The following is a 143,260-nucleotide window of genomic DNA, read 5'->3' as shown; positions in this document are numbered from 1 at the left end:
TGTGATGTTTTGTGGAATGTCAAGACAGCCAAGACCACATTATGAGCCATGGCAGGAGACTTGCCATACCCCTTAGGCAAGAATCTGACAGTATACCGTTGGCCCTGCCAGGTCAAAGAAAAGTGCTTCGGGTGGTCCTTACAAAATTGGTATCAAGAAAAAGGCATCAGCCAGGTCAATGGTTGTATTCCAGTTGCCAAGGGCCATGTTGATTTGCTCCAAAGAAAATAACACATCTGGGAAAACAGCTGAAATTGGAGTAATGACCTGACTGCATTTATGATAATCCACAGTCATTCTCCAAGATCCACCTGGCTTCTGAATAAGTTAATCAGATTAGTTAACATGCTTATTTAGAAGCACCCATGCTTCTTTCAAGTTTTGGTGGTGACATTAACCTTTCCAATCCCCCCCCTCCTTACTGGGAAGCATTATCACCTCGGGTTCACCACCTTTCTAGGGAGGGAAGTTCCAGGGACTTCTACTTAGCCCTTCCTGGGCCAGAGGGCCAAAGTGGGAATTCTGCCAGTTGCCATGTATGTCTATTCCAATTACACTTTCAGAAACTAGGGAAATAACTGACCTGGCCCGTTGTGAGATGGACTTGAAATAAGACTCCGTCCATCACCTGGCCATTGTAAATCCCCACTTTGACTGGTGGACCACAGCAGCGTGTTGGGTCCCCAGGAATTGGCATCAATTCATAGCCAGTATCTGGTAATCCCCAAAACGTCTGGGTCTTTCCTTGCCTCCAGTGGACAGTCACTCTAGTACAGGAATCAGACAGTTATGGCCTGTGTGCCAAGTCTGGCCCATGGCTTATCTACAAATGGTTTTTACATTTTTAGAGTTGTTAAAAAAAAATACCATCTTTGCTGGTCTATATCCTGGGACCAGTTCCAGTACCAATTCTGTATCAGTCAGGATCTAGACAGAAAATTGGATCACATAGTAATTTTCTCATGAAAAGTTAATATGAAGAATGATGGGCTAGTAATGGATTAACTACTAAGAAGTAAAGAGAACTCTAAATTACACAGAAGTAGCTAATATATGGAGTTGAGGCAGCAATCCTCAAGGAATAAACATATTTGAAAGAACCACACACACACACACACACCCGCCCCGTGCTGTGATTCAGACCTCATGGGAGAGGGTGTGGCTGGACCACTGAATGGTCAAGAAGTTTGCCGAGGTCCCACAGGCTGAGGCTGGTGTGGGAGATCAAGATTTGGCCACCCTGAAATATATCTCTTTACCTTGATTGTTTTCTCTGACGGACATTTGACCTCCCCCATTAACTGCCTAAAGAATTTGACATGGTGGCTCCTTCCTGGAACAGCTCTTCTATCTGATGGCTGTAATATAATGTAAAATAGATGTTACAATAGAAAAGGCACCAAGAAGCCCATCTTATCGGAAGTTCTGTCTCTCTGGCCACATTGTCTGGATGGCCCTTCAAGGAGTTGCCAGACAAACATTTACATTTATAAGGGAAATCTCCATTTGTAAAGGTATCTCCCTCTCTGTATTGGGAAGAGGGGGGATGACCTCATTTCTAGAAACTTATCAATGTGGAAGGTGAGGCCTTAAATCTGCATAATAACCTTACTCTCGTTTACAGTGCTTTAGTGGTAATCTCCTGTAACTGACACCCCCCACCCCTAACATCCTCCTTTGTCTTTAGCTGAAGATGGTATTTAAGACGAGAATTTCTGCTATTGTGTTGAGAAACGCAGTGTCCCTGTTTTCTCCCATGTATACATGTTATTAAACTTGGTATTATTTTCTCCTGCTAACCTGTCTTGTTAATTATTTGGCCAGCCATAAGAACCTTAAGGGAAAGGGCAGAGGGAGATTGCCCCTCTTCCCCTACACTGGCAAGCAGGAAACAGCCCACTGCGGGGCCAAACAAACTTGCCAGGCATCTGCTCTCTGAGGTGCCACCGAATCTTACTGGGAAATCTACCTCCTCTGAAAGATGGAGATACAATAGTTCCCATAGTGTTGTTATGAGGAATCAACGAGTCGATACATATGAAAGGCTTGGAAAAAAATGGTGTTTTTCTAAGTGTAGGTAAGCCCTCAATGAATGTGAGCTATCACCATTATTATGATTATAATCATGATTATTGTTTTCATTATCTTTATTATTACTATCCCCATGGGAAGAAAACTGAGCCTGGGAGAAGTGACGTGCTGAAGGCCGCCCTGGACACAGCAACACTGGACTCCAAGCCCCAGCCCATGGTGTCAAAGGCCGTGCTCCTTTCACTTGTACCAAGCAAGAAGCCCTAGTCCAGTCTCTGCATTAGATAAATGAGGAAACTGAGGTCCAGAGAGTGGAAGGGACGTGCCTGGAGTCACACAGACAGAAGGGCCAGAATGGGGCCCAGGCCCCCCTCTCAGCCTTCTCTGGGCGGAAGCCTGGCAGCCATGGTAATCCTGGGCACCTATGCGAATGTGCACCTGCTCAGCCAACATTCCCGAAGCTTCCGTCCTCTCTCCTCTCCTCCTCCTTGTCTAGTGTTGATTTAACCTGTGGTTTTATGGTTAATCATCTCATAGTAAATCTCTGCTTTAATCCCCCACTGGGCCACCCAGGCTGTCTTCTTATCAGGACATAAATAGCGCGGGCACTTTGTGCCACACTGCGGCCAGCACAGGGAACTTGGCAGTCGGAGGAGGGGCCATTGGAGCCTGGAGGAGCCTTGAGGCCCTGGAGACAAAGAGATGTATGAGAATAATTACAAAACGATGGGTGTGTGGCCTCAGTTTGTGCAAGTCCCAAAAGCTGTAATAAAATCGGCTTTTGCTCCAAAGCTGTAGGTGAGATTTTATTTTTTTATTTTTATTTTTATTTTTTTGTGAGGAAGATCAGCCCTGAGCTAACATCCGTGCTAATCCTCCTCTTTTTGCTGAGGAAGACAAGCTCTGAGCTAATATCTGTTGCCGATCCTCCTCCTTTTTTTCCCCACAGCCCCAGTAGATAGTTGTATGTCATAGTTGCACATCCTTCTAGTTGCTGTATGTGGGACGCGGCCTCAGCATGGCCGGACAAGCAGTGCGTGGGTGCGCGCCCGGGATCCGAACCAGGGCCGCTAGTAGCAGAGCGCGCACACTTAACTGCTAAGCCACAGGGCCGGGCCTAGGTGAGATTTTAAATGAAAAGATCAGCTCAGGAATGCTGGCTGGGCTTGGAGACAAGAGCTCTTTAGTCACCACGCTGCGGCTTACATGGTGTGCCACCTGAGGCCAGCCAGGCCCTTTCTGGGCCTCAGCCTCCTCACCGCCACCAGGAGTGATCCACCCACCCAGCTGTGGTGAGAGTGGACAAAGTCCAGCTCAGAAGGAAGCTCCACCCACAGACCCCTGAGCTGACGGCCTCTGAGGAGCCCTGGGGGTCAGCCCTGCCCAACCCAGCTTCCTCTCTCCCTGACTCTCTGAGGGCCAAGAGTAGTGGGCAGGGAGTCAGGAAACCTGGGGCCTCAGCCCAGCCTGGACAACGATTAGCTGTGTGACCTTGGACAAGGGTCTTCCTCTCTTGGGGCCTGAGATGTTGTGATTGATAAGAAATATATATTTGGTCTTTGTCCACTGTTTCTGGCACAGAGCTCCTAAAACCCCTGGAATTTCCTAAATGTTGAGAGCCAGACAGGTGTCTTTTGTAATGTTTTATGTTAGGTTGGAAAACCCCTAGGTCACCTAAGGATAGAAGCTGGTTGCCAGGAGAACCAATCATGTGATTAGAGGGTTAGAACTTTCCATTCCTCCCCTCCCCTCCAACCTCTGGGTTGGGGGAGGGGAGAAGGGCTGGAGACTCAGTTCAATCACCAATGGCCGATGATTTCATCAATCATGCCTGTGTAATAAAGCCTCTTCCCACGTACCTTGCCCTCTGCATCTCTTCCATCTGGCTGTTCCTCGGTTATATCCTTTTATAATAAACCAGTAATCTAGGGAATAAAATGTTTCTCTGAGTTCTGTGAGAGGCTCTAGCAAATTAACTGTACCTGAGGAGGGGGCCTTGGGAACCTCCGATCTATAGCCAACCAGTCAGAAGCATGGGTCACAACCCAGACTTGGAATTGGCATCTGATGTAGGGGACAGAGGGAGGGGGCGTCTTGTAGGACTGAGCCCCTAAGCTGCGGGAGCTGACACTATCTCCAGGTAGACAGTGTCAGAATTGAGTTAATTGATGGTGGTATGGAAAAAATCCACACATCAGGGGGCCTCATCTGTAAAATGAAGGCCATGCTGAACACCAATGTTCTTTCCAGTGTTCCAGATTCTGGGATCTGCTCCAGGCTGCTCCACCTGATGGAAGGAAGGTGTGGGCCCCTACATGGGGCCTCTCTGCCCAGCTGCCTGCCACCTCACCCTTGCTGCTATTCCTCCGTGCCCCTCTACCCCCTTCCCTTATCCCTGGGGGCCCCATATGGCACTGTGCTCGTTCCCGCTCCCCAGATGCTGATGGAAATATTTCAGTGCATCTCAATCAGACGCAGAGAACTGAGTCTCTCCCTCCAGATGGCAATGTCCTCTCCTGCTCCAAGCCCTAAACTTAGACGTGTTAAAGATGAAAACCAGAAGCTCTGCTCCTTCCCATAGCTGTCATCCTGCAACCTGTGCTTCAAGAAGCAGTGCCATAAAAGCTTTGAAAGCAGAGTCTGGAAGAGAGAGCTGCAAACCATGCTCACAGCAGCATTGTTCACAGAAGCTGAAACGTGGAAGCAACCCAAGTGTCCATCAACGGGTGGATGGATGAGCAAAACGTGGTATAGACATACAGTGGAGTATTATTCAGCCTTAAAAAGGAAGGAGATTCTGACACATGCTACAACACGGATGGCCTTGAAGATACGCTAAGTGAAATAAGCCTGTCATAAAAAAACAAATACTGTATGATTCCACTTAGATGAGCTACTTAGAGTAGTCACAACCATAGAGACAGAAAGCAGAATGCGGGTTGCCAGGAGCTGGGGGAAGAGGGGAATGGGGAGGTGTTGTTTAATGTGCATGGAGGTTCAGTTTTACAAGATGAAAAGAGTTATGGAGATGGATGGTGGTGATGGATGCACCACATTAAGAGTGTATTTAATACCACTAAACTGTACACTTAAAAATGGTTAAGATGGTAAATTTTATGTTACAATAAAAAAAGTTGAAAAACAGCAGTGCCAAATAATAAGAACAACTACTCTGTTGTTACTGAACACTCACCACCTAAGCCCCGGGCACTGCTCTGAGTCACGCGCAGGAATTCATTCACTGCTCACAACAAGCCTAAGAGAAAGAAACATTATCCCCATTTTACAGATGAGGAAACTGAGGCACAAAGAAGCTAAGTAACTTGTCTGAGGTCACACAGCTGGTAACGACTGAGCCAGAGCTGGACTAGACACTCTGGCTCTTGAATCCTCGTAATGACCCATGAGACAGGCCTTAATAGCCCTGATTTCCTGGACTTTTCGTGGATTTGCCCCATGAGACCCTAGAGGGAGGCTCAGGGAAAGCTGGGGTGAACAGACGTTGGTTCCAGAGGAGGACGAGGACTGTCTCGCATCGGCCCCTTCCCTGCAGCCCCCAGAGCCTCCCCGGGCTGTCCCTAGGGAGAGTGAACCACCCTCAGCCCGGCCTCAAGGAGCTGCCAGTCCCGCTCCATGAGGAGCAGCCAGCACCTGACCCTGGGGAGTCTCCTGGGCGCTGGCTCATCCGCGACTGTAGAAGCGGGTTCTGCATCAAGTGGGGCTGGACCAGGAGCAGCTTGAAGACTCCATGACCCCTGAGAAGGAAAGTCATTAAGAGGTTCAGAGATTTCCTGCACTTAGTAAAGAAGCAGCCAGCACTTTCTGGGCAAGAGAAAGTTCCAGAGTTTGCAGGCAGCTCTGGCTGAGCCCAGGGAAGTCAGATGTCAACTCTTTATCTTGCCTCTCATCCTCAGGAAGGTCATGGACCCCAGTGCTGGTCACCACCACATTCAAGAAGTGACCACGGCAGGGACTGGCTCCCTTCCCTGTGTGGCCAGTACCCCTGGGGACCTCCCCAACTTGCTTCACAGATTATCACTGTCTGAAAAAATTAAAAACACAGAGCTGATTTCAGAGCTGTCATGGGAGAGAGGGGAGGAGGAGGGGGCGGGGGGTCAGGCAAGTCTGGGTCATTTTCTAGTGAAATGAACTTTCGGCCTCAAACAGTTCACAACCCACCTCTGAGCCTCGGTTCTCTTGGCTGTAAATGGAACAATGACCGACCTTACAGGCCGTAGGAGGATTAAATGTGATCACGTTGGTGGGGGTTGACACAAAACTGTTCTATCACCTCTGCTCTTGATGGAATGTCTTTTCTTGACCTGAGAAACGAAGGAGCTACCAGCCTGTGAAAAGGAACAAGAAAACATTGAAAAGTAAAACATTCAGCACGCCTCAGCTTTGAAAACCAAACCTCCCTCCAGGTTCAGGTGGGGCCCATCCGGCTGGGGCTGGCTCTCGGCCCCCTCCTCCCCCGCTCAGGGGCGCCTGCCTCGCTGCTGTGCCTGAGCCAGGGCGAAACCGACACCTGGAGCCCCGCCAGCCAGCCGCTGAGCTGCTGCCCGGGGAAGGGCCAGGCGCCCAGGCAGCAGGAAGGAGCCGGGAGGGAGGCCAGAAGCCAGTGGGGACGACCGAGTGCGTGTGTGTATGACAGAGACAGAGACAGAGTCAGAAAAGAGAGAATGACAGAGAAGACAAAGAAACACACACAGAAACAGACAGAATGAGAGAGGGAGGCTAAGAAGGAGAATCAACCATGTGAATCCCTCACCTTTGCCCGGGGCCCTTCCTCCTCCCTGATCCCCTTTTTACCCCTTCCTCACTCCACCCCTGACACCCCCGCCCCGCACCCCAGCCCTCTGTAACTCGCCCTCTTCTGTAAGTGGGGACAATCACAGCACACCCCTAGGGGTTCAGTGAGCCGCGGCACAGTAGGTGTTCAGTAAACATGGCTCTGTTGATTCCCCACGCTCAGAGAAAGGTTTGTCGCGTGGAACCTGGGCCGTGCCCAAGGGGGCCCCAGGGAAGCATCCAGAGGAATCAGGGTCCATCTGGTGCCTCCATCACCTCATCCAGAAACCAGGACTGCTTTCCGTTGTTTATTTCATGTAAAGATTTTGGTGTTTCATTCATGGAATATGGTTTTCCTGAGGCCTCTTGAAGTAGAGACTGGGGTGGAAGATTTAAAGAAAACTCAGGCCTGTGGTCCCTGATCAGCACTAAGGACCCTGCTCCCAAGAGGCTGTGTCTGCTCTCAGAGCAGGAGTGCCGGTCTGACCCTACGGGTCACAGAGGGGAAGGGACAGCCCTCAGCTGTGGGGAGGGAACGGGAGTCATGGACCCATTGCCCAGCAAGGCAACGTGGAATTGCCACCACATATACAAACACACACTCGAGCTGGAACGGGGATAACAGTTCAGACTTTTCAAAGCACAAAGTAGATGCACAACAAAGATTTATGGACTGCATGAAGAACACCCCATTTGCAGATTTGACTTGGTTACCAGAATGCCCCTGTGGACTGGGGAGGACAACTTCACCATCTCATCTTTCTAGACAAAGAGCAAAGGCTCAGAGGTTAAGCGACACAGCAGCTGGTCCTCCCGCCTCCTGGGGAGCACCGAGTCCAGCTCTCCTTTGACAGACAGGGGAGCCCAGACTCAGGGAGTGGCAGTGATGAGCCCAAGGGCACCAGCCTGGGTGGTGCCAGGGCTGGTCGGGACTGGCACTCAGGACTTCTCTGACCCAGCACAGGCGGGGTCCCGGGATCCAGGCCTTCTCCTTTTCTTAGGCCCCTCTGCACCCCCTCCCTGCTCCCCTTCCACCCCAGAGGCTGTGACAGCCCTTGTCCCAGCCTCACCCTGACCTCAGCCGTGGGAGGCCAAATATCTGAAGCTCACCAGGCCAATGGAGCTGTGTGGTCCCCTCATCTCTCTCTACAGCCTCCAACGAGACATTCTCCTGTGTCTTGTCCCCATCTGAAGGTCAGGGGAATATGAAACTTCCCTCTATAGATGTTCCGCATCATCCCAGGAAATGGGCCATGGCCCCTCCTGACACCAGGACTCTAGGTTGCCAAGTTCAGTGCTGCAATACCTCTCAGGGCACTGCCGCTGGGCCTCGCTACCAGGCCGCTGCTTACACACCGCCTGTGATGGGATGCTCACTCCCCTGAGTCACCCACCACATGGAGACAGTCCTGACTGTTAGAAAGCCTTTCCTTAGACTAAACTGAAAGCTATCCCTGTGGCCTTACTATTATCTCCTAGACATGACTCCTGAAGCAGGCTGGATCCCCTTTCCCCAAGGCAGCTCTTTAAACATTTGAAGGAATGATCACAGTCACTTATTCATTCACGAAGCATTTACTTGAAGGTCGCCATTGTAGCTGGTTGTGGGGGGTCAGTGACCCACAGGGCGGGCATGGCAGTGTGGGGGAGGAAGAATATCCTCTACCTGCTCTGGGTCCTTTCTGGCTGGGATACAAATTAAATTGACATGAGACCAAATAGTGGGAGAAAATCAAACAAAGCTTTATAACATGTATTCATGGGAGAGACCCAGGAAAACTAGGTAACTCAACAAAATGGCAGAGGTCCTCATCTTAAATAGCATCTTCAGGTAAAGATGAAGGAGGATGTTGGGGGTGGGGGGAGTGAGTTATGGGAGATTACCAGAAAAGCACAGTAAACAAGAGTAAGCTTAATATGCAGATTTAAGTCCTTGCCTTCCGCACTGATAAGAGTTTCTAGAGATAAGGTCATCCCCCCTTCTTTCTGGTACAGAGGGAGACACCTTTACAAATGGAGGTTTCCCTTATAAATGTAAATGTCTCTTACAAAGGATAACTTCTACTTTTATTTGGTTTTCAGGGCTTTGATAAGAATGGGCTTAGCAAGGACCCTCCCAGTCTATCCCACACCCAGAGTTATCTGTGGTGATGGCCTGTCCTGGGGACAAGCCTTCTATCTTAAATTCTTTCAGGCAGTTAGTTAGCGTTCGGGGGGGGGGGGTGTCAAAGTTTCTTTCAGAGTCTTCTGAGCCTTTATTGTCTTCAGCACAAAATAATCCACACACCAGAGTGGCACATCTTGGGGCGGCCTGCCCTGGACCCCATCAGCAGAGCATTCGACACAGAGTCAGAGCCCCGTCAACATCAGCTGGGATTCCCAGGCAGCCCTGAGAAGGTCGTCAGTGGAGGGAGCCCTGGGGTGATGAATCTGGGGTGATGGGGTGATGGACCCAGGCTTAGCATTCACTTGCCTCCACGCTACGTGCTCCTCCCTGAGCCTTTGGCTCTTTATCTGTGAACTGGGGATGGTGACACCCACTCCACAGGGCTGTGGTGTGGGTGAAATGACAGTGACAGCCCCTCTCCTCCCTGTGCTTGGCACCACTCAGGGCCCAGTGAACGCATTCCGCCCCTTTCCTACTACACCTGCCCCAGGCTCTGCTGCAAAGGGGTTTCCTGGTCCCGCCATCTCTGTGGGGGGTAGACTGTAGGGGGCCCGGAGCCAGGCCAGTGGGAAGGGGTTGGGTAGGTCGGCTGGTCAATCATCCTATGAGCTGACACTTGTTATGTGCACTTTGTTATCGGAAAGCCCTTTACAGAACTGTTATCCAACTGAATCCTCCCAACCGCCCCCATTTCACAGATGAGCAGGTCAGAGGTGAGCAGTGACTTGCCCAAGGCCCCACAGGTGGCAAATTGGGGAGCCCAATTAGAACCCAGCCAGCCTCCCTTAAGAGCCCATCTCTCAGCCACCCACCCTCCCTGCCAGAAGAACCGCCGTGAATAACCAGGAAGTGACAGTCCGGGCTATGAGGCTAGGCCCTGAGAGGACAGACTCCTCTGCTTTCCCTCCGGGAGACCCAGCGACTCGGCAAGAGGGGGCTCGCATCTCGCCCCGCCCCCAACTCACCTTCTGGGGCAGATCTGCCAGGGACATGTCTCCCACTGTTTTATTTTATCTGTTGAGCTGATCAAGCCTGCAGGACAGGTGAGCGTGGTGTTGCTAACGTCCCTAGAGGACAAGGGTGGGGGAGGGATGGAGGGGGAGGCCACTCCACAGTCAACAGGGGGTGCTGAGGACCCCTATCCAGCCCCCTCCTTTGGTGACTTCCCCCACCCCTTGGCAACTCAGCGCCCTTGTTCCCTCTCCCCCTCCTGCTCTGCACCCTGGACTGGATCGGCTCTCAGTGTGCATGTGGACAGAAAGGAGATGACCATTGTTAGGGGCCACAGAGGGTTCCCTCACCTCCTGGGAAGGGGCTGTAGTGACAAAGGGTCAAGCTTTGGGATGTATTTTGGTGTCAAGTCACTTAACCTTTCCAGGATCAGTTTTCTCGTCTATAAAATGGATGATAAATCATGCCTTGGGTAGAGGAAGTACAATAATGCATGTAGAGAGCTCGGTGCTGGGCAAGCTACAGCATGTGCCCAGTAAGGACTGGCTGGTACTGTTATTATTAAAATAAAGGCAATCTGGTCCAAGCCCCCTAATTGTACAGAGGGACAGTGAGGCCCAAAGAGAGCAAGAGATGGGTTCCAGGCCCCAAAGTTGTGAACAGGGAAGGCCCGAAAGGAAAGCCTAGGTCCTCTGAGCCTCATCCCTGACCCTGATGGGTCTCAGCCCCACTGGGGATCTTCCAGGCATCCTAGAGGAGCCAGTTAATCGCCAGCCTCAAAGGGTAATTTTCTAAGAAAGGAAACACTCCCTCTCTCTGATATCAGACCTAGAGTCGTGTCAGCGCCTTAAAGGGGCCCCTAGAATGGGGAGGGGTCCAGGGAGGGAGCCCATAGCCCCAGAGCCCAGTAGGGGCTTGGCAGACATCCCCTTAAGGGCCCAGACACCCATTTAGCACCTACGGCATACCAGGCGTGATGCCAGGCACTTTAAGGCTGTGCTCAGATCCCAGCTCTGCCGGTGACTTGCCATCGCCCCAGGCAAGTCCATTACCTTTCTGAGCCTCAGTTTTCTCATCTCTGAAATGGGGTATAATATCCACCTTATGGGAGGGCTTTGAGAATAAATGTCATCATTTACATGAGGCACCTGGCACACAGTGGGAGCTCACACACTCTCCTTCTCTTCCCTCAGCCCGGACTCGCCTGGTGACCTGGATGACACTCCTTCCTGACTCCATCCCCTCCTCAGGGGAACTGGCTTCAGGGCTTCCGCACTCCTTCCCTGCCCAGCAGCTCAGAGTCCAGAACCCACCCGCATTTTCCCTGTCTGCTCCTTACAGATCAACAAAGGCTCAGGCTGCGGGCCAGGCTGGGGGCACATAGGTGGAGTTGGGTGCAACAGTCGGGAAGAGGGAGGGGCTGCTCTTTGAGAAACAGTCAGAGGAGAGGCGGGTAAGGCGGACTGGGGGCAAAGAGAATCTACCCTTCACTGATTCCAGACAGGATGATGGTGGTGAGCATGATGAGGAGGAGGATGGTGGTGATGGTGATGGTGGTGAGGATGATGATGATGGTGAGGATGATGATGATGGTGGCGATGGTTATGGTAGTGAGGAGGATGATGGTGGTGACAGTGATGGTGACGAGGATGATGGTGGTGGTGGTGATGGTGGTGAGGGTGACCATGGTGATTATTATGGTGAGAATGACTGTATCAGGCAGTTCTATGCACCTGCTATGTGCCAGGCAGTGTTTTAAGCACTTTACGTATTGAATGCACTTACTCTTCCCAACGATCCTAAAAAATTTGTATCAATATTATCCCCATGTTATAGGTGAGAAAACTGAGGCATAGAGAGGTTCAGTAACTTGCTGAAGGTCATGCAACTGGTAAGTGACAGTGCTGGTATTTAAACCAATCTGGTTCCAGAGTCTACGTGTCTAACCACAATGCTATGACAATAGTGATGGTGAAATACTGGATGCAAATAACACGGGCAGCCAACCGTTATTAATGCTGACGGTGTGCCGGGAGCTGTTCTAAGCACTTTATTTAATTTCAATTAATTTTCACTATATTCCTATGAAGAAGGTAATAGTCCCCCCCATTTTACAGGCTTGGAGAGGCAGAGTAATTGGTCCAAAGGCTCAGTGATGGAGCAGGGATTTGAGTACAGCTCTGCCAGACTCCAGAGCCTAAGCTGTTAACAACTTTAGACGGCGCAGGATGCAGTCAGGGGTCCTTCTCTGGAGTCTGGAGACTCAGGATCAGGCTTGGCTCTCTGTGACCTTGGGCAAGCTGCTCACCCTCTCTGATCCCTGCTAGCCCTCAGAGTCCATCCCCCCTTCCACTTCCCACTCCTCCAATTCATAGCTGCCTTCAAGAGCCCCCCCATACCACTCCTCGTATTCCACATGTCCCTTGAACCCAGCCATCCAAAGCCAACTCCCCAGACACTCACCCAAGGCCCACTCCAGGTAACTGCCCACCTGCAGTCACTGCTCCTGGGTCCTCAGGCTTTGTGAAGTGTCCGGCCTCCCTTCCTGTAATCAGAGTAGAAACCAGGGAACCCTCTCCTGGTCTGCCTTTTTCTCTTTTGTCCTCCCCACCCCCGCCCCGTATACATACAATTATTGAGGCAATTCTTCCCCTAATAGACAGAGACCAGAAGCACAGGCTTCTGGGTAGGAAACCCAGTCTTGGGAATCTCAGCTCTGTGTGATCCTGGACAATTTCTTTACTTCTCTGAGCCTCAGTAACATGCCTGCAAATGGTAGCAATAGTATCTACCTTGTGGAGTGCTTGTAAGGATTAAATATGATAACGTAATATAAAGTGCTGGGTGGCAGAAATTCTCAATTAATGGTAGTTGTTAATATTATTATTGTCTGCCCTCCTCCACATTCAGCCACCCCCACCCTAGTTCAGGCTCTCAGCTCCCATCTGTCCTAATGAAATGGCCTCCTCCCCAGGTCCCCTACCTGAGGTGTCCCTCCACCCTGCCCTATCCTCGTCCATCTTGGGCACTGCCGACTTTCCTCTGCTTCAAGACCCTCAGGGGCTCCCACTGGGTCTTCACCCGGCATTCAAGGCTTTGTCTCTGCCCCATCAGCCACCACCTGCCCTTGCAGCCACAGCTCCCACCACTTCCCTTCTGGTGACCAGGGCTCCAGGTGACCGTGGCCCCAGGACCCCTCACTGAGGTTCCCCACTGCCAGCCCTTTGCTCAGACTCTTCCCTAGGCTGAGAAGGCCCTTGTGCTTATCTCTACATCTTCCTATCCCATCTAAACTTCAAGATCCAGCCTGAGTGCCTCTGCTTCCAGGAAGTCGGCTCTGATTTCTTACTTTATTCCCGGGCCCTGACACATTCTCACTGGGTAAGAGTTCTCCCTCTACTTCCTCATTCCAGCTTCCGGAACAGTTCCCTGGTCTTCCTCGTTTGTAGCACTTATTACGGTCTTTTAAAATATTCAGTTTACACACACTATATTCTCTGCTTTGAATGTCCTTCCCTCAAGAAGTGGGCACCATGTCCCCTCCCCTTGAAGGTGAGCTGGCCTGTCCCTGCTTTGACCAATTGAGTATGGCGGAGGTGACACTATGCTAGTTCTGAGCCTGGCCCTTCAGGGTTCTGGCAGCTTCTGCCGTGGTCTCTTGGAGCACTGAGCCTCCACGTAAGAACTCCGTCTGTCAGGATGCTCCACGTGAGGAAGCCAAGGCACGTGGAGAGGTTCTGGAGGAGGGGACACCGTGTGGAGAGAGAGCCTGGAACACCAGAAGGCCAGACGAGTGAGGGAAGAGGCCATCTTGGAGGGGCGCCTCCCGCCCCAGCGTTGCCCCTCGCTGACACCAAGTGGCCCAGCTGAGCCCATCCCAGATTCCAGACCCACAAAATGGCGAGCAAAATTAAATGGTTGTTTTCAGCCACCAAGGTTTGTGGTGGTTTGTTATGCACCATAAACCACTAGAACGGAGTTCTCCTCCCTACCCGAACAGAGCTCAGCTCCTTCTCATCCTTCACGTTCTCAGCTCCAACATCACCTCCTCAGGGACCCGCCTTGATCTCCAGGTGAGGTCAGACCCAGGTTCTGTGTGCCGAACCATCACGGCGTGCGGTCACCCACATGTCCTGGGGGTGTTTGCATCACCCCCATATCCCCTCTAGACAGAGTGCCCCTGCTGCGTCACCAGCCTGGCACATATCAGGTCAATAACTGTGAAGTGAGTGAGCGTGTCTGTCTGAGAGGCGGTGCCGTCTCTCCCAGCCCCATGTGCTGGGCGGGGGTAGGATGGCGACCCCAGCCTTGACGACAGGTTGGAGTCAAGGAGCTTGGTCACTCAGCCAACCTGGAGGCCTGGTCCCAGGCTCCCTACCTCCGTGGAGCCCTGGGGTGGCCTTTGTGGGGAGGGCACTGGGAGGACCTGAGTGGGGGGAGGGAGAGGCCCCGAGCCAGGCTGAGGAGGGGAGCGCTGCACTGACCTCCTGCTGCCCTCCCTCCATGGCACCCCTGTCTGCGGCCCCCAGCCTGTCTCTGCACCGCCTCCAGGAAGGCCCCGCGGCTCCTTCATGACCTCCAGCAGCTCCTCCGTCCAGCGTCCCCTGTGGGCCCAGGGCCACGCTGGGCAGCCTTGGAGTCCTGGCTCATCCTCTGTGTATGGCGCCCCCCACACTGTGCACTGGGCTTCCAGTTCTACAGCAATGAACTCGTCTCGTCTTTCCAACAGTTACTAATGAGGAATCTGAGGATCAGAGAGATTGAGTGACTTCCCCAAGGTCACACAGGAAGTGGAAGAGGCAAGACTTGGGCTTTGATTCTCCGGCTCCGTGTCCAGTGTTTTTCCCACTACATCTGGACAAGGTGACTCAGGGTCCCCCTCGGGTTTGCGAGGTGTTCCTTCCCCGAGCATCAGCTGAGAGCTGCCTGCCCGAAAACTGATTTATCCTTCCTGGGAGCTGGAGGCCCTCAGGTCTGAGTTTCACAGATCCCCATGTGGTATCAGCAGCAAACATGGGGCGGGAGGAGTGAGCAAGTAAGAGAGAGGGGAAAAATTAATTAATGCCTTGAGAAAGAGAGACAGCCTTTATGAACACAGAGACACCAGGCATGCACGCACTCACACACAAGGAAAGAGAAACGCACAAAAAGGTGAGAGAGAGGTTGAGGGGTGGAGACGAGATAACAAATATAAAGAGTAAAGAGAGAGAGGAGAGAAAAAGGGAAAATCAAATTTACACAGGGAAAGAAAAACAAAGAATAAGAAATACCCACAGGGAGACAAAGACAGAAAAATACAGAGACAAGTTGAAAGATACAAAAACACACATAAATACCAAAACAGTTACAGACACACATGCATAAAGAGAAAATGTCATTGAGAGAAGATGTAAAATTCAGAAAGAGACAGAGGCTCAGAGAGAGAGACTAAGAGACTCACACCCAGGAGACAGAAAAGGCCACGGTGAGACAGAAGAGAGATGGAGGAGAGAATAACAAACAGAGAAAGAGCGATGGGGAGAGGCCGTGAGAGGGAGCTGGAGATGGGGGCCTGAGAGAGGCAGGAGCTGGCAGCCCCGCAGCTCAGAGCTCACACCCCCTCCCCCGCCGCACCCTCTTTCCTCCTCCACCCCCTGACGTGGCTCTCAAGAGGCTGAGCGGAGAAGTTAACGCTCCCAGGTCCAGCCGCCCAGACGCACTCTGCCGTCCCCCGCGCGCCCCCGACAACAGAGGCTCATGGGAACTCCATCTGCATTGAGCAGGCGTTTCTTCTCCGTCTTCACCTTGAGCCAGACGCACTGGTGGAACGAGAGAGACCTGCCCACCATTTGCTCACCAGCCCAGGCCTCAGAGCCGCTCAGTTCTCCCTGCTGATTCTGAGCCACAGGGGCTGGAGGTGGGCACAACCCACACCCCTCGGCAAGCCTCTGCCGGGCGCCCACCATGGGCAAGACGTGGCCCCCGCCCCAGGGAGCCCCCACGTAGGAGGCAGGCAGCCCGGCTCAGATGCTCCTGACTGGCTGTGTGACTATGGGGAGTCCCCTGGCCTCTCTAAACCTCAGTGTCTACCTCTGTGAAATGGGAACAATCATGTCTGCCTCACAGGTTGATGAGAAAACGCAAGAGTAGACACTGGTGAAGCACCTGACACGAAATAGGTGCTCAATAAACACTGGCTTCCTCTCACTGGGAGAGTCTGGAAAATACAGAGATAAAGGCAGGAAGTGAGGCAAAGCCAAGAGGAATTAGGGGGTCCTGGGAAGGGAGAAGTCATTCTAGTTGGGTCAGGGGACAGTTGGGTGGCATTTGAACCAGGCCGTGGAGTATAGGGAGTATTTAAAAGTGAGAGGCAGGGGCCAGCCCTGTGACGTAGTGGTTAAGTTAGCGCACTCCACTTCAGTGGCCTGGGGTTCATGGGTTCAGATCCCGAGTGTGGACCTACACAGCACTCATCAAGCCATGCTCTGGCGGCATCCCATATACAAAATAGAGGACGATGGACATAGATGTTAGCCCAGGACCAATCTTCCTCAGCAAAAGAGGAGGATTGGCAACAGATGTTAGCTCAGGGCTAATCCTCCTCATCAATAAATAAATAAATAAATAAACAAATAACGTGAGAGGCAGAGACGGGTAATGAGGGGGAGGGCACACAGCGGAGGGAATGGCGTGAGCAAAGGAAGGGAGGCAGCAATTGTCTCCAGAGTAGAGACTCACCAGTCTGGCTGGAGTGCAGGACATGTTTGCCGCCTGGGAGGGACCATCTGGTACAACACTCACATTTCACAGATGGGGAAACTGAGGCCTGCAGACGTCAAGTGACTTGTCCAAGCTCACACAGCTGGCAATTGGCAGACCCAGCATTTGAACCCAGGCCTGGGGGACGTGGGGATTCTCCCTTTGCCAAGCTGCAGGTCAGCTCCTCACAGGTGAAAACAGAGACTCAGGCTGAAGGAATCACGGGTCTTCAGAAGTTTGATGTTTTTCTAACAGCTGAAGTCCTAGAAACCAAGCCTCAGTTTGGAGAGTGAGTGGCAGTTCCTGACTGTGCGTGTCAATGACTGTTGGAGAAGCACATAGAGGGGCTTCCTGAACAGCCTGAGCTTTGGCTGTAGATGCCACCGGGTGGGGTAAGGGGGTCCCCTCAGGCCTTGGGGTTCAAAGGTGGGGCTCAGCCTCTGACTGTAAAATCCTCTCGGTGGCATGTGTGAGGTCCTAGAGAATTTCCCATGAGCCCTTGGGAGTTGTCTGGTGTTAGGTGAGAGCTGGGTCATTAATCTGTGGTTTATGAATGAGAGGAGGAGACTAAGAAAGACCAAAACCCCTGAAGTTTGGTCAAACAATAACACAGATACATAAGCATACAATTCCTAATTATATAACTCTCATTATAGCCGCATAGACCTTCTAGGGAGGGTGGGTGCTGGTAAACGAGACCCTTCATTTTCCTCACTACCTGGATGGGTTCAGACCTACACAGGTGGGGTAGGAACAGAGGGCTGGACTGCTCTGCATGAGTAAGACAGGCCATCGATGAAGGGGAGCAGGGAAGGGAGCAGTGATAGGAGGGGAATGCCACCATTGTCACAAATCAGGTCACAGAGTATGAAATTGGCGGTGACTTGAGCCAATAATTCCTACAATTGAGGGAGAAAAAGAGACCCCAGGAAGGTAGCCCAAATTTTATGATTATATACAAGTGTACATTTTCCCTAGGGAAAAGATCCATAGTTTTTACCAGATTCTCAAAGGAATCTGTATTAGTTGGGACAGGCTAGAATTATGCTCAGTAACAAATAGCCCCAAATCTCACTGGCTGGGAGTTTATCTCTTTCTCTCTCACAAACTCCACTGCAGCCAGGTGACTCTCCACGGCTGCTGTCCTCCCTGTGTTGACCCAGCGATCCAGACTGCTTCGAGCTTATGTCTCAACCATCTCAACATGCTGCCTCCATGATCTCCGGCAAAGAAGAAGAAAGAGCTGGAACATCTGGCAGGGGCTTTTCACTGCTGCAGCCCAGAAGCAACACACGTCGCTTCTACTCGTTATTCATCAGCCATAACCAGTCACATGGTGCACCTCACTGCAAGGGAAGCTGGGAAGACTTCCATGTGCCCAGGAAAGGGAGGAGAACTGGATACTGATGAGCACTGGGTATGTCTGGGCTCCCCCAAAAAGTTACAAACATTTGGATTAGAGCAGTGAGTCCTGAACTCTGATTATAGACGACATTTATCAGATAGTATCCGGAAAGCTTTGGGGGAATGCAGATCCCAGGCTACAGTCTTAGAGATTATATTCTAGGGTCCAGGAATCTGTATTTTTAACAAGTTCATAGGTGAATGTGTAGAACAGGTTTGGTAAGCCCTGGAGTGGAGGGTCCTCGGATCACAGGGCCAGGAGTTGCCGCAGAGGTCATCCTGGCTTAGAATCTAAAAAAACCTCCAACTGGCTTGCTCTCCTCTCCCTACATCCTTGATGTTGCTGGGGTGGAATTACAAAGCCCTCTGTCAAGGTTGATACCAACCATCACTCAGATTCCAGAACCCGGGACTGTGCTTCTCATACCAACACTAAGACTGGGTCCATTTTACTGATGGGATAACTGAGGTACAGAATGCTGTACTGGACCTGGCATTGGTGACCCCCATCCATGTCTGGTATAAGGAAAAGCCAAATGCCTGACCCCGAATGCCCCAAACTCCATCCCCAGTAGATCTGGTTGCCTGGTATTTTCCAGGGCAGTGGGCCTTTAAGACTCAGGACGCTCAGAAGTGCTCAAACACTCCCATTATGTCCTGTTCTCTCTATGCCGCTATTGTTTAATTCCTCCCCGAGAACAAGATTGGAAAGACAGTGCTAATTTAATTTGCCAGAATGAATAAAGATAAGACAGTAACCGAGGGTGATGAAGCACTGGGAGACATAATTCACGTCCTGGAACCCGGGCTCCTTCCATCACGACTGCCTTCCCCACCCTGGAGCTGATTAAGCCGGAAAGATCGCAGTTAATTATCTTCCTCTGTCGCTGAGGAAGGCTGGCTTCCCCGGGTGGGCATGAGGGGGTTTGTAAATGGGCAAATGAGATTAAGGGGAGAAAAGAAGGAGCAGGGGTTTGTGGGTTTCACAGGTTGCCATTATGGGGGCTGGGGGGCACTTGGAAAACATGTTCACCCGTTAGCAATTCACCAATCAACCCCCGGGGCTTGGAGTCCAGTATCCCGGAAGCTGTTTATGGGTCTATCTGAAAGCGTCTTCATCACTGAGCCCAACAACAGGCAGTCAGGCCAGGCTGGAAGCAGAATACAGGCACCAGCACCAGCTGGGCTCCCAGGGGCAGCATCATGAGTGCACACGAGGGCATTCACATCCCTGAGCACAAGGAGGCTTCTCATCGATGCACGCAGGAATGCTGCCCATCAGCGAAGCCAGAAGTATCTTCATGGTACATGTTGGGGTGCACACTGGTATGAGGGCACGGGGGATACTTGGGGCTGGTTCAACACTGTACACATGCATGTGATGTAATTAGAAGCACCCATATTCAGACAGCCCTGGGGGTAATGCCCTGCCCCACCGCTAACTAGTTGCATGACCTTGGCAAGGTTTTTTCTCTAAGCCTCAGTGTCGTCATTTGAGGATCGGGGACAGTGACAGCACCCACTCTACAGAGTTGTGGTGAGGATTGGGAGATAGTGCCTGGAAAGAGCCCAGCTCAGCGCCCGGCCCACGGGAAGGGCTCCGTGATCACCGGCACCTTCAATGTCATTACCGAGGCTCCCTCATGGGTGAACGTGGGCGCGTGTCCATCGGTGCACACGGGCAGTGGGCCCGCCGGGCTGGTTCATGGACTTCATCCGCAGTGGCACTTTTGACCATAGGGAGAGACCTTTCTGTCACCTCCAAGGCGCCATTCCCCCTCCCCTTGTGGCTCAGAAGACGAGGACTCGGTACCTGGCGGGGAGGGAGGGAAAGAAGGCGGAAAGCGGTTCCTCCAGGGCCAGAGAGTTTGGACTTGATGCAAAGTCAGGGAGCCCCTTTTCTGGGACTGAAAACAATTTGCAGCAACACAAAAGGAGGCATCAGAGAGCCAGGAGCCCCGGCCGTGAAAGGGGACAGACTGTGGAAGGGCAATTTAAATGCAACCGAAGCCTGAACACATCTGCCAGGGACCCGGCTTCCCTTCACGTGGAATGAAGGAGCCCCGTGCAGGCGCCCTGCCCGCTGATGGGGGGCTGGTGGGGGGGGGCAAGCTTGCCAAGACTCGAGACTCAGAGGGCTGGGTTTTAATGTCCTTTTGTTTGTGGAATCTGAAATGAAGACGGCTGGTGTTGGGGCCTGGGCTAGGGAGATGCTGGGATCTGGGTCTGATAAGGCTGGAATTTTTCCGGGGGTGAGGGAGAGGGCAGTCACAAAGATGAAAGGGATTGGAGCTGGGAAGGCTGTACCAGGCACTGGTTCCGGGAGTGAGCCTGGCTGTGAGTGGGAGGTTTCAGGGAGCAGGAGTAGGTAGCACTGAGGAGAGCGGCTGGTTCAGAGCAAAAGGCTCACGATGAGACTGTGAACGGGGAGACGGTGGAATGTGGTGCCAGGTGTGGGAGGGGCCCAAGTGCCTAAAGGAACAGGAGCCCCCGCACCCCAACCCCAGCTCACTGTTAGGCTCCATGACCCCTCGGGGGCCTGGGCAGCCCTGGATTGAGGAGATGTAATGAAACCCCACTGTTTCAGGGTCAGAGAGTCATAGAGAGTCGGGGGTAGGAAAGCTCTTGGAAATAACTCAACCCTATAATTAAACATGAGGATTCCCAGGCCTAGAGATGGGAATTGACTTGCCCAAAATCTCTGTAGTCATTTGGACTCTTTTCAGCAAATATTCACAGCCCTCCCGTGAGGCAGAGTGTATTTCCCCACCCTACCCATATAGAGCTTGGCCGTGTGACTTGTTTTGGCCAAGAGAAGGTGAGTGGACAGACAGTTGCCAATTCTGAGCCAAGTCCTTAAGAAGCATCCTGCGTCTCTGCTCACCATCTTGTGCTTGTGCCGTCTTGTGCTTTTCAAGGAGTGGAACATGCCTTCAGGAGCCACTAATCCACACAGGATGAGAGACACGTGGAGCAGACCAAACCCAGCCAAGGCCTGGAGCCAAGAGCATCCAGCTCACAACGTGGGACAGGCTGCCCAGCCAGTCCACAGACCCAAGAACGAGAACTGATGCCTCCTGCTCTAGGCTGCCAGACTTCAGGTGGTGTTTTACGCAGCATTATGATGGCAATAGCTGTGTGATATTGCAATTTCTAATAAGAAATATTTATTTGGTCTCCGTCCCTGCTCCTAGCACAGAGCTCCTATGACTCTTGGAATTTCATAAGTGATGAGAGCCATAAAGGTGTCTTTTGTTATGTTAATGAGGCGACTTTTGGAAACTGCCTAACGTTGGGGGCTGGTTGCCAGGAGAACCAACCATGTAATTAGAGGGTTGGAACTTTTAGTCCCACCCCCCTGACCTCCAGGGAGGGGAGAGGGGCTGGAGGTTGAATCAATCGTCAACAGCCAATGATTTCATCAATTATGCCCATGTAGGAAGCCTCTATAAAAACCCAAAAGGTCGGGGTTCAGAGAGCTTCTTGTTGGTGAACACGTGGAGATGTGGGGAGAGGGGTGTGCCCGGAAAGGGCATGGGAGCTCCATGCCCTTTCCCCATACCTTGCCCTACGCATCTCTTCACCTGGCTGTTCCTGAGTTGTACCCTTTTATAATAAACCAGTAATCTTGTGAGTAGACTGGTTTCCTGAGTTCTGTGAGCCGCTCCAGCAAATTAATCAAACCCGAGGGGGTCTTAGGAAACTCCAGTCAATCAGAAACACAGGTGACAACCTGGACTTGTGATTGGCATTTGAATTGGGGAGGGGAGCAGTCTTGTAGGACTGAACCTGTAACCTGTGGGCTCTGACGCTATCTCCAGGTAGATAGTGTCAGAATTGAGTTGAATTGTAGGACACCCAGGTGGTGTCAGAGAATTACTTGGCGTGGGGAAAAACCACACACACACCGTAATTGGGAGCAGAAGTATAAGCCGACAGACAACCACAGAGCAAGTCCGAGGCTGAGCTGGACCAAATCCCAGGCAGCCCACAGAGAATAAAGGACTCAGTCTCCATCACCTCTGTCCCCACCAGGGCATCACGCCTCTGACATCACAGCCGAGGTCTCACTCTTAAGAGGCTGTGTTTGGACACTCCTGCTGGGGGTGCCGGCTCCGGGAGGCCCAGGCTCACGCTGCCTGCAGAAGGGATGTGCTGGCCCTTCTCCCATCAGCCCCACAGCAAGGCCATCTCAGACCAGAAGGTGACACCGCAGCGACAGTGGAAGGGATCAGCAGGCGGCTGTGGGGCAGAGCCAGCCCCGCAGGAGGCAGAGTCCTCACCAAGTGCCATGTGCCCCTGTGGGACCAGCATGGAGCTCGTCCATCTGTGGGATCATTTTATCCCGCTGTGTGAGGGGCACATGCTCTGCCTAAGTGCACGTTCAATGCTGTTCTGGGGAAAAGCAGGACCCTGTAGGAGGCGTGGCTGCAGAAGGTGGCAGGAGCCTCGTAGCTGGGTTTATGGGGCTCCATTCCCTTCCCGCACTGTCTCATCTGTTCCTCACAACCACCCTGTGAGGGGGGTACTATCGTTCCCCCCATTTGTGGGTCAAGGTCACAAGGTCAGCATATGCGCTCCCATCCCCTCCCTGTCAGACCAGCGCCCCTTCAGGGGTCAGCAGAACTTCAAGAGCAAGTACCAAGAGCAAAATCAGAGGCTGGGAATGGAGAAGAGCTGGGGGCAGCTGAGAGAGGTCTCTGTCACTCCTGTCTCCACTCCCAGGGCCTTTAGCGCTCAGCACAAGGCGTGGCACAGAGAGAACATCCCTTGAGACACAGCTGTGGGACGAGGGTGAGAGGCTTGCTTCCCCAATGCCTCTCCGCCTGGTCCCTCCTGTTTCCCTAGCTTCCTCCAGTCACTGGCTTCCTCGCACTGTTCGCTCTGCCTCCCAGAACTTAATGCCTTCTCTTTAACGTCCCCCAGAATGCACCAGGCTCCCACCCACCACAGGGCCTTTACACGTGCCCTTGTCTCTGCTAGATCGTCCTCCTGGTCCCCGTGGCTCTTCCTCGCCTCCTCGGGGCAGGTCAAGTCTGTATTATTGTCTCTCTTCCAGAGCATCACAGCCCTCTCCTGTGTGGCACTTGTCCCAGGTGTGATGAATTAATGATGTGGGTAGTCATTCATTCAGTGCATCTCTCCTCCACTGGCTGCAAACTCCATGAGGGCAGACACCAAGCCCTGGTCACCTGTCTCTCCAGCATCATGGTCCATGCACAAGAAATACGAGATGAGGGCCGGCCCGGTGGCTTAGCGGTTAAGTGCGTGCGCTCCGCTGCTGGCGGCCCGGGTTCGGATCCCGGGCGCACACCGACGCACCACTTCTCCGGCCATGCTGAGGCCACATCCCACATACAGCAACTAGAAGGATGTGCACCTATGACATACAACTATCTCCTGGGGCTTTGGGGGAAAAAATAAATAAAGAAAGAAAGAAAGAAAGAAAGAAAGAAAGAAATACGAGATGGATGATTGAATGGATGAACAAATGAAGGGGCTGAGATCCGAGCTGAGTCCCGTGACTGCAGCCTGGCAGCCCCACCCCATCAACCTTCTCTGAGCCCCAGACTCCACCTGGCATCTTCCTCCAGGTCCCCATCCTGAGTTGGCCCCCTCACTGGAGCCCTTATCATTCTGCTTTGTAGATGTCTGTTCTCCACCTCCTCCCCATCCAGACCAGGGACTCTGAACGTGGGATTCCCTCCAGGGCCCGAGTGCCCACTCCAGTGCAGGGCCAGGGTGGGACATGGAGAGTTTGTTGAATTAATGAAGGAGGAACATTCAAGAGAAGGGAGGCACCTGGCTCTACTCAGGGGTAAAGGCTCTGGCCCTTCGCTTTGCAGGCTGGGCTGCTGAGGTGTGTCCCCTCCCACACAGGCACACGCACACACATGCACACATGCACATACACCCGTCTATGGCACAGATTTGGCTGCAGCCCTCAGAGGTCCCTCAGGGAGAAACAGGAAACAAGATGGCACCCCGGAGCTGAGGGGCTGGGAGCAGGGCCGTCAGGATAGGAGTCTCAGTGAACTGTGCCCTCCATCTCTCCTCCGAGAAGAAGCAGGGGTTGGCACATCTGAGACTGTCGTCTGGCGGTCAGGCATCTGTCACAGCTGTGCTGTTGGTAGTATCCGAGAGGCATTGGTGGGGTGACGGCTTTCAGCTCATGCCCATCCCCCTGCGGTCTGACATCTTAAAATTCATGGAATCACAGTACCTCAGGGCTGCAGAGACCTCCCCAGGCGCTCACTGATACCTGCAGTGGCGGGAATGGGACTCATGTGCGTGTGTGCTTGCAGCCATGTACACACACACACACGCGCACACACACACACACCCGAGAGTTTTATCTTTACCCAGCCAGCTTCTCTCCTTCCCCTGCCCTCTAAACAAGCATATTATCTTTGCAAGATGGTTTCTGATGTGTGTGTACACACGTGCACTGTGCCGACCCAGGAGAACCGGCAATGGAGAGGAAAACAAAGGAGAGACCAGGAAGACGAAGGTGATGGCTCCGTGTAAAGCAGTGGGGGCAGTGAGGAGACAGGAGACAGCTCTGCAACCTGAGGTCTGGGGAGATTTGCAGCATCGGCTGCGAGAGGCTCTGCTGTTCCCCGGGTGGGGAACGGGCCTTTAGAAAGTGGTGTGGGGTACAAATCGTGTCCCCTTTAGTTTCTTCAGGAAATGAAAGTAAAATAGGAATTCCTTTTTAAATGATTGGTTACTGGACTGCTTCTTTGGGTATAACACGGAGCTGAGACGGGCCTTAGAGAACCCCAGTTATAATCAGCGCCCCCCATCATGGAGGGGCAGACAGCTGGGCTTCTCAAGGGCAGAGTGGAGGTTGTAGGTGTCATCCCAGTGCCCAGCCCTGGCCTGTGCCGGGGAGACACTTGATAAATTATTGCTGAACGAATGGAGAAAGAGGAACAAAGAAGAGCCTTGACTTCTAGGAGTTCACTTTATAGTCAGAGAGTTTGTGGAACAAAAGTAAAGAATGAAAGACTGTCTTAAGGGGAGTCGTCAAGTTAACACTTACTGAGTGCCTTATTGAGAGTCAGGCTACAGTCTCGTCAGTGAGGGCCACCTCCTCCATCCCACAGACGAGGAAATAGACTCAGAGAGGGGAAGAGACTGGCCTAAGGTCACACAGCCTGGCAGTGAGGAGCTGGGTGCAAACCCCGCCTTCCTGGCTCTATCTCCACGCTCTTTCCACTCACCCCCGGGAGCGGAGGAGGGGGAGGCGATGTGCGGCTTTGGCGGATCTGGGCAGGGGTCAGGGAAGGTCACACATGAGCTGGACTTTGAAGAAAGCTAAGGATTCTGACGGACAGAGGTGATAGGACATGGGTCACAGGGAGGGAGGGGCATTCCGGGCTGAAGAAGCAGTGTGAGGAACAGCCAGGAAGCAGGGAAGCCCAGAGTGTCTTTGGGGAACAGAGAGAAGTGGTGTTTGCAGGGATCAGCAAGGCGAGACATAACTGGAAAGGCAGGGCGGGGCTTGACCGGTAAGTGAGAAACCCCTCCAGGGTCACAGCTTTGCACGGCTCCCCCAGCCAACTGTGGTCAAATGTACAGACTCAGTGTGAAGATAAATGCTCAGACCTTCTTCCTCAGCCTTCAGACTCTACTGACTTCCCTGCTCCACCAGCAGCCAGCTCCCAGCCCTCCCTTGGGGCCCCCACCCCTCCTCCAGGCCCTGATCTGCACATGCAGCCTCAACAGGCCCTGCAGACTCCACCTGGCAGGCCCTGAGTCGTCACAGCCTCCTGCACCTTGGACTGCTCTGAGCCGAGTCACGGCTGGGATCAGTGACAAGAGTGGCTATTGAGAGGTCTTTACTCCTCCTGCCCACTGTCCAGATTAAAGCCCCATCTTCCTAAAGCACCATCAAAACGAGTCACTCCCCCACTCACACTGTCCACCAACAGCTCGCCATCCCACTGTGGTCGTTAAAGCCACCCATGCTCCCCGGCCTCCCAATACCACCTCTGCCCTGCTATTCTCACCATGGGAGGAAATCCATTTTGGGGCCGTGCAGGTTGATGTACCCACCAGCCCCCACCACTGGGTCTGAGCCAAGGCTGCAAACAGCACCGCCATCTGACCTTCCCTGGGCATCTCATCATCTCCCCTAGCCCCAGTCCCAGTGTCCCCGTCATTTGTTGACAGCCAGTGCTTTCTCATGGGCCTCGTGCTTTCCTTTACAGCAGCCGCTGGGCATAGCCATCACTCACTCTCTGGCACTCCGCACAGGGCGCTCCGTCTCTGTCTGTGCCCGAGTCGGGGAGAGGGTCTCCGTCAGCTCTAGGGCCACACTCAGCAACTCTGGGAGGAGGAGGAGGGTTTCTGGCTGGTTGGAAGCCACCACCTGCCAGACGCCTGGGTTTCCAGCATGAGCGTGGTGAGCCATGGGGTAAGCAGTGCCCTTCCCAGAGCACCCCTCTGAAATGCAGAGTCCCCGTGAAAGGAAGACGTCATGCTTTCTCCATCCTCCAGTTGTCTTCCCGATCAGCCAGGGTGCTGAGCCTTGGAGTCGGGCCTGGCACTGGCTCAGGCGCTGACATCGCAGACAGCACAGGCTCTAGATTCAGACGGGCCTGAGTTCAAGTCCTGCCTCTGTCACTCACCCTCCCCAGGTGACCTGGAGCATGTTCCTTGATTGCTCTGGACCTCAGTCTCCCATCTGTTCTTGGGGCAAAAAACAGTCATCTCAGAGGGCGGAGGAGAGGATTCAGTTAGATGAGGCCTGTAAGCCCACGGCCCTGTTCCTGCGTGTCAGAGGAGCTCGGTGCGCGCTGGCTGTCGTCGCTGTCACTGTTATGGCAGCAGCAGGGCAGGGTGTGAGGGGCTCAGCCTCCAGAGTCAGCCTGTCTGGGTGTGAGTCTGGGCTCCAACACTGCCCAGTGTGTGACCCAGGCAAGCTCCTTCACAGTGCTGGGCCTCAGTTTCTGATCTGTCAAAGGGGGACGATGTTAGTGCCTTCCTTGCAGGCTTATTCTGAGAACTAAGTGAGTCAATGTGTGCAAAGCACTTGGCACAGGTCTGGGCCCACAGCACCTCCATTGGAGCCCCCTGACCCTGTTCAGAGTGGCTGTTTCGGGGCCCATCAGCCTCGCCCAACCCCAAGCTCCTCCAGGGCAGGACCTGTTCTCCCATAGGGTGACCAACTTATCCCATTTTCCCTGGGACTCTCCCAGTTTGGCACTGAATGTCCTGTGTCCCAGGAGACCCCTCAGACCGGCAAGCCAGGACAGCTGGCCACCCTTGTCTCCATTTGTGCATCTCCCCTCACATCTGTCCGTTTGATCCCAGCTCACATGTCACCTGCTCAGAGAGGATGGTCCTTACCTACCCAAGCAGGGGTCTGCCCCTCCTGGTCCCTCTGCCACTTGTCACACAGGATTATCTCCACAACCCCTATCAGGTGTCTTGCCCATTGATGTCCCCCCTTGTTCCCATCCTCCTCCCCAGCTCAGGGAGGGAAGTACTCTGGGACCAGGGGTCCTGCTCCTCCTCCTCCTCCTCCACGCCATCCCCAGCACCCAGGTAGGGCCTGGCATACAGTTGGTACTCAATACATACTTGTGGAATAAATAAATGTCCTCCATTTATTAAGTACCTGCCATGCGCCAGGCCCTGTCTTAGGCACTGGGGACACAGCACCGAGCAGGACAGACTCAATACCCGCGAAGGGGGCATGAAACGGGGGCAGAGCAGGGTGCACAGTCCAGCAGGAGGGAGTGGGGGGCTTCCCGGATGGAGTGGTGTTTCAGCTGGGGTCAGGAGGATGAGCAGAGGCAGCCAGCCCACAGGAGGGGAAGAGGCTGCAGGTGGAGCCACCAGCGGAGCAGGGGCGGAGAGGAGAGGGCAGGGCCCCCAGGTCAGAGGACGGGAAGGGTCCAGCACAGCCAGCGTCGGCGTCAGCAAAAATTCCAGGAATGGAGCCGCCCGAAGGCTGTGTGCAGCCAGAGCTGTTTTACCCAGAGGAAGTTGGTGACAGGGCTGCCGGGCTGGAAGCCCACAGCCCTGGAGCCCTGGCCGGCCTCCTTGGCCTCGGGTCTCTCTGCCTCCTGAGGCACCCCAGCCTCTGTCGAGCTGATCTTCCTCCCTCTTCTCCAGTAAATCCTCTTTCGCCTCCCACCTTGGGGGCTGAGACAATTTCTCAGTGTCCAGCCAAAGGGATAACAATTATTGGATGTGATTTAAGTAATAAAACACTTGCTGGCCCAGCCATTCGGGTCCTGAGAGCCGGGAACAGCAGGGTCCCGCTGCAAACACAAGCATCAATCTCACTGCCTTCCCGAAATGAGGCCTCAGAGGGGCTGACTGGGGGCTTTGGGGCCTGGCAGCCCCAGGCGTGGATCTGCCACTTCCAAGCTGTGCGAGCCTGGGTACGTCATGCCACCTCTGGGAGCCTCGGCTTGCTCCCGCATAAAGTGGGGCACCACCGTGCACCCCACAGGGGTTGTTGTGAGGACTGAAGACCCCGGGAAGGCAGGGCATCCTGTGTGAATCAGCATCTTCCTGGAGCCCCTGGTGTTCCAACCCCTGACAGGCCGGGGCGCTGTGGCCGCAGCTGTCCTGGTCCCACTCCTTCACAGACAGAGCGCTCATTGCCTCCCCGTGCAAATCGGCACATCTCCTGGTGGCTCGCTGCGGCCAGGCACAGATCAACACACCCGTCCAAGTTCTCCAGGCCCCTGCTCATCCTCTGAGCCCTGCCCTGTACATGGGGAGGACAGAGTGTTGGGCGGATGCTGAGGTTCAAATCCTGGACCTGCACCCTCGGGAGCTGCTTCCCCTTGGGTCTCACCCTCTTCCATGTACAATGGAGGGGCTCGTTGTCTCTACGTCTCCAATTTGTTGGGGATTCAGACATGTAAAGGATGCTCAAGATCCTCATAAGTCCCCAGTGCTGTGCCACCCCCTGTTTCTGTGATTGCTGTCATCTGTGTTGTATTTCCCCACCTCTCCTCTGCAGGCTCTCAGAGCCAGGAGCTCATCCTCGGGCAGCCAGTCCCTGCTCTCACATCCTCCCCTGTCTGGGCCCTGAGTCCCTCTCAACAACATTAATCCACCTTTCCCAGCCTGAGGTTCATTCTCTTCTATTTGTTCTTCAGTCTGCAGCAGCAGTTATCTTAGAGATCATCCAGCCCAGTCCTCCATTGTCAGGTGGGAAACAGAGACCCAGGAGTCACTCAGGGACTCAGAGCTGGGATTGGGGCCAGCGAAGCCCAGTGCCAACGTCAGGGCTCTCTCTCCTCCAGGTGGCCTCCTTTTGGCCTGCAATTCTCTGAGACCCACGCTGTTGGGGCTCCACACACAGCCGCACCCAGGTCAGCAAAGGGCAGGTCCACGGCGGAGTCTCGCAGTTTCCCATTTGTGAAGTGGGCACAGTAATCTCTGTCTCTCGAAGGTGCTGGGAGCAGAGGCTTGCTTGGAATTATCCCAGTCAGGGGACATTGCCTGGCTGGATATGGAAAATTCAGGAACGGGGTGGAGGAGGTTAGGGCATGGCATCTCCAAGGGAGCTAACGAATAAATCACAAGTCATTCAGAGGTATTTGAAGCTCCTGTGCCTTCAGTGGACTGAAGGTCCTCTCTAACTCTCCCCCTCCGTCCAGCAGGGGGCACAGGTGAGGGATGAATAAACAGCCAACCTGCACCCCCATCCCACCCCTCCCCCATACACACACACACACACACACACACACACACACACACACACACGCATGCACCAGCCTCAGTGCAGACATGACCCATCCAGGTAGCAGGGCCAGAATAGGGGACCCAATTCTGCCTCCCTTCTGGGATCAACGACAACCCTACCCCTAACAGCAACTGTTGATGGAGCATCAACCACGTGCCGGGCACCATGATAAGCGCTTTACATGCGTTATCTTATTTCCGTCTCACAGGAAGAGAGTGAGGTAAGCACTATAATCAGCCTCAATTTACGAAATTGTTGCAAGAGGTTCAGACAGTGGCACAAAGGAGAGAAGATGGGCTCTCTAGTCAACCAACAGGGAGTTGAATTCCAGCTCCAGCACTTAACCGCTGTGAGACCCCAAGCCAGTTATCCAGCCGCCCGGCTTCAGTTTCTCACCTATAAGATGGGGAGTGACAATCCTGCTGGGTTCTCTTTTTTTTTTTTTTTTTTTGTGAGGAAGATCAGCCCTGAGCTAACATCCATGCTAATCCTCCTCTTTTTGCTGAGGAAGACCAGCTCTGAGCTAACATCTATTGCCAATCCTCCTCCTTTTTTTCCCCAAAGCCCCAGTAGATAGTTGTATGTCGTAGTTGCACATCCTTCTAGTTGCTGTATGTGGGACGCGGCCTCAGCATGGCGGGAGAAGCAGTGCGTCGGTGTGCGCCCGGGATCCGAACCCGGGCCGCCAGTAGCAGAGCTCTTGCACTCTACCGCCAAGCCACGGGGCCGCCCCCTGCTGGGCTCTCTTGAGGATCCCATGAGCAAATGGGTCGGGGTCTGGCATGTGGTGATTATCCAGCCAATGGCAGCCTTGGTTATCCGTATTATCATTGTTGTTTACATTGTTCCGACATTCTTTCTTTCCCCATGCCCCCCTGGCCTGTTCCAGGGAGAACTGCAGATCTGAAACCAGCCAGAAAAGGAGCACCGGGGTCCTCACGAACTTCGAGGGGCTACAGAGAGTAAAGACTTCCCTGCTGGGAGTCAACACACATGCGTGCACACAGACACACACACACACACACACACACACACACACACACACACACACACACTTTTCTTCCAGCAAGGAGAGGCGTGGTGGGGACTCCTTCCCGAGGCCACTCCTGGGCACTCTGCAGTTCCTGCTGGTTGCAGGCCCGGGCTCCTGGTGTGTGGCCCTGTCGGGCACGGGACCCTCGTGGTGGCACTGAGAGAAGGGCAGCTGAAGCCCAGGCAGGCAGGGGGCCCTCACTTAGCCGGAGTAAGGCTCTTCCTCTTGGGTTCCTAGCCTCCACTCCTGCTTTAAGACAGTCCATTCTCGACCTGACAGCTGCAGAATCATCTCAGCACCCAGCACAGAGCCTGGCACAAAGGGACATTCTGAAAATATTTATTGAATGAATGCACAAATTCTAAGATTCTATAATTCTAGATGACTAAGACTGTGATTCTAAGAGTCTCTGGCTCTGTGATTTGAGAAGATTAAAGTGCTGTTACTTTTAACCAAGGATCCCAACCCCGAATGCTAACAGCGGCCAGGCAGGGAATGTGTAAGAGTGAAATGAGCCGGAGATCAGCAAACACACATACTGTGTGAGTGGGGCAGGCAGGGAGGGGCGGGGGAGCCCAACCCCCACCCAGCTCCTGCCCATTCTGAGCCCAGTGTGGCCAGATCTTCCAATTTTTCAGGACAAACCAGAAGCCTGGATTTTTTTTACTTTTTTCTTTTTCTTTTCTTTTCTTTTTGTTGTTGAATAGCCTCATTTTTTAAAACTGGCATGTTTTTAAAAATAATAATAATAAAGGAAACTGGGTGTGGGGTTTATGGGAATTCTCTGGACCATCTTTGCAACTTTTCTGCAAATCTACATCCATTCTAAAACAAAAATTTTTATTAAAGAAAAAAAGAAACACCACGAGGGCCAAAAGAAATAGATCTGTGAGCTGAATCAGCCCCATGGGTGACCATTTGCCAACTCTGTTCTCAACAGCAGTAAAACTAGGCGCTAAGCGCACAGCCAATGCCCGTGGTCTGAGGGGCTCCCACACTCCCACTTCCTGATCAGGCTAGGGAAAGCAGGGCCCCTCCCCTAGAGACCGGGGAGGGGGGCTGGAGAGGACAGAGGGGAAAGGCAGAGAAGAGTGGGTGTGGTGGTGTGTGGGGCTGCAGTGGGGGAGTTCTGGGTAGACGTGAAATTGAGAGGCTTGGAGGATATGGAGAAAAGGGAACCCTCGTGCACCATTGGTGGGAATGTAAATTGGTGCAGCCACTATGGAAAACAGTGTGGTAGTTCCTCAAAAAATCAAACATAGAACTACCATAAGAGCTAGCAATTTCATTTCTGGATACATATTCAAAGGAAATGAAATCACTATCTCAAAGAGATATCTGCACTCCCGTGTTCATTGCAGTTTTATTCACAGTAGCCAAGACATGAAAACAACCTAAGTGTCCAGCAACAGATGAATGGATAAAGAAGATGTGGCATAAATATACATTATATGTTATTCAACCATAAAAAAGAAGGTAATCCTGCCATTTGTGACAACATGGATGGAACTTGAGGGCATCATGCTAAGTGAAATAAGTCAGACAGAGAAAGACAAATACTGTATGATTTCACTTTTAGGTGGAATCTAAAAAAAGCCAAGTTCACAGAAACAGAGAGTAGATAGGTGGTTGCCACGGGCTTGGGGGTGAGGTAAGTAGAGAGGGGTTGGTCAAAGGGTACAAACTTCCAGTTATAAGATTAATAAGTTCTGGGGATCTAATGTACAGTATGGTGACTGTAGTTAACAATACTGTATTATATACTTTAAAGTTGCTAGGAGAGTAGATCTTAAATGTCACCACACACACACACACAAAAGTAATTATGTGAGGTGATGGATGTGTTGACTAACCTTATTGTGGTAATCATTTCACAATAGATACGTCTGTCAAATCATCGCATTGTACATCTTAAACTTACACAAAGTTATATGTCAATTACATCTCAAGGAAGCTGGAAAAAAGGAGTTGAGAGGCCTATCAGACGTCCAGGTGGAGAAGCGCAGTGGGCAGTGGATGTACGAGTCCCAGCCCAGGCAAGAGGTGTCTGTTTGGGGGCTGTCAGCGTGTAGATGGCATTTCTATGGGACTGGAGGTCTGCCCTGGGGGAGAATGTCGATGGCTAGGAGGAGAGGGTGGGGACGGAGCCCTTCATTATTGGGAGGACGGGAAGAAGGGAAGAAGGGAAGGATCCAGCTAAGGAGACCAAGAAGGACCAGCCAGAGAGGTCGGAGGGAAACCCAGAAAGTGTGAGCCCCGGACACCGAGTGATGGGGTGGAGAACATACTAGGTTTTGCCATCTTGGGACCCTCTTTTATCAGATTCAGAACCAACTCTGAGATTCAATTACTCTGAGTCTCTGACTCCAGCAGTTCAGAGGGACCTTTAAGACCTTGGGCTTTAGAGTCAGACAGACCCATGTCCGAATCCTGACTCTGTCCCTTATTGGCTGTGTGACCTCAGGAAAGTCACTTCCCCTCTTTAGGCCTCAGTTTCCTGATCAGTAAATGGAGGTAATAATTACTTTGCCTCAACTCACGGCCCCAGAAGCTAGCTGGCCCACCCCACGTCACGACAGAGGGCACAGATCCTCGGGCCAGTGGCGCAGGGCTCCCGCAGGCCTCGCAGACGGGCACGGGGGGGGGGGGGGGGGGCTCTGCCTCAGCCCCGCTGACAGCCGCCGCCCCCGCTGCGAGCACCGCCCTCCTTCCCGGCAGCTCCTTCCCGGCCTTGCTTCCCTTCCGGAGTTGGGTTCTGCCCCTTGATCGAGGCTCGTTTGGGCAGCACCTTTCATCGCAAGAGGCGGAGCACAAGGAGTTAAAGGGAAAGTTGTCGGGATTTATTGGCCCGCATGACTGGAAGATACAGGGGGTGGCACTGGCTTCGGGGACGGCTGGAGGGAGGGGCTCAAAGCGTCTCCCGGGCTCTCTCTCCCTCCGCCCTTCCCTCTGTGTCGACGCCCCTCCCAGACGCTTCCCGCCCCCCGCGGGGACGCCGCGGCCGCCCAGCTTGTGACCCAGAGGACGGGGCCGCCTCCCTCCCCGCGTCCACATGTGGAATCAGAGGATCCTGTGAATAAAGGAGAAGGGAAGGGCCTGGGCCAACACCACAGAGGTCCCCTAGATGACTTGACGCACCTGCGCTTGGGGGGACCCTGGGGGAACGAGGGTCTGACTCCTTGAAGTGACTGTAGCCCCCCTCGGCCCAGGAAAGTGAGAGTGAGGTCCACGGGGTCAGCAAAGGCAGGCAAAGTGCTCAGAAGACAGACTTAGTGGAAAATTCGGAAAGGCAGGAATCTTCTCCTGGGCTCTCTGATTGGAAACAGGAAGAGAAGGGAAGACTGGAGGCACTGGAGGCCAGGACTGGACCCCCCAACACAGTCCCCAGGGCCCCTGGAGGAGATAATGCCCCAGACATTCTCCATGGCTCGGGGCCTGGCCTGGCTGCCTCCTGCAGCTGGGAGCGGGGAGAGGGGAGAGGGGGACTTTAATAAACAACAAGAAGGTGGATGCCTTAGAATAACCCAGGATTGGGGAGGAAAGTATTTATCAAGCAAGCAAATCACAAGAGGAACCAATCAGCAGGACCCCCAGGCAGTTGGACCAATCAGACCAATTTGTTCAGCCAATTGCGTGTTGAGCACTGCCATGAGCTCCTGTTAGGAGGCAGGTGGGCTGGCCTTGGTGGCACCTCCAGATTCCCAATGACCTTGGGCCTCCAGGGGTCTTCCCCAGCAGGGGACACTCCTACCCAAGATGCGAAGGACAAAATGGCCCCCCATTGGGTGGGAGCCTTTCAAGGCATGGCGGAGAGTTGTGCCCCTGCCTGAGATTTTAGTGGCCTGTTAATACACTCGCAGCTCCAGGCCCCTTATGATGCCAAAATGTTATGATCTTCCTGGGAGAAGTGACGAGGAACCAAGTAGAATTAAACATAGGCCTGACTGGACAGGCTGGCTGCTGAGCGTGTAACCATGGTGACAGCATCCCTGCTGACCTCCCACTCACCAAAGGGGACATGGCGGTTGGGGGAGAAGGCATCTGTCAGGTCCTCCTGGGGACCTCACCTCTGAATCTGTCTCATTCAGGAGACTGAGGACCTTCAACTGTGTTCATCCATTCCCTCACTCATTCCTTATACTGACCTAGCATCGATTTTGTTTTGAACACCACGGGATGTTCCCTGTCTTCAGAGAGCCTATAGTCTAGGGGAGGAGCGAGACATACAGAGATAAGCAAATCAATATAATTTAAAACTGGGATGCTTATTTTAAAGTGAGAGAATGAAAAACATGAGGGAGAAAAAAAGAGGGCTTGATTTAGGGGGGTCCAGGAAAGCCCTCTCTGAGGGAACATTTGAACCGAGACCAGAAGGGTCAGGAGCCAGTCGGGCAGAAAGGAAAGGGAAGAGCTTTCCTGGTGGCAGGAACTGCCTATGCAAAGGCCCTGAGGCAGGAAGGATCTTGGGGCATCCCGGGAACAGAGGCCGCCAGTGCAGCTGGAACGAGGCTGAAAACCCAAGAAAGATCAGCTCAAGCAGGACCACATGCGCTGTGCCAAGGTCTAGTCATTTATCCCAGGGCAGTAGGGGCCATGGGAGAGGTTTAAGCTGGGCTGTGATGCCACCAGGCTGGTGTTTTTAAAGCTCTTTTGTCTGTACCATGGAGAGTGGACGAGGGGAGGGGCCAGAAAGGAGAAGAGAGTTCCAGGAAGAGGAACTTACAGGCAGGTCAGGCCTGAAGGAGCAGGACATGTTCCAGGACCTGCCAGGAGCAGGGGGTAGGGAACATGGAGGGAGGGGGAGATGCTTAAGATGACAGTGGCGATTTGGGCAGGGCCAGGCCACAAAGGGCATCGTAGGTGCCTGTTCAGAGTCTGGCTTTTAAATGGGGGAAGTGACATGATCCAATTTGTTTTAAGTTCCCCTTAAGCTCAGCCTTACTTTGTCCTACAGCCACCCTGACCAAGGTGTCAGGAGGCTCAGCTCTTATAGGATGGGGAGCTGGGGGTGGTCTCAGACAGATCAGGCATTAGGGCCCCAGCTCCATCCTTCCCAGCTGTGTGGGCTTGGGTGAGCTCCTGAACCTCTCTGAGCCTCAGCGCTCTCCTCAGGAAACAGGGCTGAGACTCTATACTCCACAGGCTTCCCCGAGGGCCTGAGAGCGCATGCGTGCCTCTCAGTACTCTGCAGTCGTCCACGTCATCATGAGTCCATCCTCCCCCTGGGGAGGGGCCGTCACAACATCCCTGGGAGGCAGAAGGGCCAGGGGTGTCACTTCCATTTCCCAGATGAGAAAATTGAGGTCCAGAGCGAGGAAGTGACCCACCCAAGGGTGGCACAGGGTGGGCGGTGCCCAGGAGATGGAGAGGCTGAGGACGGTGGGCAGTGGAGCTGGCGCTCTCTGGAGCCCCATGGACATGGGCTCAAATCCCATCTCCCACTCCCCGGCTGGGTACCTGGGTCAGGAGGCCCAACCTCCCTGGGCCTCAGTCGCCTCATCTGTGAAACGGGGCTGTCCTCACGCTGCCTCCCTCGTGGCGTCTTTGCAAGAACTGAAGTTGATGGTTCAGGCGAGGGGCTGCGCCGCTCCTGGAGCCCTAGTTCCACGCTCCGTAGATGGTGATTGTGGTGCTGGAATCCGGAACCTTCCCCGGCCTGGCAGAGGGTTCAGAGGGACGAAGGCCGGCCCCTGTGTGGAGCCCAGGACTGGGTAGAAGACGCTTAATAAACCAGCAAAAGGGAAGAGGATCAGGGAGAGGCGGGGAGCCACTGCCTGGGGACAACCCCTCTCCCCTCCTGGGCGCAGCCGCTCGAGCCCCCCGCACTTGAGCTTCCCTCCTCCTGGCTCTTGGCAGGATCCGCTGTCATTTCTGCACAGAGAGAACAGAAACAATCATTACGATCATCCCCACCCTCAGATCCTTCCTCTCGGCAGAGATTTGCCAGCACCAGCTGCACCCCACCCACCTCCCCAGAGAGAGGGGTGTTAAAGGCAGTCTTAGGGCAGGACATCCAACACCAACACACTCTGTGACTCTGAGCAGGTCCATTCCCATTCCGGGCCTCAGTTTCCCCATCTGCACAACATGGGTATTGAGCTAGATACTTATAGAGGTGGGAAGGGTCAGTCACATCAAGCCCCTGAGTTTGGAGGATGTTCAGGGAATGTGTGTGTGTCTGCCCCTCTGATCTTATCCCCCTCTCCTCTCCCCAACTCGTGAAGCAACAGCCATGGTGACCTCTTGCCATTCCTCGAACAAGCTACGCCTATTCCTGCCTCAGGGCCTTTGCACTTGCTGTTCCCTCTGCTTCTGCTTCCCTAAAGTGTAACTGGGCTTGTCCCTTCATTTCATTCATGTCTTAGCTCAGACATCCCCTAAAGTATCAACCACGCCAGCCTATCACTCTCTGACCCCCTGAATTTGTCCCCACAAATTCACGTGTGGAAGCCCTAACCCCCAGCACCTCAGAATGTCACTGTATTTGGAGACAGCACCTCTAATGAGGTGATGGAGTTAAAATGAGGCTGTTAGGGTGGGCCCTAGTCCAATCTGATTGATGTCCTTATAAGAAGAGGAGATTAGGACACACAGAGACCCCAGGGATGTGCATACAGTGGAAAGACCATGTGAGGACACAGTGAGAAGGTGGCCAGCCACCTGCAGGCCAAGGAGAGAGGCCTCAAAGAAACAAAATCTGCTGACACCTTAATCTTGGACTTCCAGCCTCCAGAACTGTAAGAAAACAGTTTTCTTTGTTGTTGTTGTTGTTGTTGTTGTTGTTGTTGTTGTTAGCTGTTATTTTTTATTATTATTATTTTGGGGCTGATTCTTTTTGTTTTTTTTGTTTTATGAGGCAGATTGGCCCTGTGCTAACATCTGTTGCCAATCTTCCTCTTCTTTCCCCGCCCCCCAAGCCCCAGTACATAGTTGTGTGTCATAGCTGTAGAGTTGTAGCTCTTCTATGTGGGACGCCGCCTCAGCATGGCTTGATGAGCGGTAAGTCAGTCTGCGCCCAGGATCCAAACTGGCAAACCCAGAGCCGCAGAAGCAGAACACACAAACTTAACCGCTATGCCACCAGGCTGGCCCAGAAAACAGATTTCTGTTGCTTAAACCACCCAGTGTGTGGTTGTTTGTGAAGGCAGCCTGAACTGACTAATACACCCCCGACCCTGCTTTGTGGTTCTGTACAGCCCTTATCAGTCCTGACATTATCTATATATGTATCTGTTTACTGATTTCCCCTCCCCTCTGCACACAACAGGAGCTCCACAAGGACAGGGACTCAGCCTGTTCCGTTTCCTGCTCTATCCCCAGACCACAGGAAAGTGTCTGGCACACAGTAGGTCCTCAGTAAATGAAGTTGGAGCCAGACATCCCTGAATTCAAATTCTAGCCCCTTCACTCCCTCACATGTGACCTTGGACTGGATCCTTGACCTCTCTGAGCCCAATGCGCCTCCTCTGTAAAATGGACCTAATAATCTCGCCAAACTCCGAAGGGGGTGTGGAGATACGGTGGATACATGCAGGTAAATTGCCCAGCGCCGTGCCTGGCACACAGTGTACGTTCCAGAAATAAGAGACAATAGTCACTATCCTAACAGTAGTAAGTCCATTCCCTCCACAGACACACACTGACAACTTTCTGCTGCCAGATGCTGGGGACACGGAGAATCAGACTTGACTTCTGACCTAGAGCTGCTCACGGTTTAGTGGGGGAGACAGACCAGGGGTCCGCAATGAGGGGCTGTGGATGGAGGCAGAAATAGGGTCAGTACAGAGGGCTTCACAGAGAAGGGGATGTTGGGGCTGGGTCTTGAGGAGTGAGTAAGAGCTCGCCAGGCCGACGGGGGGGGAAGGGCATCCAGGCAGAGGGAAGGGCAGGTGCAAAAGCAGAGGCAGCGCTTGCCTGGTGTGCACCTGGCTAATGTCCGTGCCTCTGCGTGCCTGGCGCAGGGCCGAGGAGTTGGGACCTTGACCCAAGGACACCGTGGAGGCTGGGAAGGGTTTCCAGCAGGGAGGGACCCAGTCAGCTTTGTGTGCGGAGGATCGCTCTGAGGCAGAGCGTGGGGTGAGCTGGAGAGGACGGGCTTGAGGGCAGAGAGGCTGTCAGTGCATAGAGCTGAGGCACAGGGGGCGCGCAGCTGGGGGACCAGCGAGAGGCCCAGTGATCAGGACAGGCCAAGGTCTGCTTGGGAGAAGCGGGCTTGAAGTAGAAATGTCTGAGCTGCGGAACGTGTCTCCCCCCCAGGCAGAGCTGGGCTGACAAGTAGGGCTCCGTGGCTGTGGGGTCAGAAGTCTGAGGAGGGTCATTCAGGACATCATCTCCACCATTCACACGGATGTCAGGAAGGAACATTCTGTCAACCGGAACCAGGACAGGAAACCTGACAGGACTAGAGAAAAGTTTCCTCCCACAAGAAAGCCAAAGGGAAACACATTTGTTTCCATGACACATTCGTATTTTCAGGAGACCACGTGATTGTTTTTGCACTGGAAAGCACAAATGGAAAATTCCACCTGCTGAGTTGCCACTTCCTCCCCCAAGCACTAAACAATAGAGGAAGCTTCTGTCCCCAGTTTACTGGTGCCTGAAATTCTGCATTGGAGCTTCATCCCTATGGCTTGAGGCTTTGTCCTTTGTTAAAATACAAACAACTTCAGAGAAGTCTCATCTTCAACACTGACTTATTTTCATTAATTCCACAAATATTTATTGACTCCTTGCTCTAAACTAGGCGGTACCTAGAGGCTGGGAATAGAGACATTAATTAAGACTTGTCCAGGTCCCTACTTTTGTTTAAAAATGATTACAGAAGACAATTTAGTTGATACAAACTTTGTTTAACACTTCATGAAGCAGGCAGTCTCTGTTTCCAAGGGTCCAGAGAACTGTAAAATGGGGTGGAAAGCAGGAAGCTTTTATAGGACAAAGAATAGGAACAAGGAAGAGAAAAATAAATAATAAATAAGGAACAAGGAAATAAGCATACAGCCCAGAGTTAGCCTGGCCTTTTGGGATTGGCTGCCTAGGTAGACTGCATTTCTGGTCAAGCGGCACATTTACAGGGACTGGAAAGTTATCCGTTTTGGTTTGCTGACGTGGCATCCCCTGCAGGAGCAGCTCCATCTTTGGCCTAGAAGTTTATTTCAACATCTTCAAGGAACTGGCAAGCTCTGTGTGTATGGGGGTGTGGGGGGGACAATAGGAACCTGACCACAATGGCGCAGCAAATGATGGTGGTGGGAGCGAGGTCCTGCGGGGGCTCCTAGCAGAGGAGACTCATTGCACAGCTGCAACAGGTGAAGATTGAGCTTAGATCCAAGGGATGAAAGAGGCGGGGGGAAGGGGAGGAGTAGAGAATCCCAGTTGGGGGCACAGCCAGGGCAAATGAACCGAGTCATGAGCCAGCGTGGTGGGGGACAGGGGGCTACATGCCCCTCAGCAGGCTGGGGCATAAGGCTGACATGGGAGGCGGGACAGAGCGGCAGGGGCGACTTCTCATTGACTGGATGTTATTAATCGTCCCAGGTGGTGGCCTCCGTCTTAGCCCTTTGCTGCCTCCCCAGCTTCCACCTCACCTCCTCCCACCAGGCCCACCAGACCCTCCTCCGGGGACCTGTCCTGTCCCCTCTCAGTCACGTGGTGTAAATGACCCACCCTCGACTCCAGGGCCTGATTGGCTCAAGCAGTCGGCCACCCCCATCCTGCTGGTAGGTGATTGGTTCAGGGGAGGGCACATGACCCAGCTCCGCCAATGAAAGGAGAGGTGTTTCCCGGGGTTTCTGGGAACGAGGCTCCTCCCCTCCCCTCCGAGGGAGCTCCCAGAAGGCCCCGCGCTTTTCCTCTGGCTCCGAGGATGGGGTGTGGGGCGGGGGGTGGAGGCAGCACAGGGGGAGGGCGGAGAGGAGAGGATGCTAGAGACGTGGGGCCTGGCTGGACCCGCCTCTGCGGCTCAGTCAGCCGAGCCCGCAGATCCCCGCGTTTGTTTAGCCCGTTTGTTGTCACCTTCTAGTGAAAAGTTCCCAACTGGTCAGGGCGTCTCTGGAGGACAGACTCGGGGAGAGCTGGAAAGGAGCAGCCAGCGGGGCCTGGACTGGGGCGGGGTGGGGTTGGCCAAGGCCCTTTCCCTTTGATTCCGTGTCCATGTACAGTTCTTATGAGTCGAGATCCTTCCCCAGAAAACGTCCCCCGACCCCTAACCCTGGCCCGGCACCTGGATGACACGTCCTGGTCCGGCAGCCCGGGTGTCAGGGGTCCGGGGTTCCATCCTAGCCCAGCCCGCTGCCTGACTGTGGGGCCCCGTGGAGTCACACCCTCTCTCTGGGCCTCCGTTTGTGATTCCTCCACCAGCCTGCAGACTGAGCTCCCCAAGGGCAGGGGGGATGTCCCAGCAGCCCCAGAGCCCAGGACAGGCTGGCACAGAGCAAGTATCAAAGGGACTGTTGACCAGTCAGTGTGGGAGCTGCACTTCCTGCTCTCACCTCCCAGGGTTGGGGCCATGCGATGCCGATGGGGACCGGCTGCTGTTCCTCAGTCCACCCTGAGAGCCTCCTGGAGACCCTAGCCCCAGGTTAGGGCAGCAGGAGGAGGTTTCACAGGAAGAGATTTAGCATGCAGGTGGCACGGCAGAGGGCTCAGCTCACACAGAACCTCTAGTGCTGTCGCAGCCTCCACAATTAGACTGTAGGGTGAGAAAAACCACCCAAAAAGCTCAAACGTTTACTTTCCAGCTGCAGCTCACCTGGGCAGTCAAGCGCTAAGACTCTCTTCTCAGTCTGCTCATTGTGGGCAATGACGAGGAGCCCGTGCCTGGCGACAAGGCTCAAAAAGCGAAATAAATCAGTGGGGGTCAGCCCAGGTTTATTCCTTAAAAACAGCAGAACCACTGCTTTGCTCTGCTGGGTGGCATGGGCTGCATCTCAGAGTGCAGGGCACATGTCTGTATTCACAGGCAGGAGCAGAGAAGGCAGAGGTGGAGGGACCCACCTTCTCCCATGTTGGAGGTATGTGTGGTGTGTAGCTCTGTGTGAGATGTGATGGTGAGGCGGGGTGGAAGTCGGGGAGGAAAAGGAGGAAGTGGTGGATGGTGATACGAATTCCAAGCTAAGGATCTTGAACTTCACCCTGTGACCAGTGTACCTCATCACACACACACATACACACACACACACACACACACAAGCAAACCCACCTGAGGAATTTTGGCAGTGTACCCAGCAGTACAAGAAGCCATAGGATAGGCATAGCGCATCCTCCCTATGTGTCAATCTTATTCTAATATCATAGAGGGCAAAATATGCATGGATTTGAACTATTAAATTGGAGAATTCAAAGAACCTGGGAGCTTGTGGCCGGGGTCTAAATGAAGCACTGTGTGGATGCAGACCTTTTTGTAACCTGGGTGTCCCCATGTCCTGACGCCATTAGGAGGAAGCTCCCAATTTCTCCCTCCTAAACTTGTCAAAATCGAACCTCAGCCTCCTCCAGAAGTGGGAAGCTCTGTCCGTGGTGCTGAAACAGGATTAAACCATTTCAACAGTTGAGTTCAGACCTGAAGTTTTTATTCTGTCTCCATCTTTTGGAAGAGGATGAAAGGGGAGGCTCAGAGAAGACCCCAAAAAGTTGAGCAACCCTGAGGGCTTGGGAGTGAATATTCCTTTCTACCTCCCCTTCAGTTCAGGGGACAGAATCCTCAATCAAGGTAGGGCTAGAGGGTAAGGAGGGGAGATGGAGGAAGAAGATGAGGACAGTTAGTATGTGTGGCATTCACAGATTCCAGGGAAAATATTTTCTTGAGTTTGGAGACATTTTTCCACTTATTAAGAACCATTCAGGGTTCTTGAAGAAGGAAAATAGCCTCAAGGGCCTTCTCTTCCTCTGTGTGTGTGTGTGTGTGTGTGTGTGTGTGAGCGTGCGTGTGTCTGACTGACTATGCATGAAATAGATTCTCCATGTAATGATACTTCTCTCATTAAAACAACTTGCATCTCATAATTCAATTATTCAAGAGGGAAAATCTAGGACAAATATTTAGCTGGCATTTTTTCCTAATTCAAAAATGTGTGCATCCTGAGTTATTTCATCTCCACCCACAGCTTTGTGGCCATAGCCACCCAGGTAGATTTGCTAAGAAGAGAAAGATCTGGCATCCACCTAGGGGTGAGGTGGTGCCTCTCTTGGTGGGTGTTGAGGGGAAAGGCTGCAAGAATTTCATAATCCCAGGGACCTGGAAAGCTCATGGCTCAGTGCATCCGTCTTTCTGGCGTTGGAGACATGGTTCCTGGTTATACTTCCTGTCCAGCCCATCAAGACTGCAGGAAAGGTCTTCTCACCCCAGCCATCTATATCCCTCAGTCTCTGGCTGCTCTGTCCCTCAATATTGCTGGACCTGGGAGGCCTGGGAAGGTCAAGCTCGAATACATGGTGTTAGCCAACTTGGATGAATGCTCAGAGCCTCAGGTTCAGATAGCTAGGTTGAAGTCCAGGCTCCACTACTCGCCCACTGTTGGATCTGAGGGATGGTGTTTCACCTGCTGCGCCCCCTTTGATATTGAATGCTGACCCCAGTGAGTGCTCCATGGGCGCTGCACACACTCAGTGCTGTGACAATGAGTGTCACATGTTTATACGTATGACAGTCATTTGATGATGGTTCTCCATTGGTTCTTCTTCCTGATTGACCTATTGACATGAAATTTGCCTCCTTATTATTTTAATCAATTTAGCCATGAATTGTTGTCCTCACTAATATAATTGCTCTTGGCCAGGTAAGAGTAATTCCTGCTGTAATCAACACAATACAATTTTGTTAACTGTATTCCTTTGCATATGTGATCTGGGTTTCTTTGCCTCTCCAGGCTTCTCTCAACTTGGACAAACTGACCTGCTCTTCAACAAGAACAAGCCCTCTTGTCTTCCTGTGTCCATAGTCAGTGGGATGGATTCTGCAGCACCATCACCCTGCCGAAGAACACACTAATTTTAGATTTACAGCAACTTGCCCTGCTCCTGCTGCCGCTCTGGCTACTGTGTGTTGAGAACTTACTCTGGGCCAGGTATGGTGCTAAGTACTTTGCCAAGATTATCCCTAAGAAAGAGGCACCATTCTTCTCCCCATTTTACAGATGTGGAAACTGGAGAGAATGGTTGAATGACTAGCTCAAAGTCCCCCACGTGCTGAGTGGTGGAGCCACCCTTTGATCTTGAGTCTTCCTGATTCCAGAGCCCACACTTTCTGCTTGTATTTTGCACCATAGAATGGAGACAGTCATTCCCCTCCAGATGTTCATTCTCCTCCTCTTTGTTCTCCTTTTCCTTCTCCTCCTCTTCCCCTCATCCTCCTTGTAAATCACTTCTTTCTCCCTTTCCCTTCCTCAGCTCTTGCCCACAGCCCAGCACTGCCAAGGCCCCTTTTGGACAGGCAGCCTGAGATCTGAGATTCCGTGTCACTTGCTGGGACAGCAAGGGGGATATGGCTTCAGCGACACCCTCACCTTATGAAGAGGAAGTCCACGGCCTCCAGACTTAAACCCACGCTCAGGATCCTCCCTTGGCTCCAGAGCCACTTGGCTGGGAGATGACACGCGGGTCTCCCCTTCACTGCTTCTAGTAGCCCAAATGTGGGACTAGCTCTACCCTCAGCATCACCTTGCTGCAGATGTGTGAGTGGTGATAACACTCTTCCCAGGGTTACTTTCACACAATTGTGCCAAGGAGCTTCTTCTGAACCTCACGTGATTCTCACAGCACCCTAGAAGCAGAGCATCATGCCTCCTGAATGTGGAAACTGAAGCTCAGAGTGATTTTTTGTTTGTTTGTTTTCAAGATAGGGATAGAATATATTTTATTTTGCAAGTTGTTAGCTTGATTTACTATTATTTTAAAAGATTGTTCGTAACTTGAGATAATTGCAGATTCACACGCAGTTGTGAGAAATAATACAGAGGGATCTCTTGTACATTTCGCCTAGTTTTCCCCAATGGTAATGTTTTGCAAAACTATACATAATGTCACAACCCAGATATTGACATTGATACAATACAAAGATCGCATTCTGACTTCCCCAGTTTCTCTTCTACTGGTTGGTGTGTGTCTAACAAGTTCTATACATTTCATCACCTGTTTGAGTTCATGCATTTGCTACCACAGTCAAGACACTAAACAGTTCTAATTCCACAACGATTCCTTGTGGATTTATTGCTTTTAAATATATAGACATATAAGATGGCCCAGCAAGTGAGGAGGAGTATATTAAAATTAAATGTTTGCTCTACGCTAAATTAAGAGTAAAGTAACGTGTCAGAATGGAGGACACTTCTGTAAGGAAAAATCCTTCCTGAAACAAAATTCTTGTATTAACCCATCAATTCCACTGGGAGCAGTTTTTCTGCCACCTGCATTTAGAGATGGGGATTGCGGGAGGGCTGTACATCAAACTGCTGCCTCTGATTCCTGGGACAGGCTGTTTCTCAGACCTTTTTTTTTTAATGAATAATAAGATCATCATAGTTCTTTTTCTCTGAAAATTATCAGCCTGCTGTTCTAACCAAATGTTACTAGATTTCCAATGTGAATTTATTTATATTGTATTTTATGTCATTTATTAAGTTTCAAAATGCATAGATTTTTTTTTAACTTTTCAAAATGCAGAGATTTTTATTTGTTTCCTTTATTTCTGCAACGATAATGAAAACTACACAATTTCTTAAGTAAATTTTTGTGGGATCCAGCGGTGAACAAAACAATTGCCCTGCTCTTTGGTGCATTCATTCTCATGGAGAAGAAGACAATAAATACATGTATACTTATGTACAAAGTCAGCTGATGATTAATGCCCTGGAGAAAGATAAAGCAGAGTAAATGTGCTGCTATTTTATTTGTTTTTTTTTCCTTTTTTTATTTAAACTAAAAACAAACAAAAAAATAGTTCACTCATTTCTCCCCCACTCCTACCCTCTGGCAACCACCAATCTGTTCTCTGTATCTATAACCTTGGGGTTTTTAATTAACTTATTTATTTTTAGATTCCACATATAAAAGAGATCATATGGTATTTGTCTTTCTCTGTCTGACCTTAGCATAATGCTCTCAAGGTCCATCCATGTTGTCACAAATGGTGAGATTTTGTTCTTTTTTATGGATGAATAATATTCCATTGTATATATATACCACAACTTCTTTATCCATTCATCCATCAGTGAACACTTAGGTTGTTTCTTTGTCTTGGCTTTTGTGAACAATGCAATGAACATGGGGGTACATGTGTATTTTCAAGTTAGTGTTTTCATTTTTTTGGCTAAATACCCAGAAGTGGAATTACTGGATCATATGGTAGTTCTATTTTTCATTTTTTGAGGAACCTCCATATTGTTTTCCGTAGTGGCTGCACCAATTTACATTCCCATAAATAACGCATAAAGATTCCCTTTTCTCCACATCCTCGCCAACACTTGTTATTTCTACACTTTTTGATAATAGCCATTCTAACAAGTGTGAGGTGGTATTTCATTGTGGTTTTGATTTGCATTTCCTGATGATTAGTGATGTTGAGCATCTTTTCATGTACCTGTTGGCTACCTGCATGTCTTCTTTGGAAAAATGTCTATTCAGATCTTCTGCCCATTTTTTTAATCAGATTGTTTGTTTTTTGCTTTGAGTTGTATGCATTCCTTATATATTTTGGATATTAGCTCCTTATCAGATATATGATCTACAAATATTTTCTCCCATTCAGTAGGTTTCCTTTTCATTTTTCTGATGGTTTTCTTTTCTGTGCAGAAGGTTTTGAGTATGATGTAGTCCCACATGTTAGTTTTTGCTTTTGCTGCTTTTGCTTTTGGTGTCAGATTCAAAAAATCATCGCCAAGACCTATGTCAAGGAGCTTACCGCCTATGTTTTCTTCTAGGAGTTTTATGGTTTCAGGTCTTATGTTCAAGTCTTTAATCCATTTTGAGTTAATTTTTGTGTCTGGTGTAAGATAGTGGTCCAATTCATTCTTTTGCATGTGGCTGTCCAATTTTCCCAACACCATTTATTGAAAAGACTGTCCTTTCCCCATTGTATATTCTTGGCTTCTTTGTCATAAATTAATTGACCATATATGCGTAGGTTTCTTTCTGTGATCTCTATTCTGTTCCGTTGATCTATGTGTCTGTTTTTATGCCAATATCATACTGTTTCAATTACTATAGCTTTATAATAGAGTTTGAAATCAGGAAGCATGATGCCTCCAGCTTTGTTCTTTCAGAATCAGAGTGATTTTTTTGAAGCTGAAGGACTCTAGAGATCCTTAATCTTCTCGTTTGACAGATAAAGAAACTGAAACCCAGAGAGGGGTCAGTCAGCAAGTGAGGGGCAGAACCAGCGCCAGATCCCGGGGTCCCTAATGTGACAAATGGCAGGCACAGCCTGTGATCCATCCAGGATGTTGGTTGTTGTTTTGCTTTGTTTTGTTTTTAGTTTCAGCGTGATTCCCACCCTGTTTGCTCTTCTGAGAAGTTGGGGGGTGGTGAGGGGGCAGAGCTGTCTGGGTTCAGACTGAGTCCCAGGTCTGCCACCGACTCAGTGTGTGTGACCTTGGTCGCCTCTCCTGTGCCTCCACAGGCCTCGGTTTTCTCATCTGTGAAATGAGCTCTCGGGCCCAGGGTGCTGAATTTTGAGCCCACAGGTGTTCTGGACGTGCTCAGAGCAGCCCGTTGCCCCAGGGGTTTCAAAGCTGGACGCGGTCTACACAACTGCTTGTCTTGGCAGCAGCTGCTTCACTTCCCCGGCAGCGATTCTAACTCCTCCTGCTGGAAGCTCGGCTCCATGTATCTGGGCTGAACAAGTTGATTTATAGACATTACAGTTTCCTGGGGCTGCTCACATCAGGAGCGGGAGGTGGCTGTTCCAAGTGCTTCTGAATGAGCCCCAGAGTCCAGCTGGGACAAATCCAGCCCTCCAAGGCGACATCTGCTGGAAGATGGTGCTGAATTATGTCACATGACAATAGCTGTTCCCGTAACCTTTATTTAGCTAGAATCAGAATCTCCCGCCGGGAGACCCGCCTCCCTCTCTGGGGACTTTTCCTGGCAGGAGGCGTCCTGGGAGCTGACTGCGTTATAGAGGGCAGAACGTGTGTCGATGGCAGAGTGAGGGGCCTCCAGGCCTGGCAGGGGGGCAGGGGTAGGCCCCCTGATAGAGGAGAAGGCTGGGGTTGAGAGAGCCACACCGATGGGATGATTCGCTTCAAAGGGTCTATCGCCCAGCCTAGGTGCCCCAGAGAATCACTTCATCATCATCCATTCGCTTCTCACTCGCTCGACAAACACCTGTCGGCCAGTGACGTGCCAGGTGAAGGGGATATAGAGGTGATTAGGGCGTGCCTTTACCCTCGAGGGGCTCACAGTCTGGCACAAGAGACAGAGACTCTGCCTCAAGAAGTGCAGTGCTAGACAGCAGGGAGGAGGAGCAGGGAGCACTGAGCTCCCTTGGGGATCAGGTGGGGCAGGCATGGGTCTGAGGGTGGGTGCCCCAAATCAGACCCTGAGACCAGGGCTCTGGTGCCAGTAGTTTATCTGGGAGGTGACCCCAGGTGAGGACATGGAGAGGCTGAGCAGGGAAGGGAGAAAAGACAACGAAGCATGGATTCATGAGTGGGTTACAGCGATGGACAGCTGCGGCTCCAACCTGCTGGGGATCCTCTGAGGACCACGTGGAGATGTCTTAGAGCCTCCTAGAGGATGGGAAGCCTGGGCATTTATCCATGGACTCTCGAGGTGTTAACTCCTCCTACCGCCTGTACTTCTAGGTGGCATCTGCCACACACAACGGCCACACAGACAAGCAAGTTCCCCGAGTGCCAGAGAAAGAAAAGAAATGCAGGTGTTTAAGGCGGGGAGCTGTCAGCATACCTGGAACAGTCTGTAGCTGCAGGAGAACTCAGAAAGTTGAGGGAAGACAAGGTGGGGCATCAACAGCATCTGCTATGGCTGACATTTGAGCTGGGTTTGAAGCGTGAGTAGGAGTTTTGTAGCTCGAATGGGCACAGGGAGTGGCTAATCCAGGTGGCTGGAACAGTGTGTGGATGGGAGGGAATGAAATGAAGGTGGCTCAAAGGGCTAGAGGATTTCAAGAGAAGAATTTATTTCAGAATTCATTATGGGGGAGATTTGAGCAGCCTTTACGCAGGAACGCCTTAGATGGTGGAGTTGGGGAAGCTGACACATGGGAGAAAGACAGAGACAGACAGAGAGAGTACTCCACAGGGACAGCCCCCTGCAAAGGCAGAGAGGAAGGGAGCCAGAGGAAGGAAAGGATTGGCTGCCCACCAGGAGAGGGAAACTTCTGTTCCTGAGCTGGTTAAGAATTCTGTTCCTGAGCTGGCTGAGCATAGGTGTAGCTATAGAGAGAACGGAGTACTCACAGAAGTCAGCTACCTGTCGGGTGGGAAGGAGTTGATGGTTGGGGAACGGAGAAGGCTTGAGAAGGGTGGGGACTTGAGTAGTCCTTGAAGGTAAGGGGAGTGGAGCAGACTACAGGGAGGCCAGAGGAAGGGTGGGCAATGCTGGAGCCACCTCACATTGGCACTTACTCCTTGGCAGCGTTGCCAGTACCCATTGAGTGCAGTTTCTCAGCAGCTTCCCGGGAGCTCAGACAGGAATGGAGAAAACAGATGGTTTGCATTGGGAGATGGCTGGGGTTTGGCAGGGCAGGGTGGCAAGAGAATGCCAGCTGCCTGCAGGCACCGTATTCCTGGGGGCAGGCCTCACTGGCTTCCCGTCTCCTTTCCTGTCCCCGCACCAGGGGGAAGAACGGGTGAGGCTGAGGGTGAGGGTTGAAAAGACCCCAGCTGGCAGTTAGGGGACCTGGGCTGTCATCCAAGCTCTGCTGCCCACTTTCTGTGTGACCCTCAGCAAGTCGCTTTGCCTCTCTGGAACTCCACCTCTAAACCTGTTAATGCAGGACTTCTCAACCTTAAAACTGTTGACATTTGGGGCCAGATAATTCCTTGTTGTGGGGGCTGTCCTGTGCATTGTAGGATATTTAGCAGCATCCCCGGCCTCTACCCACTAAATGCCAGTTGCATATACACACACACCCATTGTTCCAACCAAACGCCCTCTAAGAAGCAAAATTGCCCCCAATTAAGAACCATTGTCTTAATTGGAATAAAAAGAAGATCTATCCAGACAACCCATGTAAAAAAAAGGTTCTCATGAGGAACACATAAAATAATGGGAACTGAAGAGATGGGGGACCTTTGACAGCTGATTAGAGCAGCTTGGATACGAATAGTTATTTGTCACAACTTCTCCTCCGTTTTTCCTCCTGTAAAATACACGTGTCAGAGGCTGAGCTGGGTCTAGAATCCAAGCAACATACTTCCAAGGTCCAGGCTCTTTCCATACTACCAGCTTTGTTGTGAAATGCCACATTTTTTTGCAAGGCATCTTGGGAGGACGCCACATCCTTGTCTTTGCACAGTAACTGGATGTCGCCAAGGGGGATCTGAAAGAGGCAGAGGTGAGGAGAAAGGCCAAGATAAGAAGAACAAGAAGGAACCCAAATCTTCCAAGGACTGAGGTGGAAGTAGCAAAGGAGACCAGATGAGGAGGTGGAGAGTGTCTGAGTCAGGGTCCATTCAGGAGACAGAGAGCACACCAGTAATTTGAATGCGGAAAATTTAATGTAAAGAATTCTTCGTTAGTAAAAGGGAGTTAACCACTAAACACAGTAAAAGAGGACTCTAAAGAACACAGGGATTGCAAATGTAGGGGAAATTTACTACTGCTAGCAGTGAGGGTGTGGCTGATGCTGGTCTGTAAAAGTGGCTGCGAGGTGAGGAGAGCATAGGCTGAGAGAGCAGTGGGGCTGGTGCCTGATGGCTGCTGAGGTGAGGGCCACTGGGCGGTTCCCACACTGAATAAAAGAAAACAGAAGGAGGTCCAACACCAGAAAAGTGCCTTCCGAGACTAGCACCTTGCAATATCCATCCAGTGCCCTCTATTGACAGATATTAACATTGCAGCAGCAGGCAAAGAAATGTTTACAGGGTCCAGCTCCAGTATCACAAAGCAGGGCAAAGAAGGGTGGACTTGGCACTGAGAGACAATAAATTGATAACTGCCACAGTCCTTGCCTTTGCCTAATCAGTTTCCACATCCACCTTCCACACACTTTTGAACTTCCATTCTCAACACAGCAACTGTTTCCACCTAAGACACAGTTATCCTTTGTACAAATAAAGTTCTCACTCTTGCCTCAAACTGAGGAGATACACAGTTCAGATGTCACTGTATCCACCACTGACTATATGAATGACTTCTCAAATTCAGGACACTCACACTGACTGTTCTGTTTCCTAGAGACTAAATCGTAAAGTTAACCTCCAATAGCTCGTATATAAATAATGACCGAAAGCAAGAGAGAGAAGAAACTTACATATAGATATAAATTTATAAACAAACAAGGTGACTCTAGTCCTCATTTCTGTAATTTGTCACAAAGCCATAATTTATATCTGTGGCTTCCTTCTTCCACTACGCATTCCACATTTCCCCCACCCTCAACCAGAACCTCAGCTAGTTGGAGTTTTTTACCAGGAAGAGTGAGCCAAAACTTCATTCCTGAATGGTATGAGTCCTCAATTATCCTGCTTTTGGGGGTTGCTGAAGTTTTCCATTAACCTTTATAATTGGACATGGAAGCACTAAGAGGCACCCCAGAAAAGCCCCTGAGTTCCAGACATAGTCCTCCATGCCCTCTTTGTGTGGCAGCAGTCCAATTTCCCCTTGGTAATCAGGATCAATTACTCCATCCAGTAGAGTAACTTTTTTTCAGCTTCAGTGTTTGTTAGTGACACAAGGACCTCAAGTGGCTAGGGGGCAGGCAGTCTCATCCTTCCATTCACTGGAACCATTGTTGTGTACGCCCCCCTGGGGAACCAAGATCTCCAAGCCAGCAGAGTTCAAATCTGCTAAGACAAGAAGCAAATATTCTGCAAGCAGGTGATTAAGAAGGATGGTGAGAGAAGCCTGTGCCAGTTGTCATTTGTTGCTTCTCAGCTCCAAATCCACTCTCCAGGACCTGCTGTGGTCCTACAACGTTTTTCCCTTGCAAGCTTGATGTTAATCTTTGTCAATGGATGGCACTGTCAGGACACTGGACACTCTATCTCATTCCAGTGTACTTTTCTTCTTGCTCCTGCAGCACTAGGCAGTGCGCAAGGCTCTCGGTGGAGCACACGCCTAGTGATATCAGCAGCACCCCTACATCTAGCTTTCCAAAGGCAAGATTGGAGGGAGCCCCAGCTCACTTCCGAGCATCTTCCCAATGATGGCTCCCTATTCCCTACCCCCCAACTCTGTGGGAAACTTCTCGGCAGCCAGTGCTCCAGCTGGCTTCCCAGCAAGTTCAACAGCAGCCCCCACAGGCAGCTTCTGAATTTCATCAGCACCCCAGCAGGCAGTTCTCTGCCCACTGACCTTGGCCCACCGTTAGACCATCTCTGGCCTGGACAACCCAGTGAACTCTTCCACCATCCAATCGGCTGCAACTACACCATCTCTAATGCTCCCAGGCATGAAGAGGAACCTCTCTCCCTTCCAAATTTTATTCCTTGCATACTCTCCTCCAATCTTAGTGGTATTCTTTAGAGTTCTCTTTTATTCCGGTTTAGTTAATTTGATGTGTTTTCTGTCTCCTGATTGGACTTTGACTGACACAGAACCACTCCCATTTTCACACCTTGATTAATGGACCCAGGTATTCCAATAGTGGGAGAGGCAGCACTACACAACAGTGTCTATTTCAAAGCACCTATTGCATCCTTTCAGGATTTGTCTGCCAACTGGTGCCATACTTGAGTCTTCAATAAGCCATTCCACCTTTCAACTAAGCCATCCAATTCCAGGTGGTGAGTTATATGGTAAGACCAATTAACTCCACGAAAATGAGCCCACTGCTGCATTTCTTTGTTATTAAATGAGTTCCTTGAGAAGAGTCAATTCTAGGTAGAATACCATTACGGTGGATGAGGCATTCTGTAAATCATGGATGGTGGTGTGGACAAAAGCATTACAGTCAGGGACAGCACATGCATATCCAGAAGATGATTCTATACCAGAAAGGAAGAATCTCTGCCCCCTACATGATGGAAGAGGTACAATGAAATCAACCTACCACCAGGGAGATGGCTTGTTCATCCAGGAATGGTGCCGTATTGTGGGCTCATGTTGGTCTTTTCTGTTGGAAGATTGAGCACCCAGCAATGGCAACATCCAAGGCAGCCCTTTGTAAGGGCAAGTATGTTTTGAGCCCATGTATATCCTCCATCACTGTCACTGTGGCCACTTTATTCATGGGCCCATTGGACAAGCAAGGGATAGCTAGGTAAAGAGACTGATAACCACAAAGCATGACATGCTGTTCAGCTGATTATTGAAAGCCTCCAGTGCAGTGATTCCCTTTAGTGAGCATTCACATGGGACACACATCTTAACAGTCTACGCCCGTTCTGAAGAGTCCCTCCACATACCTCTTCCCCAGAATTCCTCGTCATCCATCTTCCAATCCTGTTCCTTTCAAGTCCCTGACCATCCAGCCAAACCACACCATTAACAACCGCTCATGAATGAGTGTAGATCCATACTTCTGGCCATCTCTAATTCCAAAATAGACAAGCAAATATACTGCTTAAAGTTCTACCCACTGAAAAGATTGTCCTTCACCACTGTCCTTCAGGGTCACTCCTGCCCAGTGAGGTCACATCACTGATGTGATGGTCAAGTGCAACGCTACAGTCTTCTCTTTTGGGTGGTACTAGCATATCATGCAGCACCATCTGTAAACCAGGCTTGAGTTTGTATTCTCAGTCAACTGGTCTTGAGGAACTCCCCATGAAGCCGTAGGCATGATTTGAGGAAGAGGAGGCAATGCAGCAGGAGTCTGAATCACTGACTCATATAACATACTCATACCTTCCAGACTTGCCCAAGTGTGGTCTCTTTTATGCCACTCCCATCTGATGACAGATTGCTGCTGCACAAAGCTAGATTTATAGCTAGTTGTGTCAAGGGAAGCCTAAATGGGAATCTCAGGCCACATGGTCACCTGACGTTCCATAGTTAGGCATCCAGTCTCTACCACAGTCCAGTAGTAAACTGGAAGCTGTTTCTCAGAAGAAAAAGTATTATCTGCATAAGAAGGAATAGATTTATTCTGAAATCCTAGAGGTCTTCACTATGGTCTCCCTTTTGGGGCTTGCCTGAGACTCTGTACAGCATCCCTATTTGCTATGAAACCTTTGAGAATCATTTGATCTACTGGATTATAAGGACCAAGTGGTAGAAGGACTAGTACTGAAGCCTTTACTTGCCGCAGAACCTTCTTTTACTATGGTCCCCACTCAAAACTGGAATTCTTATGGGGATTTTGTCAGTGGGTCAAAGTAGAATGCACAAATGTGCTGTATGTTTCCTCCAAAATCTAAAAACCTACCAAATGCAGTGCCTCTTTTCTCGTGGCAGGTAGTGTAAAGTGCAGCAACTTGACTTTCACCTTGAAGGACATATCTCAACATGTTCCATACCAGAGAATCCTCAGAAACTTCACTGAGATAGCAGAACTCTAAAATTTTGTGGGATTTATTTCCCACCCTCTCGTATGTACACATACATTGTAATTCCTATCTGTCAGATGCAATCAGCTTGTCATCCATGTAGTGCACCAGTGTGATGCTTTGTAGAATATCAAGATGATCATGCTATCTGTAGACGATATAATGGCAGAAAGCAAGAGAATTGACTCAGCTCTGAGACAAGACTGTGAAGGTATACTATTGGCCTTTCCAGATAAAAGCAAACTGTTTTTGGTGGTCCTCACAAATTAGTACAGAGAAAAAGGCAGTAGCCAGGTCAGTGGCTACATATCAAGTGCTATACTGAGTTGCTCCAGTAAAGATACTATATCTGGGACAGTAGCTGCAATTGGGGTCACCATCCAATGAAGCGTACAATAATCTAGTCATTCTCCAAAACCCATCCAACCTCTGCACAGGCCAAACAGGCAAGCTAAAGGGGGATGGGACAGGAATCACCACCTCTGTATAGTCCAGCCTTCATCAGTCTCGAAATTCCCCCAGGGATGGAGAAGTGCTTCCAGTTTACTATCATGGTAGAGAGAGGAAGTTCCAGGAACTTCCACTTAGCCCTTCCTCCTTAATTGCTCGCTTCATGAGTCAGAGACCCAAAGCGGGGATTCTTCCAGCTGCCAAGTATGTCTACTTCAATTGCACATTCAGGAATTGGGGAAATGACCAACGGACATACTTGGGCTAAGTATCTATCACCTGACTACCTAAGTCATCGCTTTGACTGGTGGGCCACAGTGGCATTTTGCATCCCCAGGAATTATCATAAATTCAGATCAGTGTCTAGTAATCTCCAAAGGTCTGGGTACCTTCTTTTTCCAAGTGCAATCACTCTAGTAAATGGCCACAGGTCCCTTCAGTGAAGGCTTGGAGGAAGACTTATGGTACATACTTACAGCACTGCTGTAGGAACTTTCTTCAAGGGGCCTGGCCTCCTCTTCAATCGGGGGCTCTGATGTGTGAATTGTCTGGAAACTAACAAGAGGCCACAACTCTCCAATGTGGTGATTCAACTCAGGTTTTGGTCACTAATCCCAGAGGTTGGTTTGTTTTTCTGTTATATGGATCAAGCAATACTCTAGTAAGCTGTGTATCTATTTCCTTCCTAGGGACACACTGGTCAATTAGTCACTACCAAAGATCCCTATTGGCCAAGGCATTCTGATTACTGGTACACCCCCGCTCCCTTGTATGGTAAATGCACTCACCATGTCTTTGGCTATTAAGCATTGTCACTTAGCGTCTACCACTCCAGGGTCCTATCATCCCCATGAAACCAGGGAGCCCATCTGAATGACAGGATACTCCATGGTAATACCTGGCCTACAAAGGCGAATATCCACAGAGTGTCTTAAGATGTGGGTTCTCACCTCACTAATATATTTTTCAAAGCCTTATTTAGGAACGTGTCTTCTGGGAATTTTCATGGAACACAGTTTGGGAGTGGCTGTGCAGGTCATACATGATAAAACTACTCCAACATCCTATATCCTTAAGCCTTTGGATTCCCTCTTCCACGTCATTCTATAGACGATCTGGCATCTCCACTCATTCAATGTAAGCCACCTTCAAGTCCAAGTTTCACTCAACCAACCAACTGATAGAGCCAAGTAAACGGATAGAGCCACCTTCAGCTGCACAAGCTAACACATTAAATCCCAAATCCTCATCCATGAATTCAGAATGATTTAGTATTATCTTCCACTCTTAGAATCAACCCCATATATATTCCCCAGGATTATGTTAAATCTTTCCACTAGCAAAAGTCTTGCCATTCTTCTATTGTGTAAAGTACTCCTCCTGGATCACAGTGTGTACCTGACCCCTTGGAGCATGCTGAGATTTGACCCTCCTTATGGATCCAATGGCAACAAAGGGTGCTCGTGGCATGTTTTGAGAATGGTCATCCCCTTTCAAGACATCTGACCCATGTAAGGTTATCACAGGGTTTTCAAACAAAGGAAAGCCAGTCTCCTCAGATACAAGAGGGCAAGTTCTTTCTGTCGGTAAAGGGAGGCTCAGAATCCAGCCAGATTTCTCTAGTCCAAGTTTCAGGATCCCATACTTTCCTAATTTATACCCAAACTCTCACGTGAGAAACTTGGCAATGCTGTAAATTTAACTGATGTTTAAATTCTGTGACCCACACAATTAAATTTTATGTTTTATTTTCAGCAATATCAGCCCTGTGGCTACAGGAAATAAGAGATTCTTTGAGAGATGCCATGGAAACTCTGTGGTTCTCAAACCATGATTTCAGCTGAGAATTAAATGACCTGAACTTATCATTTTCTTTCTATGAAGTGCTCCAGTGCATTCCAGAATCCATGCCACATCACAGTCCTTACAGTCATAATCACTGATGTGATGGTCGAGTACAATAGTCACTTGGGCACCCAAGACACTTGCTTCAGTTGGCATTGCATCAAAATCTGTCACATGTGACAGCATAATTACAAGGCCACTATGCTGTGGACTACTGGCGCCCCATGTCTCATTGGCAGGGAGCTCAGCACTGTGCTCAAGCCCAAGGGCACAACAAAACCAACCAAAATCCCACCTGTGAGGGTCTGTCTCCTGGGACCACCCTGCTCCCTATTCTATATAGATTAGGAGTCAGTCAGGTGACAGAGTTCATAACCCATAATTTGAACATGGAAATTTTAATGTAAAGAATTGTTAGCTAGCAAAGGGTAGTTAATGACTAACAGGGGGAAAACAGGACTCTAAGGGACCAGAAGCAGCAAGAAAGAAGCACTCAGAAGAAAAAGTGTTCTCAAAGAACCAACTAGTATGTCTAGGCCGAGGGAGAGGGAATAATGAAGGAACTAAGGATTGAGAAGGTCCTCCCCCAAGATTGAGGCTCAGAGCTCTTCACTGCGGGAGCACCGACCTCAAGAACACACAGCCTCGAGTGGCTGAGAAACTTGCCAGGGAGTGTGGGCTCGCTCTGATCTGCAGAAGTGGCCCTCTGGAGAGTGAGGCCCCAGGTCACATCTGGAGCTGGTCCACAGGGCCACTGAGGTCTTGGCTCCTGTGCTGAGTTAAAAAAAAAAAAAAAAAAAAAAAAAAAAAAAAAGATGGAAGGAGGAAGAAGGAGGAAGAGAACCTGGAAGGGAAGTGCCTTCTTGCTGTTATCACCTTACAGTGTCCCTCTAGCGCCCTCTACTGACAAAGGCTAACATTGCTCCAGCTGACAGGAGAACTGTTCACAGGGTCCAGCTCCAGGATCACAAAGCAGGGCAAAGAAGGGTGTATTTGGAGCTCAGAGACAATAAATCCACAACTGGCATGGGGGGAGAGGCAGACATGAAGGGGAGCAAAGGGTTTGTTAGGAAAAGAGAGGCAAGAGTTTGTTGCCTTAAGGGTGGCGGGGCAGGCCTGGGCTGGAGCCCTGGGGAGAGAACTCTGTGCCCGGTTCTCTTCAAAAAGAGAAGGCAATCACACAAATAAACACAGCTCAAGAAAGCCACATTGTTCAGCTTTCAAGTGGACAGAAAATAAAATTCCTGGACAGGTTCCCTCTTCTCACCTCTGGGAGTAAGTAGGAAGTGAGCTGAGAGGCATTTCATTTTTCTGAAAGAGGCTTTCTCAGCTCCTCGGCTCCTGCTGACTCAGGACGCCCCACCATCTGCAGATTCAACAGACTCTCGAGCAATTCTTCAGCAGCATTTTCTGCAGGCCCACTGGGTACCAAGCACACAGTCTGGGAGACTGCTTGGTTGTGGGCCTCAGCTAAGCCATCTGTGGCTGAGCCAGGCTTGAGCGAGTGTTGAGAGAACAGATGATTCATGGACAAGAGAAATTGCAAGCAGTTGACATGGCTCAGGTTCCGATTTGCCAGCATTTCTGTGATGATGACAGGAGCAAAGGCTTGGGAGTTAAGTGACATGAGTTCTAATCTTGTCTGGTTCTTTTCTAGCTATGTGACCGTAAGCAATTTGCCTCACTTCTCTGAGCCTCCTTCCTCATATATCAAATAGTTCTGGTAATATCTACCTCTTGGGATTTCTGGGAAGACTAGGGACAATGTCTACATTAAGTATAATGCAGGAACCTGCCAGGGTAGGCCCCCAGGCCCATCGGACCAAAGCCCAAACTACACCCAAGGTTTCACCGGACTCAGAAAAGCAGATGCTTAACTAAGCCAGTGGCCTGGCACCACTGAGTCACATCAGCCCCATTGTCACTGATGTTGATTTCATGGTGCCCTACTTGGAATGGGCTTCTAGAGGGCAACTAGTCCCACCTCTTTCCTGGAAAGATCAGGAGAGAGAGCACCAGAGAGGGCAGATGTTTGCTCAAGGCAACACAGCATGGTGGTGGCTGAGCCAGCATTGGAACCCGGCCTCGTGGCGTTCAGCCACTTGACCATCTGGAAGACTAAAAATAATGTGCTTGAGAGTACGGGCTTTGGAGGCAGACAGACAGTTTGCACCCTGGATCTGCACTTTTCATTCATTCAACAAATATTCATTGAGTGTCTGGTGCTCAGGGCAGGGGGCACTGGGGGACTGGATCCACACGGCTTGGGCTTTCTCACAGTCTGGTGGCAGAGGCAGTAGACAACCAACCAATGAATAAAGAAGCCAATCACCCCTGAGAGTGACAGGGACAGTGGGGCAGGGGACATCTCAGGGCATTCAGGGAGTGCCTTTCAAGGAGGGGTCATCTGAGCTGAAGGACCAGTCATGCAGAGACTGGTGAAGGGCGTCCAGGCAAAGAGCGCAGAGTGATGTGGAGAAAAGAGGCCAGAGCGAGCGAAGGAGCGAGCAGGAGGGACACGGGCAGAGAGGGCACAGGCCACGTCAGGCGGGGCCTCGGAGGGCCCGGCCAGGAGCTCAGCTTCTACTCACAGAGCAATAAGAGGTCGCTGGAGGGTCTGAGCAGGCGGGTGACGTGATCTGGCTTATTTTCTTCAAACAGTCACTCTGGCCTCTGCCATTTGTGTGACACTTGGTGGCTCTGTGACCTTGGGCAACTGGGGCAAGTCATTTAAGCTCCCTGAGCCTCGATCTCCTCGTCTGTAACATGGGGATGAAAATAGTGCCTACCTCACAGGCTTCACTGGAGGCCGACATGTGACGATCCACGCAGAGCACTTAGCATAGTCAGAGCCGAATGAAGCCGTGCTCTTACACACCACTTCCGAAGCCCCGTCGTCCACCCCCGCAGGACGCGGCTTGGCCTGAGCCTGCTGAAACCATAGGTCCTTCCAATCCCATCAACACAACCCAGCCTCCCACTGCCCTGAGAGCACCAAGGCCTGTGGCTTTTCTTCTCCCATTTCTCGGATGAGGCACCTGAGGTTCACTGAGGGTCGAGACCGGCCTCGGTGCCCCTGTGAGGAGGAGGCACTCAGACCGAGGGCCTCGGACACCAGAGTCCCTGCTCGCGCCACCACATCACAAGGTAGGTTCTGCCTAGGCAACGACACCATTATTTCTGCACTGCCCTCAATCAGGGGGCTCTATTAAGCTCCCGCCCATCAGAGGTCAGCTGGGGGAGATCAGCGGGGCCCAGTGACAGGGAGCAGCCAGACCCTGTTCTCAATTAGGGCCTTGCAAATGGCCTTAGCATCCATCAAAGTCATGGCTCCATCTCCTGGGTGCCCAGGATATATCACATGTCCTAATCGGGGGCCGGCAGAGGTCATGAGAAGTAATCATTGCCTTGGCCGGCTCCTACGCCCGGATTTGTTATGACACAAAGAAGCACATTTAGCTCCTGGCAGCACCAGGCAGCCAGCCCGTCTGCGCTTGTAGAAATCCTATTTGCTGGAGTCGGGTGGGTGGGGGCTTCTACCCCACACCTGCTCGCCCCGCGGCCCTGGGCAGAGCCAGGCTGGACCACTCATCATCTTGCGCTCCAGGCCGCCTTTTCCGAGGCCACCACTCTGACACATTTCACAGCATTTGGAAATCAGCGCCCAGGCCACAGATTACCCATTTGGTGCTACATCAAGGGACCCTCTGGCTTTCAGCGTCACCCAGAGCAGCCATGGAGCAGGCAGTTAAAGGCCCAGGCTCTGGAGTCAGCCTAAACGTGGTTCAAGTTGAAGTCCCTGCTCTGCCATACGATGGCTGTGACCTCGGGTGAGTGAACTGCCTCTCTGAGCTCCATCTCCTCATCTCTGAGATGAAGGGTGGTTGTCCCCACTTTGAGGAGCCATTGTGTGGATTAAGTAAGAGAAAAAGGGTGCAGGTGCCAGACGAAAGGTAGTGGTGACCATCTTTATTATCCAGGGACTTCAGTATGATGTGAGATGACATTTACTGAGGGCCAGTTATGTCACCAGGAACTACGCTAGTTCTTTTTAAACATTTTATCTCTAGACTCCACAGCCAATTCTGCAAGTAGGTATTGTTGTGTTGATTTTCTAGATTAGGAAACAGGTGGTTCCTGGACTTGAGCAAGGTCACCAGCTGGTGGGACGTGGAGCTGGGAGTGGGACCTTGGCTTGTTGATTCTGGAGCTGACCCTCCTCCTGATATACGCTGACCTTCCCTGCTCCTCTGAAAGGCCATGTAAGGCCACTGGTCAGACAGACAGGCACAACCACACTCCCTCCCTCTCTCACTCTCTCGTGCCAGCATTTCTCAAGCACCAGCTCCAAGACGAGCCCTTTGCCAGGCAATGGAAACAATCAGATGAACACAGAAATACTTCCTGCCCTTGAGGAGCTCAATACCTGATGGGGCAGAGTAAAGCTGCATCCATACCGCCCAGAATACATATGTATCAGTTAGCTTTTGCTGCATAACAAATGATCCCAAAACATAATGGCTTAAAGGAAAGAACAAGTTATTATCTCTTCCAGTTCTTGGGGTTGGTTGGGCAGTTTCTGCTAAGCTTCATCATGCAGCTACACTCACCTGACAGGTCAGCCAGGCTGGAAGGCCCAAGATGGCCTCATTCACAAGCCTCGCAGTTGGTATTTGCTGTTCATGGGATGCCCTCCACCTGCCCTCAAATATTCCAGTAGGCTAGACAGGCTTCTGTACATGGCAGAGTTCCAAGAGGGAAAAGCAAAAGCCACGATGCCCCTGAGGTCAAGGATCCAGAACTCACTTGACGTCACTTCTGCCACATTCTATTGGTCAAAGCAAGTCACATTCTATTGCTTGGTCGGTATCTGTGACATACATGTTTGACCCATCAGGTAAGGTTAGAGGTCAGTTGAGAATGGGTGAGGGGGTCAGTTTGTGCCCTAAGTGGGATCATAACTAATAAATCTTTAATTTTTTATTAAATTAGATTAAAGGACATTGAATTATGAGGTTGTCAGAACCGGTCATATCCTTTAACCAATGGAGAAACTGAGGCACAGAGCGTCAGCTACCATGTGAATTGAATTAGTGCATCATAGAGCCAGTTTTCATATGAAGAAGAAACAGGAAGTGTCTTGCCCAGGTCATACAGCAAGTTTGTGACAGAGCCAGGAGTAACTCAGGTCTCTTTCCTCCTCCCCCTCCACCCCCTGAGGAAGCCTGGGACTGCGAATGGGCTGGGCTCGGCCGCTGGACGATCATCGCCAGAAGAGGATGTCTCCTCTGTCCCATCTCCGCTGTTTTAAACTGAGCCCTCTCTGCACGCCTGGCACCACACAAGGCCCTTCATCACTATCTCATCTGATCCCAACAGGATCATCCCCATTTTACAGACAGGAAACCGAGGCCCAGAGAGGGTAGCTGACTCGCCCAGGGTGTCGCACCTCGTGGGGTCCATCTGCCTGACACTAAAGCCTGAGCCTCCCATGCTGCCCCCCAAAGAGCTTAACCTGGATCCAGGCCCCAGCAGGTGAAAGGCAGGTCTGCAGCCCTTGGGGGTCTCAGGATGGAGCCCACTGCCAGAGGAACTAACTCAGAGGCCTGGGTGGAGGCAGCAATAGCCGGGGACACTTGGAACCGCCTCTGCAAGTGGAAAGACCCTGAGCAATGTTCTGGTCCACACTCCTAACATTTTATGAGTGAAAAAACCAAGGTCAGACCAGCACTCAGGCCTCTGACTCCCAGTCCAGGGCCCCTCCACTGCACTAGGAGGCTGGGGGCAGGAGAGCAGGCCCCAGTCAGGTGGGTCAGACACACACAAGGCCACTCTGTGGCATTCAGAGAGCACGTTTATTTACAAAGCATTTTACAAACATCAGCTTATGCCTCGCCACAGCCCCCTGCGAGGTAGGTCAGTAGTCATATCTACAGTTTACAGATGGGGAAATTGAGGCACGGAATGGGGGTGTGGCCTGCCCCATTTTAAAGAGAACTTCCCACCCCCCATCAAAAAGTAACAAAATAAACAAAAAGAGCATTGATCCTCCGTCATAAAATATACCTTCTTCCTCTGAACTCTATGGTTGTGGGCACCCCTGACCTAGCAGCGCCCCCCTCCCCAGTGGGCAGCCTGACCAGGAGCAGAGGGACCTCAACCCCAGCAGCAGTCATTCAGCCCTGCAGATTGTCACTGGTCCAGGCTGAGCAGGACCAGCCAGTGAGGCCTGGAAGTTATAGGCAGAGGGGCTGAGGTGACTTCATTCTGCAGATGCTGGGTCAGGCAGGGAAGGGGCCCCACGAGGGCAGGGTAGGGATGGGCAGATCCTGGTTTGGGGAAGCTCAGAGCACACGTCAGGGAAGCAGAAGTGAGAGGGATCATGAGCAAAATATCCCCGGGGCTGCAGGGGGCAGTGGGTGGAGGGGGCTGCAGTTCCCCCTGGGGAGGCTCAGTCTGCTGTGCCCACTCAGGGCAGAGCCCTGTCTCCCCAGGACCCTCACGGACTGGGCCAGATAGGATGCTAGATGCCGAGCCCCAGTGCACTCTCTACCCATGTCCAGGCAAGCTGGTGGAAACCGTGGTCTGGCACACGCTCGGCAGGGCCTCACTCATCTCTGCCAAAGGCTGGGAAACAGTCAAGGGGCTTGGGCCTGGATCCCCAGGAGCTGGCAGTTCTGAGCCCCTGTCACTCTGCCAGGCAGTGCCAGGCCTCTCAGCACAGGCAGCAGGACCGTGTGGAAGTGGGCTGGGCTGCAGTCTTGCTAAGCTCCTCCTTGGCCCACAGCCTGCCCATGGGATGCGTCGAAAGGCCCTGCCCACAGCAGAAGGGGCACCAAGATGGCCCAGCGTCCACTCCAGTGCTTCCCCTGTGGGGGCTGTGGTTGAGGAGAGTGGGGGGCACAGGTCTTCCTCATCAGTCCGGGATGGTGGGCCTGGTCCTGAGTGCGCAGTGGGTGCCCCAGGCCAGGGGCCCCCGCTATCTTGACTCCAGCCCCTCCAGGTACTCCAGGGCCACATCATAGCAAAAGTGGTACTGATCCTGGGGAGAGGGAGAGGAGGAATCACGAGCCTGGCCCCTCTCTAGTTCTGGGGGAGAGAGGGCAAGCAGAAGCCCTGGCCCATCTTTGGAAGAAGGGGAAAATGGGGGTAACGTTTTGGCACCACAGGACTAGAACCCAAGGCCCAATGTGGGGAGCAGATATGGGAGAGCAGGTGCTGAGGGGCCTGGCAGGCTATGGACCAGGAAGTTACAAGTAGCTGGGCACGGGGGACACGGCCCTTACCAGGGTCTCCACCATATTGGGCTTATAGTTCCTAAGCGTTTTGGCAGCAAAGAAAACATCCACCAGGCTGTGGCAGCGGATCATCTCCAGGACCGTGGCGCAGGCGCAGAAGGTGCCGCTGCGGCCGCCGCCGTTTCTGAATGAGACACAAAAAGTTCGGGGAGGCCTTGGGGCTAGGGCGAACTCAGAAGCGAAGGGCAGGGCCAGGGTCAGGGACCCCAGAGCCGAGGGGCGGGGCCGGGGAACCCAGAAGGGAGGAGTCAAGGAGCCCAGAGGCGAGCAGCAGGATAAGGTTAAGGGGGCGGAGTCAGACGCTAAGACTGGCATCCGAAGCCTGAATGCATCTAGGAAGACAGAGCCTCCAGGAGAAACAGCAGATGCCAGAGAAACAGGCTAGACACACTCCAAGAGAAAGACACTGGCACACAGACAGCCACGGAGGAGGGCAGCAGAGCAGCAAGCAAAACCCGGAGAGCAGGATGGAAAAGGAACACTGAGAGCACCAGTCTCCCCCAGCAACACAGACACGAGGCACAAACACACACACACACTCCAGTCAAGCCTCCCACACACAGAGACCCTCCCACCCCCACCCCTCTCCCTCCTCTGTTCCTAGACTCCCGGGTGTGGGGTGCTTCGTGGGAGATGGGGGTCAGACTGGGCCCTCAGCCCGCTTCTCGAGGGGTCTCTCCCACTAGAGCCCTGCCTGACTCAGCTCCCTGTCCTTGCACCCAGTGTGCCCAGCCTGGCATGGAAGGGTCATGGAAGGGTCATGAAAAAGTGGGGGGAAAAGGAGTGACTGCACCCAGATGTGAGTGAATAACTGAATTTGTAAATGAGGCACGTGAATGAATGAATGAGTGGATGAATGAAAAAAGCTGCAGGAGTGCATGCATGAACAAAGAGGGGAATTCCATTGGCTTAAAACTTGTGCACTATACCGTGGGGTGAACAGTTCTGACAGGACTCTCTAAACTGGCAAAGGCAAACATCACACAGAGGCTACCGGGCAGCTGTTCAGGGTTGAATCTACACCCTGGAACTGAGTGGGTTCCTCCAGGGAAGGCGGGGCCAGCCCTGCGTGGGTGGGCAGAGCCCAGGCCACGGCCACCCGGGAGCCCACGGGCTTTGCTGGCAGCCCTGAGACCCTCCGTCACCCTGGACCTCTGGCCCCGGCCCATGGCTCCTGACCCCGGGGCGCCCCGCGGCGGCCGGCACTCACAGGCAGTGCACGACGGTGCGCCCGTCCCCGCTCTCCGCCTGCCACTTGTCCACCTCGGCCAGCAGGTGCAGGAAGGCCTTCTTGGAGTCAGGCGTGTCCCGGTACGCGGACCAGCGCAGGAACTGGAAGTGCCGCACCAGCAGGTGCCCCTCCTGCAGCTGGGGCGCGGGCAGCCGGCCAGGGCGACGTGAGCACCGGGGTGACCTCCCGAGGGTCCTTAAAGGCCGCCCCAGCCACCACCCGGGATCTCACCCTGGGGCTCCCAGGTCGCTCACCCGAGAGACGTTCTGCACCCGGAAGACGCGGGCCACCAGGTCTTCATCCGCCGAGCCCGACACGAACTCCACCTCCATGAGGCCATACTGCTGCCGGCCCGGCTGGGGCCAGTACTGCGGGCACGGCTGGGGCACGGCACCGAGACGAGAGCTGACAGCCGGCGGGCGGCTGCCGCTCACTCCCACGCCGCCTCCACACCCGCCCCGGGACCCCCACACACCCTGCCCACCCTCTCACTCCAGACTCACCTGCAGAGGCCCCGCCCTCCACACTCAGCCCTCAGCCTGCAGTGCACACCCGCCCCGCGGCGGCCTGCGCTGACACACTCCGGTCAGCAGGGACAAACCCTCCAGAGTGCGCGCGTGACACTGCCCTGCCGCCACACCTACCACGCTCACACACACTCATGCACGCACACACCTACATGAGGCTCCCTCTTCCAGGGATAGGCCTAGGTCACGCCCCCACCCAGCACCCCGGCCCCCTGGCCTTCTCTCTCACTGCCTCTGCCCTCCAGCATCAGCTCACAGCAGTGGGGTGTCCCTGATGCTGCGACACAGCTCAGCACCCCCACGCCTGCCCCAGGACCCCTCCATGGAGTCACGGTCCTAAATGCATCCCCCTAAGCTGCAGACTCAAGACAGGGGAGGGACAGAGGAGGCGCAGCCCCCACATACATACATACACGGGTCCTCCAGACTAGTAGGCCCAGAACCCCAGCTTCTAGTCTCAGCTCCACCTGGAGCCCAGGCAAAGCTCTTCCTTCCTCAGGGCCTCAGTTTCTCCATCTGTAAAATGGCCCCCAGCTCCTCCCAGACAACACCATGCTCTGTCTGCCTTCCTCTCTGACCACGCCCACAAAGAGAGGACACTTCCTTCCTCTTTTTGCCTGGGGTCCCGGCAACTCCTTGCACTCAGGCCTTTGCACGGACTGTTCCCTCTTCACAGATCACTCATCCCCCACCTCTTCACCTAGTTAACTCTACCCTTCCTACACATCAGCTCAGACACTGCCTCCTCCAGGAAGCCCTTCCTGATATACTACCCCCCAGGCTCCCCTGTGTCCCTGTGCCGCCTCCACGCTAGCCCTGTCCCTCTGTGCTCTCACTATCGGTTTTTGTACATGTTTCTCCCTAGGCCATGAGATCTCAGAGAGACTGTGTGTTCTCCTGCTGTCTCCCCACTGCCCGCTGCAGGGCCAGGCAGGGAGTGGCCCTTGAGAAAAGGTGGTTGAATGAATGAGCAAATGGGTGACCAGGGAATGATGTCTGTGTGAGCCCCGCTCTGGGTCCCTGCATGCCATCTTAGCAACAGCGGGTTCTTGCCACATGGGATTCCCTCCAGATCCGCGCCCAGGGGCTGGAGCCCATTACCCTGCAGTCCTGGGTCATTTACGCCAAGGGCCTAACTCATCAAGAGCCCGGTTAACCGGTCTTCTCCAGGCGGCCTTTAAGAGGCCATCAGGCTCATCTTACAGCAAATCCTCCTGGCCTCGCACAAAGATCTAGGGGATGCGGTCAGGCAGGGCTGGAAGGCCGGGCATCTGCACTTCCCGGGAGCTCCAGCTGTGGGAGCCCCAAAAGGAAATGGGGGCAGCCCCTCTCGCTGCCCCAGGCTGAGGTCACTGAGCTAGTGTCTGAACCAACCTCAATAGCGACTGTCACCCTCATCATCTTCCTCCCTGCCATGTTCTGAGCATCAACTCTGTGCCAGGCACGGCCTCCCACCTACATCTCACATGGTCCTGACAATAACCCCATGAGAGAGCAGGTGCTGTGAGGGTCCCATTTTACAGAGAAGGAAACTGAGGCTCAAAGAGGTAAATGAACTCACCCTAGATCAAACAGTCAGAAAGTAAGGAGGCTGGAATTTTACTCTGCCTCAAAGGTCCCCATGATGGCAGTTTAGTCCAGAGGCTTGGAAGGAGGCAAGCCAGGGTAGGGGGCACACCTCTGCCACTTCCCAGCTACGTGACCTTGGAAAAGTCGCTTCACCTCTCCGGGTCTTAATTTTCTCACCTGAAGCCCGTAAGCGCACAGCAGAGTCCCTGGCACACAGCAAGTGCTCAATAAAGAGCAGCTATTTTTCTCCAGTCTGACAGCCTCGTTTTACAGATGAGGAAACCGAGGCTCTGGGAGGGTGTGTGTGTGACCCATCTAAGGTCACTCAACAAACAAGTGGCAGAGCTGGGATCCAACCCCCGACTTTTAGAACATGCCCTTGAACACCCTGAGGCCCTGGGCAGCAGGCAGCCACCCCGCCCGGCCGGCGGGGCCCTCACCCAGGCGGAGTTGGACTGGTGCAGCTGGTTGAGCATGACGATGGAGGTGCACCCATAGTCGTAGACCAGCCGCCAGAAGTCGGGCGTAGTGCTCTGCAGCGGGTGCAGGGTCACGATGAAGGCCGCGCTCCGTGTGTAGCTCTGCAGGGCAACCAGGATTCAGCAGGCCTGTCCACCGTCCCTGCCACAGCCTGAGCCCCTGCCCCACCCTGTCCTCCCACCCTGCCCCCCCTGATCCAGACAGCTCTGCCCCACAGGACCAGGCTGCCTCCAGTGGCCCATTTCAGAGGTTGGCCGGCACACTGAGGCCCGAGTTGACAGAGTGAGCCCCAGGCCGCTAGTGCCCAAGCCTATGGCCCCCAGGAACTAAACAGTACAAGGTTCCCAAACGTGTGGCAATGGGAGCCTGGGCGTGGTAGGCAGCAGCTGGCCAAGCCTGCTCCCTGCCTCAGGGCCTTTGCATCTGCTGTTTCTGTTGCCTAGAACAAATTTCCCAAGCGTTTACATGGCTCTCCCTCACTTCTTTCTGGTCTTTGCTTACCTGCCACCTCCTCAAAGAGGGCCTCCCTACCACCTCATCAAAAATAGCCACATACACGCCCCCAAAACCCACATTAAATACTTCTTCTGCCTGTTTATTTTTTGTAGAAATTACTGGTGTCTGACTTGTATTGTATTTTTTGTTTATTGTATTATTTGTTTATTGACTGGCCCAACCCATCCCCCATATGCAAGGTTCAGGAGAGCAGAGATTTGGGGGTATGGCCTGTGCCCAGCACTTTGTAGGAGTTCAATAAATATTTTTGAATAAATAAATCTCCAGGTCGCTTCCAACTCCATGGATGAAGGGTCTGAGACCCCAACCCAGGGCCCCAGACCAGTGACAGGCACAGACTCTGCTCCCCTCCCGAGCACACCCTGCCAGGAGCGCTGGCACCCGGCCTTGCCCGCTTCAGTGCTCCAGCCCCCAGTCTCCTCCTGGTGTCCTGCCCTGCCCCGCCCGCCCTGTCCCCCTCCCCCTCCCGATGCTCTCCTCCCACAACCCCCTCCCTGGGACTCTGAAGGCTCGCTGACTGGCAGCTCCTCAAGGCCAGGCCCCGCCAGACTCCAAAACTCAGGCCTGGGCACCCGACGGGGCTCCCTGCAGACTGACCACCCCAAACAGACCCCAGCTGGCCCCAGACAAGCTCGCTGCAATCCAACCCAAGAATCAGGGCCCCCTGGCTCCCGGGTCTGCCGGCTCATGAGCCAACAGGCTCTGCCCGGCTGGGATCAAGCGTGTGAGGAATCAAGGACCCCAGGGAAGCTTCTCCACCTGACAGGCCCATTCCCACTCAGGGCCAGGGACCAATGTGACCCTCCCCAGCTCAGAGACTCTCAGGACCCTCAGAGGGCCTCCTTTCCGGCCTCCCCTCACCCCATGTGCAGATGGGCACACTGAGGCCAAAGAGTGGGCTGGGAGGGAGGTCACAGATTCCTAAGTCCCCATCCAAAACCCTCCAGCCCCGTATGCCACCTCTCCAGGACCCGGCCCCCTCGGCAGGCACACGCACACCTACACTCACACACATTCCACCAGGCAGGGTGACAGACAGACGGACCCCTCGCCCGTCACTCCCTTCAGAGGCTGGGGCTGCTCCTCCCACGCCTGCAGCTCTCTCAGGACAACCCCGGGAAGCGAGCGCGGGAGCTCTCTCTCTTTAGAGAAACCCCTCTGTCGCCTGCAGGGTCCCGACAAGGGGCTCTGGCCAGAAACCAGGCCAAGAAAGGCCCACCTCCCTCGCACCTGCCGCGGGGGACTCTCCCTCTCCACGTCTCTCACTTCAACGTGGAGGCACGGCCGGTGGTGACACTCCGGGCCACCTCCACACACTCCTCCCACGGGCCAGCTTGGGACAAGGACTAAGCTTCCTCACTCGGCCCTTCCTCCCTCTTTCCAGGCAGCCTGTCCTCAGAAGGTGTGCGCTCTAACTGCTCCTGGCCCCTGCCACACGTCAAGGCCTGTCCCTTTGGGGAGGGGTGGCCTGTGGCTGTACAGCTGTACAGGGAGGACAAGTCTGCCCAACTGATAAGTGAAGGAGCCGGTCCACTGAGCCACACGCCTAAATCACGTTCTCCAGTTTTATCTGTCTTTTTAAAAAGGGAACACTTTGATCTCCACATGTCTGTCTCCTGCACCCACCTCCCAACTGTTCCAACGGGAGAGGAATGAGGAGATGCTCACAGGCTCCTCCCCTCAGACAGCAGCATCTTGGAGTCATTCATTGCGCCCTAAAGCCCCTGCTCCACTTGCAACACCCAATAAAGGAGGTGAAGCCCCCTGAGCTGGGAGCAGGCGAAGGGGCTTCTAAATGGCTTCTGAGTCCTCAGACCATGGCCAGGGTGGGGCCAGGTAACCACTCCAAGCTGAGTCCTGGGGCAGGCTCCAGCTCGATCAGCCCAGGACAAGCTCCCCTGGCTCCAGACATCAGGTCCCAAGTCCCAATCCCAAACCCTCCCAGCCTCCCCAGCCAAAGCCCCCTGAATCACTCATCCTACCCAGGCTCCACTAGGCCTGATCCTGGAGACAGCCCTGCCTGAACTCCACCACCCAGACCGCCACTCTGGCAAAGAGTAATACCTGAGGGAGGCACAGGCTTGAATGCCCTGAATGGAAGGTCACTGGGGGTAGGAGGGTCACCTCATGGGCCTGGTGTCCAAAAAGGGCAGAGGGTCCCCCCGACCAGAGCCCTCAGCTCTGCTCCTCGGCTCCTGGACCCTCCCACACGCTGCTGTGGTGGGGAGTCGCAGAGCCCCCCTTGCCCCTCCCCCAAGCCCTCACGTCAGTCAGGGCCGCGTTGATGTAGTTGTTGGGGTCCCCGTCGGTGGAGACGAGGAAGGGCAGGCAGCGGTCGGGCGGCAGCACGTCCATGCTGCGGTTCTTGTCCCGGTTCCGGGGCAGCAGGGCGATGCTGCACTCCTCCACGTCCAGCGGCGGCGTGACCGAGTTCAGCGTCTACACGGAGCGAGGAGAGGAATGGGGGTGACGTCCAGCGCTTGCTGGGCCCCCTCACAGCCCTATAGAGGAGACTGGGCTGGGCTATTAGCCCCATTTTATGGATGGAGAAACTGAGGTCCAGAGAGAAGGGAGAGAGGGCAGGGCCCCAGGCTCCCTGTCCAGGCCATGTGGGGCCCGGACAGCGCTCTGGAGTCTGAGGTCAGCCTCCGCGCTGCCCGTGTAACCTAGACAAGCTCCTGCATCTCTCGGCCTCACTATTCCTCCACGGTAAAATGGGATAATAATATGCCTGCCTCCAGGGGCTGTTGGGAGGATGAAGGGAGATGATGCCAAGCACTGAGCACTGAGCCTGGCACACACAGGGCTCAATTCACAGGAGGCACAGCGAGGATCATCACTAGCTTATCAGGTGCTCTCATGGAGACAAGCCCTGAGACCCCACGTCTTCCACAAAGCAGGCTCCAGGGACCAGGCAGACGTGGTCACCTTCCTCGGTCACGACTCTGAACAGAACGTTAAGTCCAGAACAGCTGGCACTACAGCAAGCAGGGACTCTGCGTCATCCCTACCCTCTTGCCTTCACGCCTCATGCATCCTGATTCATCGAGTCTGTTTCTTTCTCTTGTTCTTGGGGATCCCTAACAGGAACCCCAGCCTCTCATGGTCTCCAGAGCCCAACATCCTTCTCCAGGAACCACAGGCAGCATTTCCTGTGACATCACTCTGTGCCAGCTCCAGGGCGCCAGGCACCGGGCATGTGCCATCCCATAAACCCTCGCATGATCCCTGGAGTAGAGAGGACATTAAGTCTCTGCCTGCCAGTGACCCTCTCAGACTTCTCTGGAGAACCAGCCTTCCCTCATCTCAGTCATGTGACATGGTGAGACTGGCTCTGCCCCCAGAACCAGGCCTGGGTCAATCAATGTGTTCCATCTCTCTGGCCCCAGTGACCAGCTCAAGGATGGGCATATGAGAGTCTGATCTAAGAATTTTGTTGAGGAGCATGGGAGCAGGAAGTGCCTTTTTCTAGAGTGTCCTGACAGTAGAGATGATGTGAGCCTGGCACTGCTGGGAACCAAGGTGTGGGTCTGAGAATGAAGCCAAAAACAGAGGAGCGCAAAACCAAAAACAGACAGAGACTAAGTCTTGGCATCATCATTTGAGCCCCTGGATCTAGCCATAACTGAAGCTGTACCACACTCAGACTTTTCAGTCATAAGAGCCATTGAGCTGGATTTTCATCACTTGTAACCAAAAGAATCCTAATGAATACGAACACTGCAAGGGCAATATTAACTATCTTTCTTTTCTGGATAAGAAAACTGAGGTTTGGAGAGGTAAAGTGACTTGTTCAAGGATACTCACAGCTCTTAACTAGGTAAGCCAGGATTTGTACCCAGGTTTATCTGACTTCAAAACCTGGGCTCCTAACCACTTCAATGCACCACCTCCCCTGCTGTCTCAAAGTCCTTCCTGGGAGCCCAACTCTGTCCCTCCTGCTTGGCCCTCAAGGACTCCTACGGGACTGAGGACCTCCCAATACACTATACACACACTCACTCACACCTACACACCTATATACACTCATGCCCCACCTGGAACTCTTCCCGCAGCTGGGAGGAATTACTCTGAGGGTCAATGCGGATCATCTCCTTGTAGGTGGCCTTGAACTCGCTGACAGGGATGGTAGTCTCCCCACACAGGCAGGCCTCCAGGATTGCATCGTGGATGAAGATGTACTGCTCCTGGAACGAGAGGCAAGACTATGAAGAACCGGGGGGGACTATCAGCTAGACATTTTGGGGTGGTGGCAGGGCAAGTGAGCTCAAGGCTGCGGCAGGGGCACTGTGAGGTAGGGTCCACCCACATGTCACTACGGGTTCAACCAACCCTACTCAAAACAACCTCATGGACATGTTCCCTTATCTCATATTTCATCCCTGTGAGAAGCTTTGAAGGTGAGGGGACAGCCCAGGGTCACACATTAAGTGAGGATACAGACCGGGTGTGTCTTGACTGCAGAACCTATGACCTTGGCTTGCTGCTGTTTGACCTCACCTGGCAGAACACAGTGGAGCTGAGTGTGGGAGGATCCTAAGAGGTGAGCAGGCCAAGTTCGGGGATGCAAAAGAACAGGGGAAACCTTGGATGGGGAGGAGCCTAAGGACACCCTTCTGACACACCCCACCAGCTGTGAGCCCCTCACCCAAGTCCTGGAGGGGGTAGCGGGGAGAGGGCTGCGTCTCCCACCTCAGTCTGGATCATGTTGACGCGCCGGGAGCAGAGGGTCTTCACGCAGTTGTAAATGTCCACGACGCCCTCACACTCCGCCATGTCCAGCATCACATCCAGAACGATGTAGCAACCTGTGCGGCCAGTGCCCGCGCTGGGGAGAGAGTGGCCCCAGGCCAGGTCAGGGCCTTGGGGAGGAAGCCCGGGACCAGGGAGAAGAGAAGAGGGGCCCTGGGGTGCCTGGCCATATCTACACCACACAGGGGACAGGGGGACAGAGAGGCCCCACCCCGGGCAAGGAGGAGGCAGGGAGAAGACTGCTGGCAGAGCTGTAGTGAAATGTGATAGAGGATGGGCCTTGGGGAAGGAGAGGAGGGAAAGGTAGGGAGAACGCAGAGGTGAAACTTAGCAACTTCGATTGAGGGCGAGGAACAAAGGTGATGCTCAGAGCTTAATCCTAGAACGTTCTTGCCTCCTGGAAGTCCCCAAATCTCCTGCCCATCCTTCAAAGCCCCACACACTCATACCTGCTCACATACTGGGTGGAGCCTCCCCAACCCTCTAGCAGATGTCATTCTTTTGAGCTCCCAGAGCAATGCGGGCAGGCTTTTATTAAAACACTCTTCCTGCTATGTGGTCATTGTTTATGTGGCTGGCTCCCTAACCCGACTGAAAGTTCATCAAGAGCTCGGCTGTGTCGGATCCATCGCTGGGATCCTCGTGCTCAGCACCAGGATGAGCAGAGTTGAGAGGAGCGGGGAGAGGACAAAGATGACACCAAGATTTCAAACTTGAAAACGGTGGTACCGAAGTGTTGGCAAGAAGATATACCAACTGGGTGTCCTACACGCCACTGTTGGGGGCTTAAATTAGTACAACCACTTTGGAAAACCGTTTAGCAGTATCGCCTAAAGCTGAACGTTCGCACAGACAGCAATTCCACTCCTACGTACGTGCCTCACAGAAATGCGTGTGTACATTGGCCCAAAGATGTGGAAGAGAATGTCCTTAGCAGCACTATTCATAATAGCTCAGAACTGGAAACCACCCAATGCCTACTGACAGCAGAATGGATAAACACACTGGGGTTTCTTCATCCAGCGCAATAGGATACACTATGCATGAATCTTACAAACATAAGGCGGAAGGAAAGCGTCAGACACACAGAGCACACGCTGCGGGATTCCATTTATGCAGAGTGCAAAACATGCAAAACGAAGGTTTAGAAGTCAGGACAGCAATTGTTCTGGGAGGGAGGAGGGGCGTAGAGACCGGAAGGGGGTTTAAGGGGACTTCTGGGTGTTGTTAATGTTCTGTTTCTTGATCTGAAGTGCTGGTTATTTCACAGGTGTGTTCAATGAATTTTTGTGAAAATTCATAGTTATACATACACTTATTATTTGTGCACTTAGCTTTAAATATATTATATATCGATAAAGTTTATTCTAAAAAGACAGTACGTTAAAGAAGCCTAAAGAAATCAAAGAGAAGCTGGTTTGGGGAGGGCAGGCAGGGAGAGGAAGAGTCTGCCAGGTGGCATTTGGGGAGCTGATAAGAACCCAAGTAGAGGAGCCAGGACAAGACACATAGGCCAAGGACTTCAGGGCCCAGGGGACTCCCCGAAGTCCCAGGGTCAGAGGTTAAGCTCTCCAGGGGCAGACTGGGGGCAGGAACGGGACAGGGCAACTGGGCCCCAACTTAAGAGGCAAGAGGAAGATGTGGAGCCGGGGAGGAGGCAGAGCAGAGAGGAAGGGCAAATGGGGTCACGGGAGCCAACCAAGGCAGGGGCTAGGAAAGGAAGGAGCGAAGGTCAAAGCCGTAGAGGGTGAGAGGGCCACGGGTGAGAAAAGGCCCTGGGCTTGGAGAAGAGAAGGGGAAGTCCTTTCCAGCACCTGGGCCAAACCTAGCACGCGGCAGGTGTGCAACGCACACTTGCTGAATGGAAACGAATGGAACTCAATCCTGCCTGGTGCCTCACCAACCCCGGACCCCTCCATGTCTCCAGCGGCTCCTCGGCACCTAGGCCAAGGGCTCACAGGTCTTGGGGAGCACATGATAGCGCCGACCTCAGAGCCGAAGCTCACAGGGCAAAGGGCCCTTGGGGGTCATCCTCTCCTGTCCTCTAAGCAGGATGAACCCAAGCCCAGTCTCCTACAGCGACCTTGAACCAAGCCCACTCCCAGCCCCTCTTCTCGGGATTCCCAGCGCCCCACCTGCAATGGATGACAATGGGCCCAGCATCAGGGGGCGTGGAGGCCTTCACGCGCCGGATGAAGGCCAGCAGCCCCGTGGCGTGGTAGGGGACGCCATGCTCTGGCCACGCCGTGAAGTGGAACTGGCGGACCTCGTGCCGGGCAGTATAGCCTCTCTGGAGAGACAACAGCAATAACAGTCAGAGTCACTGCTGGCATCTATTAGACACCTGCTGTGTGCCAGGCCCTGTGGTGAGCATTTGACCGAAGGATCTCACTTAATCCCAATAATAAATGTATGAGGTAGGGATTGATGACTCATGGCCCAAGCGAAAAAACTAGGGCTCAAGGAGGAAAAACTGCTTGCCCAAGGTTAGACCAGACAGATGCTACGTGGGACTTGGGCGGGGGTCTGCCTGATGCTATTAAACACCTTCCTCTGCCACCTGGTTTCTGTGTAACCCAGCAGGTTATTTTGACTCTCTGGTCTTAGTCTAAAGCGGGAAACTGTCTTTCCTCCGAGGATTTTACAGAGGATCAAATGGATCACGGACAGGAGGACATGGCCAGTCGCTGGCCCGCTGGCCTCTCATGAGTGACGTAACCACTCAACCTCACTTTCCTTATCTGTAAAATGGGGCCCATTAGGTGTTTACACCTAATCCCACAGAGCTTTCCAGGGCTGAAACAGTGTGTAATGGGCTCAGCCCAGTGCCCAGCACAGAGCAGGACCAACACCCGACAGCCACTGTCATCGTCTCCATCGTCTCAACTTCCTCGTGGAGTCGCCAGCAAAGACGATTCCCTTCCTGTCCTTCCACGGCGCTCACAGCGGTTACTGAGTAGCTGCCTTGCTGGGGAGGGCGGCGGTGCCCTCCTCACGCCCGTGCTCCTGGGCCGGGGGATGGGGAGGTGGGCTCTGCCTGGAGGGGCCAGGTGCCGGGAGACTCACCCGCTCCAGGGCAAAGGTGCGCACGACATATTCAGCCAGAGTCTCCGTCTTCACCAGCGTGATCTTGATGTCCCCGTACATGTCCGAGTCCTCCGGCCAGTACCGTGAGCACTTCACCTGGAGTCCCCACGGCGCAGGCTCAGCGGGCTCTTCGCCCCCCAGCCCTTGGCCACCACACCCCGTCTCCCCAGGGCCCTACTTACCCTTCCCACCTCCACCAGCTTGGTGATCATGACAATGCTGGGACAGTGCTCCTGCCACACCATGCGCCAGAAGTCGTAGACCATCTCGGGCTTTGGCCCTAGAGGCGCAGAGGGTGCATAGCCCTGAGGCAAGGTCTCCTCCCAGGGCCGGCACCCCCACTGCCCAGCACCACCACCCCAGGCCAGGAGGCTCCTGAGCCCCAGTGGGGGTTTGTGTTCACCCCACACCCACCCACCAACTGCCAACTTGTGCCTGGAGAGCCCTGGGGGTGGGTAGTATCAGGCTAGAGACCCCAGTCATCCTGAGTGGAATCCAGGAGGCAGAACTGGAGGGCTAGACCATTGGTCCATAGTGCAAGTCTCCAGAAAGGACAGACAGATGGACAGTCGGGAGAAAAGGACACAGCCAGAGGGACCCAAGCAGCCCCCAAAGTGAGATGCACGATCCACACCCTTGAGTACGGAGCCTGGCTAGCCCTTCTGCATGCACCACCTCGGAGACAGACAGATGGACCAGGGAGCTACAGACAGGCTGAGCATACCGGGGAGGCACAAACACAAAGAGGGGGCAGAGAGTGATGGCCAGGTTCCAGAAGACCCAGCCAGAGAGTAGGGATCAGACAGACAGAGACAGAGAGACAGAAGGGAGGCAGACAGGGACTGAAGCAGATGAGCAGGGAAGACAGAGAGCAGCAGGGGGCATTCAGCACAGGGGGGCACATGGGCAGAGGTGCCAAGTACCTTGAGTGGCTATGAAGTGGTTTGACCTGTGGTAACCCTGCAACAGAAGAAGAGGGTGTGTTAAGACCCCAGGGAGCAGCCCCTCACTTCCCCAGACCTCCTAAGCCCTCCTCTCCCAGAAGCAGCACACACCCCCAGGGAACTGTCCCACCTCTTCCCCAGGACCTCCTAACAAGGGTGGCCCTCTCCTCCCAGTCCCAGAGCAAGGAGGGAAGTGCAGCTGGGACACCAGAGTCTTGGGTCTAAACCCATCTTTGTGTGATCCCAGAGAGGACACGACTCCTTCACGGGCCTAGAGGGTCTCCCCATCCATAAGCGGGGGATTAATTATCCACAATCAGCTTATAACCTGGCTGCTGTGTGGAGACAAATAAAGTGCAGGGTCACTCTGCCCTGTCCCGAAAGCCCCAGAGGCCCTAATCACCCCAGGCCCCAGGCTGGGTGTTGTCAGCTATCTCAGCCTCCCTCAGGGCAACCAGAATAGGCAGTGCCCCCTCCCTACCACCTCAATCACCCAGAGCTTGAGGGCCCAGATGAAGGTTTCAGGTGGGGAGCAAATGTGCACAGGAGTTACTCACAGCCCCCAGATAAAATATTTTTTAAATCTTTAAAATCAATGATAATAATAAATATTTTGAGACCCTATTATAGTCATATACTGTGCTAAGCACTTTAGCTGAATTATCTCTCACAAAAGAGAGGCCCAGAGCCCTCAGGCTGAGAAGAGGAACCAGCTGGTCTCCCACTCCCGCCCTGGGGCCACAGCCAGCCATGAGTCCTGCCCACACAAGATGCCAAGTATCAAGGCGGGCAACACAGGATAGGTTAGAAGCACTGCAGGGCTGGTGCAAGAGAAAACAACCAAGCTCGGCCCTCGCCTTAAGTTCACACATGCCCTCAACACAGCTCCCACAACTCCTCTGGCCCATGGGCTTCCCAGGCCCAAGGAGCCCTCAAGTCAGACTGCCAAGGTTCAAATCCCAGCTCTACACAGCTCTCACTAGCTGTGTACCCTTAGGCAGATCCCTTCACTTCTCTATGCCTCGATTTTCACATCTATAATATGGGAATAATTATAGCATTTCCCTCCTAGGGCTGTTGTGAGGGGTAAATAAAGCAACATATGTCAAGGGTTTGGCACTGTGGCAAGCATTAAGTCAATACTTAATCAATAGTAGCTATTATTACTACTACTCTAAGCATCAAAGAGTACCCCTGAAGATCCAAACAGTGTGAATGCCAAGAATTCCTGAGGCAGACAGTGGTTTACTATCGGGTTTAAGAATCCCGGGTCACCCTCGCAGCTCTGCCAAGTAGTAGCTATGTGACTCTGGGCACTAAGAGGGGGCTTCTCAGCCTCTAATGTGTGCACGAATCTCCTGGGGATCTTGTTAAAAGGCAGATTCAGAGTCAGAGGGTCTGGGGTGGGGCCCGGGATTGTGCATTTCCAACCAGCTCCCAGGTGGCACCGATGCTGGGCCTCAAAACACACTTCGAGTAGCCAGGCTCTCAGCCTCTCTAAGCCTCCGCTCTCCTCTGCAATATGAGGATACCTACACACAATTCTCATGAAAATGACCAAAACGTGGTCAAAGTTACCAATAATGAAAAGCCTCCCAGAGTCACTCAGCCCTCACCACTGGAACTTCCCCAGGTCTAGCCTAATTCCCTCCTGCTGTCTCCCTAGCCATTGCCGCTGCTTCAAGTCCTCAGCAGAGATGCTGAGCAACGGGAGTCAGAGGGGAAGATGGAGGCGGAGGATGGGAAAGGTCCAGCAAAGGTGGTGCCAGTGGCTGCCCTCCTACCCCCAGCACCGGTCAGACTGGGAACAGGCTGCTCCACCTAAAACCAGTCTGCCTAAGAATTCCACGTGAAAGCAAAGGCCTCTTGTGATTCATCCATCTCTGTCCGTCCGTGCCCAGCACACTCAAATGCTAGTCACTAAATACAGTAAGTAGCTGAACAAGTTCTTAAATAGATAACCCTCAAAATATCTGTATATTAACTTTTCAACTGTATACGTGCATTACTGCACAATTATATTACATAGAGGACACTGAAATGGAAAGTTGAAAATGATCAGGCATTAAAGGAAGATAAGTCAATCACCTAGAGCACGCCCACTTTAGAGACGGGCATCAGAGACCACTGATCCTCACAGTCCGGGGCATCAGCATGTCCTAGGAGCCTGCTCCGGGGGCAGACACCAGGGCCCTCCCTGGAGTCTGATTCAGGAACTGGGGGATGGACCACTTACATTGCGGGCAAGACCCTCAGGGCATCCCGATGCTCCCCAAAGGGAGAGAACCACGGTCTAGTGTAAGGGTCAAGGGCTCAGGCTGGGTTTGAGGCCCAGCTCCATGCAGCCGTGAGCAAGTCACTTAACTTTTCTAAGCCTCAATTTTCTCATCTGCCAAACGCAGGTAGGTGCCTACCTTGGAGAGTGTGGTAACGACGAAATGATGCGCCTGAGGTGCCAGCACAGGGCAGGTGCTCAGCCAAGGACACCTTTATTAACTGGCATTTGAAGACATATTAAGCCAAGTCTTCTAAGGCTATTTCCTAAGAGTCTGACAACATCCAACCAAATGGGAGGGATTTAAGAGGACGTGGTTTGCTGTGTAGAAGCTGAGATGTGAAGAAGCGTAACGATTTGTACTCATCAGCTCCTGTAGGGGGCGCTAGGGCTGAGTGTATCCACTGCATTCCCCCGGCCTAATATTCCATTTAAATTTGAGAACTTTATGAACCCAACTGGTTAAGTGCACTCAGAAGGAGGGGGAAGCCTGGGAGCACATCCGGATAACTGCCCATCCCCAACAGACGTGACTGCAGGGATCTTTCATTTTATGAATTAGGCATCTCTGTGTTGTCTGAAAGTCTGATATTTTTGCAATTATAAAAAGCAAGAAATACATTTTTAAAAGAAAAAAGGAGATCAAATAGAAAAGGTACCCACAAAGCAGCAAACAAGCCCCTCAGACATCAAATACTACGAAAATAATATATAGTAAAAATCAAATCAAACGATCGCTAGACGAATTAGGGGTTGTTTAAATTCTCAAAGGCCCAAAGATGGCACAATTTTTAAAAACAGAATATCCAAACTGCTCCCCAAAAATACACCATCTAAATGGAGCGCAAAGTGGTTGGGGTGGAGTGTCAAGCACACTGATCACAAAGGGATTTGAACACCAGGGAAACTAGTTTTAAGGGGACCGACCGGGGCCATGCTTGCTTCCTTGAAGCCTCAACCCCAAGCAGCAGAGACAGGAGACCCAGGGCAGCTTCCCCTCACCCCCAGAGGGCCCCACAGAAGGTGCGGCTAGTGAGGACTCATGGGACATGGGGAGCTGGAGGACAAAGGTGACAGAGGTGGTGGCCGGTGCAGAATGGGGCCTGGGGAAGTGCCCCCAACACTGCTGCCTGTCTCAGGGCAGTGTAGGATGGGAGGGAACTGCTTACAATAGGGATGGTGTTGAATCCTCAGCCCTGGGTGGCCCCTGGCCAGGCTGCTAAAATGGACAGCTGGTGTTGGGCACACGAATGCAGGGGAAGGGGGACAGAGACAGAGAGAGAGAGATAGCTAGAGACTGTCAGAGAGTCTGAGGTACAGCCTGTCAGACAGATAGGAGGAGGAGGAGGAGACGAGGAGAGAGATACTTACTTGACGGTTTATCCGAATCTTAATGATTCCAGTGAGGGAACAGTACAAAGCAAAAGAGACAGATATTAGGCCAGAGGCAGATGGAGGTGGACGGAGCACAGCAGTGGCCAGAATGGGTGATGTGAGCAGGGGAGGCAGAGCAGAGATGGGTGGACTGGAGAGGGGGGAGTGGCACATCCCTGCTGGGGCCCAAGGAGAAGCCAACTGGGACCTTGAGGAGACCAAGAAGAGGCCCCCTGTCACCAAAGCTACCCAAGTCTGAGAGGCCAGGCCCAGCCAAGGGAGAGGATGGGAGGTGGGGAAAAAGGCCAGGAATTCTGGACAATATAGGGTAGCACATCTGGCCCCCAGGAGGAGGGGAAGAAAAGGGAGAGGAGAGAGCATCTCAAGAGTCCCTGACTACCCGCCCCCATGCACACCTTCCTCCTCCTACACACCTCGGGCCTTTCTCACGCTGCTCCCCACCTGGGATGTCCTTCCTCTTGCTCTCCAGCCACCCAAAGCCCGCTCAAGCCCTCCCGCCTCCATGCAGCCTGCCACAGCCAACCGTGGCCCTTCCACTAACTGTACTATGTGACTCGGGGAAAGTCACTCCTCTTTCTGGCCTGTGCTTTCCCACCTAATCTGAAATCAGCTAACTTGTATATACGTTCACATGTCTCCCCCACTAGAATCTACATGTTCCAGGAAAGCAGGGACGTGTCTGCCTTGTTCACTGCTGCATCCCTGGTGCCCGGCACAATGCCTGGCTCCTAGTTGGTGCTCGAAACATAGCTGATAAATGAATAAATGATTCTTTCCCAAACTTGGCTTGCTGCAGGGTATGAGAGTCTGAGCAGGGTCCCTGGGCCCTGGGCTATCTCACCCTCATCCACACTTGGGGAGCACACTCATCACCTTTCTTCACCCCCAAGCCCAGGCTCCTGGCTTCTGTCTCTGATTCCTCCCTCAGTCCCATCAGGCCCAGTTGCCGCGCGGACAGCAGGAGAGCCTCACGGTTAGCAGCAAAGGCTTTGGAGACAGACAGGCTGAGATGTGAGTCCCTTCTTGACCACTCACTAGCTGTGTGACCTAGGACAAGTAGCTTCACCTCTCTGAGTCCCAGTTTCCTCACCCATAAAGTGATGTCATGATGCTAAGTATCTCATAGGGTGGCTGTAGGGATTATATAAAATTAAATATTTGGTATAAAGTGCTTAGCACAGCGCTTGGCACATAGTTCATGCTCAATAAACATGAGTTCTTATTCTTAAAGTACCACTCTGATAACAGTCATATCACTTTTAGAGACTCCCTGGTGCCCCCAGGAAAAAGCCCCAACTCTTTAGCCTGCCATTCGAGGCCTCACAATCCAGCCCCTGCCTACCCTCAGCCTCACTGTGTATCATGGAGTCCCACCTCCAAGTCTCTTGGCCCTGACCCAGGGGATCCTTCCTCACCTCTAGGCCTAGCTGTCTGCCCTCTTCCCTTCATTCTGCTTCAGTGAAGCACCCCCGTCTCTCAGGCCAACTCCAGAAGTCTGCAGGAAGCCTTCCTGATGGCTGCCGCCCACTCTGTGCTCCCCGCCTCTGAGCTCCCTGGCACTGACTGTAGGAGGTGGGGATGCCCAGAGCCCAGCCATCTGAACCCCCATTTATTCCCTGACAGGTTTCTGCCCTGCCTGGACAGTAAGCCTGGAGCGGGCGGGCCAGGTCAGCAGAGATGGCAGGGGCGAGGCACTCACGTCTATGTAGTTGGCGTTAATGTAGTCCGCATCGGGGTCGCCCAGCATTGGGTGGAGTTTCACTCGGTGCCGATCATCTGGAAACACAGAGCAGGTGGCCATGGGGTGGGCAGGGGCTGAACTGAGAAGCCCAGAGCTGGGGCAATCAGGGAAGCCTACCTGGAGGCCTGAGGTGGGGCACGGGCAGGGCAGCCAGGGAACCTAGAGGCTCAGGGCCAACCAGCTGGCTCTGGGCACCAGGGGAAGCAGGACAGGCCAGGGGTTAGAGACCAGACTGCAGTATCAAGGAGGCCGGAGGTCATGTGCCGCTCAGGCAAGTATTAGCTGTGTGACTTTGGGCGAGGAGCTTAACCTCCCAAGCCTCAGTCTCCTTATCTGTAAAGTGGGGATTGTAAAACGTCCCACTTCACAGGATTATTGAGAGGAATACATGAGGCAATGGGTGTAATGCTCAGTGCACAGCTTGGCATTGGTAGGCCCTCAATATACGGCAGCCGATACCACTATAATCTCTGAGGCTGCCCCAGGACCACTCTGGCTGTGCTCCCCGCCCTGTTCCCTCCCACCCGCTGCCCCAGACCCCAAGCCCTTCCCAGGACTCACAGGCAGGCGCATGCTCCTGCCGGCCGCCCTTGAGCTTGTCTTTCTTCTTTGTGGCATCCCAGCCTTCAAAGAAGCTCTGCCAGGTGCGAAAGTGGTAGTCAGTGAGGGAGGGAAACCCCTCCACTCGTAAGGTCCCTTCCTGTCAACAGGGATGATGTGGGCAGGAGGGGGTAGGACCACAATAAGGGCCAGGTTCAGGGCTACACTTAGGGCTGGAGAGACATTTTAGAACGAGGGTCGGGTTTAGAGTAAATCCAGTTTGAGTTGGGAAGAAGGTAAAGGTGAGGGTCAAATTAAGATTAGGGTGAGGGTGGTGTCAGAGTCCAGATGGAGGCAGGATGGGATTCAAGCCAGTGCAAATGGAGTTTAGGAGGAGAGTCCGGGTCAAAGTCAGACTGGGGTGAGGTCAGAGGTCAGGGTCAGTGTTGGTGGTCAGGTTCAGATTAGGGATGGATAAGGATTATGACCAGGTCCAGATGGAGACTGAGTTAAGAGTCAAGGTCAGATCTCAAATCAAGGTTAGGATGAGAGTGAGAAACCAGGTCAGTGTGAGATTAGAATGAAGGTCAAGGTCAAGGTCAATAAGGGTTAGGTTGAATTGGAGATTGTGGAGCAGGCGTCCATCTGGGGCTAGGCAGAGGGTTGCCAGGGTCAGGGGGCACAGAGAAGAGAGACCAGTGAGGCCCGGGGAGGGGTCCCGGCTGGACTGGGCCCTGCACCTCGTACTCCTGCTTGAAGCCGTAGCCCTCGGCCGTCTTCATCTGGTTGATGTGCTGCAGGAGGTCAGCCACACGCACCGCAGGATGCAGCTGCGCCGTGTGGTATGGGGAGCCCTTCCGGCCACACGGACGCCGTGGAGAGCCCCCCAGGAGGCTGCTGGCCTCAGAGACCCCACCGCTGCGCTGGTCCCCTGCAGTCAGAGAAAGGGGAAAGGGCTGCTGACACACACAGGCCCAGCCTGGGGAACCCCGGAGGGACTTGGGGGGCTGAGGGAGGGAGCACGGCCAGCACGGAAGACGGCTGGCTTATTCCCTGGAGCCAAGCAGCCTCCCTGGGCCCACCCTGTGTGACCCTGGGCAAGTCCCTTCCCTTCTGCATCTGGGTTTCCCATCTGTCAAAGGAGCGGGTGGGATCACGTGACCTCCGAGGGCCCTTCTGACCACGCCCTGTCTGCCACGACCCTGTGATCCCCTAGTTCCACCCTGCTGCTCCCCAGCAGGGCCCACCCCTCTGTGACTTCATCGTGCTGCCTGCAGGGGGCAGCGCTCAGCAGAGCCCAGGGCCGCCCCTCCTCCCTCCCCCTCTTCCAGGGAACAATCTGGAACATTAGCAACTCCCAGCAATTACCCCCATTCAAAGACAAGCAAATCCTGAAATTAGCTGCTGTCGTCACCCGCTCTGCAGATTAACGCGAGGCACCTGAATAGAGGGTTTCTCCTGCGCAAGCATTTCCATTGTCAGCCCGTGCAGGGCCTCAGCCAACCGGGGAGCAGGTCGGGAGGTTCACAGTGCCCCCCACACCCACCCAGAGAAACTATCCCCTATCCCCCAGACCCACCCACTCCCCGGCTCTTCTCGTCAGCACCCCCAAGGACATCCCACGCTGGTCCCGAGATCAGGTCCTGGGACTGAGGGAACAGCCCACTCAATCACACCCTCCCCACACACTTAATTAACACTCATTTCCCTCCCCTGTCCTAGGTGAGGTGCAGGGGCCTCTTCAAGGCCAGCCCTCCACACTTCTCACAGCTGCTCTCTGCCCACGTCTGAGGGGACAGGGGCAGGTGGGGAACTCCCTACGGGGCCTATATGCTGGCCCCCTCCCTTCCCTGTGCCTTCACACATGCTGTTCCTCTGCCTCAAACACCCTTCCCCTCCTCTTTTGGCCTGGTGAACTCATTCTCACCCTTCAGGTCTCAGCTGAAATGACCCTCCTTGGGGAGCCTTCTCAGTGCCTGGCCTCTAATTCCTACGCGTGTCTAACTGACAGAATGAATGCATGAGCACCGGGCAGACCCCCGCATGCAGCTCCTCCCCCCACACTCCAGTCCCTGTCTCTTCAAATCAGGAAGACCACTAGGGGCTGCTTGGGCTCCCCCTTTCTGGGCCACGATGTGAAAACTGCCTCCAGGTAGAGAGGCAAGGGAAGGCAGGACCCACCTCATTTGTCTCTCTTCTCTCAGGACTCACAGTCCTGAGCTGCCCGTCACCCAATGTCTGAAAACAATTGTTTCGCATATTTGATCCCCATTTCTAGTTGCTCACAGCTGGAGGGCAGGCCATGCGCCAGTTACACCATCACGGTCAGGTGCCCCAAACCCTTCATTTAAAGATGGGGAAACAGGTCCAAAGACGAGAGACTTGCCCAATGTAGTGGCTGCCAAAGTGTTTTCCAGAAAATACTAGTCACACCAGATGACTAAGAGGTATTGCATGAAAAAGAAGAAGAGAAGGAGGACGAGGAAGGGTTCTATGTTTCAAAGGAATCTGTGAAATTCTGGCTTAAACAAAAATAAGTAGGTTTTTTCCCTGTAAGAGATCTCGGGGCTTCCTGCACCAAAGTGTGCATTTTAAATCTCCAGGAGACGGGTGGAGATAGCAATGGTTCACCACCGTCTTTCTCCATGGAGGGCTTTTTTGTTTGTTTGTTTCATGAACCATCCTCAGGGGAACACAGTGTAACGTGGAGATTAAGAGACAGCTCTGGAGTCAGACAGGCCTCAGATCAAATCCCAGCTCTGCATGTGACCTTGGAGATGTTACTCTCTCTAAACTTCCGTTTTTACCTGTCAAATGAAGATAAAAACTGTTACTCTCCAATACGATGATGTAGATGTTAAATGAGGTCATGCGTACAAAGCACCGAGCCCAGCTCCTGGCACACAGTGAGCACCTGCAGATGGTGGCTGTTGACATGATTAGTAGATTCCAGAAAAGGGAGGAACCCCTTGAGTCTCAGAAAGCCAGGGCAGTTGGCTGTCCAGAGGGGGCCTTTCTGTCTTGGTCCTTCTCCACTGTAGGATCTTGGTCCAGGACCTGACAATTCTAAAGAGCATCTACAACAGACATACAAGACAAGTGCAAAGATTTCAAGGAAAAGGATTTCAGCTGACTCAAAGAACTCAGAGACAGAGAGGTCCTAGTGCTCTTTGTGAAACCATGCCGACAGCTCCATAGAGAACTCTCCAGGTGGAGAAGGAAGCAAACGAGGATGGTGGAGAATCCAACACCTCATCCCCGAGACCCTGAAGGGCTGGCGGCTATGACGCAGCCTCAAAGGAGGCATGGAATCATCCTGCAATGGCTGAAGACAAGCAAAAAACGCCCCCTGGCTGGGATCCTGATGGGAAGCCAGAGCCAAATCTGGGTGGCTTCCAGAAGAGCCTGAGGGCGACACAAGATGTTCTACAAGTAAGACCACCAGAAGACAACAGGATGATGTTGCCAAGAGGGCCCTACATTTCCTGGGCCCAGAGAAGACAGGTCCCTATCTCCTTGCCCACGAATTCCCATGGGATTTGAGACACACAGACACACACACACTCTCACCCCACTACCCCTCAAGGACCAGCTTGCCCACAGTTGGCAGCCCCTGAAAGGGAGCAAGAGAGGAAAGAAAGTGAAAGCCAGACCTCAGCTTCAAGGTCGCCTGGGGTTCTCCCAGGCTCTCCCCAGCTCCACCATGATTGTGGCACATCTTTTGGGAGCAACCACTGGACAGCTGATGTTCTCAGGGGAGGGCTGAGGCCCAGAGAAAAGCACACTGGGTCTGGAGTCAGAGAGAGCCTGAGTTCAAATTCTGACTCAAGTCACTTGACCTCTCTGGGCCTCAGTTTCCTCACCTGAAAATGCGAATCCTCAGATCTTCCTGAAAGATGAGCTCTTTCCCCAATTCCCATCCACCCTCAGATGAAGACAGGCCTCAGTTCTACAACCCAGGAGCACTCTATACTTTTCCTTCACTGTTTGCAATTGGCAAATACTTTAAAGAAAACACAGCCTGTAAGAATAGCTAACAATAACTAACATCCTGAGTGCTTTCATATGCCTGGCACGATTCTTAAGTCATTGAATCCTTAGACCATCCCAGTGATGTAGGCACTATTGTTACCCCCCTATCCAAATGCGGAAACTGAGTCCAGAAGGGGCAAGTTACTTGTTCATTAAGTGGCAGCAACAGGATTCAAACCCAGGCCCATCTGACTCTGGGTCCTGTTATCCACCTGCCTTCTCTGTTTCCCTCTTCCTGATACAGGAGCATTTGTGGTGATAAAAGAACCTGGCACTTAGGTGACAAACCACTTGGCTGGAACCCACTGGCACCCACAGAGGTCAAGAGCTCTGGATGGATGGGGCCCAGGAGGGTTTGAGGGTTTTCACAGGCAGGATTTCAGAGACAATGGGGGCACATTCCAACATCCTGGGAACATTCCAGCTGGCTTCTCACGGCCAGCCTGCCACCATTTACTCAGCATGGTAGGTCCCTATTTTAAAATTTGCATGTAGAGGATGTATCAAAATCAACATGGCTTTCTGTTCTAAACCCCAAAAATCTGGCCTCCACTGTTTGGGAAAGAATAGAAGGAAGTGGAGGCGAGACCAGCGTGGGGCGTGGAGAAAGAGAGAGAAGGTGCAGAGACTCAGCTCCAGTCTCCCGAGCACGTCTCAAGTTTCCCAGCCATCACACCCTCCCCCATGGCCTGCATCCTGCCTGCAGGGCCCATTCCCTCCTCACCAGCAGTCAAGTCTTATCCATCTCAGCCGAAACTCTGGCCACCCCGGCTCAAAGCTGTATCTTCTCAAAAGTCCAGCAGCGCTAACTGTCCCCACCATCCACATGGCAAGTAGCCTGGTGCTGACTTCCTGGGTCAGTCTCATCTCCCCAACTAGTCAGTGAGTTCCTTGGGAGCAGAGTCCGTGTTTCCTGCCTCTCTGTATCTCTGAACAGCAGCACGGCCTGCACCCACACGACCCTCACCTCCCACTCTCCCCAACACCCACTTGAGTTTTCAGCCCAGTCAGACCTCTCCATGTTTTCCTCAACATTTGCCCATGCTATTCTTCACCCATGCATGCCCTTTCTTTCCCATCTCTGCCTGTCCAAATCCCACCCACGCCTCAAGGCCTAGCATGGTACAGTAGAAGCAGCAATTTGCAACTCAGAAAGACCTGCATTTAAATCCAGGCTCTGCCACTTTCTGGCTGTTTGACCCAGACAAGTGACTTTCCCTCTCTGAGCCTCTGTTTCACCATTTGTAAGATGAAAGGTTGATAAGAGCTACCACTATAGCAGGCTGTGGCGAAAATTTAATGAGAGAGATCACAAAAAGAACACGATAAATAAGGGCATGTCAATGAATTTGAAAATGTAAATGAAATGGACAAATTCCTAGACATATAATTTACTAAAAGTAGCTTGAAAAAAATAGAAAGCTTGAATAGTCTTTTACTCCTTTAAATAAACTGATTTAAAATTTTAACATTTTTCCGCATAGAAAAACAAAAAAAAAAGATTGTTCTACAGGTGAATTCTACCAAACTTTCAAGGTGTCAATTATTCCAATTTTCCATAATGTGGAAAAAAGAGAAGAACCTTCAAAGCATTTTATAAGACTAATACAATCTTGATATCAGAAATCAGACAAGGAGAGTAAAAAAAAGAAAAATTACAAGCCAATCCCATTTGGGAATACAGCTTTAAAATCTTGAACAATATTATAATTACACTGAATCCAAAAATACACTAAAAATAAAATGCATTGTGACCCGGTTGAATTTATCCCAGGAACTGAAGGTTATTTTAACATTCGAAAATCTAAAAATGTCATTCACCTCATTAACAAACTAAAGAAAAAAAAATAGGACATTACAATACATGTGGAAAAAAAATCACTCGGTAAATTTAATGCCTATTTAAAATAAAATCTCTTAGCAAACTAAAAACTGAACGGAACTTGGTTAATCTGATAAAACATTTCTACCAAAAATTTATGGCAAACTTCATTCCGAGTATTTTAATGTTACCAGCATTCCTTTTAAACTCAGGAAAACAAGACAAGGATTCCTGCTATAACCACTCCCCTTCAACAGAGGTTCCAGCCAGTGCCATGCAGAAAGACAAGGAAAAAAGGGATAAGAAATGAGAAAGAAGAAACAACTGTCAGTATTCACAGATCCCTTGATTGTACTTAGAAAATCTGAAAGATTCTACAGACAAATTAGAATTAATAAGAAAGTTTATCAAGGAGTATGGATATCAGATCAATATATATATACACAAAAATCAACTGTATTTCTTCACATGAGCAACAATTAGAAACCTACTATTTTAAAAGTATACCATTTGTGCTGGAGAAACTGGATATCCACATGCAAAAGAATGAAGTTGGGGACCCTTAGCTAACACTATACACAAAAATTAACTCAAAATGGATCAAAGACCTAAATGTAAGACCTAAAACTATAAAATTCTTAGAAGAAAATGTAGGACAAAAGCTTTACGACATTCATCATAGCAATGATTTCTTGGCTCTGACACCAAAGGCACAGGCAACAAAAGAAAACATAGACAAATTGGACTTCATGAAAATTTAAACATTTTGGGCATCAAAAGACACTATCCACAGAGTAAAAAGGCAACCCACAGAATGAGAGAAAAATATTCACAAATCATATATCTGATAAGGCATTAATATCCAGAATATATATAGAATTCCTACGACTCAACAATAAAAAAACAAACAACCCAATTCAAACATTTCCCAAAGAAGATACACAAATGGGCAATAAGCACATAAAAAGATGCTCAACATCACATCACGCATCACCAGGTAAATGCAAATCAAAACTGCAAGATGTCACCTCACACCCATTAGGATGACTGCTATCAAAAACAAAACAGAAAATAACAAGTATCAGTGAGGATGTAGGGAAATTGGAACTCATACACTGTTGGTGGGAATGTAAAATGGCTCAGCTGCTATGGAAAACAGTATGGCAGCTCTTCAAAAAATTAAAAACAGAACTACTATAAGATCCAGCAATTCCACTTTTGGGTATATACTCGAACCAAAAGCGGGGTCTCAAAGAGACACTCACACACCCATGTTCATAGCAGCATTATTCACAACAGCTAAAACATGAAAGCACCCAAGTGTCCATCAACAGATACATGAATAAGAAAAGTGTGATATATACATACAATGGAATATTATTCAGCCTTGAAAAGGAACAAAATTCTAAAAGATGCTACAACATGGATAAACCTTGAGGACAGTAAGTCAAATAAGCCAGTCACAAAAGACAAATACTGTATGATTCCACTTATATGAAATACTTATAGTGGCCAAAATCATAGAGACGGAAAGTAGAATGGTGGTTGCCAGGAGCTAGGAAGAGGGGGGAATGGAGTGTTATTGTTTAACGAGTGTAGAGTTTCAGATTTACATCCCATTACACCGGGATGGACGGTGGTGACAGCTACACAACATGATGAACGTATTTAATACCATTGAACAGTACACTTAAAAACGGTCAAGAGGGGTCGGTCCAGTGGCATAGTGGTTAAGCTCACGCGCTCCGCTTTGGTGGCCCGGGGTTCGCAGGTTCGGATCCCAGGCATGGTCCTACACACCGCTCATCAAGCCATGCTGTGGTGGCCTCCCATATACAAAATAGAGAAAGATTAGCAGAGATGTTAGCTCAGGGACAATCTTCCTCACAAAAAAAAAAAATGGTTAAGAAGGTAAATTTTATGTTATGTGTATTTTACCACAATTTGCAATGGAAATCAAAACTACAAGGGACCTGGGGGTACATCAAACAAAAGATGTACAAGATTTATGGAGAAAATTATTGAAAGACACTCAATAAATGGGGTGATATATATCATATTCACAGATAGAAAGACAATTTCATAAGATGTCAGTTTTCCCCAAACTGATCTATAGGTTCACTACTAATCCACCCAACGAAGTTTTCCAAGGAACTTGAAAAGAGGATTCTGAAATTTATAAGAAAGAGAGTGAGGACAAATATAGCCAAGACATCCTTGACGGAGAACAAAGTTCGGAAGGCTTGATGTTTCAGATATCAACACTTAGATAACCACAGTAATTAGGCTAGGGAGTATTGGCATAGGAATCACCAAACTGGCCAATGAAAGAGAATAGGGAGCCAAAACACAATCCACATATATATGGAAACGTGATCTATGATAAGGTGCCACTGCAAATCAGCAGTGAAAGTACGACCGTAGCAACTGATGCTGGCATAGTTGCTTTTCCCTATCAAAAAATCAAATAAAATCCTTAATCCATATCACATACAAAAATCAATCACTGATGGATATTTACTATTTTGCAATGTGAAATGCAAAATATTAAAAAGTTTAGAAAAAAGTAAAAAAGATTTTATGACCTTGCATAGGGAAGAATTCTCTAAGAAAACATAAAAAGTAGAAATCAAAAAGGAAAAGACTGACGAACGTGACTAAATTGAAATAAAAACCTGTTCGTCCAAAGACACTATAAATAACCTACAAAGATGAGCCACAAACTGGGAGAAGACATTTGCAATTCATAAGTGACAAATGTTTATCATCCTAAATATATAAAGAACTCCTAAAACCACTAAGAAAGCAACAGAAAAACCAATAGAAAATTAGGTAAAAGACACGAACAGGCATTTCATGGAAGAAGAAACCTGAATGGCCAATAATGATTTGAAAATATGTTCCACCTCATTAGTAATCAGAGGAATGCAAATTAAGACTATAGAGAATTACCATTTTATACAAACTAGTTTGGCAAAAGTAAAGAAGCCTGGCAAATTTTGAGCTTGATGTAGAGCCACAGAAACTCTTATACACTGCTGCTAAGAGCGAACCCAAGCACAGCCACTGTGGAAAACAATTTGGCACTGTCTTATAAAGTGGAACAAGTACACACTCTATAATCCAGCAGTTCTACTTCTAGAATCTCCTGTGCAGGTACACCTGAAGATTCATTTAAGAAGGTTCACAGCAGCCTCATTTGTAATAACAAGAAAACTAGAAGCAAATCAAATGTCCACAGACGGCAGAATGGAGAAATAAACTGCCATATATTCACGCAATGGAAAACTATACATCAGAGAAAATAAATGAACTACAGCGAAACACCCACCTGGGCAAATGTTAGAAACATGATGTTGAGTTGAAAAATAGACAGTGATTTCATTTTTATAAAACTCAAAAGCAAGCAAAATTATACAATGCGTTGTTTGGGGATACATGCAGACGTGGTAAAACTATCCCAGAAAAGGCAAGTAAATGATAAACGCAAATTTCAGGGGAATATTTACATCTAAGAGGGAGGTAGGGGATATAGTTAGGGAGGAGCATTCAGATGATGCTCTAATTCACCAGTGGGGCTCACTGGGGACTGTTGTATTATTACGACTTTATGGCTTTCATAAACATTACATATTTTCCTTTGTAAAAATTAGCACTAAATAGAATTAAAAGATGTGCAATAAAGTGATTTATGACAAGCCCCTAGCACATACAGCTGAATCACTATACTCTTCCTACATGTCAGGCACAGCATTAAATGGGTGTATACACAATATCTCATTTAGTCTTCCAGAAGCCCTACAAGCAGAGATGATTTTTATCCCCATTTTATACATGAGGAAGCAGACATCCAGAGAGGTTAAGCGACTTGCCCCAGGTCACACAGCTAAGGGGATCTGAGATGCAAACCCAGGTCTGTCTGACTCCAGCCACCCTTAGCCACTAGTCCCCTGCCTCTCACACAGCAGGCGCTCAATAAGCCAGGAGACAGCTCTGATCCCTCTGACACAGCATCACTCCCTCCTCTGAGTCCCCGGAGCACTTCCCACAACTGACACGTGACCTTGCATTCCTCTTATTTGAGTCTGTGTCTAAGTCCTCAATTTTCCTAAAGCTCCTCCAGCACAAAGGTAATACCTGTGCCTTCTGTGTATTCCCAGTGCCAGTGCTGGTACCCAGCAAGAGCACAACAGATGCTTCGATTTTGGATCAGGCTATTACAGAACTTATCTGATATGGAGGGCCCCAGAGCCATGAGGAAGGAGCCCCAGGGCCCAAGCACTCACCCCGGGGGCTGTAGCCGTGGGCGTCCATGAAGGAGAGGCCCAGCCGCTCATCCTCCTGCAGGGTGCTCTGGTCTGTGAAGCTCCGGTCCACGGCACTCATCATGTGGGTCTTCTCCTGGCGGTAGTTGACGGTGGCCTTGGTCATGTTCACCGGCTTCCTGCAGAGGGGAGTTCACGAGAGACACAGGCCTGAGCTGGGCAGGACAGAGCCCAGAGGTGGATGCGGAGGCCAAGCGATCAGGGGGCTTTGAAGCCAGGAGCCATTCTAGAAGCATCCCTGGATGCTGAGGGGGCTCTGCCTCCATCCTTCACTCACCAGAACCAGAGAGCTGCCGCTTCCCGCAAAAGAGGCTGCAGGGTCCCTGCCCTGCAGACCTTTGCTGAGAGTAATGGATGGAGTAGCAGTGGCCTTGGGCTGGGACCTAGCTCCTAACTCGCACTGGCCCCGAGGGCTTAGGAAACGGGAAGGAAAGTCATTCTGGACGTATTTTGGTGTCACAGCAGACAGTCACCACACCCCGAACTGGGAAGATGGCTGCCCCAACTCTATCCTCCTTTCCCCTTGTCCTCACCAGAGACCTGCCCTGGGAACTTCTTTTTCTCCTGCAGTGGGGGAGGACTACACTTCTCTTTCATGGCAGAGTCTGGCTAGTGCTCAGCCAGTGCTCAGGAGTCCTCCCCTGGGCACAGAATGAACTCCAAGTGTGGCTTCTTCTTACCCCCAGAAGCCCAGGATGGTCCCACTACAGGCCACACTAGACTTGTAAAGGGGTCTGCACAGGGTGCAAATTCCCACCACTGCCCACCATCCAACCTGCCGCTGGAAGCAGCAGAGGGAGAGGATAAGAGGCCCCGGTCCCTCCCAAGAGGGCAGAGCTTCTGGAGAGGCCCCTGGACAAGGGCCCTGCACAGCCCAGGCCTCTAGCCCAGCCTTATAGAAGAGGATGGCAGTTTGTGACTCCGGGGGAACTCGAGGAAAGTGGGAGGGAGAACAGGGGATAGGGGACAGGCAGAGCAGCTCCAGGAACGAGGGGCCCAGCACAGGCAAAGGGGAAGTGACTTGGGACTCTGGTGAGATAGGAGAAGAGCCAGGGGCCCAATCACAGGAAGGCTGGAGACAGAGAGCCATTGCCCTGCTTGGCCCTACAGTGTGCAGGATATGGGGTAGACCCAAGAAAGGACTTCTGGGTTATGAAGGCTCAGGAACACTGATCATCCAAGGAGATGAAGAGGCCAATGAAGGATCTTCCCAGACAGGCAAACACCAATCAGCCTGCCCTGGCTCAAAAGCTGCCCGAGGCAGGGGAAGGACAGGATGACCTCTGGATGCACCTTCTGCAGGACCACAATGTCCTTCCTGCGCTGAGAAGATGGCTCTGTCTTCCACCCTGGGGACCAATGCTGCTGCTGAGATGGGCACTGCCTTCGCAGTCTGGACGAGAGACGGCTCAGCAGGCCCAGGCCTCCCACTCCCAGCCCCACCTGCAGGCTCTGGGTGTCGCCCTCACTGTGGCCAGGGCAGAGCCAAAGAGCCCTTTGGGGGCAGGTGAAAAGAAGCCTCTGTGGCTGTGACCTTGACCATCAACATGAGAGAGCAGGTGGAGGTGGAGGAGAGTAAAGAGACAGTGAAAGGAGAGAGAGGGATGAGGAAAGGACAGAGAGAGGGAGGGACAGGCCAGACACCAGCAAACCACAGGGAAGACAGACAGAGGGCCGTGGACAGAGGACAGCTGGTCCTCTGGCTGAACAACGGTGTCCAAGGAGGACTCATCACGAGTGGACACTGGCCGAGAGGGCAGTCTCCAGTGGTGTGCCTCAGGGCTCTGTTCTCGCCCAGGCCTTGTGGCCTACTAGGAAGAACTACAAGCACCAACCAACCAGATCCACAGAAGACAGAACCTGGAGGGAAACAGACACGGCCGGCCTCCAGCTGATCCCAGGGTGAGATTAAGCAGGCGGAATATGGATGCTCTGAAAAGTTCTGCATTTAGGCTCAAAAGTTAACTGCACCAGTGGAGAGGGAGGGAGAACTGCCCTGTCAGCAATTCCTGTGAAAGCCGAGCTGGAGGCGCCACATGAGTTCATGAGGGCATCGTTGCTAGAAAAGCTAATGTGACGTTGGGTGACATCAATGCAAGTAGAAGGTCCAGGGAGTAGGAGGTAAGAGACCACCATCCTCTGGGCTGGCCTGGGGCCATCTGAGCCTGCTCTGCAGGGAGGGAGAACAAACACAGGTGCGGGGGAATGTTCTGGAAGGCTTGCAGAGTCAGAGAAGACAGAGTAGCACCAGGAGGCTGGAAAGTCAGATGGGGCCTGGGTGGTAACCCCAGTTCTACACTTCCTGTGACCTCTGACAGGTCCCTAACCCCTCTGAGCCTCAGTTTCCCCATCAGGAAAATGGGAGTGATCATAGTCCCTGCTTCTCAGGGTTGCCGTGAGGACTCTGTGTAAAGAACGGAGCCCAGAGGAAGCACCCAGGAAACGTGGGTCTGAGGAGCCTGGGACCACCCGGCTGGAAAACGGACTCGTGGTGCCCTGAGCGCCGCCCACTGTGGGGAGAGCTGCCCGTGTGGGGAGAGGTCTGCCCCCACAAGCACACGCACCCACAAGGGCTGCGGACCCCAGAGCGGGACCTGTGTGAGGACCTTCCCGCACGTGGACTGTGGTCTGGCGGCAGGAGGTCCTGACCAGCAGGAATGGCTCGAGAACACAAGGGGCTGCCTCTGGGGACGAGAGGACACGAGGCTCAGGGAGGTCAAGTGACTTGTGTGGGGTGACTCAGCAGAGCCAGGTCTGAACCCAGGACTCTGACGACAAGCCAGCGCTCGTGACCCCCACGCGAGGAGGACGACACGGAAAGGAGAGACAGCAGAGGAGGGAAGCTGAGACACAGGTGGCCGTGGAGGAGGGGCTGACACCAGGCCAGGCAGGGTGTGGGGTCCACGCCCAGAGGGGTGGGGATGGCGGCTTCCCCACGAGGGGCCTGGACTCCAGGGCAGGTGGGGCTACTTACGGGTAGTAGGAGTAGGCATAGCGGTCTCTCCTGGCAGCGTGCAGAGAGAATAGCACAGTCGGGACCACGGTCCTTCCACAGGCGGGCGAGGGCAGTGCCCAGCCAGCGGGGAGGGGCCTGGAGCTTTCCGTGCTGGGGAGGGGGCTGGCTGGGGACCGGACAGGTCAGAAGGGCCTTCCTTGTCCCAAGGGCTGGCATGGCTCAGCCGTTGATGACCAGGACCCAAGGCCCCTTCCAGAACCTTCCCCAAGCCTGCCGCTGGAGTGAGGAGGAAGTGGGGAAAGGGCCTGGGGGAAGCAGAGCTTTCACACACAGTCACAGACACATGCATTCACAGAGAGAAATACACAACCTTGTACATTCACACATAAACAGACACACCCATATGGATACACATTCACATACACTCACACACATAGAAACACACACTGACACACTCATGCACTTACAAACACAGACACACATATTCCAATACTTACACACTGACACACAGATACATACACAGACACATATTCACAAACACACACAGGCACGCACACTCACACACATGGACACCCCCCCACTCACACACTCAAGGCACCCACCCTCCCCCAGGGCTGCACGCACCCTGCAGACAGCCCCTCACCCTCAGTCCCAATGCCGCTCACACCTGCAGGCCCCTCTGCCCAAGGGGACAGCCCTTCGCATACACCTGTGCCTGAGAGGGACCCAGAGGCGAGGCGGGGCGGGGGCAGGGAGGAGAGGACTCCAGGTGGACTCCAGGGCAAGCCTGGGGCCCCCTCAGCATCCAGACTGCCCCTGGGAGTGGGGTCCAGCAGAGGAGGCAGGTCGCCCCTCATGGGCACCCAAAGCACCGCGTGGGTCAGGGGCCCTGACATGACCGCAAAGCACCCACAGAGAGGAGGCAGAGCAGGGCTGACCCCACCGCACAGACGGGGAAGCCGAGTCCTGGGGAGTCGTGGTGGGCCGGGGCTCTCTGGGGGTCAGTGGGGGGGCCCAAGCAGGCCCAGGACCCTGACCCCAGAGCCAGCTCCCTCCTGAGGCCCCATCCAGGCACATGCAGGGGTCCTCCATCCACCACCCCTCATCACCCCACAACACCCCAACACTGATGTTGCAGACTGAGGGAAGGGAAGGAGAGAGAAGAGTGGAAGACCGAGGCCCAGCCAGGGCAGCAGACTGGCTGGAGGTCACACAGCACATCTCATCCCCCCCAGGGAGAGCGGGGAGGCTCCAGGGCCCTGCGGCTGGTCACAGAGGCCTCAAAGGGGCAAGGGATGGCTGAACGAACGGCATTCTGCTGGTCTCAGCCAAAATGTCATGACTTCAGAAGGGCCTTCCCTGACCCCTCCCCCGAATCACCACTCTCTCTGCCCCCACTCTGGCACCCTGTTCTTTTCATAATTTGTTTTAACCATTTGTGCTTTTTCTAGTTTAATCCCAGGCTCCCCACTAGCTACAAAGCACTAGAAGGCAGCACCCTAGACTTTTTTGCCCACTGTTGGATCCCTGGGGCCCAGGACAGTGCCCAGCACATTATGATCCCCGATAAATATTTCATTGAATTGAGTAATCAATAAATAAAGGAAAATAAATAAAAGAACTCCACCTCTAGGAGCCTCCACTTCCTCCTCTAAACAAGTGAGGTTAATAAAAAGCCACCTCCGCGGGGGCTGCTGGGAGTCTGAAGCAACAGGAAGCACATGCTCAGGTCTTCCCTGCCTCCCTCTGCCTGCTGAGATGGGCATGGGGAGCTCAGGAGGACCCAAGTGCCCTGGGCCAGACCCTGGGGATACACAGCCAACAAGACAGAAATTTCTCTGCCCTCATAGAGCTCCCAATCCAGCAGGGAAGATAAACATGGAGTAAAGCCCTACAAGTAAGTAAAGGAAAAAGAGCAGGAAGAAGAAGGTGCTGCCAGGGAGACCGGCAGACTCTGGAGGCAGAACTAGGGTATCCAACCCAGCCCGGAGTGCGCCAGGCCTCCCCTTCCACGCCCTGGAGTTCCCAGGGGCAGGTGCATCCAGTCTCATTGTCCACACGGCAGGGCAGGATGGAGAATCGGACATCTCCTCCCAGCTGGCCCCCCAGGGCCGCCTCCTTCCTCCAATAAGCATGCACAGGGGGATAACTGGGTAACTGCCCTCCCTCAGCAACCTCCTAATCTGTCCACTACATTCGCACCCCAAGTTGATCTGAACACCCACGTCCCTGACAGAGCTGCTCTGTCCCAGGACACCCCGCAGTGCAGACTGGGGGAGCCCTACGGGGCACAGTAGACCCTGAAAGCCAGGTAGGATTTGGGGCATGCAGTGAGGTGCTATAGAATGGGGCTGAATGGCTTTTAGAGGAAATAAGGAGGTGTGGGGGGATCCTAGAGCTTCTGGAGTCACCTGGAAGGGTTTATGGGGTAGCAGCTGCAAAGTGGAGGGTTTCCTAGTGAGGCCCTGGCAGCTCCGACCCATCCCCTCCTGGACAGAAAGTTCTCTGCAGGGTTGAGTGACATCCCGCACTCTGCTAATCCTGTCTCCTGGAGGGTAGATTTCAAGGCCTCAAATACCACCTGCAACTCCCCAAAATCTCACCCCTCCCTTACAGCCCTCTCCATCTGCCCCATTCCCCAGTCCCCCAGAGCCAACTCCCAGAAGACAGGGACTTGCCACTTCCGGGCACCTACTGTGCGCCAGCCATGGTGAGGCCCTTCACATCCCCGGCTGTGAGGAGCACTGGCTTTGCAGTTGGGCCTGGGTTTAAACAGGCCCTGCCACTTATCAGCCCAGTAACGTGGGCAAGTCACTTAATTAGCTTCCTCATCCGTGAAAAGGGAGTCAGACCTGCTTCGTGGGTCAGGATCCAAGAAGGAAATGTCCTCTGATGTAGCCCGAGCGCCTGGCACACAGTAGGTGCTCAATAACTAATGTCCTAATGGACGATGTGTGTAAAGCTCCCGGCACATTGTAATACTCGTTAAATGATGGTTTAAAATATTTTGTCTCATGAAGCTGCGCAGGGACTAGGAAAGGGAAAAAGTCAGAGCCTAACGCCCTGGACAGGCCACCCCCCAATGCCACCCCACATCACTGGCACGCCCCACCTCCAGACTCTCTGGAAGAGTCTCTCTCTTGCAACGGGATCCCTAGCCAGTTCTTCACCTCCCTGGATCCTCCTTATCTGCTCCTGGCAGCCCAGAGACCCAGCGCCAACTCACCCACATGTGCCCAGCCTGGCAGCAGCAGGGGCTATAGAAGTCAGAGCCCAGGAGGGGAGAGAACAGAGCAGGCTCTGCCTCTGGTTCCCTGGGTGACCCTGGGCAGGTCCATGCCCCCCCTGGCCCTCAGCATCTCCATCTCTCAATTAAGGAGCTTGGATCACAGTGTCCTGGGGCTGCCTGATGAGGAATGAGGTGGGGCACTGGGGGGCAAGCAGAGAGGTCTTAGAAAGCTCCACTCGGCTCCAACCAGAGGGTCAGCCTTCATCTGCTCCATGTACTGGGCTCCCAGGGGAGGTTTATTTGTTGTTTTGAAGACAGGTTCTGTTGCTTTAAAAAGATTTGAAACCCACCAGACTAGATATCCTTGAACTGCTGGGCAGCCTTCACTTTTCGGGCTCTGCGCCTCTACAATTCTAAATTCTGAGACTCTTAGAATCCCAAATCCTGGATTTCTGAAACTCCAAAATTCTAAGTTCTGGATTCTAAGATATACTGGGTTTCACAGTGCCCACTGCAAAATGCACTAGGAAAACGCATCCTTCACAAACACGAGTCGGTACCTTTGAAGCCTGGGGGATGGTAGGGACAGAGGGGAGGTCTTCTCTGAGTCATGGGCCCAGGAGGACTCCTCAGGGGATCAACAGTAACAGGGTCCAGGGCAAGCTGAGCCCAAGAGAGGGTGGGTCCCAGGAAGAGCCAAGGCTCAGGGTCCTTGGTTTGAAGGGGAGTGAGCACCACCCCCACTGCTCAGGGTCAACACCACAGGGTAGGGCAGACAAGTTGGCAGAAGGTCTGCAGGGGGCTGGAGATTCCAAGTCAGGCCACCTCCACAGCCTCCCCGTTGGAACAGTCCAGCAGGCACAGGAGGGCGGTGCCCACTTCCAACACAGCTCTTGGCAGCAGGCACTGAGCACCCTTCCCTGGAGAGTGGCACCTGGCACCAACCAAACCTCGGCTCCAGCCAAGCCGCTCTGGGGCAGCTCCATTTGCCGAGTCTCTGGTTTCCCACCACCCGGCTTGGGTCCATCCACAGGCCTGATGTCCAGGCTGGCAGCCCTCCACACACTCGTGCTCCTCTCTGCCCACCAGGCCTCTGAGGGGCAGGAGCCATGGGTCGACCAGGGCACCCGCCTCACTCACCCCTTGCGGATGATGATAATGATGGCCCCCAACAGGAGGATGAGGACAGCAAGTCCCCCCGCACAGATGCCCAGGATGAGCCCCATCTCTTCTGATCTCTGGGACACCTCCAGGGGCCGCTTGCTTTCCTTGCAGGCAGCTGGAGAGAACAAAGCAGGACAAAGGATCAGAGGGGGAGATAGGGACCACCTACCCCCTGCCTGCTGGGGTCTGAGCCCCAAGGAACAAATGAGGCTGCATAAACGCACATGCAGACAACTGCCCCTGGTCCTCAACAACGGCCTTTCAATCAGATCCATCTCCTCATCATCCCTCACGCCTTCTGCATTCCTGTGTCAGATCCTTTACTTGCACTGTTGCCCGTCAGGAATGGCTCCCCTCTCCTCTCTACTATCTCAAATCCTCCCCATCCTTCAGTGGATGGAGGATGGAGGATGCTTTCAGACTCACCCCCTTGCCCTCCTGAGAGGTGACGGGGGAAGAGACTTACGTGCCTAGGGTGTAGTTAGGGCATCTCAGCACGGCAAACCAATCCTGTCTGGGAGCAGGGACAATCTCTACACCGCAGGGTCCACGCCGTACCCACCTCTTCCCACCACAGGAAAGGGGGCAGATACAGAACCCAGAACCAGCACCCAGTACCCATCACCCCCATGACCCAACCATAATGGCTCCCTCTCCACAGGCCTGTCCCGGCCCCGTGAAGGCCCATTCTGTGACCATGGCGGGTGGGGAGTTAGCGGGGTGTAGCCCTGCTGCCCAGTCTGGGAGAAGGACCCCTTGAGGTGGGGCACATGAGGGCCAAGAAGGGAAACTCCTCCTGACCCCAGGCCTGCTGGACCACCATCCTCTGCTCCCACAGCCATGGGTCCTCAGGGTCCACCTCCTCAGAGCCCAGCAGGTGAGAACCCCACTGCCAAAGGCCTGAACCCTGTGGGACTTACCTTTCCTGGCGATGCGGATGCAATTCAGCCGGGTCTCCTGGAAGCACAGATGGGGGTCTCAGCACCAGACCTGACCCTCCCCGGAGCGGGGGGAACCTTGGGCCGCGTGTCTTGGGCCTGGGCAGGGCTTGTCTGGTGCAGACTGTAACTAAAGACACCCCACCGACAGGAGGGCCTGGGGGGACCCAGAGAAGGGCGGGCCGAGAGGGGAGGGGCTTGCAAGCGGGGCAGTGCCTTAGGAAAGGGGAATGAGATCCACGGGAAAGGGAACGGGGCGGGGACTCAGAAATGAGGGTAACGGTCTGGTTAGGATGGTTAGGAGCGGGAAGCCTGGGAAGGAGAGATCCGAGGAGGAAAGAGGTTGGAGAAGGGCGGGGCTTCAGGGAGAAGGCGGGTCCTAGGCTTCAAGGTCTGGTGAAAGCAGGAACCTGAGACGGACCCCCCTGGGGCGAGAAGAGCCTGAGATAGAAGACCGGAGTCTCAGGGAGGAGGCAGGGACTAGACTGGGGGCCTGGATAGAAAGGAGTCTGGGAAAAAAGGCTCAGGAAGGGGCTAGTGCTGGAGGGAAGGAGCCTGGGGTCAGGAGGGCGGGGTCAGGGGAGGAGGGCAGGGATCAATAGAGGAGGCAGGGAACAGGGGAGGGGAGAGGACAGGGCTCAGAGAGGGGGCGGGGCCCACGGGGGCGGGGCCACGGGAGGGTGGGCACCAATAAGTGGGCGGGGCCTGAGAGGGTCTGTCTTCTGTAGTGGCCCGCTACAAACTGTCCCAAGCCTGGCCCCCAACCACCCCCACCACGACCCCGGCCGGTCCCTCACCCCCTTCAAGTGGCTTGTTGCCTGGAAGTAGATGAGGTAGGCCTTCCTGGGCTCAAGCGGTGGGTTCCAGAAGCCGCGATAGGTCTGGTTGTCACCCACGGTGAAGGGCATGGCCTCAGGCAGACTGCTGGCGGCCAGTTCGGCCCCAAAGTAGTGCACCAGGCCGCGGGCCAGCGCCGCATCGAAGGTCAGCGGCACTGGGAAGCAGTCCTGGCCGGCCGGCTCCCGCCGCAGCCTCCGCGGCCGCTCCTCCTCCACAACCACCTGGTACACACTGGACGGGAGGGGAGAGCGCAGTGATCACACCGGCCAGCGAACGCGGAGAGCCGTCTGGTGGCTAAGGGCATGGGCTTTGGGGTCAGGCCCAGCTGGGGGCTCGTCTCCGCTCTGCCTCTTACTAGCCGGGCAAGTCACTTAACCTCCCCGGGCCTTGGTTTCCTCCTCTGTAAAATGGGAGTGACCACAGGACTGTTCCACGAGCTGGATGAGAGGAAGGAGGCAAGTTCAGCAAGCAGCCCGTGCCTGTCAGGTGTTATTACTGTGACTAAGCTGAAAGAATGCGGGCCCTGCTCAATGGCACCAAGCCCTAAGGCCCCACCCAGGCTCCTCAATGAGTCCTCCTGCACCTGCCACAGGGCCGGGATCCCGAAGCCTCAGCCTCCACCAGGGTTACCAATGGCTCCCTCCAGGCCTCAGTAAACTAGAGTTAGACAGGAGGCATTCATTCATTCAGAAAGTGTTTACTGAGCTCAGATGATGGGCCCTATGTGGGTACTAGGGGATCCAGGCTTCCTGGAACTGCCCTCCATGGGAGAAGACAGTGACTGAGCAAGCAAATAAGGACTCACTAATCCTACATCTCTAGTCCCCTCCCAACCCAGAGTCTGCAACTCTGAGCCCGTTGTCTCCGGGTCCTGAAGGCTGATTTGTGTTCCCTGTCCGTATTCCCTCCGATTTGTGTCTCCTGGTTTTGACTTGTGTGTTTCTATTTATTTTTCTCACTTTACTGAATGACCTTTTGCTGTGAGCCCCTCCAATCCTCGGTGGAACAAAGCCGAGAGTAAATAAATGAATGCTGACAAATATAAATATTTCCAGTCACAGCCTCCATCCCATCTCTGCGTGTGACGCCCCATACTGACAGTCTGCACTCTAGGAAGTAGAAATGCCTTTTCCTTGCTCTCCATCTGTTTCTTTCGAGCTTCCAAGTTGTGGGGGAATCACCCCAGCACCCTGTGATTTGAGCCACACAGTTTCGTTCCCTGTCACGAGCGCGTTGCAAACACCAGCCCAGGCCCCACTCAGCCTCCATGTCTCAGGCCAAGGTCAGGCCTCCCTCAGCCCCAGGTCCCACCAGGAGGTGAAAATAATCAACATTAGCCGTGAACAAAGCACATCTTGATCTGAGATGATCCCCATTATGCAGATAAGGAAAGGGAGCTCAGAGAGGTGAAGGGACATGCCCAAGGTTGCACAGCCATAATGCCTCTCCCCTCTCACCATGTTCCACCCCCATCCCCACCCAGCCCTGGCATCATCATCCCTGAGGGATGCTGACCAGGCCTGCTCACAGGACCCCTCGAGAGGACAAGGAAAGGAGAAGGTGCTGCTGGGTTTCCCAACTCCCCCCAGATTAAGCGGCACCAGGGCCCAGAGGCACCTGAAAAATGCAAAACGCTCCTCAGACACGGACTTTTTCCCGGGTCTCCCCTGAGGGTCTGGCAATCAGCCCAGGACAGACAGTGGCAAATACAGTGGAGGCAAAGCAGGAAAGAGTTGGGGTGGGGAGTGAGGAAGTGAGGGAGTGTCAAGGGAACCTGGGCAACCCACTACCTTCTTGGGAGGGGACTTACTAGAACCTTCCCATGCCCAAATACAGGCTGTCACCCTCTCCCCGTGCATGCACCCTTGTGGAAGGAGGAGGTGGACAGAGGGCCAGGGAGGCTCTGTGACTTCAAGAAAAGGTACAGCCTGTGCAAACAGACCTGGTTCCAAATCCCAGCTCTATCACTCACCAGCTGGTGGCCTTGAGGGCAAGTTATGTAGGCTTCCTGAGCCTGTTTCCTGAGGTGTAAAATAAAGGTAGTAGTACCCACTCCACAAGCTGCCCTGAGGATAAATGACTCGTGCAGGCAAGGTCTCTAGCAGTGTCTGGCTGAGAGTAAGCATGTGCACACACTCGCACACACCCCACCAACATCCTCACACTCTCTCTCACACATACACTCATACTCCCCCACACCTCTCACACACCCTCAGACTCACACACTACACCTATGTCACACACACACACCTCCACACCACACCTCGCACACACACATCTCCATCATACACACACACACACACACACTCACATGCACCCCACCTTGTCCCCAGCACCTTCTCCCAGCGGAGGCAGCCACCACAGCATCAGTAGCCCCAGCTTCCTCTGGAGGAAAGGAAGTGGAGAAGCCAAGCTCTTGGCCACTCCAGAAAAACGGCCCTTTCTGGCAGGCTGTCCGGGCCTTCTAGAAAGCCCATTCCTGTGTCTCCCTGGGCAGGACCCTCCAGGGAAAAAGCTGGGAAGAAATAAGGCCCCCAGAGTTTCACTTCTCCAAGGTGTCTGAGGGAAGGCCCTCTGGAGAGGTCTGGACAGTCACCTCTGCAGGCTGGACACTGTCCAGAGAACTCATGACAATCACCACCAGACACCCATGGCCTCAGAGGGGAGTGACCGCAAGCTTTCCACCTGCGCAGGATCACAGAATGTCCTCCTCCAGACACTCTGAACCTTGAGTGGGAGACTGAGGGAGGCCAAGGGTGAGCTGGCCTGGGTGGGGGGCTCTGGGTCAGAGGAGGGGCCTCTTCCCTGCAGCCCAGACCTCCCGCCCCTCCATCCAGGCTTTCCCACCTGATGGGTGCACCGCGGCCCTGTGCCGGCCTCAGCAGCACGGTGATGGTGTTCTCAGACTCGCCCAAGGGCGACGGCATGTCGGCATAATCAAAGCTGGGAGCTGGGGAAGGGGGCAGGGACATTAGAACAGAGCCAGGCCACTGGACCAGGAAGGCCAGGCCTCCAGCCTCCTTGACCCTGTCCTCAGATCTCTTCCCTTCAGCCTTATTCTCCTTGCTCCCTCTGACTTAACCCTCCCTGACCCCTGACCTCAGCCCCTGAACAGTACATTTATCTCAGCAAGGGCCCTCTATAACCACCCTGGGATGCCCCCCACTCCCCTCTGCCCATGGAACCCTGGGATTCCAGGCCTCCTGCAGAGGGGCCAGGCCAGGGTCAGGCGGGGCTCACCTGAGATGTTGGTGGTGATCTCAGTGAGTGCCGCCTGGCCGAAGCCCTTGCCAGTGCGGGCCCGCACGGAGAACAGGTAGGTGGTGCCTGGGTGCAGGTTGGAGAAGACGTGGTAGGTCTCATTGCGGAGCTTGGAGATGGTACGTCGCGGGCCCGGCACATTCACCGCCGGGTCTGACGACTCGATGCTCTGGTAGCTGATCTGGGGGCAGGATGGGCAGGTAGGCAGGCACAGGGATGGGCAGGGCACCACTGGCCCTGTAGCCTCCCACCCATCACGGTTCAAGTGAGCTAGGGATTAGCTGGGCAAAGGGGAGAGGATGAGTAGGACTGTGGGTGCCCATTAGCCCAGGCCTCTGGGCACCTTCCCCTCTCTCTCCTGCCTTCAGGGCCCCTGTCCCCATAACCTACAGGACACAAACCCAGACATAGTTGAACCATGATGATCACTTCTGTCCCCTCAATGTACCTCCCTCTCCAAGCTGTGTGCCCACTTTCCACCAGGGACTCCCACTGTAATAGGATCCAAACCCACCTCATACTGAGTGATGAGGCCGTTGGGTTCCTGGGGCTCCTCCCACTTGAGGAAGATCATGTCCTCCAGTGGAGTGAAGGTCAGGGACTCGGCCGCAATCCCGCCAGGCACTGCGAGGGAAAGGCCACGTGGGGCAGGGGAAAGCGGGCTCTGGAGCCAGATATTGGGTTCAAATTCCCACCTTGCCATTTCCTAGCTGGTGCACTTGGACTACTCAACCTCTCTGAGCCTCGGTTTCCTCGTCCATGAAATGGGATGATAATAACCCCTCCCTCACCAGAATTAAATGATACGATGTACATACAGCCCCAAAGCAAATATCAGCCATTTCATATGGTTCAACTTGATCACTCAGAAAGGGTGGCTGGCATTTTTGTTACTGTGCAGGTTTCACTCAGCAGAGAAGAATGTCTGAATGCTCCTATTTTGTTCCAGTTGAGGGGTTTTCAGAAAATACAGACGTTAGCCAGAGAAATGAAAACGAGTGCATTAGAGTGGCAGAATTATGGGTGGAGATGTTTTCTTGTGTAAAAATTTTTAATTACACAAACAATATGTTCAATGTAGAAAATCAAAATGAGCATAAAGAAAACTAATGGCACCTACAGTCTATTACCCAGAGATAAATACTGTTAACATTTTAGCATAAATCCTTTCAGGTATAGTTTTGTTTTATTTTGTTTGTTTTCGTTTTAACGTGTCATCTTAACAGCAGGCACAAGGAATTTCTTCTAGGAAGAGAATAGTCTTTATTTGGGAAAACACCTTGATAAACCATTGTGGGGAAGCTGAAATCCTAAGGCAGAGGAAAGCAGAAACCAGGATAACAATCAATGAAAGCTCAAGTGCTCTGTGTTAAAACAGTTAACAAGGCAACACCACTATCCACCCACCAAAACGACAAAATGCGAAAGACAATTCCAAGTGCTGGTGAGGACGCAGAGCAAGTGAAATTTTCACACACTGCTAGCAAGAGTGTAAACTGATATAACCACTCAGGAAAATTGTCTGGCTATATCTACTTATTCTGAACACATATCCTATAACCTAGCCGTTCCACTCCTAGGCATAAACCCATCAGAAATGTGTATATTTACCAAAAAAAATAATAATAATCTACAGGGATTTTCTTTGCAGCACAATTTAAAATCGCTGAAAACTGGAAACAACCCAAATGCCCAACAACAGTAAATAGGATAAATAAATGTGGCATATTCACATAATGGACTATTCAACAATGAGAATGAATTCTCTAGAACTGCACACACAACGTAGCTGAATCTCTCAAGCACAACGTTGGGAGAAAGAAGCCAGTCATAAAAAGAAGACATGCTGTATGATTCCATTGATATAAAGTTCAAAACCAAGCAGAAATTAATCCCTGGCCTTATAGGTCAGTATAATGGTTACCCTTGGGAGGTTGCGAGTGGGAGGGCATATAAAGGGGGGCTTCTGGGCAGCTGGTAATGCCATTTCTTGGTCTAGGTGTGGGTTATCCTGATGTGTCCAGTCTGAGAATTCATTGAGCTGGCCGCTTAAGATAAGCGCACTTCCTATAAGTATTACACTATTTTGATGAAAAACATTATATAATGAACAGTTATTGGAGGGAGGGGGAAGGAGAGGGGCAGAGAAAGAAGAGAGAAGGCCAAGCAGAGCAACTGAGGCCTGGTCAGCGTGGGTGAAGCAGCCACACAACATACCTCGGAGGGGCGGGGCAGGGGGGCTGAGGTCAACAGACTTGAAGTATGGAGTGGTCTGATGTTGAACTTGAGGTTGTTTGTGAAGGTAGCAGAATATGCTGCCCCAAAATATGCCACTTTAGCATACGGATTATTTTGAGCTGAACTGAGAGCACAATTGAGGAGAGGCAGATACGAGAAAAGTTCTCTGCCCTCCCCTATCTGCCTAAAAGCAGGACGTAAATTTGCAAAGGTGCCCCCTCCCCTCTCTACCAGGAAGGAGAGAAGTTAACCATGGAGACAACTCTAGACCCTTCTCAGCCCAAAAGAATCTACAAAAACTTTATTAACTAGCCCTTATCTACCATTAGTTTTCCCACATATTTGCCTTTGAATAATTTGCTGCCTCTAGAATCTCAAAGTCCTTTTTCTTTGTCTTGTCACTTCTCTAAAAATTCATTGCTCTTTTGCTAAGACGCTATATAAGCCCAAGTTCTAACCACCCCTCTGAGTTTCTCAACAATGAGTACTCCCATGTGTACGTGCAATGCACATGCTAACAAACTCCTGTTTGGGTTTCTCTTGTTAATTTCTCTTTTCTCAGTCTAACTTATAGGGCCCCAGCCAATGAACCTAAGATGGGTAGAAGAAAAAAGAGTTAAGTTTTCCTTCTCTACATTTGCAATGCTTCAGGGTAAACCCCTCCAGTCCTCACTCCCACCCCCAGCAAATCCTCAGTGCATCAGTGCAGGGCATAGGGCACACATGCTGCCTTGAGTGAGTTGGGTTTCGTGGAAATCAAGGAAGGAGGTGAATTTTGTTTCTGGGCCACCGCTGTGCAGAACAGAAAACTGCATATGTGGGGAGGCAAGAAAAACCATCAACCAAGGAATGTAGGGTACCTGGGGATTTGAGGAATCTGGGGGAAGGCTTTGGACCTGTGCTGGCATCAGGGCGTAGCTGTTAAGAATGAAAATTCTGAAGCAGATAGCCAGGTTTGAAACCCAGCTCTGCCACCTAGCTACTAGCTATGTGACGTCATCTGTAAAATGGGGATAGTAGTAGTCACCTACCACATATGGTTCTCATAGGGATTATATGCATTAATATACAAAAAGCATTCAGAATAGTGCTTGACATGTAGGAAGTGCTTAATAAGTATTAGCTTGACATAATTAGGACACTGCACCCCACAATGACAGATACACTTTTTTTTCCAGTATACATGGAATATTTACCAAAATTTAACCATATGTTGGGCCATAAAGCAAGGATCAAATTTCAAAACACAAAAATTAGAATATGTACCCTGACCATAGTGGAATTAAGCTAGAAATCAATAACAGAAAGAAAATTAGAAAAGTCCCAATTGCTTAGAAATTAAGCAACATAATTCTAAATAACTCTTGGGTCAAAGAAGAAATCAAAACAGAAATTAGAAAATATTGAACTGAATGATAATGAGAATAGAACATATCAAAACTCGTGAGATGCAGCTAAAGCAGGGCTTAGAGGAAAATTTATAGCTTTAAATGCATAAATTAGAAATAAAGGCTCAAAATCAATGATCTAATAAGCTTCCATCTCAAAAAGCTAAAAGAACAGCTGATCAAATCCAAAGAAAGTATTAAAAAAGGAAACAAAGAATAGAAAATAATAAAGAAAATCAATTAAGCCAAAAAGTTGGCTCTTTAGAAAGATTAGTAAAATTTATACACCCCTAACAAGAAAACAGAAAGAGAGAAGACACAAATTACCAAGATCAGGAATGAAAAAGGGAATATCACTATAGATCCTACAGATATTAAATAAATATAATAAGAGACTATTATAACCAAATTTATGTCAAGAAACTTGACAATTGAGGTGAAATGAACAAATTCCTTAAAAACACAGTACACCAAAACTGATACAAGAATAGAAGATCTGAATATTACAATATCTATTTTAAAAACTAAAACTGTTATTAGAAAACATTGCCACAAAGAAAACTCCAGGCCCAAGTGGCTTCACTGCTGAATTCTTCCAACCATTTAAGGAAGAAATTATGCCAGTCTAACCCAAAGTCTTCCAGGGAATAAACATCAGCTGTCATTACTTGTTGTTATACAGTTTAATCCTAAGCAAAAAATTTCAGTCTCAGACATGGGGTGAGTGTGGGGGGGCACAGAGGGCCCTGGGAATCGGGGCAGGGACTCTTACCATCCTCGTCCGTCTGGAAGGTGACCTCCTTGCCCTCTTTGCGTCCCTCGGGGTTAGCAAGGACGAGCCGCACATGAACGTTCCGGTAGGGCAGCAGGTTCTTGATGGTGTAGCGGCTGACACCACGCTCCATCTTCACACACTCCCTGATGGTCTGGTTGTGGCTGCTGCCCAGGGTGTAGTGATAGCACAGGGACACGGTGTAGGTGTGGCAACGTGTCACGTTGTAGCCCAGCGGCTCCCACTGCACGGTCAGCTGGCGGGCCTGGATCTCGGCAAAAGCCAGGCCTTTGGGGGCCCTCATGGGCTCTGGGGAACCCAGGAAGCAGCAAAGAGAAGGTAGAGAAATTGGGAACAGCAGAGAAAACATCAGTTGGCTGACGAAAATCATCCCTCCTCTGCCCCCAAGAGCTCAAGGACCCTCTAGAACACTGAACAGGGAGTAAAAGTGTGGCAGGGCCACATCTGAATCCTGGCTCTGCCACTTGCAGCAGGCAAGCACTGGCTGAGTTGCTTCACCTCTCTGCGCCTTTGTTTCCTCAACTGCAAAATGGGATAATAGGCCCTACCTCATAGGATGGTTGTGAGGTTTAAGGTAACGTGTGCAAAGCATGTGCGACAATGGCTAATACACAATAGGCCCTCAAAAATGTGAGCTATGATTTTTTTAATAACACAGTTCACCTCCTATTTCAAGATCATCCTGGAGGTCATCAGGACAGTTTCAATCACCAATTGCTATATTTTTCTTAATTTATTAATTCCAGACTTTATAGTAAAATACATGATACAATAATATATAGAAATCAGGATGATGGGGAAAATGAGAGCAAAATAGTTAAATAATGCCAGAGAATGTTAGGGAAACAGAAATGGATGCCATTAGGTCCTAGGCAGTCTAAAGACAAGGTTCAAATTGAGTGGTGAGTTCCCTGGCTGCCAAAGCAAAAAGGGAAATATAATCTGTTATATCAAGACAATAATAATAATGGCCCTTAACATTTATTGGGGGCTTTGTATGTGCCAGGAATTGCTCTAGAGGCTTTAAAGTGCTTTATCTCATTTAATCTTCTCTGTAACCCAATAATAGGTGCTATTATTAGCCCTATCATACAGATGTGGAAATGGAAGCACAGAAAGACTAAGTAACTTGCCTAAAGTCACACAGACAGTAAGTGGTGAAGCTAGGATCCAAATCTGGACACACTGGCCCCAGAATCCATACTCTTACCCACCACTACTCTGCTTCCCCATAAGGAATTCACCATTGAAAAAAAAAAATCACACCAACACCTCAGGAGAGACAGTCACCCCAACACAAGGGAGGAGCATGTTACTGTGCTTTGCAGCCTCTTGATGACTCCATGGGGCCAGAAAGTTACCCCCATTTTATAAATAAAGAAACTGAGGCTTCTGAAGCAAAGCCAGGATGGAGCCCAGGGGCTCGGGCCCTAGACCTACATCTGCACTGACCAGCTGTGTGATCTGAAGCAAATCTCTGGGCCTCAATTTCCTCATCTATAAGATGATGGAAGAAGCCAAGATCACCAACGATCCTTTCCTCTTACATCCTGACTCTGTGAAATGCAGTTTCTTTTTTTTTCCCCCCCCAAAGCCCCAGTAGATAGTTGTACGTCATATAGCTGCACATCTCTCCAGTTGCTGTATGTGGGACGCGGCCTCAGCATGGCCGGAGAAGCAGTGTGTCGGTGCGCGCCCGGGATCCGAACCTGGGCCGCCAGCAGCGGAGCACACGCACTCAACCACGAAGCCACATTACCCTCAAGTTCTGTGAACACCTGCAAAGCAAACCCAGTCAGGGGATCTCAGAACACGCCTTAATGAACAGGTGAGAAAGCACTGATGCTTGGCCTCTTAAGATGATTAAGTATGACCCCATTCTCCTTTTTTATGTGATTAACCTGCTCAGGATGCTCTTTACAAAGAAGATGCAAAGGGAAACATCAGCCCAGGCTGCTCTTTACACAGGAGTGCGTGGGTATCACAGCTTTAGGCGCTGGCCCCAAGTACAGCACAATACGAGTTTCTGTTTCCACCCGGGGGGCTTTCCTTTCTTCCCTGGGCCACAGCAAGTGGCAGTCTCCAGTCATGTATCAGGCCACCAAAGAGATATTTCCTGCTGGGAACAAGGCCTACCTCCTGACTTCTCACAGAGAGTCTGGCTCTCTTCTCCCCACAAGCAAGGCAGACCTGATCCCCAATCAACAAGGACATGACAGGGCTGGCTCCCACTGCTCCTGCAACCTGAGGGCTGCTGGCTGGAAGCCCGCTTACCGCACTTGTGTTTTCTCCCCCATTCCCGGCCCACAGAGGAATATTTTTCCATGTAGTTTTGTTTTAACCCATCATTCTTATGTGTTTGGAGTGGAGGGGGTGGATTTTGTGTGCTCACTCTGCCGTCTTGTTCAGAGGTCCTTGCTTTATTCCCTGACTTGCTGGCTCTGGTCTTGGCTGCCCCATGTGTACTGTCCCAGTGTCTATGGGAACCAAAGTACCACTGCTTTATCTGCACCAGTGAGAGCAGGTCTCAGTTCCCTGCAGCTCTGCTCACATCATCCCCTACCCTCAGGAACACCTGCCCCACATTCCTCTCCATCCTTCCAGGCTTGGACAAAGCGCACTGCTTCCTTTGCCTTCCTGCAGCATTTAGAGAAGGGCATGAAAAGGTAAATGTGAACTGGTGACCCAGGCAGGGTCGGGACTATGACAAACAGGACAGTAAGTGTCCCATCCAAAAGGGGCAGCTGTTACTCACCTCCAGGCGATGCTGCATGCAGGACTATAGGCTCAGGGTTGACAGATCCTCTCCTTTTTTAATAGAAGCCAGAAATTCAGATTTTTATGTGACATCTCCAGATTTTTGAATACTGGCAACCTACTCAGGTTTTCTAAAACCACTTTTCACGGCACAAAATAGCAACCTCTGACTTGGAGAATGAAACTTCCACCCTCATACCTGGGTATCTCATTCTCCAACAGCTGAGTTAGCCCCCATCTACCTCGCTAGACTGAGGGGTCTTTGAAAAGAAAGCTCACTTTTCTCCTCTCTCTCCACTCTGATCAATCTGGGCAGATCCGGGGGCTCAAATAGTTTGTTGACTCTAGACTGATATGTTGATTGAGGGGTGTGAATTCATGAGTGTCTCTGTGTTTCCAAAAACCATCTGGCACCCAGACACACTCCCTTCAGCTGCCAGCACACAGTGGCAAAACAGAACCAGGGGATCTCAAAGCCCCACCCCTCTAAATTCCATAGGTCTGCAGGCCACTCAGAGGTCAAAGGTCAAAATGCACATTGAAACAAGAAGGCTAACAGTTAACATCAATCAAATTAGGCCAAAATGTGTTGATTTTAATAATGCTAACGAGGATACAATAACCTTGAAACATTCAACTGTTTCTCATGGAAGGGGCTTCGGAGCAGAGTCGGGTGCTCAAAGCTCAAATCCTATCTCCACCTCTCATTAGTTCTCTGACTTCAGGCAAGCGACTTAACCCGCTTTGAACGTCGAGTTCCTTGACTGAAAAATGGAGATAATAACACCGACTTTGAAGAGCAAGTGGGAGAGTTACATGAGATGATGTGAGTCAAACGCCTAGCCTATCGTAATTAATTAATATGTGTACACTAAGGTAAGATGCTGGTAGCAGCATAAATTAGTACAACCCTTTTTTAAAGCAATATACGTCAAAGCCCTTTCTTAAACCGCTCCTGACTATTTCTCTTAAAGAAATAACTCGGGGAGAAAAGCACTGTAAGCACTAAGGTTTTCAACATAGTATTATGTACAATACAGTCACGTGCGGCAAAACGACGTTTCGGTCAACGACAGACCACACATACGACGGTGGTCCCACAAGATTAGCGCCTTATAGCTTAGTTGTGTAGGACGCTATACCATCTAGGATTGTGTAAGTACATGCTATTATGTTGGCACAACGACGAAATTGTCTAACAATGCATTTCTCAGAACGGGTCCCCATCATTAAGAGATGCATGACTGTAATCGGAATCTAGAAACAAAAAGTCTAGCAATATGGAGACACTCAGTGGACTTCTATAGCCGATAAAGACAATTATAAACAACATAACACCTGTAACAACACCAAGCAAAGGAAGCGGAATACAGACTGCTTTCTACATCCCAAGAACAAGGGTGTAAAAATGTGTACTGTTGGCACATGGGCAGAGATTTGAAGAAGATGGAAATATTAAAACAGCTGTTGGGCTACGATGGTGAGATTTAGAGCGATTTTTTAAATGCCTTTTACTGATGTTATTTTATTGTTTTTACCGTAAATAGCATTGTGGGAGGGGAGTTTCATGGGGATAGAGAAAATGACAACACAGCTGGCCACCAGCAAAACCACCACTGGCCAAGGCGCCTAAGCAAGGAGGGGGTGGTGATGTCAGCGAAGAGAAACATGTAATTAAGAGGGGCAGGAGGCGTTGTTTGGGTCCTGTCTGCCTGGTTCCTGCCCGAGCTTCCGTCCTGGCCAGGCTGTATAAAGTGTTTAGCAGGCCCGGCACAAAGTGGGCACTCAGCCCATGATGGCAGCTGCTGCTACTGCTGTTGTTTCAAACACTGGATTGGAAATCAGGACATTCAGACTTTGGGTCTGACTCTGCTGTGGACTCACTGTGTAGTCTTGGGCAAGTGATTGAATCTCGACATCTCAGCTTACTCATCTGTAAAATGGGAACAATCAACAGCCGTCACCATGAAACCTGGGTTCTTAACTCACTGTGCGATCCCAGGCTAGTGCCTTCCCCTCTCTGAGTTTCAGCTCCCCCATCTGTACACTAAGGGGAATGGAACAGAGATTCTCTACGGACCCCCTAGCTCTAATTTCTTTTATTCTAAGTACCTGACCAGAACTGGCTTTGAAGAGTTAAAACCACCATAACAATGACAGTTGTCATTTACTGAGTACTTACTATATGTTAAGCACCATAGTCCACATGCACTTAATGCATTTACATGCAATTTCCTGCATTGAACCCAAAACACTGGAGGGTCTCGGGGTTCAGGCTTCACAACTCCTCTCTTTTCCATCGACACTTGGCCTTAAATTTAAGGACTAAATCAGGGGTTCCCAATCTTGGCATTATTGACATTTTGGACTCAAGAATTCTTTGTTCTGGGGGGCCGTTTGCACACTGTAGGATGTTTAGCAGCTTCTCTGGCTTACTCTACCCCTTAGATGCTATTAGCACCCCACCCCCAGCTGTGACAACCAATATGTCTCCAGACACTGCCAACGTCTCCTGGAAGACAAATTCACCCCCGCTTGAGAACCACCACTGTAAAACTCATCCAGTCTCATGGCTTTAAACACCATCTACACCACGTCTATACTGACGACTTTCAAATTTATATCAGCAGCCCGAACCTCTTCCCTGAACTCCACACTCGTAAATCCATCTGCCTGATGGATATCTCCACTTGGACGTCTAATAGGCATCTCAAAGTCAACGTTTCCAGCACAGAGCTCCTGATCTACGACACCCCATCACACCTGCTCCTCCCGCAGTCTGCTCTTTCCCAGTAAATGACAACTCCATCCTTTCAGCTGCTCAAGCAGAACACCTTGAAGCCATCCTTGACTTCTCTCTATTTCTCTCTCTCTCATTGCATATCCAATCCACCAGCAAGTGCAGTTAGCTCTACCTTCAAAGTAAACCCAGAATTTAACCACTTTTCCCCACCTCCACCACTTCCTCCCAGCTCCCAGCCTCCACCATCTCTCAGCTGGATTGTAGCAGTAGCCTCCTCCCTGATCTCTCCTCTGGTCTCCTTGCCCTCCTAGAGTCTATTCTCCACAAAAGGGCCAAAGTCATCCCTGTAAACATAGTAAGTGATGTCACTCCTGCTCTCCAACTCTGCAAACCCTACAATGGCTCCCCAGCTCACTCAGCGTGAAATGGCTCTGAGTCCCATGTCCCCAGCATGACCTTGACCTCCTCTCCCGCCATCTCCCCCTCAGTCACTGGACCACAGGTACATTGGTCTCCTTGCTGCTTCTCACACATGCCAAGCTCCAGCCTCCAGGCCTTGGAGCTTGATGTTCGCTCTGCCTGGAAGGCTCCTCCCTCCAGCCTCCTGCACGGCCCAGTCCCTCACCTCCTCCAGGTCTCTGCTCAAATGCCACCTTTTCAGGAAAACAGTCCCTTGAGCCTTTTTTTTTTTTTAAGATTTTATTTATTCACCCCTCCCCCCAAAGCCCCAGTAGATAGTGTCATAGCTGAACATCCATCCAGTTGCTGTATGTGGGACGCGGCCTCAGCGTGGCCAGAGAAGCAGCGCGTCGGTGCGCGCCCGGGATCCGAACCCGGGCCGCCAGCAGCAGAGCGCGGGCACTTAACTGCTAAGCCACGGGGCCGGCCCACCCCTTGAGCCTTTTTAAAATAACAATCCTCCTACCCCCAACCCCACACCCCCACCCTGCTTTATTCTTCACAGCACTTATCATTATCTGACAAATGATATATTTGACTTGTTTACTTATTTATCGTCTGTTTCCTACCATCAGAATGTGAGTTCCGTGCAGAGTTCCTACCTGAGGAACTCACATGCTAGTGCCTTTGTCTGTCTTGGTGGCAGCCCTATATCCCTAGCAACTACAATAGTACCTGACACAGAACAGGCACTCAATAAACGTTTGTTGAATGAATCTTCATGCTAACCTTGTATAGTAAAGATTATTATTCCCATTCTATAAAACAAGAGAACTCAAGTTCTGAGAGGTTATGTAACCTGACCCAGATCCCTCAGCTAGAAAGTAATTCCCACTGGAACACTCTGACCCACCACCCAAAGGCCTCCCCAAATGCAGCATTAAACTGGATTTTTGATGGTTCCCAGATCGGCTTTTAAAACACATAAGAATATCGACTGGCAAAAAATAAAAAAATCTTGGGGCCAGCCCCGTGGCATAGCAGTTAAGTGAGCACGCTCTGCTACTGGTGGCCAGGGTTCAGATCCCGGGCGTGCACCGACACACTGCCTGTCAGGCCATGCTGTGGCAGTGTCCCATATAAAGTGGAGGAAGATGGACATGGATGTTAGCCCAGGGCCAGTCTTCCTCAGCAAAAAGAGGAGGATCAGCATGGATGTTAGCTTAGGGCTGATCTTCCTCACAAAAAAATAAAATAAAATAAATTAAATTTAAAAACCTCAACTTAAACCTCATACTTTATCCCAAAATTAACTCAGAATGGATAATGGACTTAGATGTAAAATGTAAAACTGTAACACTTTTAGAAAAACACAGGAAAAAACATCTTCGGGATCTAGGGCTAGGCAAGAAGTTCTTAAACTTGACACCAAAAGCACAATTCATAAAAGGCAATGTTGATAAACTGGCCCTCATCAAAATTAAAAATGGTTGCTCTGTGAAAGCTCAAGTGAAGAGGATGAAAAGACAAGCTAAAAGCTGAGAGAAAATATTTACAAACTATATACCCAGCAAAGGACTAGTATCTAGAATGTGTGAAGAACTCTCAAAATTCAACAGTAAAAAATAAATAATCCAATTAGAAAATGGGCAAAGACATGAACAATTCACCAAAGAGAATATACAGATGGCAAATAGCACATGAAAAAGATGTTCAACATCACCAGGCATTAAAGGAACACAAATTAAGACCAAGATGGGGTATCACTACACACCTCTCAGAATGGCTAAAATAAAAAAATAATGACAACACCAAATGCTGGCAAGGATGCAGAAAACTGGATCACTTGTACATTGCTGGTGAGAATGTAAAACATTACAGCCAGCCACTCCGGCAGTTTTATTAATTATGCAATTACCATACAACCCAAAGTTGTACCCTTGGGTATTTATCCCAGAAAAATGAAAATTTATGTATATGCAAAAACCATAGCCAAAAATTTGAACCAGTCTAGATGTCCTTCAACAGGTGAATAGTTAAACAAACTGTGGTATATCCACACCATGGAATATTACTCAGCAATAAAAAGGAATGAACTGTTGATATACACAACAACTTGGATGAATCACCAGAGAATTATGCTGAGTAAAAAAGCCAATCTCAGTGCCAAGACAATTCAATGGGAAAAGAATAGTCTTTTCAACAAATGGTGCTGGGACACCTGACATCCACATGCAAAAGAATGAGGTTGAACCCCTACCTCACACCATATACAAAAATTAACTCAAAATGTATCAAGGACCTAAATGTAAGAGCTAAAACTATAAAACCCTTAGGAAAAAATGGAGGTAAATCTTCATGACTTTGGATTAGGCAATGATTTCTTAGATAGACATCAAAAGTACAAAGAACAAAAGAAAAAATATATAAATTGGACTTAATCAAAATAAAAAATTTTGGGGGGCCAGCCCTGGTGGCCTAGTGGTTAAGTTCAGCACGCTCCGCTTCAGCTGCCCAGGTTCAGTTCCCAGGTGCAGACCTACACCACTCATCAGTGGCCAGGCTATGGTAGTGCCCCACATACAAAATAGAAGAAGATTGGCCACAGATGTTAGCTCAGGGAGAATCTTTCTTAGCAAAAAAAAATAATAATAATTAAAAATGTTTGTGCTTCAGGGCCGGCCCCGTGGCTTAGCGGTTAAGTGCGTGTGCTCCGTTACTGGTGGCCCGGGTTCGGATCCCGGGCGCACACCGATGCACCACTTCTCTGGCCATGCTGAGGGGGCATCCCACATACAGCAACTAGAAGGATGTGCAACTATGACATACAACGATCTACTGGGGCTTTGGGGAAAAAAAGGAGGAGGATTGGCAATAAATGTTAGCTCAGAGCCAGTATTCCTCAGCAAAAAGAGGAGGATTAGCATGGATGTTAGCTCAGGGCTTATCTTCCTCACCAAAAAAAAAAAAAAAATTGTGCTTCAAAGGACACCATCAAGAAAATTAGAAGACAACACACAGAATGGAAGAAAATATTTGCAAATATATATGATAAAGGTCTAGTATCTAGAATACATAAAGCAATCTTACAACTCAATAATAAAAAGACAACCCAACTTAAAAATGGGCAAAAAATCTAAATAGACATTTCTACAGAGAAGACATACAAGTAGCCAATATGCACATGAAAAACTGCTCAATATCATTAATCATCAGGGAAATGCAAATCAAAACCCCAATGAGATACCACTTCACACCCACTGGGAAGGAGCATTAGAATCAGAAGACAGCTAATAGTGTTGGCGAGAAGGTAGAGAAATTGGAACCCTCATACACTGCTGATGGAAATGTTAAATGGTGCAGCTGCTTTGGAAAACAATCCAGCAGTTCTTCAAAGATTAAACATAGTTATCATATGATACATATGCTATATACCCAGGAGAAATGAAAACATATGTCCACACAAAAACCTGTACATGAATATTCATAGCAATACTGTTCATAAAAGTCAAAAAGTATAAACAACCCAAATGTCCATCAACAGATGAATGGATAAATAAATTGTGGTATGTCAATACAATGGAATATTATTCAGCAATAAAAAGGAATGAAGTATGATAATGCTACAACACGGATAAACCTTGAAAACATTATGCTAAGCGAAAGAAGCCAGTCACAAAAGACTACATATTATACGATTCTATTTATATGAAATATCCACTAAGAGGCAAATCTATAGAGACAGAAGGTAAATCAGTGGTTACCTAGGGTTGGAAGTGTTAGGGATATTGTGGGAGTGAATTGCTAAAGGTAAAAGGTTTCCTTTTGCCGTGACGAAAATGTTCTAAAATCGATTGTAGTGATGGCTGGACAACTCTAGGAATATACTAAAAACCAATGAATTGTACACTCTGAGTGAATTGTATGAGATGTGAATTATATCTCAATAAGGCTGTTACCAAATTAAAAAGTCAATTCCAAAAGGTTATATACCGTATGATTTCTTAATTTATATAACATTTTTGAAATTACAAAATTTTAGAAATGAAGGACAGATTAGAGGTTACCAGGGGTTGGGGGGTGGAGGAAGGGACAGAGGTGATTGTAGATGAAAGAGCCACACGAAGCATCCTTAAGTTGATTGAACTGTTCAGTATCTTGACTGTGGTGGTGAATGCGCAAACCTACACGTGATACACTGTATAGAACTAAATACACACACACACACACACACACACACAGATGAGGACCAGTGAGACTGGGGAAGTCTGAATAAGATCTGTGGATTGTATCAATGTCAATATCTTGATTTTGATATTATACTACGTTTTTGCAAAATGTTACCATTGCAGGAAACAGAGTAAAGTGTATAGGGAATTCTCTCTGTACTTTTTCTGACAACTGCATACGAATCTACAATTATCTCAATAAAAATTCCAAAAAACAACAACAACGCTGAAATCCTAGAGTAAGAAAATTGTTCTGTTCTCAATTTCTCTTCTGATTAAACACCGAGAGTCTCCTCTGGCACAGGTGTGCCACTGCTCCTAACAGCTGCTTCATCCTTTTAAATGAGGAAGAACAGACCTCAAGCTCAAATGCGCAGATCAGAGAATCCAGCTAGAAATTAACAACACATTTTCATTTTACGGTGTTCAGTTGTTTATTTTATCTAGACGATACACTGTAGAACTAAAAAGACAGATTCTGGAGCCAGCCAGTCACGGGTTCTAATCCCAGCTCTGCCACTTACTAGCTGTGTGACTTTGGGCAAGTCACTTACATCTCTGTACCTCAGTCACTTCATCTGTAAAAGAGGTACGACACGAGTGCCTAGATCACAGTGGAGTTGTGATTTTAAATCAGTAAATATGTGTGTGTATGTATACACACACATATGTAAGTGTGGGGCACAAAGTAAAGTGTTAGCTATCATTATCTTTACCATAACAAGAATTGAGGAAAAATCACGACATTTTAGAAAGGTTTAGAAGTACAGATCCAGGCCATACTACCTCTGGGAATGTGCCCCTTCCCCCCTGGGTTGCCCTGAGCCCCTACCCAGCTGTCCAGAGGAGGGAGTAGGGCCGGGAGGCACCCACCTGCGCACTTGGTGCGGCTGACGAGGGGCGGCCCGGGACGGCCGGTGCCGCCGTCACCCGGGCGCGTGAGCAGCACGCTGATCTCGTACTCGGTGTCGGGGTCGAGGTGCCACAGCTTGTAGGTCTGCAGGCTGACGGCGTGCACCTCGGCCCACGGCCCGCGCGCCATGCGGTACTCAATCTCTTTGCGCACGATCGGCCCGTCGCCAATGATGGAGTTGGTGTTGAGCTGGATGATGAGGTAGGTGGGACCCGCGCGCAGCAGCTGTGGGGGTGCGATGGGGGTGGGGGGCTCTGCGAGATGGGGGAGAGGCGGAGCCGACGGACGCTGCTGAGACCCGGGTCCACAACTGCGCATCCCACCACACCCAAATCCCCAAGAGGCCTGCCTGTCCTCCTAGGCCCCTCATGCAACCTCCAAGCCCTCGACGAGACCGCCTCCCCCGCACCCACTAAATCCCCAGGCCCGTAGGGGCGCCTCGCTCCACAGGCCGACCTCGCCCTCACTCCCTTCGGAATCCCCAAGTCCTCGCCTGCAGGAGCTGACCACATACCCGCTCGGGTCAACCCCTGGGCCCACAGCCAGACCCCGCCTCCTCAGGCTCACACCGTGACCCTGTCCCCACGCCCGCCCGCCTCTCAGTCAGACCCCGCCCCCTCGGTCAGACCTCCTCCCGGGAGAGACAAGGCCCCGCCCCCGGTCGGACCCCGCCGGGCCTACCCCTCCACGGGCCAGACTCCGCCCCGGGAGACCCCGCCCCTCGGAGGGTGAGACCCCGCCCCTCCCAGGGCCGCGCGCTCACCCTTGACGATGAGCTCTGCGAAGTTGGAGACGCCCGCGCCGCGCGGGGCCTGGGACACGCAGCGGTACAGGTCCTGCTCCGCGCGGCCCACGGCGGCCAGCGGAAAGGTGGCCAGGAAGCGCCGGTGGCTGATGTGCCGCACGCCGGCCGCGGGCACCAGCGCCCCGCTCTGCCGCTGCTCGAGGAGAGGGGCGATAGGGTCAGGGGCGCCGGGGAAGGAGGGTCCCAATCTCGCCCTGACCCGGGCGAGGGGAGTGGAAAATATGCTGGCCTCATTTAGCCCTCCCTGCCACACTGGGGGCATATGGGATGCCTGGAATCAGAAGCTGATTAAGGGAACGGGGTCGCTCGGCCTTTGAGGAAGAGTGTGGTTGGGGGATCTGGAGCCGCACACTGTCTTGGGAGGATGGGGGCACCCAAGAGGGCAGAGTAGAGCATAGGGGAGAGCCACGACGTTTGTGTATGGGTGCTGGAGGATGAAGGAAGGACTCAGCACCCCGCAAGGAAGCCAGGGCCCAGAAGGGGTCCCCCGCCTTGGCCAAGGTCCCTGCCCCTCCCCTTACCTGCAGGAGGAAGCGCTCCGCCTCGGCCGCTCTGCCCGCCGCCATGCACTGGAAGGAAGCGTTCTGGCCCGCGTTGACCTCCACGTCGCCCAAGCGGGAGAAGTGGGGGGCCTTTGCTGCGAGAATAGAGCTGCGGCATGAGCCGGGCCTGCGCCCCCTGCAGGCAGGATCCGCGGCTGCCCGCACCCCTCACCCTGCGCCCCAGTGGGCTGGGACTCACCGCAGGGGTAGCTGAAAAGCAGGATGTCATCGAGGCCCATGTAGCCCCTGCGGTCTGGGGAGATGAGGGCCTCAAACAGCACCTGGGGGAGGCGGGAGGGTCCCTGTCATACTGATATCCCACCAGCCCTGCCTGGGAGGTGCCCAGAGAACCCCCTTTCAACTCTGCTCCAGCCCCATCCTCCTCAACCAGCAGAAGTCAGCACAGCTCACAATGACCCTCCCTACCAAGCCAACTAGCTGTGGGAGAGGGTGTCAGCACCCAGAACTAACAAGGTCAAGGCCAGAGGCACCATCCCAGTCCTGGACAGTTAGCTTCAAGCAGCAAAACTCTTTCCCAGCCAGAGAAGGTTTCCAGGTCAGCACTGTTCCAACTCACCCTTGATCCCAGCCACAGACTATTCTATTAACAACGACCTCTGATCCTGAACCCAGACTAAATGGTCACTGAACAACCCAATGCTGACCACAGACGGACACCTGACCTTGACCGCAGAGTGATTCCTGATGCTGAACACAGACTAATTCCAACCTCAGCCACTCACTTACTCTGACCCCAAGCTGACACCCCTCTACCCCCACCCCCAGCACAGGCTGACCACAGACTGAACCCAGCCCACCTGATATTCATTGGGCCAGAAGGTGCTGACAGCCAGCTCAGCCTGGTGCCACTGGCGGCCATGGGATCCAGTCATATTCCAGACGGCGCTGCCCAAGGGACCCCCATTGACGCGCACGTAGATGCCCAAGGTGCCCGGACTGTGCCCATCCCGGCTGTACAGGAAGTAGCTGAACTGCACACAGTGGGTGTCATTCTCACTCAGGCTCTGGAAGATGACATGAGCCCTCTGGCCTGGGGCATGCTGGGAAGCATTGACCATCAAGTAGGAGCCTGGAAAGAGAGGAGGAAGAGGCAGGATTTGAGGAGGGCTTGGGAGAGGACCAGGGCCAGGTGGGCACAGAGGAGGGGCAGGAACTAAGGACTCTGGGCATTTGGATCCACCTAGAGTCAAGGGTTCTGAGTTCTGGTCCCAGCTCTGACTCACTGGGTAAGTCCTATCACTTCCCTGCCTCTGTTTCCCAGAGGAGAGAGCTGGAGCAGCGAAAAGACACACAAATCTGACTTTGTCAGAACCCTTTATGGCTACTCACCACCTACAATCACAGTCCAAGCCCATGCTGATCCAAGCTTTCCCCACGTTCTGAGCTGTCCTTAGAGGCAGGAACTAGGTCATTCATCTCAAGAGTCAAGAGTCTGGCACGTGACAGGCCCTCAAAGGCCACCTCTCCTGAAGCCCTCCCTCCCTGTCCCTCTGTGGGCTTCTCTCCTGGCCCTTGGATCATTAATAAGTGTGTCTGTCTCACCACTAGCCTGTGATGCCTCGGGGCTCCACTGTGTCCCCAGCACTGGTCTGAACCCCAGCTGAATGCATGGGTAGAACAGAAATTGAATGAAAAGACTCTCACTTCCCTTCCAGCCCCACCCCCTGAGTCTAAATTCCTGGGATACAATTCTCTTGATTTCCAACCTGGAGGAAGGCAGCCCTGCCCCTTCCCCAGAGATCCATGCTGTGTGCTGGTGGGGGGTAGGGGGTAGGAGTGGGCTGGACTCCTTAGGACCTGGCTTGGGGGACTATGGCTTCCCCTCTGTGGGGAGAAGGCCCCAGCAGCTGCCACGGGGTGCCTGCAGCCACCCGCACTGCCTCCTCCCGGGCTTGGCTGCCAGCCAACACAAGCTGATTCAGATCCCAAACCCCGAGGTTCCCTGCTCTGGGAGGGCTCCCCAGGGACTCCGCTGGAGGGGCTCTCATTCATCTCTGTGAGCCAGAAGCCTGTGAAGGCGGCTCCTGGATCAGTCCTGGTGGGGTAGTAAACAAAACTCCAGGTCCCCAACCCCACCCAGGAAGGGACAAGTCCCAGCCCCCAACAGTCTCTCTCAGCCTCCTCCCTCCTCCTCTCTCCTCTCTCTGTGAGCAGCTGTGTGTCTTTCTCCCCCTTTCAATCTGACACTGTTCTTGCCTCTTCCTCCTGCTCCCTCTGCCTTTCTCTCATCTCTTTTCCCCTAGTTTTTTCTCACTCTGCTTCCCTCCCCATCTCTTTCATTTACTGCCTTCGTCCCCGTGGCTCTTCCTTCTCCTCCCTCCTGCTCTCTGTCTCTGAGTGTGAATCTCCCTCCTTCCTTCTCTCTCCACCCCCAACCCCCTTCCCTAGAATGTGAGCATCAAGAGAACAGAGACGGGGTCTTCTCGCTGACACTGCAGCCCCAGGATCCAGCACAAGGCCCACACTAAATGCTAAATTTCTCTCTCTCCTTTCTCACCGGGTATGTCTCTCCTTGTGAGTGAGAGAGAGGGAGAGAGAGAGAGGGAGGGAGGGAGGCAGAGCTCACGCAGGGTGGTCAGAACTGTAAGAATTTCAATCTGCCACCTTGTACCTGAATGCCAACCATGTACCAGGCTGACGCTGGGCCCTGGGGATATGGAGATGGCCCACACAGGGTCCCTGCCGTGGTGGGCACCTTGACAGATCATTGTCACACAGGTCAGACTTTGACATCTGCTAGTACAGAAGTCTACAAGGAGCTGAGAGCCCTGCGAAGGCAGAGATGAATGCCCCCCGGAGGGCACAGTGTGAGCAAACACACAGAAGAAGGAGGCAGGGAGGCCTCCAGGAGGAAAGGCGAGGGGTAGGAGATGAGGCTGCAGAGGCCACCTGTGCCAGGTCATGGAGGGCCTCTCTCCTGTTGGTTTCCAGTCCTGGCCCCACCACTGAGACCCTTTGCTGCCCCTCCCTGCACCCTCGACAGCAGGTGCTATCTCAGCCATGCTGTGAGCTGAGCAGCAAAGGCCCTGGCCCACCACTGTGACGGGGTGAAGGGAGGGGGTCCGTAGGCTGTCCAATTCTGGGGTTCCCTCAGCAAGCCCATGTGGTTCTCACTCTGTGCTATGTCCTCCAACCCAGCCTTTAGCAGTAATAAAGTTGATAATTTGGCCTCCATCTGTCTTATCCTTTTCTTAATTTCCAGTTGATTCTGCACCCAGTGAAGAGGGATGCTAGTGTTTGGGGCCCCTCAAATGCCTCCAACAATAGCAACTAAACATTAATTGAACCCCTACATGCCATCCCTGTGTTATGCACCTTATATACATTATTATCTAATAACCCTATGAAATGGATTATTGTTGTCTCCATTTTAAGAAAATGGAAGCTCAGAGAAGTGAAGTGACTTGCCCAAGGTCACCCAGCTGGTAAAGTGATGAAGCCAGGATTTGAACCCCAGTCTTCCTGATTCTGGAACCAGTGCTCTAGGGTCCATCAACAGAGTAGGAGGTCAGTACTAGAATCCACGTAATTAGTCTCCTGACTCCCAGTCCAGTGCTCATGATGCCAAAAGTGCCCCCTCCTGAAATAGGGGCAGAGCAAGGTAGAAGTTTGGAAGGACCTGGGACTTCCAAGAAGAAGGGGGCAGAGGAAGGAAGGTTTTACACACATCCAGCCCCCAATGTTACTGCCCTGTCGCATCTTCAAGTACTAAGGAGACCAGGATTCAGGGAGAAGAGAGCCTCCCAGAAGGTGGAGGATTCAGGAAGACCTGGCAGGAGTAGCGCGGATTCTGAGCTAAGCTGCAAGAGGAGTAATGGGAAGTGGACTTGAATTTACAGCTGTAAGGGCCTTTGATTACCTGAACCCGCACCCATTTCACAGGTAAAACTACCTGCTACACACAATTGGACAGTGTCCAGAGAGCTTCATGTTCATAATATCCTATACATCATTACAGATGCAAAAGCAGATGAGACCCAGAAAGGTTAAGTAATGTACCCAAGGTCACACAGCAGGTGAATAGAAATGGAAGGAGACAAAGGGGGAATGGCGATTGAAAGTAGGCTCACCATGGGGCAGGTCTGCAGGAGCCCGGGTACCAGGGTGGATCCGCACTTGCTCCCACTGGAAGTCGTCGTACTGGGCCTGGCTGTATTCACAAGGCACTGCTGGGTCACTTGCCTCCTCGAAGGTGCAGCCGGCTGTGAGGGCAGAACATGGTTAGCCACCCAGGCCCACCCTCCACCCCTCCCTCTCCTCAGGCCCTCCCCCTACTGCTCCCTCCAACAAAACTCTCCCTCCTCCACCCTCTCCCTCTACCAAGGCCCTCCCTCACTGACCCTTCCCAATACCAAGACCTCCCCCTACGGCCCACTCCCTCAGTGCTCCCCAGGACCCCCCATTGCTCAACCACCCATCAAAGACCCTCCTCAATAAAAACTAGTTATCATTAGAGCCTCATGACAACTCGTGCGATGAGGACTAGAATTATCCCCATTTCACAGATGAGGAAACTGAGGCCTAAAGAGGCTGCGTGACTTCCTTAAGGTCTCGCAGCCAGTTAGTGATGGATGTGGGATGTGAACGGAGATCTGACTGCTAGTGACTGTTCCATCACCTGCCCCTCCCTCTTCCCATAGTGGGCCCCAGGACTAGCAGGGTCATGAATGCCCTAAGCCACCCCTGACAGTATCTCCTTAAAAATAACAACAACGGCCACCGATCCCCGCAGGCCTACAAGCCCGGCACAGGGCTAACCGCTCGAGGTGCAGGTCTCATTCAGGCCTCACGTTCTGAGGCAGGTACTACTATTATTCCCACTTGACAGAAGGGCTAGGGGATGCAGCCATGGCCCAGTCACCCAGCTTAGGTCTCTGCCTGCAGGAACATGACATGCAGAAGCACAGTGGAATGGACACATGTATGACCAGAGGGAGCAAATTCCCATGATTTGGAACCAATATTTACAGTTTAAATGAGAAGGAGGGGCCGGCCCGGTGGCACAAGCAGTTAAGTGCGCACGCTGTGCTGCGGCCCGGGGTTCACCGGTTCAGATCTGGGGTGCACACCGACGCACCGCTTGTCAAGCCATGCTGTGGCAGTGTCCCATATAAAGTGGAGGAAGATGGGCACAGATGTTAGCCCAGGGCCAGTCTTCCTCAGCAAAAAAAAAGGGAGGATTGGCATCAGATGTTAGCTCAGGGCCGATCTTCCTCACAAAAAAAAAAAGAGAGAGAGAAGGGGAGGGCGGAAGAAGGGACTGAAAGGGATGGCAGCCCTCCGGTTGGTAATGAGGTCCACAGATCTTGGCTAGTACATCAGAGCCCTGAGCTGGGCAGCTAATACACCTGAGATCACCGGTGGCTCAGAAGGTCACTGCCAGCTGGTCCCTGCACTCACTCCAGAGCCTTAATGTCTGGAGCCCCATCAGGGGGCGTCTAAGGCATCTGAGACCCCAGAAAATGCCTGGGCAAGTGGCAAGGAAGCAGGTGCAAACCATGCCAGGCCCTATCCTCGGTGCCTGCCGCCCACTGGTGCTTCTCCCCATTTGACAAATGAGGGGACTGAGGCTCCGAGGGGTGAAGGGACTCGTCCACAGTATACAGTGGTAGATAAGGGAGTGGGCTTTGGACATCAGGCAGACTTGGGATTGAATCTTGACTCGGCAATTTGCCAAGCCTTGTGACCGTGGGCAAGTCAATTCCCCTTTCTGAGCCTCAGTTTCCCTATCCACAGAAAGATTCAATGCAGGGGTCCACTTGGCACAATACCTTGCACAGGCAAGCACTCAGGAACTAGCAGTTCTTCCCAGGTGCCACCTGAGCCAACATAAGTAACAGAAACAGGATTTGAACCCATGTCCATCAGAGGCCAACGCCCATGCTTCCCACCAGAAAAGCCTTCACTATGAGAAGGAGCAAACCTGAGCTTCCCAGTCTCGAGAAGAGGAAGGAAGAGAAACAGACAGTAATGGCAGTCAGTGCCACGTGCGGGGCTGGTGCTCGGCATTTGCACACGCAGCCAGTGACTTCACTTTTAGGAGGCTGTGTTGTTTCATCTATGGCAGGGACTTCCCTAGGTTGGTATGTGAATCACGTGAAGTAGCAAATGGAAACACACCCAGCACAGCCCGGGACAAATGGGCTCGCCATTGTTGCAGGGTCTCCCTTTCCTCTTCTTGGACCCCATCAGAGTGTAAGACGATAAGATGTGGGCATGAGGCTGGCACCAAGTGGATAGGACAAAATAACAGAAGCCTCTCTCCAGAGCTAGGCCGGACCTTGGCTGAGCTCTTTGCCTCTTTGTGTGAAAAGCCCTGGTCAGCATCATGCCCTGTGGCCTGTAGGAGGTAGGTTTTAACACCATCTGTGCTGGGAAGGCCTCAGTTCTCCCTCTAGAAAATGACCCACAGCACAGCAGAGAGAGATGACATGGCCAATAGGGATCGTTAGGGAGGGCTTCCTGGAGGAGGGGACAGCTGACTTCATTCAGCCTGAGTTGAGTCTGCTGCTGAGAGTCTTAGCTAAGGCCTCCCTGAGGCACAGGGATCGCCAGAAAGGGAAGCCCAGGACCTAGAGCGCTGGCTGGGGCTTGGGCCCTTCCTGTTCCTTTACAACTAACAAGGCAGCTGCCCCAGATGTCTCACCTACGGCCCTGGGGTGAGCCTAGGAGTGCTAGCTCCTTGGCTTCCTCCTGTCCATCCTAAGCCAGGCCACATGACCTGCCAGGACTCCCAAACTGACTGACCTGGTCAGAGGGACCCCCAGACCATCTGACCTTAGCCAGTGTAACCCCCCGATTGACTGACTTCAGTCATATGATCCCCAGACTGACTGACCCAGGTCAGTGACCTCTAGACAGACCGACCTCAGCCAGTGCAGCCCCTAGTTGATTGTCCCTGGCCAGAGTGGCCCCAGTGTCATCCAGATGACTGCCAGACCATCTGACTTCAGCCAGAATAACCACCAGATAAAGTGACCCCAGACCAGCTGACCCTGGCCAGAGTGACCCCTGACGTCTGCCAAATGACTTCTACCACTGGTCTCAGCCAGGCTGATCTTCCCCATCTAGAGTGACCCCTTAGGCAGACAACTCCCTCTCCCTGGTCCATGTCCATCCCCAGCCCTGTGTCTCTGGGCCACGTCCAATTCCGGCCACAGCCCTTAGAGGCCAGGCTCCCCAAGGAGAGCCCCACCCCGACCTCCTCTCCAATCCACGCTGGGATGGGAACAATCAGCCCTCCCAGGCCCTGGGAAAAGCCCCATCCCCTCCAGTCTGGATGGCTCAGGAGCCAGGAGCCCCAAAGCCAGGTCCCAGCTCCTGCTAGAGACCCACCTCTCGCTGGAGGCCACCAGCCCAGGGGGAAAAACTAGATCAGACTTTGGCTTCAGAGCAAGAATGGTAGCAGGGAATCCCTCTCAACTCCATCAACGCAGACATGGGGGCAGACATACACAAGCATGTCAACACCAACACGAGGGGGCTGCCACTCACCTCCATGACTACCTGTGCCGTGACCTCTCAGAGTAAATCAGAAGGTAGGAACCACTATTATTCCTATTTTACAGATGGAGACTGAGACACAGAGAGATGAGGTGGCTTGCCCAAGGCCTCACCGTAAGTCCCAGAAGCTGGGATTTAAGTCTCCCGTCTTTATTCAAGGAGACTAGGCACAAACCAAATAAGGCCCTGGTATTTCGCTGGCCATGTGTGCTAACTCAGCTCCATTCACGGGACATTTGTTCACTGACAGTACAAATCAGGTCCCCGTTGGCACTACTAGAGGACAGGATGGTTAAGACTCTGCCCTGCCCTCAGGGACCTCCCAGTCTGAGCAGGGGTGAGGGAATGAGACAAGGCAGAGAAGGGTCAAGGCCACAAGGGAGCCAGGGGAGGAGGGTGGGTGCAGAGGAAAGGCTTCCTGGAGTTGGGTGCGTCTGAGCAGAGCCTGGAAGGGTGGGGATCATTCTGGCCAGTAGAGATAGGGGAAGGGCATTAGAGGCAAAGGGCCCAGCAACAGCTAAGGAAGGCGGTGAGTAAACACAGTTCGTCCAGGACACAGAGAGGAGCGCAGACTGGCTGAAGCAATGAGAGATGAGACCAGAGGGAGGGTCCATCAGGGAGGCCTTAAGTGCCAAGGTGAGACGTTTGGCCTCATTTTGAATTAAGAAGCCACAGTAGTTGTTTGAGCAGGGGAGTGCCTGGATTCAGATGAAACAAGTGACACATCCTATAAGCCATCCAAAGGAAAGGTGGCTTCTCCAGAGGGCACTAGAGGATCAGGAGTGGCACAAGCCACCAAGAAGTTCAGAGTCAGATGCCAGGAACTGGTGAGGAAACGGGCCTCAAGTCTCCATCCCAGATGCAAACAGCACACACTCCAATCACACCCAGAGAGACGCAGAACACAGCCCCACACTCAGATGTTCACACACATACTCACTCCCTTCCTCCAGCCTAGTCCAAGCCTTGGGGACACAGTTTCAGCTGGGCTGGGGACAGGAAAAAACCAGGCCCCTCTCTGGGTACCCCATCTCTGCTGGGGCCTCCCTGAGAGGGTGGGCTGAATCAACCCAGGACCCCCACGAGCTCCCCCAGCCTCAGCTCAGACTGGCCCAGCTACATTCCTCAGCTAATCTCCACAATCTGGCAGGCGGGTTGCCTGAGCAACCGTCAGCCACAATTTGGGAAGGCAAGAGGATGGTTTCTCCACATCCGGCTGGGCTCTGGATGGGGTGATGTAAGGGGCAAAGCAACCCCTGTGGGAGGAGCCAGAGCGTGGGAGGGGGTCTGCCTGGTGCGAGCCTGGTGTGAGGGTCTGCACCTCTGTGTGTGTGTGTGTGCTTCCATATGCTGACGTGTGTGTGTGCGCGCACGCGTGTGTGTGTGTACACGGCTGTGAGAGTGACAGCCTGGTCCTGACTTGTGAGTACTCAATCGGGAGGCAGGAGACCTGGATCTAATTCCTGCTGAGACTCTAACTCCCTGTGTGACCTTGGGCGGGTGATTTGCCCTCTCTGAACCCCTGCTTCCTCACCTATGAAATGAGAAGGGGGACCCAGGTGACCTCTAAGGCCGCTCCAGAATTCAGAATTCTGATTCCATTTGTGTGAGCACGCATGTGAGCAAGAATAATTTGAGGGAAGAGAGAGATCCTATGAGGCGAGGTATGTGAGGGTGAGCCTGGGTGTCTTGAAGCGTGGGTTCTCCAGGCAGTGTGCTGTGAAGTTGGGGGTGTACAGATGTACATTTACATACAGAGGTACATGCGCATATTCAGTGATAAGCATTTGCCTCAAGGGGAGGTGCGTGTATGTGGTGGGGTAGAGGGGAGTTGTGCGTGTGTGCGCACGTGCACGTGTGTGTGGGAGCACCACAAGCATATGAGCACCAGACTTTCCTCCCGACCAGACAAGGACTGGTGCTCTGCGCCAACCAAACCTGCCAGCCTCCCCCAGTGTTTTCCGAAGACCCTAGGTAAACAGAGTCTGTTTGCCATGAGATTTTTCTTCCCTTTGGTTTGTCAGTAGAACATCCAGTTCCCAAGGGTGGCCCCAGGAGAAATAAAACTTCTCCCAACAGATTACAAATTTAGGGGCTGGGATCACACCCAATCCCAGGCACAGCCCCAACCCTGGCCTGGGGAACCCAAACACAACCTCAATGACAATGCAGGTCTATTTCATCATCCAAAGCCACACCCTATCGAGGTAGCCCAGCCGCACCCTGGAACCAACACTGGCCTCAGCCCTGGACGTTCCTGCCCAACCCAGCCCTATCCCACGTTCACCCCAATTACAGCCCCATCTCAGGCCCGTCTAACCCCCACCTCCTCCCTTCCTGAGGTCAGGGACTGTCTCTTATGCCTTCAAGCCCCATCCCCAAGCTAGACTTATTGACACCCTGATCCCAGCTAGTCTGACCCCAACCAACCCCACTCAGGACCACGACTCCAGCCCAGAGTCCTGGCCCAGCCCACCCCCCTGCTCTCCTGGCCCAGATCAACACACCTGGACCTTGGCCAGGGCTCCCTGGAGCTGTCGTCCAGAACCCTGAATAATTGATAAGCAATTAATTAAGGGCAGGGCTGGCAGCTATATGCCCACCTTCAAATCACCAAGGGTTTAGCACACTGCAACCAGGAGGATCAGCCAGGGCCAGGCCACAGGGAGGGAAAGTTGAGCTAGTCCCCCTACAGGGACCAGCACAGAGCCCAAGGATGCCTACATCCTCCATCTCCACTGAGGACAGAAGGAAGCCAACCACAGCAGGGGAAACTTAGGCCAGACCCTCTCCTCATCCCCCTGATCTGTATGCAAACCTCACCTGCAGTTGGTGGTAGGGCTGCCGTATGGCATTATACGAGGAAGGCACGGTGGCCAGATTAACTCGATAGGTGTACGGAAGAATGCCAAGGAGGTAAGTTCAAGCCTTCCTAGTTCTCTTCCCTTCCCAGATGCTAGCACAGGACCAGGCACACAGTTGGCGCTCCATGAATTCTCACTGAAGGATGTGTCCAGAGGAGGCATGCACAACAGAACAGAGATACAGGGAAGAGAAGGATGGGGTGTGGGGCAGAAGGAACTGCTGGCTGTGGAGACCCAGTCCAGTATGCAAGCTCAACAGAGTCCCAAGGAGCAGAGTAGGTGACAACTCCAGGGCAGGGGTAGAAAGTGGCACAAAAGGAAGTGCAGTGAAGATGCTGCGTGGAAGCGTGAATTCAAGGCAAGGGCTCTGGGTGTGAAATCCAGTAGAGTGCACACAACCCAACAGTGAGCAGGTACAGTGCAGGGCAGAGGCCCAGGGCGGTAATCCTGTGCAGTGCGCAGATGCAATGCTGGGTCCTGTGCAAAGGCACTGCCCACAAAAACCCAAGCCAGTCCTGAAGCCCAACAAAGTGGCCCCAAGCTGCAGTGGAGAGATAAACTCCCTGGGCAGTGTGCAACAGGGGCAGAAGTGCAGGCAGTGAGGATGCTTGATGCAAAGATGTTGCTCAACTGGGGCTGCCAACGGAAACCTGGGAAAGGGTACCAGCCAACGCCTCAGTGGTAATACCAAGAAAGGCCAAGATACCACAGGGGGCAGCGTTACAGCGGCAGTGGTGCAGCGTGCACGGCCGGGCCAGCAGAAGGCACAAATCCTGTGCAGTGCAGCCAAGCAGTGGAACAGAAGGGCTATGTGAGGCAAAGGTGCACTGTGTCGGTGCAGAGCAACGGTGGAATGCAGAAGGACTCTGCCAGAAACTCAAGAAAGTCCACATACCCCATGCAGTGCACAAGTGCCCTGCAATCATGCAGTGCAGTACAGAGACGCCATGTGATGCAAAGATGCAGTGTTGTATCATGCCATCTGTTGGCACAGTGCAGTGGTGCATTGCTAGGAGCTATGCCCAAATCCCAGGAGAGTCCACAAACCCAATGCAACAGTGACGCCCAACAGAGTAATGCAGCATAGAAGAGAGCTGCAATGACACGAAAGGCAGTACAACCACAGGATGGAGGTACACTACAACGGGACAATGCAGAGGTGGAGCGCACAGACACCAAGAGAGTTCACAAGGCCAATGCAATGCAGAATCCCAGCACAGGCATGCAGTGTGGGGCTGAGAAGCAGTGCAGTGCAGGGATGCAATGCAGGGGCCCAGTCCTGAGGTGCTGGTCCAGGAACCCCAGATAGCGCACCCCCAGAGCAGTCCAGAGCCGTAATGCAGCACCATTATTCGTGTAAGACAAAGATGTGGCACACTGCAAAAGTGTTGTGAGGAGGGTTGCACGCACCTCCCTGTGAAGCACTGGAGAGCAGGGGAGCCCAAACCCCTGGGAAACCCTGTACCTGCAGCTCTGCCGGACTGGGCTGGCTATCCCATGTGGCGGAGGCTGAGGCCTCATCATCTGCCCTGTGGGCTTCACCCCACCTCATCTCCTGGCACCAAAATCTTCCACCCCAATGACTCTCCAAGGGCACAGGATAAAGCCAACGCCGCCCATGGGACAGGCAGCCAGAACTGAGCACATTGTCCAGGTATTTATATCCGAGCAGGGCTCCAGCACGTTGGCAGGCAAACAATGAATTCAGATCCTGCTGAAAAGCTTTTGGACAATTAAAGCACATCCCCTGGCCCCCAGCCAAGGGCAGGGTAGTGCGGGGCAGGACAGAGGAGAGACAGAGAGGGAGACCTACTGGATTAAGCCCTGATACAGGGAGGGCAAAAAATAGGATGAACAGGGAGAGGATGTGAAAGGAGAGCCAGACCCAACCAACCTGGCTGGTTACTCCAGCGCCCCCTGCCACCATCACCCCTCCCAGGTCTGGATTTCATCAGGATCCAAGAACAAACTTTTCCGAGCACACAGGATGCAACACATATACACATGCACTTAATAATAGTTAACACCTACACAGTGCTTACTATGTGCCAGGACCTGTTCTAAACTATATACATATGTATATAAAATATATCCTCACGGCAACCCCACACAGCGTGTTCTATTATTATCCCCATCTCACAGATGAGAACACTAAAGGCCCAGAGAGGTCAAGTAACTTGCCTAACAGTTACGTGGCCAGTAGTGGGGGAGCCAGGATTAGAACCCCGATGGCCTGGCTCCTGAGCCCATGCTCTCAACCACCACACTCAAGGTCAAACACATGATTACACACATGCACAACCACAAGGGTGCACACATACACACATGCACACAACCTGAACAACGTATTTCCCACTTTCTTAGCTGAGACACACCTATCCTTTCCAGATAGATAGGTTTCTGACACCTCCCAGTTGTCACCCCTTATCCCTCAGCTGTCCCACATCCCCCTTCTCTCCATCCCCCATTTGTCCCCGAGCCCTCAGCTGTTCCCCCAACACCACCTGTCCCCTCATTCCCAGCTGTCCGCATCCCCAGATATATCTTCATCGTTAGTTATCTCCCATCCCCCAGCTGTCCCCCATCCCCCAGCTGTCACCCCACCCCCATCTGTGACCTTGCCCATCAAATAGTCCCAACAACACCCCTTCCCAATTTCCCCATCCCAATCATTCCCCGCCACTTCTATACTCAACTCCAAAACCTCAGTAACCCCCCTAAGCCCCCTTTCTTCTCATCCCTTCTGGTTCCCCACTAGGTCCTGGGGTCTGCACCCTGGGAATCTGCCCAAGACCTCTTGACTCATCCAGTAACAGCCTCCTCTGAGCTGTCCACCTCAGGAGTCCTCCCCTAGCCATTCTGCAGGCAATGGCAGCCCCTGCCCAGAGCCAACCAAGGGGGCATACTGGCCTCCGTCCATGACTGCCCTCCGGAGCCCCAGCCCCACCCTCCACCCACTCCGAGCCTTCTCTGGGTACCTGGGGGCTCACACGGAAACAAACACTGAGTGGGCACCTGCCATGTACATGGCCCTGGGGACAGGAGACGACAAAGACCCAGCCCAGCCCTCAGGGGGCTCCCATCCTAGAGGGGAAAGAGACTGAAAACAGCAGCAGCACACTGTCACAGTGTATGATGGCAGAAATCTGATCACTGTGCCCGGAGGGGTCTGAGAAGGTTCCACTGGGGAAGTGACATGGGAGCTAGATTCTGAAGGCTGAGCAGTAGGCAGGCCCTTACGAGGCAAGAAGGGTGGGAGGGGCATTCTCCACAGAAGACCCAGCACGTGCAAAGGGAGAGAGGAGTGAAAGGGCCTGGAGGGTTCTGGGAGCAGCACTGGCCTGGTGAGCCTGGGTCATAAGGTGGATAGGAGGAGTGGGGTCAGGGAGGAGAGGCCTAAACATGAAGCTGTCAGGGGCTGGGTCGTGCAGAGCCCTGCCTGTCATGTTAGGGTTTGGGTTGTGTCCCCTGGGTGCTGAAGAGCCTTCAGCTTGGGGCAAGGGAATGCAGCATCCTATGTCTGCCTGAGAGAGGTCACTCAGGTCATAGGGTGGTGGAAGCACTGGAGGGCTGATGGCAGAATGGAGACCAAGGAGGAGGCTACTGCAATAGTCCAGGCAAGAAATGATGGGGCTGGGGAGAAGGGGACATGATTCAACACAGCCTTCTTCAATGGCTGCTGAGTGATGGTCTGTCCTGACCAACTCCACTCCCTGAGGTGTCCAGGCCTCGCTAAAGACACTGCAGGCCTCATACCTCTAGACCAGCACTGTCCATAGAACTTTCTGCCATGATGGAAATGCTCTTTACCTGCACTGACCAATACAATAGCCACTAGCAACATGTGATTCTTGAGGACTTGAAATCTGGCTGGTGAGACTGAGGGAATGAATTTTTATTTTAATGAATTTTAACTAATTTAAACTTAATAGCCACATGTGACTAAGTGGCCACCGTATTAGAGAGCGTAGGTAAAGAACATTTTCATCATTGTAGAAAGTTCTGTTGAAAGTCGGCTCTAGACTAACTGCAGAGAAACAGAATGACTGGGGCCTCCTCCAGATGCTCCTGGCCTTGGGGTCTGAAGGGAGACCAGGAGGCAAGCCCAAGGGAAGGGGGTGTCACAGGCTAAGCTGGCACAGCCCCAGTCTCTGGTGACAGCTGGGCACAGTCAACAAGACACTCCCACCCAAAATATGCACACCCCTTTCTTGGAGACATACACACCTAAACACACAAATAGACACGCTGACCACAGGACACCCCACAGCCAGCGTCACAAACACCTGGATACTCCAATGCATGGGTACCCCGTTGCTGGATACATAGATCCCCCACACTCAGACATCCAGACACTTGGGTACCCCAGACTCCCAGGCACCTGGACAGCCCCACATCTGGACACAACGCTCCTGCACTTGAAAACCCATTACCCTGAGGATTCCCAGACACCTGGACACACCCACCTCCAAATCAGAGACACTGGGACATCCTTATGTTGGCACACCCTGATCCTCCACACCCTGGTACTGGGACGCCCACACCTAGATACTGAGACACCGCCCACTGAAAGAGCTCCGCACCCAAACTCCAGGAATTTGACACTTGGGTACCCAGACACCCTAGCATCAGGCTCCCCAGGGATCAAAGCAGCTGGTCGCCTCTCTACTCCAAACTCAGACCCTGCCACACGGGGTAAGCAGATGGCTAGACATGCTGACAGGCCACACATATGTCCTGTGCCCCAGGCTACAGTTGTACACACAGAGACACCCCCACTCTGACTGCCCAGGTGCCAAGATCACACCCGCACACACCTCAGTGGCCTCCCCCAATCCCACCTGCAGGGGTCACCAGAGGGAGCAGCTAGGCAGCCAGGACGAAGGCTGTGACCCTACCTGCCCACTCCAAGATCTGGGACAGAGGACTGAGGGAGGGTCTCCCCCTCCTGACACAAGGCCCTCCCTCTCTCCTCCCCAGAGGCTCAGACTGACGGTTGGGACTCGATGCCTCTCACTAACTGCCAGGGCCTCCCGCACAAAAGGCTGACACTGGGGGCTGGACAGGCCCTGCCAGCTGCTGGGGGTGGGGCTGAGGGCAGATGGAGGCAGTGCTGGCAGCTGGGAGAGGGGCTCGCAGGCAGAGACCTGCTCCCTTCCTCTCTGCCAAGGACTTAACCTCCCCAACTCACAGCTCCCAGATGACACTCTACGTGGCCTTTTCACACATAACACCATCCCCCAAAAGAATTTTCCAGATTCCTGGAGGGAAACCTATTTCTTTAATCTACTTACATGGAGTCAGTGCGCCCCCATCTGGCATCTCCAGCCTAGAACTTGACCCACTGGACTTCATTCATTCTTTCATGCCGCATATATTTACCCAACATGAGTGGGCCAGGCCTGTGCCTGGCACTAAGGATTCAAAGGTGAACTAAATACCCAGTCCCTGTCCTCACAGAGCTCACGGTCTGTAAGGGAGAAAGGACCAATACACTGTAATTACAATAATTACAACGCCATGAAAAAATCCAATCAACTCCCACCCTTCCTTGCCAGGCTAGAACAGGGAGTAACCAAAGAAGACTTCAGGGAGGAGGCGATGTCTAAGCTGAGATCTGAAGGAGGAGCAGGATTTCACCAGGCAAAGAGTTGAAGTTAGAGAGTTCTGGAGAGAAAGCACAGCTTGTGCAAAGGCCCAGAGAGGAGATGGCAGGCAATGGGCATTTTGGGGCTATTGGTAAGTGGTCAGACTGGCCAGAGCATAGGAGGCAAGGGGCAAGGAGAATGAAACAAGATGCGGCTGAACAGGCAGACAGGGGCTAGAGCAGGCAATGGCTGAGGGGGAAGGCCTGAACCCTGAAGGCTATAGGGAGCCTTCACAGGGTTTCACGGAAGATCCCTGGCACCATGGAGAGAGGGATGGAGGGATGGAGGTGAGAGATGCTGAGGATGGACAGAAGGGGCAGACAAGAGAGCTCTTGACAGGGCATAGGGGTAGGATGCAGCAGGATGCAGGGAGAGTGGCTTAGAGGAGGGAAGAGAGTTGAGGGAGGAAGGGGCGCACAAGGCCCCCCCTGCAACTCTAGCTAACCCAGCCCTCATGAAAAGGCTGCCTCCAAGTCTAGCTTAGCTGATGAAAGCAGGGAAGGATGGAGGCATGCCTTGAGCAAGCAGGCGGCCCACCCTGGATTTTCCCCGACACCTGGGCTGGGCACAAGGCTGCCCAGGAGCTCAGCACCCCCGCTCTGGCCACTCTCTCCGCTTCCTGCCGAGTCCCCTCCCTCAGCCCCAGGGAGAAGGGCCAGCTGCCCAGACAAGCCTTTATTGCCCAACCTGAAACCACTGGGCAGCCTCTCCCTCATTCCTGCTGTCCACAACTCCAGCAACCAAAAGGACAAAGTGAGCTAGAACACAGTGGAATAAATTACTGCCAGATTTGCATGGCTCGGAGACATCACACACCCACCCTCGGTGGGGCGGAGACTCAGGAGGCATTCAGGGAGCTGGGCAACTCTACCCAGATTCCGGGCGAGGGGAGATCCCATCCCTTCGACTAAGGGCTTCTGAACTAAGCTCTAACAGTAATAGCTACAAGAGGGCCAGGAACTTTAGAAGTGAAGTGACTTGCCCAAGGTCACAAGGACAGCAAGTGGCCGAGGCAGAATTTGACCCAGATCCCCCTGGCTTCACATCATGCCTCTGGAGCTCTGTAACAGTCCTCAAAACCATCTTTTGTTCCCTGACACTCACAGATAGAGCCTTCCTTTACAATCTAAGGAGGACCATAACCGTTATTAGGATGCCCATCAGGCAGATGAGGAAACTGAGGCTCCAAGAAAGGAAATAACTTGCTCAAGGTCTCAATCCCAAACCTCAGTTCTTGACAATCGCCCTGCTGGCAGGAGCTGGGGCATGTGAGGGTTCTTGGAGTCAAAGTGAAGGTGGTAGGGGTGGGGAGAGTGTGGTACCCCTCGGGTTCGACCTCAGGGTGGGGGAAGGAGCGAATTTGCTGCAGGACGGGAGGGGGTGTGGGGCAGGATAGGGAGGGAGGTAGCCCACGTGTCCTCTGGGGCACCAAGAGCTCAAAGCTAAAGCTGTATCCGATGCCCCCGGGCCGCAGGGCCAGGCCCCAGCTCGAAGCCAGCGGCAGGAGCGACCGGACCGCAGGAGTCCAGAGAGCTGCGCCGGAAAGGCCTAAGGGGCAGCGGGGCGAGAAGTCCACTCACGGGAGGCCAGTTCTCGGAGGCCGGCGGCCTGGAGGAGTCTCTCCCGGACCGAGGCGGCTCCGGCACGCGTTTCTGCTCGGATCCCTGCCCGGGGCGTGTCTCCCTGTTACTCGGGGCCGGGTACCGGGCTGGAGCCGCCCAATCGGTGGGGAGGGGGGAGCTGAGGCCCCCGGGAGGAGGACCGGCCACCCCTGCCCAGAGGAGGGGTCGGGAGCGACTCCACTGGAGGGGGCCACAGTCTGGGATCCCAGGCCTCAGGGTGGGATGTGGGGGCTTTGGGGGGGGGGGTTGGAATACAGACACACACACACACAAACACAAAGCAGACACACGGTCCACAGCACATATGGACACACAATCACCAGCTCCGGATACACACATTCAGATACGCGATCACACGCACACCTACCACACACACATACATCAAAAGACACCACACTCCCAAACACACCCAGACAGCGCGATCACACAGCAGACAGAAGCACCGAGACACACGCTCACACACGTACACACTCACACACACGGCGGTCCCGGCCGGCCAGGAGGCCGCACAAACTTGCGGAGCCGAACGAGCGAGTATCCCGGGCGGGAGACCCCGGCGTCCGCGGCGCCCCCTGCGCGCAACGGGAGGGGGCGCCGTCCGGTGGCCGAGAGCCAGGCCCTGCCCGCGCCGGACGTCGGAGCCCCGCCCGGGCACAGCCCCCGCCCGCCGCCCCCGGTGCAGGAGCGCCCGCCGGCCCGGCCCTTCCCGCGCCGCCGCCCCTCTCCGCGCCGGGCCCTCCCCGCCACCGGCCCGGGCGCCCCGCAGCCGCGGCGCCGCCTCGGATCAGCCGCCCGCCAGCGCCGCGCGGAACTTGCGAAACAACAAACAGCCCGACATGTCGGAGTCGGCGGCCGCGGGGCCCCCCTCCTCCCTCCCGAGCCTCAGGCCCGGCCCGACCGGGAGGCGAGGGGACGCCGCCGCGACAACTTGTCCGGGGCCCGCGCGCCACACACGCACACACGCGGGACACACACACACATCCTGCCACCGTCCCCTCGGGCGGCCCCGGGCCCGGGCACACACAGCCACGGCCCAGGCGCGCACCACACTCGCAACATTCCTGGACACGCAGCCAGCACGCACGGACACACACACACTCACATCCGCTCCAGCCACGCTCCTACACACGCATTCCCGGCACACTTGGCATTCACTCGGACCCACGCAGCCCCCGGCGGCGCACACCAGCAACCCCAGACACTCGCACACGTACACATCGCGCACACAGCGCACGGACACACACGTTCCGGACCCGTTCCCACGCCTTCACACACGTACACGCATCACACAAGCACACACCACACACGCGTTCCCGAATCCACAGAGGACTCCGGGCCACACGCATAACACACACACACAACAAACAGCACTCCCGACTATGGCATACAAAATGCAAACAAATGCAACACATTAGCAGATACAACTCTGGCCACACAACCAAACTCAGATGCACACACAACAGACACACAGCCTACTTGGCCGCACAAACACTACTCACAGGCAGACACACAAGACACAGCACACACCCAATGCCTCGATGCACACAACATTCACCCCAACATACTCGTAGACACACAACACAGCACCTTTTCTTGCACACATAACTCACAGACACACAACATTCGCAGACACACAACACCCTAAGCATACGATCGCACATCCAACACTCAGACACACACAGGGAGCAGGCTCGTAACGCCGGGTCACCCAACACTCACACTTTCTTCCGAGCTACGCCACGGGCCCCGGGGGCTCCGCGGGGCAAGCTCGGTCCGACCGACGCGCGCTTACCTGCAGGAGTCTCGGTCTCCGGCGCGCAGAGCTGGAAGGTGAGCGCCAGGACCAGAGCCTGGGCGCGGGCCATGGTGCGCCGCCGCCTGCCCCGGGGCCCGGCGCGGGGAGCGCCGCCGCCGGAGCCCGAGCCGAGCCCGAGGCGAGCCAGAGCCGGAGCGAAGCGGAGCGGCGCGGAGCGGGACTGGCGCCGAGTCCAGAGCGGGAGCCCAAGCAAGCGGGGCGCTGACGTCAGGCCCGGCCGCGCGTTCCGCGGTCTCGGGGCGCCCCCTGCTTGCAGCTGCTGGCAGCCGCGCGCGCTGCTGCCGGGTCGGATCTCCAGCGGCTCGGGTGCGCCCCTCCCCCACTCCTGCACCCCTGCCTGGAGGTCCTGGGCTGGGCCTGAACGTCCACCCGCCTCTAAAACCCGGCACCGACGTTTTCAAGCGAGCACGCTCACTGCCCATGCCTAGCTCTCGAATAGTGCTCTCAGGGACACAGACCCAAAGACACCTGGGTACCAGGTACCATCTGATACTTGAATCCCCTCTACCTAGGCCCCTCCAAATGCACATTCATACATACCTCCAAAGACAGGGCTCTCATCACCTACCACGAGCGGGTGGTTGGGTTTTTGGAAATGCCAGCTTTTAGAGTTGTTCATACTATTCCTTTATTATCCTTTCAATGTCCATGGGATCTGTAGTGATGTCTCCTCTTTCATTTCTTTTTTTTTTTATATATAATTTATTTACTTATTTCCCCCAAAGCCCCAGTAGATAGTTGTATGTCATAGTTGCACATCCTTCTAGTTGCTGTATGTGGGACGTGGCCTCAGCATGGCCGGAGAAGCAGTGCGTCGGTGCGCCGCCGGGATCCGAACCCGGGCTGCCAGCAGCCGAGCGCACGCACTTAACCGCTAAGCCACGGGGCCAGCCCCTCCTCTTTCATTTCTGATATTAATAATTTGTATACTCTCTCTTCGTAGTTAGCCCAGCTAGACGCTTATTGATTTATTGATCTTTTTAAAGAACCAGCTTTTGGTTTGATTGATTTTTCTCTATTGATTTCCTGTTTTCAATTTCACTGATTTCCACTCTGATTTTTATTATCTATTTTCTTCTGCTTCCTTTGGGTTTAATTTGCTCTTCTTTTTCTAGTTTCCTAAGGCAGAAGCTTAGATGATTGGTTTTAGATCTTCCTTCTTTTCTAATACATGAATTCAGTGCTATAAAATTCCTTCTAAGCACAGCTTTCACTGCATCCCACAAATTTTGATAAGTTGTGTTTTCATTTTCATTTATTTCAAAATATTTTTAACTTCTCTTGAAGTTTCTTCTTTGGCCTTTGTGTTATTTAGAAGT

General features: G+C 52.4%; 1 protein-coding gene across 2 annotated transcripts; it reads right to left on the bottom strand.

Moving 5' to 3' along the window:
* Positions 1-62,574: 62,574 nt before the first annotated feature.
* On the bottom strand, positions 62,575-142,035 carry PTPRU (protein tyrosine phosphatase receptor type U). Of its 2 annotated transcripts, XM_058553472.1 has the most exons (30): positions 141,918-142,034; positions 126,559-126,690; positions 123,286-123,557; positions 122,667-122,748; positions 122,447-122,562; positions 121,884-122,058; positions 121,081-121,374; positions 110,059-110,367; positions 106,175-106,284; positions 105,640-105,841; positions 105,247-105,349; positions 102,357-102,630; positions 101,542-101,578; positions 100,598-100,736; positions 93,234-93,391; positions 83,834-84,024; positions 83,115-83,190; positions 82,512-82,588; positions 77,122-77,158; positions 76,381-76,478; positions 76,178-76,294; positions 75,247-75,401; positions 73,052-73,187; positions 72,397-72,546; positions 70,625-70,798; positions 67,804-67,944; positions 65,522-65,647; positions 65,247-65,404; positions 64,025-64,160; positions 62,575-63,780 (listed from the first exon to the last, which is right to left on the bottom strand). In XM_058553472.1, exons 1-30 carry the CDS (start codon positions 141,988-141,990, stop codon positions 63,718-63,720), a joined length of 4,311 nt encoding a protein of 1,436 aa, XP_058409455.1. In that variant the 5' UTR covers positions 141,991-142,034; the 3' UTR covers positions 62,575-63,717. The 2 variants fall into 2 exon arrangements, with proteins under 2 accessions (XP_058409455.1, XP_058409456.1); XM_058553473.1 differs by lacking the exon at positions 67,804-67,944 and having other exon boundaries at positions 141,918-142,035.
* Between the last annotated feature and the right edge of the window lie 1,225 nt (positions 142,036-143,260).

Source organism: Diceros bicornis, chromosome 13 (assembly GCF_020826845.1).
Source record: "Diceros bicornis minor isolate mBicDic1 chromosome 13, mDicBic1.mat.cur, whole genome shotgun sequence".
Lineage (NCBI taxonomy): Eukaryota > Metazoa > Chordata > Mammalia > Perissodactyla > Rhinocerotidae > Diceros > Diceros bicornis.
Note: the sequence above shows the minus strand (reverse complement) of the source record. Positions and strands in the feature narration are given on the sequence as shown.

Excerpts from the sequence above, each read along its gene's own strand:
- PTPRU (XM_058553472.1), bottom strand. The coding sequence starts at position 141,990 with ATGGCCCGCGCCCAGGCTCTGGTCCTGGCGCTCACCTTCCAGCTCTGC. Across the intron at positions 84,025-93,233 it reads CCACGGCTACAGCCCCCGGG|GGGACCAGCGCAGCGGTGGG; the intron begins GTGAGTGCTTGG and ends CTCTGACTGCAG. Across the intron at positions 76,479-77,121 it reads CCACTTCATAGCCACTCAAG|GGCCAAAGCCCGAGATGGTC; the intron begins GTACTTGGCACC and ends CTGCGCCTCTAG.